General features: G+C 40.6%; 1 protein-coding gene, 1 non-coding gene and 1 pseudogene across 5 annotated transcripts; 2 read left to right on the top strand and 1 right to left on the bottom strand.

The window, feature by feature from the left end:
• The first annotated feature begins 39,678 nt into the window (after positions 1 to 39,678).
• Positions 39,679 to 98,006, top strand: SLC35F2 (solute carrier family 35 member F2). Of its 4 annotated transcripts, XM_086339035.1 has the most exons (9): positions 39,714 to 40,037; positions 83,438 to 83,613; positions 86,129 to 86,256; positions 87,575 to 88,094; positions 91,206 to 91,365; positions 92,200 to 92,356; positions 92,919 to 92,971; positions 94,034 to 94,188; positions 97,018 to 98,006. In XM_086339035.1, exons 4-9 carry the CDS (start codon positions 87,975 to 87,977, stop codon positions 97,201 to 97,203), a joined length of 831 nt encoding a protein of 276 aa, XP_086195161.1. In that variant the 5' UTR covers positions 39,714 to 40,037; positions 83,438 to 83,613; positions 86,129 to 86,256; positions 87,575 to 87,974; the 3' UTR covers positions 97,204 to 98,006. The 4 variants fall into 4 exon arrangements, with proteins under 4 accessions (XP_086195159.1, XP_086195161.1, XP_086195162.1 ...); XM_086339033.1 differs by lacking the exon at positions 87,575 to 88,094 and having other exon boundaries at positions 39,679 to 40,037; XM_086339036.1 differs by lacking the exons at positions 39,714 to 40,037; positions 83,438 to 83,613; positions 86,129 to 86,256; positions 87,575 to 88,094 and adding an exon at positions 88,679 to 90,609.
• LOC147357375 (uncharacterized protein C14orf119 homolog) lies at positions 63,811 to 64,274 on the bottom strand (annotated as a pseudogene).
• A 29,373-nt stretch (positions 98,007 to 127,379) lies between the features above and the next one.
• On the top strand, positions 127,380 to 127,483 carry LOC147357373 (U6 spliceosomal RNA). The gene has a single exon (XR_015142533.1). It is a non-coding gene; the product is annotated as a U6 spliceosomal RNA (small nuclear RNA).
• The last annotated feature ends 16,696 nt before the right edge of the window (positions 127,484 to 144,179 follow it).

The raw sequence follows: 144,179 nt of genomic DNA, 5'->3' as shown, positions 1-144,179 counted from the left end.
TCTTAAACTCAGAAAAGAAACAGCTCTTTTGTCAATCTGACCCCCAACATCAAGCTATAGCTAAAGCAAGATATACCATTGGGTTTTTAAATGACATGAATGATTATTAATCTAGGGGCTTCCCTGGTGGCTCAGCTGTTAAAGAATCTGCCTGCAATGTAGAAGACCTCAGTTTGATTAATGGGTTGGGAAGGTTCCCTGGAGAAGGGATGGGTTACCTGCTCCAGTATTCTTGGGCTTCCCTGGTGGCTCCAGACAGTAAAGAAACTGCCTGCAATGCAGAGACCTGCGTTCAATCTCTGGGTTGGGAAGATTCCCCTGCAGAAAGGCATGGCAACCGACTCCAGTATTAGTGGGCTTCCCTTGTGGCTCAGGAAGTAAAGAATCTACCTGCAATGTGGGAGGCCTAGGTTCAGTCCTTGGTTTGGGAAGACCCCTGGAGAAGGAAATGGAAACTCACTCCAGTATTCCTGCTTGGGAAATCCCCAAAACAGAGAAGCCTGGAGGGCTACAGTGCATGGGGTCTCAAAGAGTTGGATGTGACTGGGTGACTAACACTGTAAATTTCGGCCATGGTACCTAAGATGGATAAGGAAGAAAGTGAAGATTAGAAAACCTTGATAGATTGAAATTTGTGGTGGTGGTGGTGGTGTCAATGGATAGGTGCTCTTAATGAGATGAAGAGTGGCAGTGTGCAACTTGACAAAAGGAGCTGGGTGTATAGCAAAGGGATTGAGATACTTGATTTATGAGTTTGGAAGCAGTGCAGTTTCTTCTGTGAGACATCTAGGATGTAACTTTGGAAAGTGGGTACCTCAGTTGATTGTGTAGATGAGAAATGTCAGTGGAGATGAGAAGGTCAGTGAACTGAAAGGCCAGTGAGTTTAATTGTTTTATATAAATATCTCTTAGAGTAGGATAATGACATCATGTCTGGGCTTAATTAAGCAAGAACAGATGATAAGAGGCTGAGATCTAGCTCTCTTCTGGTTTGGTCTTTCCTAAGGATAGACCTTAGTATAAACTAGAGGAATAGAGCATTCAGTCAACCTTCCATTTATTTGTCTCACTTGGAACAAGTATTGTGAATTCAGTGTTGTTTGCAATACCTTTAGAATGTGTGAAGTTAGAGTCATAAATATTAATAGTCAACTGGGCTGGAAATAAGATTGATAACCTCCTTTGAAGGCAGAAAAGCCTTAGAAGGCATGGAGGTAAACTAGGGGAATACTCTTGGAGCCTAGATTCTCCTCAGGAAGCAGTTTTGAATTCACTCTAGCACATAGATGAAAGAGTCTTCAAGGCCACAAAATTCAGTAATAAAGAATGACTTTAGGAAATTAACCTGAAAAAATTTTAATCAGGTGAAATAAATGTCTCTCTCAACCACTCAAAGTGAATATACATGGAGGCAATTCAGTGAGTTAACTTGTATAAATTTACAATTGATAAGCAAGTTAAACACTGATATCTGTCTTTTAAGGGTAAAAATATATATTTAGAACAGTTGACTTTTTAGAAACATTTCTTGTCTGAAAATAGAAAATAGAACAGTTACAGCAGAAATAGCTAAAAGCGATTCACATTTAAGATAAAGGTTAACTTTTTTTGTTTCATTTTGTTTTATAGCTGAGGCCTGTAATCTACTCATCTAAGTGCTGCTGCTGCTCTAAGTCACTTCAGTCGTGTCCGACTCTGTGTGACCCCATAGGCGGCAGCCCACCAGGTTCCCCTGTCCCTGGGATTCTCCAGGCAAGAACACTGGAGTGGGTTGCCATTTCCTCCTCCAATGCATGAAAGTGAAAAGTGAAAGTGAAGTTGCTCAGTCGTGTCTGACCCTCAGCGACCCCATGGACTGCAGCCTACCAGGCTCCTCCGTCCATGGGATTTCCAGGCAAGAGTACTGGAGTGGGGTGTTATTGACATCTAAGTGCAGTATAGCATTAAAATACAAATTAAAAAAGGAGAGGGGCCAGAACATATTTTGTCTACTGTACTGGAAATTGTTATCTGTGTTATCAAGAGACCAGTTCTACTAATGAATGGGTACCTTAAAAATGAAGAGATATAATTGGCTGTTAAGCACTGAAAAAAAAATGCCCTATCTCACTTGTAATCAAAGAGATGCAAATTAAATCCATGATATGCAATTTTTATCTTCATATTGACAATTTTACTGAGAGTGACTAACTTGATGATCAATCACTCTGGTTCTTTCCCCATCATTGGAAATTAAAGGACCCAAAGGTCAGGGTATAAACCATTACAAAAAATTTCAAGATCATTAGAGAAAGCAATTTTGTTGGAATTTTTGAACTGTTTTGAAAATAGAAATATATTTTGCTTTAATCCCAAACCTGAAACATTTAGAAAATTTTGCTTTACAATGCTCAGAAATCAATATTATTGAGGGAGAAGAAGGAGAAAGAATTGGCTCTCTTCCAAGGCTAAGCCTTTTCAGATGCCAGTTATTTCTGATTGAAGTCTACCAAAGAGTATTCAGGACCTATTCACCTCATCAGAGCTAAATGCTTGGGGGAAATGATTTAGCTTTTGCTAAATTTTCTATCAAGCAGCATTTCATTTTAGGAATAGGCAACCAGAATGTAGCCTATATTCTTTAATAATACATTCATGGAATTACTGAAAAAGATTGCTCATTTAGTTTTATTAAAAGCAGAGAACTGGTGTACTATTAAAAAGTCACTATTATAATCCTCTCTAGAGTAAAATATATAGAACAGTATTTTCCTAACATTCTACAGATCTCAAAATGGAGAAGAAAGTTTTCTCTTTTTCTAAACCATCTTCTTCATGTCCCTTCAAATGATGGTGTCTATGCCTGATTCATGTCAATGTATGGCAAAAACCACTACAATATTGTAAAGTAATTAGCCTCCAAATAAAATAAATTAATTAATTAAAAAAAATGATAGCCAGTAGATCTTTCATCTTCTGTTCTTATGTGGTCATCCTTTAAGCCCCATCCTCCAAGGCTTTCAGAGAGAGTCAACAGGAAGTACTGTTGCTATACCCATCCCTGACCACATCACCCCATACCTTTCCTCCTCTTCACAATGCCACCATCATTAGCATTTCCCTCTCCCCTTCAAATATGCCTCTCACCATCCACACACAATTTTCAGAGCTGAAAGAGACCTTAATAATTATCTAGTCTAGTAAAAAGCCAGGCTTCCCTATCCATCACCAACTCCCGGAGTTTACTCAAACTCATGTCCATTGAGTCGGTGATGCTATCCAACCATCTCATCTTCTGTCGTCCCCCTCTCCTCCTGCCTTCAATCTTTCCCAGCATCAGGGTCTTTTCCAATGAGTCAGTTCTTCACATCAGGTGGCCAAATTATTGGAGCTTCAGCTTCAGCATCAGTCCTTCCAATGAATATTCAGAACTGATTTCCTTTAGGATGGACTGGTTTGACCTCCTTGCCATCCAAGGGACTCTCAAGAGTCTTCTCCAACACCACAGTTCAAAAGCATCAATTCTTCCATGTTCACCTTTCTTTATGGTCCAACTCTCACATCCATACATGACTACTGGAAAAGCCATAGCTTTGACTAGACTGACCTTTGTTGGCAAAGTAATGTCTCTGCTTTTTAATATGCTGTCAAGGTTGGTCATAACTTTTCTTCCAAGGAGCAAGCGTCTTTTAATTTCCTGGCTGCAGTCACCATCTGCAGTGATTTTGGAGCAAGCCCCCCCCCCCCCCCCCAAAATAAAGTCTCCCATTGTTTTCGCTGTTTCCCCATCTATTTGCCATGAAGTGATGGGACCAGATGCCATGATCTTAGATTTCTGAATGTTGAGTTTTAAGCCAACTTTTTCATTCTCCTCTTTCATTTTCATCAAGAGGCTCTTTAGTTCTTCACTTTCTGCCATAAGGCTGGTGTCATCTGCATATCTGAAGTTATTGATATTTCTCCCAGAAATCTTGATTCCAGCTTGTGCTTCATCCAGCCCACATTTCACATGATATACTCTGCATATAAGTTAATTAGGCAGGGTGACAATATACGGCCTTGACGTACCCCTTTCCTTATTTGGAACCAGTTTGTTGTTCCATGTCCAGTTCTAACTGTTGCTTCCTGACCTGCATACAGGTTTCCCAAGCGGCAGGTCAGGTGGTCTGTTATTCCCATCTCTTTCAGAATTTTCCACAGTTTATTGTGATCCACACAGTCAAAAGTTTTGCCATAGTCAATAAAGCAGAAGTAGATGTTTTTCTGGAACACTCTTGCTTTTTCTGTGATCCAATGGATGTTGGCAATTTGATCTCTGGTTCCTTTGCCTTTTCTAAATCTAGCTTGAACGTCTGGAAGTTCACAGTTCACGTACTGTTGAGACCTGGCTTGGAGAATTTTGAGCATTACTTTACTAGCATGTGAGATGAGTGCAATTGTGCAGTAGTTTGAGCATTCTTTGGCATTGCCTTTCTTTGGGATTGAAATGAAAATGTGTGTAGTCATGATAAGAGATTTACAAATGATAATTTTCTTGTAATATGGGATTTCTGAAGAGCCCACAAAATCTTCCAAAGTGACAGGAAGAAAAGAATTGGTTTAAGACTTTCTCTGAGACCAAAGAGCATGACACACCACCTTGATAGTATGCTATGCATTTTTCTGTTTCTCATTCCTCTTCCTTGTTCTCCGACCCTGGTTTGGCAAGATAAGGGAGGAAAAGGAGATGGACTAGGTAGGGGAGAGGGCAGAAGCTACCTTTCTTTCTTTCCCAATTGCAGGCTCCTCACTGCAACAGGCCAGAGGTGGGAGTTGGGGATAAACTGCAACTTTGAATAATTGGACAGGAGATTTTTGTTATTGAATTGAATGTGTGTTAAGTGAATTGAAGTAACTAAAATGACTCTTCATTATCTAAGAATGGCCTGAAAAGTCCAAGCACTGGACTGAGTTTTACCTAGTGCTACTCAGTGGATTTAAAGGGACCCAGGGAAGCACAAGGGCTTCCTTGTGGCTCAGCTGGTAAAGAATCCACCTGCAGTGCCGGAGACATGGGTTCAATCCTTGGGTTGGGAAGATCCCCTGGAGAAGGGAAAGGCTACCCACTCCAGTATTCTGACCTGGAGAATTCCATGGACTGTATACTACATGGGGTCGCAAAGAGTCAGACACGACTGAGTGACTTTCACTTTCACTTTTCAGGGAAGCAAAAAAGAACCTGAACTTCTCAGTTCTTATATTCTTTATACAAATCACACTGTGCTACAGCTTTTGCTACTCATTCCACCAAAGCTGTGCCTATGAGAGGCACTTCATTTTAGTTCACACAAGTGTTCATTTAAGTAACATGCCATTGACTGGATTCTTAGCATCCCATCTTCTAATTGTAACACATCCCCACTCCTTTCAAATAAATGCAGCTCACAGAACCCCAGATTGTTATCCTCGAACACTGCCTACAATATTTTTGGATACAGATAGGCAACAGAAATTACTCCAGCTATTTTAAACAGAAAATGATTGAATGTAGGAATTCAGTGGTGAAAAGAATAACCTAAAGGGATAGAGGAGCAGGCTCTAGGTGGGGCCTCCATGTGGTGGCTCACAGAACAAGAATGGCTACTGGTGCTGCCAATCCTGTCCTAATCAAGACACTGGTGAATCAGAAAGCCAGGTTACATCTATGGTCTCCAGGGGCATATCGTGTTAGCTTTGACACAGAAGTCATGATGCTGCTACTGCAACTGTTGGCTTCACATTCATGTCACTTGCACTACCGATATCAGCAAAAACAGATGCTGTGCATGTTATATACTCATTCTCCACTCAATTCTGAATTCAGCTCTTTATGTGCATTCTTCTGATGAACAAAGCTGAAGTCATAGCTTTAAGAGAGTGGGGTAAATGTAGTTTTTAGCTTCCAACCTCTATATAATCAGAGAAACACATTAGGAAGTGGTTATAAAAGTTATTTGTGAGCCAGTCCACTGTGTCAGTCACACCATATCTCTTTCTTTCTCAATAAACTTTTTGATTTGGTAGATCATGTTCTCCAACAGCCTCCCAAAAAAGGAGGCAAAGCAAGAAAAAGTTTTGAGAACTTTCAAGTCTAAAAATGTTTTTATTTTACTCTCATATTTACTTAATAACTTGCCTGGATATTGTATTTTATGGCTGGAAATAATTTTCCATCAGAATTTTGGAAACATTTTTGCATCATCTCCTAGAGTCCAGAGTTGCGGTTGAGAAGTCTAAAGCCATTTTCATTCCTAAATGTTTGTCTTGAAACTACTTGCTTTTTTCCTGTCTGAATGCTTTTCAGATCCTTTTTTTAAATATCTGGTTTCATAAAACTTTATAATGATGTGAATTTTTCTCTCACTGTGGGCTCTTTCATTATGAATACTCACTTTTCAATGGTAGGATTTTTCTGTAATTTTTTTCTTTGTGTATTTCATTTTTTCCATTTCTTTGCTTTCTTCCTGAAATGCATTCAGATTGGATGAGAGCTCTCTTAGATACCTTCTGAATTTCCTATTATTTATCTCCTATTTTATGTATGTGTACCTGCTAAGTCACTTCAGTTGTGTCTCTTGGCAACCCTATGGACTGTAACCTGCCAGGCTTCCCTGTCCATGGGATTCTCCAGGCAAGAATACTAGAGTGGGTTGCCATGCCTGCATCGCTTCTGTCTCCTGCATGGGCAGGTGGGTTCTTTACCACTAGTGCCACCTGGGAAGCCCTTCTCATTTTATATCTCTTTATATGTTGGTTTTGCATCTTAGTAGATTTCCTCAATTTTATATGTCAATGTTTCTATTGAATTAAAAAATTTTGCTATCATACTTTTATTTCCAAGAGATTTTTGCTGTTGTTATTTTCCTTTCATGGTATATTGTTCTTGTTCTATGAATATATTATTGCATTATCCTTATGATGACATTATTATTGTTGACATCATTATTTTTAAAGTTTTCTTTTGGTCTCTGCTTAGTCTGTTTCCTTTGGCTTTATTTTCTTTTCTCTGGTGATCTATTTTGATCTCTGACTTTCCACACTGAGGTTGCAGCTTCCTCAATTCTGTTAATTCAGTCACCACTTTTTGAAATATTTTTATCTTGCAAAATTTGGCTGGCAGTTTATCTGCTGTTGTCTTTTCTGTCCTCTTTGTCCTTGTGGGTTTAAGACTTGTTGTTGTTGTTAATGTCTACTATATCATTTGCTAATATTTTGAAGAGGAATAAGAATAGACATATATGTTTAGTACACTATCTTTTAAAATGACTTTAATTTGATGAGAGCTAAAAGCAGAGGAGAGAATCAGTTCAGTTCAGTTCAGTCGCTCAGTCGTGTCTGACTCTTTGCGACCCCATGAATTGCAGCATGCCAGGCCTCCCTGTCCACCACCAACTCCCGGAGTTCACTTAAACTCACATCCATCTAGTCAGTGATAGCTTAACCCAAAAACCAAACACAAGTTTGTCTTCACGTTATTACCAATTTCTACTTTCCTATTCTTTTCCTCTTGCCTCTAGAACTTATAATTATCTGATATCCTTCCAAGGTATTATTAATGAATTTATTTATTTAGTTACTTCCCCACCCCATCTTTCATGCTGTTTCCACTCAATAACCAGGAAGTGTCTGACAAAGAGTAAGCACTCAGTCTTTAATTATTAAATACGTTAATAAAAGGGTAGGTGAACTGTTTCCTAGATTTCTCCCTATTTAGAATTATACCTTTGGGGAAGATAAACTCTTGTCTAAGTTGATGGTTGATGAGAGGTGTTCAGGTATTTTTGACTTGGGGTCTCCATAAGCCCTCTGTGAGCTAGCCACACCTTGCGTTTGTAGTTTGTATTCTTATTTTCACTTGTAATGTTCTCCCTATCTCCTTGTTTGCTTACCAAATTTTTACTTTTTAAAAAGCTACATATGTCACTTTCTTAGTAATAATATCATTCTTGATTCCTTTTTACTCTGTTAGTGCTATTTCTTGCCTTTCTGCATCAAGAATCTTCTTTCTGCTTCCAAAATATAACTTCCATTCAAGTCTATCTTGAGACTATAAACCTTTACCCTTCAGAGCCCAAACTCTGGAGTCAGCAAATCTGGGTTTGAGTATATCACTTGTTAACTGTGTGATACTGGGCAATTTACATACCTCTGTAGGCCTCAGTTTCTGACACATGGTAATCACTTAATAATAATAATAATAAAGGTTTCCCTGGTGGCTCAGTAGTAAAAAAATCCTCCTGCCAATGCAAGAGACTTGGATTCTTTCTCTGTGGGAAGATCCCACAGGCCATGGAGCAACTAAGCCTGTGTGCTGCAAATATTGAGCCTGTGCTCTAGAGCCCAGAAACTGCAACTACTGAGCCCAGGCACCACAGATATTGAAGCCCTCAACTCTAGAGCTTTGATCCACAACAAGAGAAGCCCACGCACCACAACTAGAGAATAGACCCCACTTGCTGCAACTATAGAAAGACCCGAGCAGCAAGGAAGACCCAGCACAGCCAAAGATAAATAAATGAAACGATTAAAATAACATCAAGGCAGAAAAAAAAAATCATAAATTAGTATTGCTGTTGCAGAGAAGAAGTCAATTCTGACCCCATGTGGAAAACTGTTTCTTTGACTTGCTTCTTGTTGTTTTTGTTATTACAATCATACATAATGGCCTGACTCAGAGGACCCTGCCCCTCTGCCTGACTGTAAATTAAAGTACCTTTATTCAGATCAGGCTTCCCTGATAGGTCAGCTGGTAAAGAATTTGCTGCAATGCAGGAGACCCTGGTTCGATTCCTGGGTTGGGAATGTCCGCTGAAGAAGGGATAGTCTACCCATTCCAGTATTCTTGGGCTTCCCTTGTGGCTCAGCTGGTAAAGAATCCACCTGCAATTTGGGAGACATGGGTTTGATCCCTGGGTTGGGAAGATCCCCTGGAGAAGGGAAAGGCTACCCACCCCAGTATTCTGGCCTGGAGAATTCCATGTACTGTGTAGTCCATGGGGTCACACAACTGAGTGACTTTCACTTTCACTTTATTCAGATCATAGAGAAATAATCTGATCCTTCCCACCTGTGAACAGAAGATTAACGCACCCTTTCCAAAGGCTAACCCTTCCCAAAGATGTTTTGTGAGACTGAAGGCCCTTTCACTGTACTACCCTGCTCCCTGTCCCTCTCTATTCTGACTTTTGATTTCAGTTGCTCATTGCTTCATTCTCCCTAACTTTACAAATGAATCTGATCCAGATCCCAGCAAGATGGTTTGGTTCAGTTCAGTTCAGTTGCTCAGTCGTGTCTGAATCTTTGCAACCCCATAGACTGCAGCACACCAGGCCTCCCTGTCCTTCACCAAATCCCAAAGCATGCTCAAACTCATGTCCATTGAGTTGGCAATGGCATCCAACCATCTCATCCTCTGTCGTCCCGTTCTCCTCCTGCTTTCAGTCTTTCCCAGCATCAGGGTCTTTTCCAATGAGTCAATTCTTTGCATCAGGTAGCCAAAGTATTGGAGCTTCAGCTTCAGCATCAGTCCTTCCAATGAATATTCAGGACTGATTTCCTTTAGGATGGACTGGTTGGATCTCCTTGCAGTCCTAAGGACTCCCAAGAGTCTTCTTCAACACCACAGTTCAAAAGCATCAATTCTTCCATGCTCACCTTTCTTTATGGTCCAACTCTCACATCCTTACATGAGTACTGGAAAAACCATAGCTTTGACTAGAAGGACCTTTGTCAGCAAAGTAATCTCTCTGCTTTTTAATACACTGTCCAGGTTTTTCACAGCTTTTCTTCCAAGAAGCAAATGTCTTTTAATTTCATGGCTGCTGTCACCATCTGCAGTGATTTTGGAGCCCAAGAAAATAGTCTCTCACTGTTTCTATTGTTTCGCCATCTATTTGCCATGAAGTGAGGGGACCAGATGCCATGATCTTCATTTTTTGAATGTTGAGTTTTAAGCCAGATTTTTCACTCTCCTCTTTCACTTTTATCAAGAGGCTCCTCAGTTCCTCTTTGCTTTCTATCATAAGGGAGGTGTCATCTGCATATCTGAGGTTATTGATATTTCTCCCAGAAATCTTGATTCCAGCTTGTGCTTCATCCAGCCCGGCATTTCACATGATGTATTCTGCATATATGTTAAATCAGCAGGGTGACAATATGCAGCCTTGGAATACTCCTTTACCAATTTGAAACCAGTCCATTGTTCCATGTCTGGTTCTAACTGTTGCTTCTTGACCTGCATACAGATTTTTCAGGAGGCAGGTCACATGGTGTGGTATTCCCATCTCTTGAAGAATTTTCCACAGTTTGTTGTGATCCACACAATCAAAGGCTTTGGTGTAGTCAATAAAGCAGAAGTAGATGTTTTCCTAGAACTCTCTTGCTGTTTCTATGATCCAACAGATATTGGCAATTTGATCTTTGGTTTCTTTGCCTTTTCTAAATTCAGCTTGAACATCTGGAAGCTCTTGGTTCAGCTACTGTTGAAGCCTAGCTTGGAGAATTTTGAGCATTATTTTGCTAGCATGTGAGATGAGTGCAACTGTGTGGTAGTTTGAACATTCTTTGGCGTTTTTTTGCCTTTCTTTGAGATTGGAATGAAAACTGACCTTTTCTAGTCCAGTGGCCACTGCTGAGTTTTCCAAATTTTCCAGCATTTTGAGTATAGCACTTTCACAGCATCATTTTTTAGGATTTGAAATAGCTCAACTGGAATTTCATCACCTTCACTAGCTTTGTTTGTAGTGATGCTTTCTAAGGCCCAATTGAATCCACATTCCAGGATGTGTGGCTCTAGGTGAGTGATCACATCACCATGGTTATCTGAGTCATTAAGATCTTTTTTAATAGTTCTTCTGTTTATTCTTGCCACCTCTTTTTAATATCTTCTGCTTCTGTAGGTTCATACCATTTCTGTCCTTTATTGTGCCCATCTTTGCATGAAATGTTCCCTTGGTATCTCTAATTTTCTTGAAGAGATCTCTAGTCTTTCCCATTCTATTGTTTCCCTCTGTTTCTTTGCATTGATCACTGAGGAAGGGTTTCTTATCTCTCCTTGCTATTCTTTGGAACTCTGCATTCAGATGGGTATATTTTCCCTTTTCTCCTTTGCCTTTAGCGTCTCTTCTTTTCTCAGCTATTTGTAAGGCCTCATCGGACAACCATTTTGCCTTTTTGCATTTCTTTTTCTTGGGGGTGGTTTTGATCACTGCCTCCTGTACAATGCCATAAACCTCCATCCATAGTTCTTCAGGCACTCTGTCTATCAGATCTAATCCCTTGAATCTATTTGTCACTTTCACCATATAATCATAAAGGATTTGATTTAGGTCATACCTGAATAGTCTAATGGTTTCCCCTACTTTCTTCAATTTAAGTCTGAATGTGGGCTTCCCTGGTAGCTCAGACGGTAAAGCATCTGCCTGCAATGCAGGAGACCTGGGTTCGATCCCCGGGTTGGGAAGATCCCCTGGAGAAAGAAATGGCAACCCACTCCAGTACTGTTGCCTGGAATATTTGATGGATGGAGGAGCCTGGTACACTACAGTCCATGGGATCGCAAAGAGTCGGACACAACTGAGCAACTTCACTGGCACTGGTGGCAACAAGGAGTTCATGATCTGAGCCACAGTCAGCTCCTGGTCTTGTTTTTGAAGACTGTTAGAGCTTCTCCATCTTCTTCCGCAAAGAATATAATGAACCTGATTTGAGTATTGATCACCTGGTGATGTCCATGTGTAGGGTTCTCTCTTGCGTTGTTGGAAAAGGGTGTTTGCTATGACCTGTGTGTTCTCTTGGCAAACCTCTGCTACCCTTTGCCCTTCTTCATTTTGTACTCCATGGCCAAACTTGCCTGTTATTCCAGGTATCTCTTGACTTCCTACTTTCGCCTTCCAGTCCTCTATAATGAAAAGGAGATCTTTTTTAGGTGTTAGTTCTAGAAGGTCTTGTAGGTCATCATAGAGCCAATCAACTTCAGCTTCTTCAGCATTAGTGATTGGGGCATAGACTTGGATTACTGTGATATTGAATGGTTTGCCTTGGAAATGAACAGAGATCATTCCATCCTTTAGAGATTGCACCCAAGACCAATATATATGTATAGCACATCTGTCTGCCCCCTGATTAATAAGGATAAGAGATATTTTATGGTAAATATTAGTAATATAGATATCATAGAAACTATATGGAATTCTTAAAATTCTGATAAGTTTGGGTAAAATCATAATTCTAGTTATTATCTCAAAGTATTGTCATAGTACTAACCAAGTTTCACAAAAATGCTTCCTCTTCAAACAGCTTCATAGAAAGGACTTTAGGATAAACACTAGTTTTTGAACTGGGTAAGGATTCTAATGGGAAACCTGATGAATTTACAAAGTTTAACAAAAGGACTGAATGAATTGGTGAATATGCTTATAAATTTCATGGCTTCTATCTGAAAAATTACTGGTTTGAATCTGTGTTTTCCAGGTGTAAGAAAAAAACCTTGCCCTCAAACTAATTATGACAGTAATTTGGTAAAATTATATTTTACAAACAAATTGAAGCATTTATCTTTTTTATCTGTGAGCCCTCCAGAGATTGGAAACTCTTAGTTTCCAGTAACTTAATCAGATAAGTTAAGAAAGTTATCTCACGAGGAGGTACAGAAATCTCAAGGCATTATGGAGCCCTTGAGAAGGGAGGAATTCACTTAGATCTGTTAGGCAAAATCTGTGATAAGCCTTTGACATGACTTTCCTAGCAGCCCTCAGTCTGTGATTCTAAAAGTTTCAGCAAAGCAAAAAAGTCTATGATCAATTATGGTTATATAAATCATCAGGCCAAGTTTATTGAGACCAGACCTGTAAAAATGATGGAGATCTTAGAGAGAAAAAGATGTTTTAATGAATTTTAAACCCCAGTTTATTAATGGAGGTCTGTATCTGCTAAGAATCTTTTCCTAGATAGTTCTTTGCTGTTAGGATATATTAATGTAGAATTTACTTAAATTATTAAAGGGCACTCTAGATTTGTTTCTGAAGCTTATCACAGTAATTTGTCTTTGGATGGAGATCAGATGCCTCACACACAACCTGCAACCAAGATTGGAAAAAGACATAATTTAAGAAACTGTCTCCAACCTGGATGGAAGGACCTTTCCATCAGATACTCTTAACTGACTCAGGCACAGTGAAACCGAAGGGAAATTGACTGTTGAATTAACTCCCACTTCCAAAGGCCCCTAAGCTGGACTGGTCTATAGAGAGGCCTGCTGACCTCAAACTCACCTTAAAAGGAGTCTCAAAGAGGAAGTTGCACTACACTATGATGAGAAGATAACAACATCAGAAGTAGGCAGCTTGCTCAGATGCTGATCTGATTCATATGATCATTTATGTTTTCTTGATTCCCTGGACCTGTGCCTATCAATCAAATGTTTTCTATCATGGACATGATTCTATGCTAGTTTAAAACTCAATCCAATTGTTGGGTTGTGGTCAGTTACCTGTGTCTAGTACTTCTGGGTTACCTTGGTGGATTTCTGTCCTCCTAGGCTCTGACTGGATACCCTCTAGGAAATTTATTTTAGATAAGAGTTCAGTCCTGTTCTGTCTATTCATAATATTACTAGATGGGATCCTCTCACCTGGCCAATTAATAATACGTGCTCTGATGCTGGCCATAGATTAAGTTTTCTATTCAGTTCAATTCAGTTGCTCAGTCATGTCTGACTCTTTGCAACACCATGGACTGCAGCATGCCAGGCTTCCCTGTCCATCACCAACTCCTGGACTCTACTCAAACTCAAGTCCTTTGAGTTGGTGATGCCATCCAACCATCTCATCCTCTGTTGTCCCCTTCTCCTGCCTTCAATCTTGCCCAGCATCAGCGTCTTTCCAAATGAGTCAGTCCTTCTCATCAGGTGGGCAAAATATTGGAGTTTCAGCTTCAGCATCAGTCCTTCCAATGAGTATTCAGGACTGATTTCCTTTAGGACGGACTGATTGGATCTCCTTGCAGAGTTTCCTCTTAGAGTCATTCAAACTCAATCAGCGTGACAGCTAAGTCTCAATCAAGAAACTAACCTCTCATCTATTAAAAGGAAAGCTCCCACAATTATGGGATGGATCTACATGGTTAACATAAGGCTATGTTCATTTAAGTTTAAAAGCTCCTGTATGTTGGGAAATTAAAAGATGCTTACTCCTTGGAAGGAAAGTTATGACCAACCTAGATAGCATATTCAAAAGCAGAGACATTACTTTGCCAACAAAGGTCCGTCTAGTCAAGGCTATGGTTTTTCCTGTGGTCGTGTATGGATGTGAGAGTTGGACTGTGAAGAAGGCTGAGCGCCGAAGAATTGATGCTTTTGAACTGTGGTGTTGGAGAAGACTCTTGAGAGTCCCTTGGACTGCAAGGAGATCCAACCAGTCCATTGTGAAGGAGATCAGCCCTGGGATTTCTTTGGAAGGAATGATGCTAAAGCTGAAACTCCAGTACTTTGGCCACCTCATGCGAAGAGTTGACTCATTGGAAAAGACTCTGATGCTGGGAGGGGTTGGGAGCAGGAAGAGAAGGGGACGACAGAGGATGAGATGGCTGGATGGCATCACTGACTCGATGGACATGAGTCTGAGTGAACTCCCGGAGTTGGTGATGGACAGGGAGGCATGGCGTGCTGCGATTCATGGGGTCGCAAAGAGTCGGACACTACTGAGCGACTGATCTGATCTGATCTGATCTGGGGAACAATTAAATCATACTAAAAATGATCAACCTGATAATATTATGAGACAAGGCTGGGTGCTCTATGAACTATGCCTATTATTACCCTCAGAGAGAATGATTCGTATGAAACTGTCACGCGAGTGTACGCTCCTTGGTTTTTGTCTGGTCACAACAAAGATTTGGAGTAACAGACATTAAAACCCCCTCGGTGCTCTTGGGTCTTGGACAGACTGCGTTATAGCTCTTAGACAAATCAGTGTTACAGCTCAGTGTTGAAGATAGCAGGAAAATCTATCATCGAGGCATGAGGGCACGTCAATCCAAAGACAGAAGAGAAGAGCGCCCCAGCGCACGGGAGAGAGAGCGAGAGAGCCCTTTGGCTGCTCTTTTTATGTTTTTTTCTCCCCTCTGGGCCTGCCCTATGTAAATTGGGCTTAGTCAGGAGTGCTGTTCTACCTGAAGTCCTCATTCCGGTCCTTGGACCTTCCTTTGAGCTTCCTTTGTTCTATTTTCGTGGGCTTTTCTCTTCCTTGTCTTTTAGCCACCGCCATTCTGGACTCCTTTTCCCTATTCTAACTACCTAACAGAACTCAGTGAATTTGTGGCACTAATTTATAGCCTTGACATCTATATTCATCATCTGTGAATATCGTCAGTGTGTGCACAGGGCAGCCCCAGAAGAGGGCTCAGTGGCTAACTTCTGAATTTTGGGCAAACAGGCCCTGGGCAGGAGAACTCAGCAGTTTATTTTCCAGTGAGAGTGCCTCCACCCTACCCACTTCACACCATAGCTTACATTAGATCTGGAGCAGATATATCCTGGGAGAAGTCTGCCACAGAGGCAGCCGAGATTTAGGGGCAGCACAGCCATCTCAGTTCCTGCAGTCACAATGCCCTGACCCCCAACCATAGCTTTGTACTATATCTGGGATGAATACAAGAGGAAAAGAGATGAAAACTTGGGCTGCTTCTGAGTGGAATCACAGTATGTACACAAGAGGCAGATGGGTCCTCTGTGATAACATGGACTTCACTTGCTTTAGTAATCACACCCTTTGTGGCAGGTCTTGCACTCAAACACAATGGAGACTGATAGAATCTGTGTCTCAGGGGGCAAAAACTCCAAAAACTGGGGGCAAACCTTGCCACAATAGGTTGCAATAACAATAAATCAGAGAGGCAGCCCTGCCTCATTCCTGCACAGGATTTAAATCCTCTAACACAAACCATACACCCTATCAAGGAGATAATAGTCAGCATACTCTGCACAGCATCCATATCAAAACCAGCCCTCACACCAAAAATACTGGACACACCTTTGTTGCAAACTAGTATATAGCCTGATTTTCCCTCTGGCCTCCTTGGAGCAGTTTTCTCAGAGCTACTGAGATGCTGTTTCCTGGGCTCAGAGTCCTAAACATTCTCATCAAATAAACTAACTCTCAACTTTCAGGTTGTGACTATATTTTTTGGCTGACACCTGTCAATAGATTGACTATCACTTTAATGAGCCAGAAAATAGATTAAAAAGCAGTTTTAAAAATTGTAAAAAGTGATTTTTAACTACGCTGCTGCTGCTAAGTCACTTCAGTCGTGTCCAACTCTGTGCAACCCCCTAGATGGCAGCCCACCAGGCTCCCCTGTCCGTGGGTTTCTCCAGGCAAGAACACTGGAGTGGGTTGCCATTTTCTTCTTCAATTAATAGTAAAATGATAGGCACAAAGTTTTAAAATAGGATATCAAAATAAAAAATATATAGGAGAAGGGAGTATAAAAACATAAGTCATTTAGACTGTATATATATATATATATATATATTTTTTTTAAATTAATTTAGACTATATTTTAACTTGAATGAGTATCAATTTAAAAAAGTAATACAGTTATGGGTCAACATACTCGAACTCCATGGTAAGCACAAATTAAAAACATACAATAGATTCCAAAAAAAGCAAAAAGGAAAGAACTCAAGCGTACGGCAAAGAAAATTATCAAAACACAAAAGGAAAAGTAATAACAAGAAGAGATGAAAAAGAACTACAAAGACATTTGGAAAATAAAGATTTACATGGCAATAAGTACATACCTATCAATAATTGCTTTAAATGTCAATGGACTAAATTCTCCAATAAAAAGACATAGAGTGACAGATTATATAATAAAACAAGAACCTATGATATGCTGCTGTCAAGGAAAGTAGTAGTCCTGTTCAGGAACTAGTCTTCTTCAGGCTTCAGAAGCAGGAGAGCAGGCCTTTCAGCTGCTTCTGATCTGCCTGAACACTGCCCAGACCATGTGCCTACTTACAAAACACACCAACTGTTACTAGCAAATCAAGTGGCACTTTAGATAAAATTGTTTAATTTTCTTGAGCCCCTGGTGGCCTAGTTAGGCTCCTTAGGTCTAAGAAGTCTTATGACCCACAAGGTGAAACAAATAACATTGTTAAAGTTAAAAAAACAAACTAAAATAAAAGAAAAACAGAGTTGCATTTTTGCATGCAATCTGATGATAATACCAATTTGCAGCCTGGGATTATAAGCAGGAGCCCCCAAAGCTGAGATTTGAAGTGGAATGGACACACTGCCTAGGGACCCTTTCCCAACTGGGACTCCAGATTGCTGCCATTCAGGGCTTCCTAGCACTGTTCAGTTCTGGATGTAGGTTGTCGGCCCAATTGGGTGATGTATATACTGTTAACTTCTATTGTTTCTTTTAATGGCTGTATATTGAAATTAAGTCAAATAATCCCCTATTAAACATTGAAATTTTTTATTTGTGTGTAATTAGTGGTTTCTTTTGTTAACAATTCCCTCAAACCTAAAATGAAAGCAAAATTTTCAGCAAAACAGCTGCCTATAAGAGATTCACATCAGGGTGAAAGACGAACTGAAAGCGGGGAGGATGGAAAAAGATATTTCATGCAAATGAAAATGACAAGAGAGTGGCTGTAGCAAATACTCACATCAGACAAAATAGATTTTAAAACAAAGGCCATAAAAAAAAAGGCAAGGAAGGGCATTATCTAATGATAAAGGGATCAATACAAGAAGGGGATATTACACTCATTAACATATATGCATCCAATATAGAAGCACCTAACTATATAAAACAAATACTAACAGGCATAAAGGAAGAAATTGATCATAATACAATAATAGTAAATTTTAACACCTTACTGACACCAATGGAAAGATCATAAGGCAACAGAGTTCCTAATGACCAGTTGGACTGAATTTATATCTATATGATACTATATCCAAAAAATCAGAATACAGATTCTTTTCAAGTATGCAAGGAACATTCTCTAGGATAGAGTACATACTAGTTCACACAAAAAATTTTAAAGGATAGAAATTATTTCAAGCATTTTTTTTTCTTCTGACTGCACTGGTATAAAGCTAGAAATTAAACACAGAAAGAAAAATGGGATCAGACCAAACCATGGCAGTAAACATTAATGATGAAATCAAAGAAGAAATCAGAAAACCCCTCAAGAAAATGTAAATGAAAACACAACTTAACAAAATCTATGGGATTCAGCTAAAGCAGTTTTAAGAAGGAAGTTCATAGTGTCTTCCTGAAGACACAAAAAAATCTCAAATAAACAACCTAACTTGCCACCTAAAGGAATTAGAAAAAGAACAAACAAAACCCAGTCAGCAGAAGGAAGGAAATAGTAAAGATCAGAGAGAAAATAAATAACACAGAAATGAAAAAACAATAGAAAAGGTCAATAAAAACAAGAACTAGTTATTGAAAAGATAAATAAAATCAACAAACCTTTAGCCAGGTTCACCAAGAATAAAAAAGAGGGGACCCCCTCCAAAGAAAAAACAACAACAACAACAAAAATTAAAGAGGAAAAAAAAAAAAACACCTGATGCCACAGTAATACACAAAAGAATGAGACAATTCTATGAATAGTTATATGTCAACAGATATGATTACCTAGAAAAAATGGACAAATTTCTAGAAACGTGCAGCCTGCCAAAATTGAGTCAAGAAATATTAATAGATAATTTGAACAGACTGATCAGTAGCACTGAAATAGAATCTGTAATTTATTAATAAAAACTCCCTGCAAACAAAAGTCCAGGACTTAACAGCTTCACTGTGGAACTGTATCAAATGTAAAAAGATAAACTTATATATCCTTCTTTGACTATTCCAAAAAATTGAAGAGGAGAAACCATGTCATTAAGTGAAACTACTATTGCCCTGATACCAAATCTGGACAAAAACAATACAAAAAACAAAATTTACAGGGTAATATCCTTGATTAATAGAGATGGAAAAATCCTCAACAAAATATTAGCAAATCAAATCCAACAATATGTAAAAAGCTCACATACCATGATCAATTTGGATTCATTTCAGGGACACATGAATGGTTTGGTATAAGCAAATCTATCAATGTGCTACCCCACATTAACAAAAGACAAGATATAAACCACAAGATTATCTCAAATGTTGCAAAAAAAAATTGGACAAAATTCAACATCCATTCATGAGAAAAAACTCTCACTAAAGTGTGGCTATAGAGGGAATATATCTCAATTCAGTAAAAGCCATTTATGGCAAACCTGTAGCCAACATAATACTCAACAGTGAAAAGCTGAAAGCCTCCTTGCTAAATTTAGGAACAAGACAAGGATGCCCACTTAATCATCTCTATTCAACATAGTATTGGAAGTCTTAGCCACAGCAATCAGATAAGAAACAGAAATAGGAGGTATACAGATTGCAAGGGAAGGGGTAAAAATGTCACTGTTTGAAGATGACATGGTACTTTATATAGAGAACCCTAAAGTCTCCACACAATAAGTATTAGAACTAATAAATGAATTCAACAAGATAGCAGTTACTTGATTAATATACAGAAGTCTTTGTTGCATTGTTTACACTAATAACAAAATATCAGAAAGAAAAAGTAAAAAAAAAAAAAAAAAAAAATCCAATTTAACATTATGCCCAGAAAGCAAAACAAAATGAAACAAAAAACCTAGGAGTAAACTTAACCAAAAAGGTGAAAGACCTATACAGTGAAAACTATAAAACACTGATAATGGCAATTGAATATAATTCAAAGGAATGGGAAGATATCCCATGCTCTTGGATTGGAAGAATTAATATTATTAAAATGGCCATACTACGCAAAGCAATCTGCATATTTAATGCAATCCCTATCAAAACACCTCGGATATTTTTCACAGAAAGAGAACAAATAATGCTGAAATTTATATAGAGTCACAAAAGGACCAGAATTGTCAAAGCAGTCCTGAGGAAAAAGAACAGAATTGGAGGCACAACAGGTCCAGACTTTAGACTATATTACAAAACTCCATGAATCAAAACAGCATGATACTGACACACACACAAAATAGACCTATAGATCAATGGAGAAGGCAATGGCACCCCACTCCAGTACTCTTGCCTGGAAAATCCCATGGACGGAAGAGCCTGATAGGCTGCAGTCCATGGAGTCGCTAAGAGTCAGACACAACTGAGTGACTTCACTTTCACTTTTCACTTTCATGCATTGGAGAAGGAAATGGCAACCCACTCCAGTGTTCTTGCCTGGAGAATCCAAGGGATGGGGGAGCCTGGTGTGCTGCCGTCTCAGGGGTCGCATAGAGTCGGACACGACTGAAGCGACTTAGCAACAGCAGTAGCAGCAGCAGATCAATAGAACAGAACATAGAGACAGAAATAAACCCATGCACTCATGGTCAATTAATCTATGACAAAGGAGGCAAGAATAAACAATGGAAAAAAGTGTATTCCATAGTGGTATTGAGAAAACTGGACAGCTACATATAAGTCAATGAAATCAAAACTCTCCCTTATTTCATATACAAAAATAAGCAGAAAATAGTTTAAAGCCCTAAATATAAGACATTACCCTATAAAACTTTTAGAAGAGAACATAGGCAAAACATTTCTTGACATAATTCTAGCAATATTTTCTTAGATAAACTCCCAAAGCAAAACAAATTAAAGCAAAAATAAATGGGACCTAATCAAACTTAAAAACTTTTTCATAACAAAAGAAATCAACAAACGAAAAATAACCTACAGAATGGGAGAAAATATTTGCAAATTATGTGAATGACAAGAAGTTAATATAAAAAAAATACAAACAGCTCATAATCAATATAGAAAAAAAAAAACACAACCCACCAAACAACCCAATCAAAAAGTGAGCAAGAGGCCTAAGTAGAAAATTTTCCAAAGACATACAGATAGCCAACATACACATGAAATGATGCTCAATGTCAGTAATTATTAGAGAAATACAATCAAAATCACAATGAGATATTACCTCACATGGGTTAGAATGTCTATCATCAATAAGTCTACAATAAATGCTGGAGAAGATGTGGAGAAAAGAATATCATCCTACTCTGTTGAGGGAACATAAATTGGTGCAGGCACTATGAAAAACAATATGGAGGTTTTATACATAAAATAGATAAGCATCAAGGATTTATTGTATAGCACAGGGAATGATATTCAATACCTTGTTATAACCTATAATGGAATATAATCTGAAAAACAACCAAATCGCTTAGCTGTACACCTGAAACTAACAGAATACAGTAATTTCACTGCACTTCAATTTTTTTTATAAATGACTCACTTCTGTTCAGTTCAGTTGCTCAGCTTGTCTGACTCTTTGCAACCCCACGGACTGCAGCATGCCAGGCCTCCCTGCCCATCATCAACTCCCAAATTTGATCAGACTCATGTCCATCGAGTCGGTGATGCCATAAAATCATCTCACCCTCTATTGTCACCTTCTCCTCCTGCCTTCAATCTTGCCAGCATCAGGATCTTTTCCAGTGAGTCAGTTCTTTGCATTAGGTGGCCAAAGTACTGGAGCTTCTGTTTCAGCATCAGTCCTTCCAATGAATATTCAGGATTGATTTCCTTTAGATAGACTGGTTGGATCTCTTTTCAGTCCTAGGGACTCTCAAGAATCTTCTCCAACACCACAGTTCAAAAGCATCAATTCTTCGGCGCTCAGCCTTTTTCACAGTCCAACTCTCACATCCATACATGACTACTGGAAAAATCATAGCTTTGACTAGATGGACCTTTGTAGGCAAAGTAATATCTCTGCTTTTTTAATATGCTGTCTAGGTTGATCATAGCTTTTCTTCCAAGGAGCAAGCATCTTAATTTCATGGCTGCAGTCACCATCTGTAGTGATTTTGGAGCCTAAGAAAATAAAGTTTCTCATTGTTTCCCCATCTATTTGCCATGAATTGATGGGACCAGGGGCTGCCATGATCTTCGTTTTTTGAATGTAGAGTTTTAAGCCAGATTTTTTCACTCTCCTCTTTCACTTTCACCAAGAGGCTCCTCAGTTCCTCTTTGCTTTCTGCTGTAAGGGTGGTGTCATCTGCATATCTGAGGTTATTGATATTTCTCCTGGCAATCTTGATTCTGGCTTGTGCTTCATCCAGCCCAGCAATTTGTATGATGTACTCTGCATATAAGTTAAATAAGCAGGGTGACAATATACAACATTGATGTACTTCTTTCACAATTTGGAACAAGTCCATTGTTCCATGTTTGATCTTAACTGTTGCTTCTTGACCTGCATACAGATTTTTCAGGAGGCAGGTCAGGTGGTCTGGTATTTCCATCTCTTGCAGAATTTTCCACAGTTTGTTATGATCAACACAGTCAAAAGTTTAGCATAGTCAATGAAGCAGAAGTAGATGTTTTTTCTGGAGCTCTCTTGCTTTTTCTATGATCCAAGAGATGTTGGCAATTTGATCTCTGGTTTCTCTGCCTTTTCTAAATCCAGCATTAACATCTGGAAGTTCTTGGTTCACATACTGTTGAAGCCTAGATTGTAGATTTTGAGCAATACTTTGCCAGCATGTGAGATGGGTGCAATTTTGTGGTAGTTTGAACATTCGTTGACATTGTCTTTCTTTGGAACTGGAATGAAAATTAAAATTTTCAGGTCCTGTGACCTTTGCTGAGTTTTCCAAATTTGCCAGCATATTGAGTGCAGTGCTTTTACAGCATCATCTTTTAGGATTTGAAATAGCTCAGCTGAAATTCCATTATCTCCACTAGCTGTGTTCGTAGTGGTGCTTCCCACTTGACTTCAGACTCCAGGATGTCTGGTTCCAGGTGAGTGATCACACCATCGGGGTTATCTGGGTCCTTATGATCTTTTTTTTGTATAGTTTTTCCTTGTAACCGTGCCACCTTTTCTTAACATCTTCTGCTTCTATTGGTCCATACCATTTCTGTCTGTTTTTGTGCCCATCTTTGCATGAAATGTTCCCTTGGTATCTCTAATTTTCTTGAAGAGATCTCTAGTCTTTCCCATTCTATTCTTTTCCTCTATTTCTTTGCTTTGATCACTTAGGAAGGCTTTCTTATCTCTCCTTGTTATTCTTTAGAACTCTGCATTCAGATGGATATATCTTTCCTTTTCTCCTTTGCCTTTAGCTTCTCTTCTTTTCTCAGCTATTTGTAAAGCCTCCTTGGACCACCATATTGCCTTTTTTCACTTCTTTTTCTTGGGGATTGTCGTGATCACTGCCTCCTGTACAATGTCATGAACCTCTGTCCATAATTCTTCAGGTAGTCTGTCTATTAGATCTAATCCCTTGAATCTATTTGTCACTTCTACTGTATAATTGTAAAGGATTTGATTTAGGTCATACCTGAGTGGTCCAGTGGTTTTTCCTACTTTCTTAAATTTAAGTCTGAATTTTGCAATAAGGAGTTCTTGATCTGAGCCACAGTCAGCTCCTGGTCTTGTTTTTGAGGACTGTGTAGAGCTTCTCCATCTTTGACTGTAAAGAATATAATCAATCTGATTTTGCTATTGACCATCTGGTGACATCCATGTATAGAATCTTCTCTTGTGTTGCTGGAAGAGGGGGTTTGCTGTGACCAGTTTGTTCTCTTGGCAAAACTCTGTTAGCCTTTGTCCTGCTTCATTTTGTACTCAAAGGCCAAATTTGCCTGTTACTCCAGATATCTGTTGACTTCCTCTTTTTGCATTCCAGTCCCCTGTGATGAAAAGGACATATTTTTTTGGTATAGTTCTAAAAGGTTTTGTAGGACATCATCAGTTCAGTTCAGTTCAGTGGCTCAGTTGTGTCTGACTCTTTGCGACCCCATGAATTGCAGCACGCCAGGCCTCCCTGTCCATCACCAATTCCCAGAGTTCACCCAAGCTCATGTCCATCAAGTTGGTGATGCCATCCCACCATCTCATCTGTCGTCCCCTTCTCCTCCTGCCCCCAATCCCTCCCAGCATCAGAGTCTTTTCCAATGAGTCAACTCTTCACATGAGGTGGCCAAAATATTGGAGTTTCAGCTTTAGCATCAGTCCTTCCAAAGAACACCCAGGACTGATACCCTTTAGAACGGACTGGTTGGATCTCCTTGCAGTCCAAGAGACTCTCAATAGTCTTCTCCAACACCACAGTTCAAAAGCATCAATTCTTTGGTGCTCAGCTTTCTTCACAGTCCAACTCTCACATCCATACATGACTACTGAAAAACCATAGCCTTTTTTTTTTTTTTGAAAAACCATAGCCTTGACTAGACGATCTTTGTTGGCAAATGTCTCTGCTTTGAATATGCTAGCTAGGTTGGTCATAACTTTCCTTCCAAGGAGTAAGTGTCTTTTAATTTCATGGCTGCAGTCACCATCTGCAGTGATTTTGGAGCCCCCAAAAAGAAAGTCTGACTCTGTTTCCACTGTTTCCCCATCTATTTCCCATGAAGTGATGGGAACAGATGCCATGATCTTTGTTTTGTGAATATTGAGCTTTAAGCCAACTTTTTCACTCTCCTCTTTCACTTTCATCAAGAGGCTTTTGAGTTCCTCTTCACTTTCTGACATAAGGGTGGTATCATCTGCATATCTGAGGTTATTGATATTTCTCCCAGCAATCTTGATTCCAGCTTGTGCTTCTTCCAGCCCAGTGTTTCTCACAATGTACTCTGCATATAAGTTAAATAAGCAGGGTGACAATATACAGCCTTGATGTACTCCTTTTCCTATTTGGAAGCAGTCTGTTGTTCCATGTCCAGTTCTAACTGTTGCTTCCTGACCTGCATATAGGTTTTTCAAGAGGCAGGTCAGGTGCTCTGGTATTCCCATCTCTTTCAGAATTTTCCAGTTTATTGTGATCCACACAGTCAAAGGCTTTGGCATAGTCAATAGTCAAAGCAGAAATAGATGTTTTTCTGGAACTCTCTTGCTTTTTCGATGATCCAGTGGATGTTGGCAATTTAATCTCTGGTTCCTCTGCCTTTTCTAAAACCAGCTTGAACATCAGGAAGTTCATGGTTCACGTATTGCTGAAGCCTGGCTTGGAGAATTTTTAGCGTGTGAGATGAGTGCAATTGTGTGGTAGTTTGAGCATTCTTTGGCATTTTCTTTCTTTGGGATTGGAATGAAAACTGACCTTTTTCCAGTCCTGTGGCCACTGCTGACTTTTCCAAATTTGCTGGTATATTGAGTGCAGCACTTTCACAGCATCATCTTTTAGGATTTGAAATAGCTCAACTGGAATTCCATCACCTCCACTAGCTTTGTTCATAGTGATGCTTTCTAAGGCCCATTTGACTTCACATTGTACAAAAGACAGGTCTTGATCCGTGTCTCCTGTACAATATCATGAACCTCTGTCCATAGTTCATCAGGTACTCATCTATCAGATCTAGTCCCTTAGATCTATTTCTCACTTCCACTGTATAATCATAAGGGATTTGATTTAGGTCATACCTGAACGATCTAGTGGTTTTCCCTACTTTCTTCAATTTAAGTCTGAATTTGGAAATAAGGAGTTCATGTTCTGAGCCACAGTCAGCTCCTGGTGTTGTTTTTGCTGACTGTATAGAGATTTTCCATCTTGGGCGGCAAAGAATATAATCAATCTGATTTCGGTGTTGACCATCTGGTGATGTCCATGTGTAGAGTCTTCTCTTGTGTTGTTGGAAGAGGGTGTTTGCTATGACCAGTGCGTTCTCTTGAAAAAACTCTATTCATCTTTTCCCTGCTTCATTCCGTCTTCCAAGGCCAAATTTGCCTGTTACTCTCGGTGTTTCTTGACTTCCTACTTTTGCATTCCAGTCCCCTATAACGAAAAGGGCATCTTTTTTGGGTGTCAGTTCTAAAAGGTCTTGTAGGTCTTCATAGAACCGTTCAACTTCAGCTTCTTCAGCGTTACTGGTTGGGGCATAGACTTGGATTACTGTGATATTGAATGGTTTGCCTTGGAAACGAACAGAATCAGTCTGTCGTTTTTGAGATTGCATCCAAGTACTGCATTTCAGACTCTCTTGTTGACCATGATGGCTATCCATTTTTTCTAGGGGATTCCTGCCCACAGTAGTAGATATAATGGTCATCTGAGTTAAATTCACCCATTCCAGTCCATTTTAGTTCACTGATTCCTAGAATGTCGATGTTCACTCTTGCCATCTCCTGTTTGACCACTTCCAATTTGCCTTGATTCATGGACCTGACATTCCAGGTTCCTATGCAATATTGTTCTTTACAGCATCGGACCTTGCTTCTATAACCAGTCACATCCACAACTGGGTATTGTTTTTTCTTTGGCTCCATCCCTTCATTCTTTCTGGAGTTATTTCTCCACTGATCTCCAATAGCATATTGGGCACCTACCGACCTGGGGAGTTCCTCTTTCAGTATCCTATCATTTTGCCTTTTCATACTGTTCATGGGGTTCTCAAGGCAAGAATACTGAAGTGGTTTGCCATTCTCTTCTCCAGTGGACCACATTCTGGCAGACCTCTGCACCATGACCCGCCCATCTTGTGTGGCCCCACATGGCATGGCTTAATTTCATTGAGTTAGACAAGGCTGTGGTCCGTGTGAATAGATTGACTAGTTTTCTGTGATCATGGTTTGTGTGTCTGCCCTCTGATGCCTCTCGCAACACCTACTGTCTTACTTGGGTTTCTCTTACCTTGGACTTGGGGTATCTCTTCAGGGCTGCTCCAGCAAAGCGCAGCTGCTGCTCCTTACCTTGGACAAGGGGTATCTCCTCACAGCTGCCACTCCTGACCTTGAATGTGGAGTAGCTCCTCTCGGCCCTCCTGCCCCATAGAACCATTCAACTAGAATGTTAGAAATGACTAGTTTATCTTAAATACTGTTTCCAGTTTATGTGAATCTTAAATGTTGATATCTGCTTTAGAATTCTTCTTCTTGATTCTTGTCAATAAAAATGTTGCATTTTATTACTATTATGGTATTTTTAATATTCAAAAATGCCTCACAAAAGAACATATCATAAAATCATAAACACTTAGAACTACAATCTTATGTTTTTTATTCATGACAATCATAATATGACACAAATATTCATAATGGTTTTTATTATACAATATGTTGTGTTTGTTGAGAATTAAAAGTATGTTTATTTACACTTATTTTTATAAACAGGGGAGAAAAGGTAGTGGGAAGGAGGCTCAGCATACTTGTCAGTTAAATCACAGAGGCAGCCTGGTGAGTCAGTCAATTTTTATTCTGAAAATCTTGGGCAGGTTACTTAATTTTTCTGAGCTTTGAGTTACTCACCTCAAAAAAAGCAGCGCTAATAAGTTAATCAGTGTAAATAAGGAAAGCATTTGGAAATGCTTTTGGAATTTGTAAAGCATTTGTGGCAGACTATATTTTCCAAATATATCTGCAACAATAGCTCCCATTCCATACACTCACTTTCATGTGACTTTGACACTTCTCCTATCAAGAGGTGGGGATTTTCTTAAGACTTCCCTGATGGCCTAGTGTTTTAGATTCTGCAGGTCCAATACAGTGGGCACAGGTTTAATCCCTGGGTGAGGAATAAGATCCCACATGCCATGTGATGTGGCCAGAAGATTAAAAAAAAAAAAAAAAAAAAAAGCTGGGGATTTTCTTATTTGAGCTGCCTTTAAAAATTACCATATATTGAATGCCTTAAACAACAGACATTTATTTCTTACAGTTCTGGAAGCTGCAAGTCCAAGATCTGGGTGCCAGCATGGTTGGGTTCTGGTGAGAGCCCTCTTGGTTACAGATTGCTAACTGCAACTGCTAACTTCTCACTGTGTCCTCACGTAGAAGAAAAAAAGCAAGCTAGCTCTCTGGTTTTCAGTCTTATTACCTAATTACCTACCTCTCAAAGGCCTGACTTTCAAATATGATAACACTGAGATTTAAATTTCAACATATGAATTTTGTAGAAACGCAAACCATTCAGGTTGTAACATGGTCTATATTCACTCCCCTTGTATCTGGAAGGGTTCATAATTATGGTGAGGGTGATGCTATGTGACTTCCAAGTTTAGGTCTTGAAAGAAGATGCTGAGAAAGAAAATAAGCAGTTTTTAACATTTGGAAGCTGGCCTGGCACTTATTGCTAGGTCATATTTTTCTCTTATTGAACATAAACAATCTCAGAGTACCGCTCTAAGACAAGACTACCTTGAGCCCATGATAAAATGAGACAAAACAAGGCTACTTCATAATTTTATCTAAACAAACAAAAAAGGTCTCTCACTGTGACACCCCCAAAATACCAACTCTCCCCCTTTAGTCAAAATGAGTGACTGCTATTTCACTGTCAATTGTAGTTTTATCCTCACCCTAGTCTAGTTTATGAGGTACCAATCAGAATTGCATCCAATCTCACAGCATTCAATCTAGGGCAAATCAATTCCTGCTTCCTCAGACCCTCCCTCAAACCACTCATACATGCATGCATGCTAAGTCGCTCAGTCGTGTCCAATTCTTTGCAACCCTATGGACTGTAGCTTGCCAGACTCCTCTGTCTATGAGATTCTCTAGGCAAGAGTACTGGAGTGGATTGCCATGCCCTCTTCCAGGGGATCTTCCCAACCCCAGAGTCTATTACATCTCCTGCATCGGCAGGTGGGTTCTTTCCCACTAGCACCACCTGGAAGCCCAAACCCTAACAGGTCCTTTCTAACATCCTTTTACCAAGATATCTGGTAATTCTCCCATGGCTTTGTTCTCTCTCACTTCAGGGAGTAATAAATTCAACTTGTTTAATTACATGTATATTCATGGAGAAGGCAATAGCACCCCACTCCAGTACTCTTGCCTGGAAAATCCTATGGATGGAGGAGCCTGGTAGGCTGCAGTTCATGGGGTTGCTAAGAGTCCGACATGACTGAGCGACTTCACTTTCACTTTCCACTTTCATGCATTGGAGAAGGGAATGGCAACCCACTCCAGTGTTCTTGCCTGGAGAATCCCAGGGATGGGGAAGCCTGGTGGGCTGCTGTCTATGCGGTCGCACAGAGTCAGATGCGACTGAAGCAACTTAGCAGCAGCAGCATGGTAGATCTTTGGTTGGATCACATAAACAATACTTTGGCTTTTTTATCTTTAGACACTTGCTTGGAGGGCAACCAGCTGCTGTGTAAGCTGTGTAAGCAGACCAATTACTCTAAAGTCATCAGTTTGTGAGGAAGCCCAAATCAGCACACAATAAAAGACCACAGAGCTCAGATGGTAAAGAATCCACCTGCAATAAGGAAGACCTGGGTTCCATCCCTGGGTCAGGAAGATCCCCTGGAGGACAGCATGGCAACCCACTCTAGTATTTTTGCCGGGAGAATCCCCATGGACGGAGGAGCTTGGTGGGCTACAGTACATTGGGTCACAAAGAGTTGGACATGACTGAGCAACTAAGCATAGCAGCAAGAGACCACATAGAACTAAATGCAGAGAGATGCTTGTCAGCCCCTGGATGCTGTCGCAATAACACTCCCACATCCTCCCCGCCTTGCCTTCCAGCTTCAGCTGCTTTCTGATTGTAATGGCAAGAAAGATTTTGAGCCAGAACTGCCTGGTCCAGACCTCGTTAAATTTCTGATCCACAGAAACCACAAGAGATAATAAAATGATTGTTGTTTGAAACCAGTAAGATTTGGGGTGATTTGGTACATAACAAGATAACTGAAACAGGATTGAAAATTACATTAAGTATCAGGCACACAGTAGGTGCTCAATAAGTGGTAGCTCTTTTTTGGTGCTTCTAAGAAGATTGAAAAGTGAAAGTGAAAGTTACTCACTTAGTCCTTTCTGATTCTTTGCCACCCCTCCAGGCTCCTCTATCCACAGAATTCTCCAGGCAAAAATACTGGAGTGGGTAGCCATTCCTTTCTCCAGGGGATGTCCCTGACCCAGGGATCAAACCCGGGTCTCCTGCATTGCAGCTAGAGTCTTTACTAGCTGAGCCACTAGGGAAGCCCCAGAAGTAAGGTTATTATGTGCAAAATCTCCAACACCTGAACACATTTTAAAAATATTTATTTTACACTTTTTATTTATTTATTTTTTTGGTTGTGGCAGGTCTTAGTTGTGGCATGCAAGCTCTTAGCTGTGGCATGTGGGATCTTGTTCCCTGACAGGAATGGTATCTGGGCCCCATGGATAGGGAGTGAGGAGTCTTAAGACACAGGACCACGAGTAGTCTCCCTAAACAAAATATTTCAGTAAATTTTCTTTGACAAAAACCTGTGGATTAGTGTCCACAGATCCACTCAATGTATTTTAATCCTGATGCCAAAATAATGTAGACTGATTAATAATCCTTAGTAAGAGGCTGCGCTCGTTTTGGAGCAAAGCTAGAGCAATACTATTAATGTTACCAAAAGGAGGGTGTGAGGGGTCCGGCTGCTCACTGCTCAAAAGGCCAGTTTGGTGTAAAGGAAAGTTTGGTTTATTTCAGTTGCCGGCAACTGTGCAAGGAGGGTGGTAGACATCTGTTCAAAGGCCACCTTCCCCCTTGACAAGCAGTAGGTGACAGCATTTATAGACAGAGTGGGTGGGGGTGGGGGGATGTCTAAGGCAGAAACAGCACGGTCCTCTCTAACAGTCATCTTCAAATTGGCCATCAGTGGTCTGACCAGCATCATCTTGGTGGTTTTAGGTACAGATAATCTTCAGTTCTGGAAGGCACTTGTTCACACTTCTTTGCAGTCAGTTCTCAGAATTGTGACAGTTCATGTCCTGGGTACAGTCTGGTCATCATGTCGTTAACGTTTCCACCTGGGGTTTTAGTATCTATAAGACAGCTCACAGGATATGTTTCAGAATACTATCTACAGACCTTGAGAAAGAACTAAAGGTCCTTGACTATGCTTAATGAAAGTGAAAGTGAAGTCATTCAGTCGTGTCCGACTCTTTTCGACCCCGTGGACTGTAGCCCACCAGGCTCCTCCATCCATGGGATTCTCCAGGCAAGAATACTGGAGTGGGTTGCCATTTCCTTCTCCAGGGGATCTTCCCGACCCAGGGATTGAACCCAGTTCTCCTGCATTGCAGGCAGACACTTTAACCTCTGAGCCACCAGCTTAATGATTACATTATTATTATTTAGTCTCCTTAGACTGTTTTCCTTTGTCTCAGCATTTCTCACTTCTCTGATTAAACTTATTCTTTGATTAAAGTTTTCCACAGGCAAAAGGCAGGCAGAGGACATCGTCGGGGGGCAAGTACCATATGGTCCTGCTCCATTTCACTAGTGCTACTTTCTGAGGAAGTTTATGTTTAGAAAATACATATAACTTTATCCATAAATTTGGAATCTACATGAATGGTTGACTATATTTCCTGGTCCCCATTTTCCTGTGGGGGTAAAATGTTGAGCCAAACATGACAGATCTTTGTTGGCAAAGTAATGTCTCTGCTTTTTAATATGCTGTCTAGGTTGGTCATAACTTTTCTTCCAAGGAGAAAGCATCTTTTAATTTCATGGCTACAGTCATCATCTGCAGTGATTTTGGAGCCCAAGAAAATAAAGTCTTTCACAAATCTAATCTCTTTTAGTTCTGGAGGTCAGAAGTCTGAAATCAGTTTTACTGGGCTATAGTTAAGGCTTCAATTGACAGAGTTATTTACTTCTCATGGCTCTAAACTTCTAGTGGCTGCCTTTACTCCTTGGCTTGGAGATTCCTTGATCTTCAAAGTTATTACTCCAACTTGTGCTTGTGAAACAGAGAAGGGCCATGTGGGGCTCCCAGGCATGGAGAACTTTCTGTCCCCCATTTCTTGTAAGAAAGACTGCAGCCATTATGACCTTTCCTGAGTTCCAAAGGGTGGAATGGAACAGTTGGTAATTAAGGGAGAAGCAGCCAAGAAAGCACCTGAGGCAAGATTAAAGGGACCAGAGCAGCTTATCAAGATTAGGAGCCAAGAACCTGAGATCCCTCAAACACCAATCTTGTCAGGGACCCTCACCTTTGACTCCCTGTTATAAAATCCCTCATCAAAGTTCTTGGGGTTGAGACACACAGTTTTTTGAGACAGGAGCCTGATGTGTCTCCCTTTGCCTGGCAAAGCAATAAAATTTTCTTTTTCTACTACAAAGAGCCCCTCGATGAAAGTGAAAGAGGAGAGTGAAAAAGCTGACTTAAAACTCAACATACAAAAAACTAAGATCATGGCATTTTGTCCCATTAATTCATGGAAAATAGATGGAGAAACAATGGAAACAGCGAGAGACTTTATTTTCTTGAGCTCCAAAATCACTGCAGATGGTGACTACAGCCATGAAATTAAAAGATGCTTGCTCCTTGGAAGAAAAGCTATGACAAACCTGGACAACATATTAAAAAGCACATACATTACTTTGCCAACAAAGGTCTGTCTAGTCAAAGCTATAGTTTTTCCGGTATTCATGTATGGATGTGAGAGTTGGATAGTAAAGAAGACTGAGCACTGAAGAATTGATGTTTTTGAACTTTGGTGTTGGAGAACACTTGTGAGAGTCTCTTAGACTGTAAGATCAAACCAGACAATCCTAAAGGAAATTAATCCTGAATATTCACTGGAAGGCCTGATGCTGAAGCTGAACCTCCAATACTTTGGCCACCTGATGCGAAGAACTGATTTATTGAAAAAGATCCTGATGCTAGGAAAGATTGAAGACAGGAAGAGAAGGGGATGACAGAGGATGAGATGGTTGGAATGTCATCACTGACTCGATGGACATGAGTTTAAGCAGACTCTAGGAGTTGGTGATGGACAGGGAAGCCTGGCATGCCGTAGTCCATAGGGTTGTAAAGAGTTGGACATGATTGAGCGACTGAACTGAACTGAACTGAACTTTCTACTACACCCAAAACTCTGTCTCTGTGATTTGATATTGGACCAGTGTACAGAGAGGGGCTTCCCAGGTGGCTTAGTGGTAAAGAATCTGCCTGCTAATGCAGAAGATCTCCTGGAGAAGAAAATGGCAACCCACTCCAGTATTCTTGCCTGGGAAATCCCAGGGACAGAGGAGCCTGGTAGACTACAGTCCAAGGGGTTGCAGAAAGTCGGATACAACTGAGCATGCACATGCAGATACAGAGAGATTTCATTCAAATTTGGGGTTTCTGTAGCTGCTATCTTCCTGGGTCGGGAAGATCCCCTGGAGAAGGAAATGGCAACCCACTACAGTACTCTTGCCTGGAAAATCCCATGGATGAGAAGCCTGGTGGGCTACAGTCCATGGGGTCACAAAGAGTCGGACACGACTGAGTGACTTCACTTGGCAGCTGCTAAACTTGGAGTTCCTCAAGCTACATTTCATTTTCTGAAATCTATTTTCTTTCTTAGAATCTTCTCATGGCCTGCTCCCCACTTTGGCCATCTGAACCTTGCCCCGGGAAGGACGCAATCAGGGAAAAGTGGTCCCAACTCTTTCTCTTGTCTTTCTTATCTCCTTTCCAGAAGCAGGAGTCTACAAGACCCACCAACGTCCTCATGTCAATGAATCAGGAACTTTATGACCCCAGTTCCTAGTCCCAAGGGCCTGCACAATCATGGGAAGCCATGACCCAGGTCCAGAGCACCCTAGCTGAGTGCCAGGGGTTGGCATTCTTCTCTGACACCTCAGAGACAATTCTGAATGTTGAAAGGCAAAATGAACACACCTGTAAGGAAGGAGACACACCTATTTCCTGCCATATCAGTTAAGTAAACATCTTAGAACCAACATCCCTCCAATATGAGCTGGTGAGCCCTAAGGGCAGAGGAAGGAGACCACCTGTGATCTAGCAGCCATCAGACTGCAGCCACTCCCTACATTGACACCAAAGAAGCTCAGGATGTGAAAAAACACAGGTTACTGTCCCCAGATAGCTGAGATACATATGAAAGCAATAATTTCAATGAGCCCAGACTCTTGTATCTTCCCATACATAGAGAGGATCTTCCCTGTAGCTCAGACAGTAAAGAATCTGCCTGCAATGAAGAAGACCTGGGTTCGATCCCCGGGTCAGAAAGATCCTCCAGAGAAGGGAATGGCAATCCACTCCAGCATTCTTGCCGAGAATCCCATGGACAGAGGAGCCTGGCGGGCCACAGTCCATGGGATTGCAGTGAGTCGGACATAACTGAGTGACTAACACTAGTACTACTTTTATACACAGAGAAGCCCTAAATCCCTTAACTTGGGATAATCTGGTTTTCTTTAAATAACAATAATCTTTTGATGTTCAGACTACCTCCCCTGTGCTGTAAAACTTCTGTATAATCTGGTTCCTTCTTGTGCCTCTCGGGGCAGTTCTCTCAGGGTCACTTGAGATGCTGTCTCTCAGGCTTGAAGTCCTAAAAGTTTCCACCTAATAAAACATAACTCTCAGCTTTTAGGTTGTGATTATTTTTCAAGTCAACGACATGCTTCCAGGATCCTTTTAAGATAGGACACAAGATTTTACCTGTGTTTTCAGTAGAAAGGAGACACAGAATAAAGCATTTTCAGTTCTTTTAGATGGCAAATATCTTTTATGTTAGTCAAAGGGAGGAAGACTAGGTCAGGGGAAGGGTTAGCTGGTCCTTTCAAGTTAGCAGAGGTCAAGAACTAGAGGCTGTAGTGATGCTGAGCAGCGCCCTGTGGGGCTCCCGGCCATGGAGGCCTTTTGTTCTCTCATTTCTTGTATGTAAGACTGCAGCTTCCAAGACCTCCCCTGAGTTTCAAACAGCAGATTCATACAGTTGCTTATCAAGGAAGTAGCAGCCTTGAGATAAGGCTCATCCTATATTAGGAGAGGCACCACCTGAGACTCTGCACACAACTTAATTTTGTCAGTTGGTGTTGTTCAGTTGCTCAGTCTGACTCTTTATGATCCCATGGTCTGCAGCACGCCAGCTACCCTGTCCTTCACCATCTCCCAGAGCTTGCTCAACCTCGTGTCCATTGAGTCGGTGATACCACCCAACCATCTCATTCTCTGTTGTCCCTTTCTCCTCCTGCCTTCAATCTTTCTGAACATCAGGGTCTTTTATAATATCAGCTCTTTGCATCAGGTGGCAAAGTATTGGAACTTCAGATTTAGCATCAGTCCTTTCAATGAATATTCAGGACTGTTTTCCTTTAGGATGGACTGGTTGGATCCCTTTGGAGTCCAAAGGACTCTCAAGAGTCTTCACCAAAACCACAGTTCAAAAGCATCAATTCCTCAATGATCAGTCTTCTTTATGATCCAATTCTCACATCCATACATGACCACTGGAAAAACCATAGCTTTCACTAGATGGACCTCTGTTGGCAAAGTGATGTATGTGCTTCTTAATACGCTGTCCAGGTTTGTCATAGCTTTTCTTCCAAGGAGCAAGCATCTTTTAATTTCATGGCTGTAGTCACCATCTGCAGTGATTTTAGAGCCCAAGAAAATAAAGTCTGTCACTGTATACATTGGTTCCCCGTCTTTTTGCCGTGAAGTGATGGGACTGGATGCCATGATCTCAGTTTTTTGAACGTAGAGTTTTAAGACAGATTTTTCACTCTCCTCCTTCACCATTATCAAGAAGCTCTTTATTTCCTATTAATTTTCTGCCATAAGGGTGGTGTCTTCTGCATATCTGAGGTTATTGATATTTCTCCCAGAAATCTTGATTCCAACCTGTGCTTCATCCAGCCTGGCATTTCACATGATGTACCCTGCATATAAGTTAATTAAGCAGGATGACAATATATAGCCTTGGTGTACTCCTTTCCCAATCTGGAACCGGGCCATTGTTCCATGTCTGGTTCTAACTGTTGCTTCTGGACCTGCATACAGATTTCTCAGGAGGCAGGTTAAGTGGTCTGGTATTCTCATCTCTTTAAGAATTTTCCACAGTTTTTTGTGATCCACATAGTCAAAGTTCTTGGTTCATCTACTGTTGAAGGCTTGCACAGAGAATTTTGAGCATTACTTTGCTAGCATGTGAAATGAGTACAATTTTATGATAGTTTGAACATTCTTTGGCATTGCCTTTCTTTCTTTGGAATTTAAATGAAAACTGACATTTTCTAGTCTTGTGGCCACTGTTGAGTTTTCCAAATTTGCTGGCATATTGAGTGAAGCACTTTCACAGCATCATCTTTTAAGATTTGAAATAGCTCAGGTGGCATTCCATCACTTCCTCTAGCTTTGTTTGTAGTGATGCTTCCTAAGGCCCACTTGATTTCACACTCCAGGATATCTGGCTCTAGGTGAGTGATCACACCATCATGGTTATCTGGGTCATTAAGATCTCCTTTGTTCTTCTGTGCATTCTTACCATCTCTTCTTAATACCTCCTCCTTCTGTTAGGCCCACACAGTTTCTGGCCTCTATTGTACCCATCTTTGCAGGAAATTTCCCTTGTTATTTCTGTTCTTGAAGAGATCTCTAGTCTTTCCCATTCTGTTTTCTTCCTCTATTTCTTTTCATTGATCACTTAAGAAGGCTTTCTTATCTCCCTTTGCTATTCTTTGGAACTCTGCAAACAAATGTGTACATCTTTCCTTTTCTCTCTTGCTTTTAGCTTCTCTTCTTTTCTCAGCTATTTGTAAGGCCTCCTCAGAAAACCATTTTGTCTTTCTTTTTCTTGGGGATGGTTTTGATCACCACCTATTGTACAATGTTACAAACCTCCGTCCATAGTTCTTCAGTCACTCTGTCTATAAGAGTGGTCAATACTGAGGTCAGATTGATTATATTCTTTGCAGCCAATGATGGAGAAGCTATATACAGTCAGCAAAAATAAGACTGGAAGCTGACTATGGCTCAGATCATGAATTCCTTATTACCAAATTCAGACTGAAATTGAAGAAAGTAGGGAAAACCACTAGACCATTCAGGTATGACCTAAATCAAATCCCTTATGATTATACAGAGGAAGTGACAAATAGATTCAAGGAATTAGATCTGATAGACAGCATGCCTGAAGAACTATGGACTGAGGTTTGTGACACTGTACATGAGGCAGTGATCAAGACCATTCCCAAGAAAAAGAAATGCAAAAAGGCAAAATGGTTGTCTGAGGAGGTCTTACAAATAGCTGGGAGAAGAAGAGAAGCTAAAGGCAAAGGAGAAAAGGAAAGATATACCCATTTGAATGCAGAGTTTCAAAGAATAGCAAGGAGAGATAGGAAAGCCTTCCTCAATGATCAGTGCAAAGAAATAGAGGAAAACAATAGAATGGGAAAGACTAGAAATCTCTTCAAAAAACTTAGAGATACCAAGGGAACATTTCATGCAAAGATGGGCACAATAAAGGACAGAAATGGTATGGACCTAACAGAAGCAGAAAATATTAAGAAGTGGCAAGAATACACAGAAGAACTACGCAAAAAAGATCTTCATGACCCAGATAATCACGATGGGGTGATCACTCACCTAGAGCCATGCATCCAGGAGTGCGAAGTCAAGTGGGCTTTAGGAAGCATCATTATGAGCAAAGCTAGTGGAGGTGATGGAATTCCAGTTGAGCTATTTCAAATCCTTAAAGATGATGCTGTCAAAGTGCTACACTCAATATGACAGCAAATTTGGAAAACTCAGCAGTGGCCACAGGACTGGAAAAGGTCAATTTTCATTCCAATCCCAAAGAAAGGGAATGTCAAAAAATGTTCAAACTATCACACAATTGCATGCATCTCACACGCTAGTAAAGTAATGCTCTACATTCTCCAAGTCAGGCTTCAACAGTACATGAACCATGAACTCCCAGATGTTCAAGCTGGATTTAGAAAAGGTAGAGGAACCAGAGATCAGATTGCCAACATCTGTTGGATTGTAGAAAAAGCAAGAGAGTTCCAGAAAAATATCTGCTTCTGCTTTATTGACTATGCCAAAAACTGTGACTCTGGATCAGAACAAACTGGAAAATTCTTCAAGAGATGGGAATACCAGACCACCTGACCTGCCTCCTGAGAAATCTGTATGCAGGTCAAGAAGCAACAGACCTGAAATGGAACAATAGACCGGTTTCAAATCAGGAAAGGAGCACATCAAGACTATTGTCACCCGGCTTATTTAACTTACATGCAGAGTACATAATGCAAAATCCTGGGCTGGATGAAGCACAAGGTGGAATCAAGATTGCTGGGAGAAATATCAATAACCTCAGATATTCAGATGACACCACCCTTATGGCAGAAAGCAAAGAAGAACTAAGAACTTCCTGATGAAATTTAAAGAGGAGAGTGAAAGTTGGCTTAAAACTCAACATTCAGAAAACTAAAATCATGGCATCTGGTCCCATCACTTCGTGGCAAATAGACGGGGAAACAATGGAAACAGTGAAAGACTTTATTTTCTTGGTATCCAAATTTCACTGTAGATGGTGACTGCAGCCATGAAATTAAAAGATGCTTGCTCCTTGGAAGAAAAACTATGACCAACCTGGACAGCATATTAAAGAGCAGAGATATTACTTTGCAACAAAGGTTTGTCTAGTCAAAGCTATGGTTTTTCCAGCAGTCATGTATGGATGTAAGAGTTGATCTATAAAGAAAGCTGAGCATTAAATAATTGATGCTTTTGAACCGTGGTGTTGGAGAAGACTCTTGAGAGTCCCTTGGATTGCAAGGAGATCCAACCAGTCCATCCTAAAGGAGATCAGTCCTGAATATTCATTGGAATTACTGATGCTGAAACTGAAAGTCCAATACTTTGGTCACCTGATGTGAAGAACTGACTCATTGGAAAAGACGCTGATGCTGGGAAAGATTGAAGTTGGGAGGAGAAGGGGTCAACGTGGGATGAGATGGTTGGATGGCATCACCATCTCAATGGACCTGAGTTTTAGCGAGCTGCAGGAGTTGGACAGGGAAGCCTGGTGTGCTGTAGTCCATGGGCTCACAAAGAGTAGCACACAACTCAGCAACTGAACTGACTGTCTATTACATTTAATCCCTTGAATCTTTTTGTCACTTCCACTGTATAATGGTAAGGAATTTGACTTAGATCATACCTGAATGACCTAGTGGTTTTCCCCACTTTCTTCAATTTAAGTCTGAATTTTGTAGTAAAGGGTTCATGATCTGAGCCACAGTCAGCTCCTGGTCTTGTTTTTGCTGACTGTATGGAGTTTCTCCATGTTCAGGTGCAAAGATATAATCAATCTGATTTCAGTATTGACCATCTGGTGATAAGCATATGTAGAGTTGTCTCCTGTTGTTGGAAGAAGGTGTTTGCTATGACCAGTTCTCTTGGCAAAACTTTGTTAACCTTTGCCCTTTCATTTTGTACTCCAAGGGTAAACCTGGACTCTACACACACCTTAATCTTGTCAGTAACCCCACCCTTTTAAAACATCGCTGAAGAAAGCTAGAGTTTTACTGCCTTGAGCCTTATCACACCCCCCTGCCAGACTATACAACTTTTACCTATTCACCAGGGACGGGGGCATTGTTCTAGAAACGCTAGCCTTCTGGATTCCCCGTTTGCCTGGCAAAGAAAGCAAGCCACTCTTTCCTTCTCTATGGTTCTGACTCCCTATTTCTGTTTGTGATTGGTACATAGAGAGTCAAGCTTTTGGCGGCAGTAGCTAAATCACCGCTTCTTAGGTTAGTACACTGGCATAACCTCGATTCACCTCATTTGCTGATTTTAAATAAAGAACTTGAAATGCATACTGGGTGTCGCCCAGCAGTGAAGCTCCACTGCCAAGGCGGGAAAAAAAAAAAAAAAAAAAGCGCCTTTTCTCCTGCTGCTGCTTGCTCTCGGAGGTGCCAGACTGTCATCTGCTGATGGATCGTCTGGCCCCAGGGCCTTGACAGTTAATGATTTGCCGCAGAACGAGTCCGTCCAGCAGAGGTGAGAGAGGGACGCCGGCGAGAGCGAGAGCGCGGACCCACTGGCCGAGCCAAGCCCCCACCGGCCGCACAAGCGCCGCCTCCCGTCTTCCGGGACCCGGCACTTCTAGGGGTTCCGGGCGCCGGAGACCGCGGGGCTCCCATGGAGGCCGCCTCGCCGGCGGGACCTAGCGGCCGGCAGCCGCACGCGCAGGGCTCGGCCAGCCTGCTGCTCTGGATCAAGGGCAAACTCTTCACCTGGTGAGTGGAGGGCAGTGCCCCGCGGCCGGCTGGGCTGCGGGCGCCGCAGGGAGCACCCCGGCTCGGGCTCGGCGGCCGCGTGCGCTGGGGAAGCTGGTTCAGGCGGCTCAACACGTGCCGCTGGGGTTTTACTCCTTACTGGCTTTATGAAGCTCTTGGTGTCCCTCCCTGGGCTCCCTCTTAGAAATCGTGGGGATGTGTTTCATAAGATTTGATGGGAAATTCTTTGGGCATCGTTAGGTCTGTCCCCGGTGGCTTCCCAGCCTGCAGGGGATGGAGCCCCCAGGGATGCTGTGAAGGAGGGGTCCCCACCCTCGGGCTTGGTAGGTGGGTAAGCTCCTCTCCCTGGAGCCTGTGTCCGCATTCCACTGCTGCGGAGCCCAGTCCACTCAGTTGAGTTCACCCAAGTGAAAAATCGGGGTTGAGTTTTCTGGTGCCGCCTGGAGGTAGTCGAGAGCCAGCTCCTTCCTTGGGCTGAGATGAGAGGCGACGCAGCCACCTTTGGGTCCAGGGTCCTCAGAGAAGCTGCTTCTGTTATCACCATGCTCTGTGGAAAATAGAAGTGTGTTTAAGGGATTGGGAGAGACTCTGGGTCGGGGAAAACATTTTTGTGGTCGGTGGACGACTTGTATCCTGGAAATAGAGATAACTCAGGATCTAAATAATGAAAGCCAGCATTCATGGAGCATTCACAGTCAAGTACTGTGCTTAGGAATTTTTATGGATAATATTATTTAATCCTTACCACTTTATGAGATGGCACTGTTGTTATCCCTACTTTGCCGATGGAGAAACAAAGAAAGCTAAAGCAACTTTGCAAGGCCATGCAACAACCGGTAAGGAATGACGCCTGTCCACCCCAGTCTCAGCTGACCTGAAGTGCTCCTGGCCACTGGCTCATTATGACACAGGCATTCCCCGCCCCCCCCTCCCCTTTTTTCAGATTAACAAATCGAATTTTTCATAAAAGGTTGTGAAAACTATGTCTTGAAAAGTCATACCATTTTCAAAACTAGATCGATAATGGTGTATATATTTTTGTCATGTAAATAAGAATAGTTTTAAACAGCTGTATATCTTTAAAGGGGAAAGGTGGCCAAAAATCACCTTGCATTATCCAGCAATATACAGTATGCCTGATAATTTAGACAGAAGTTCTCAGCTGGGAGGCAGTATCTAAGAGTACATGTCTTAGAGTAATGTCTAAGAGTACAGACTCAAATTCTGTTTGTGCCACTTACCAGCTGACTGACTGTGGATGAGTCATTTAACTCCTCTGTACCCCAGTTTTCTCACTTGTAGAATGGGGATAATAACAGTACCTATTTTGTTGTGATATTGCACCACAGGAGTGGCAGACAGCTTGGTTCATGGTACTATTCATGGGTTAGTTTCATTCATCATCAGCCCCCAATTCTTGGGTAATAGGAAGGCGTGGTGTTGCTTTAGGAGATAACAGCAACCCCGAGACAAGACAGACGATAGAGCAGATTAGTTTAGCAAGACACAGGAAAGATGAGCAATATTTTTTCCCCTAATGCTCTAATATTTTCAATCTGTTCCATTTTATTAATACGAGGAATATCTCATAGCTTCCTAGACATGAGATTTCTTCTCTCTCTAAACACACTATTTTTGTGTGCCTCCCTTATTGATTTTTATTTTCTTCCCTGTGTGATAGCTGTTTGTGTGCATCTTACATTCCTGATGGACAAAGTCCTTAACAGCAGGAAGTCAGATCTTTTTTTCCCCTCCACAATCCCACAAGTGAATGAATGAATAAGGGATGACTAGAGTTCTTGAGACTTCCTTTCCACTCTACCATACTCCCTATAATCTTCCCTTTATTGATCTTTATTCTGAGGGTCTTGGGCTGGAGCTTTTGGCAGAGCTCTTTTGTTCATTTAAATTTTCAGTCCTACCTCTGGCAACTGTCCAAACATAAATTCTGATTTGCAGTTTCTCTTTGTCTAACCCAGCAATCAGAAAAATGCATTTTACCCAATAGCCAGTACTCCTTATATTTAGTATTTTAAACTCTCAGTGTTAAAACTCATCTCTTCTGCTAGACTTCAAGAGGTGAAGTAGCTCATTACCTTAGGAGCTGGAGGGAGCTGGGTGGAGGAATGGTTCCTGGCTAGAAAGCCTGAACCTTTTTAACTTCTCAGCACTGCAGGAAGTTGTTACAGGGATGGGCAGTAATGCGGTGTAGGGAGGAGGTAAATGTGGACTTTAAAAGCCTTCCACGTGGCCTCTGGCCTTCTCTGCCCAAGGGTATATTCCTCTCCCTACCCCCCGCCCCCCAGAACAGTTCTAGGAATAACCCAAAGGTTATTCCTGCTTATCTCTGCTCCTTTCTTCAGGTTCATTTGGAGGAATATGAGATGGCTGCCAGTGCTTATTTCTCTTCTCAACAGCGCTTCCAGAAAATATCTGGCGTCTACCTCCCGCTCTAATCCCTATTGTCACTACTTAAGTTTAGACCTTTATCATCACTGGCACATTTGTCACAGCTTCCATTCATGCCTTCATCTGCCCTAAATCATCTCATTACAGAGGAACCAGAGAAGTGAGTAAAGTCGTTCAGTCGTGTCCGACTCTTTGAGACCCCATGGACTGTAGCCTACCAGGTTCCTTTGTCCGTGGGATCTTCCAGGCAATAGTCCTGGAGTGGATTGCCATTTCCTTCTCCAGGGGATCTTCCCAACCCGGGTATCGAACCCGGGTCTCCCGCATTGTAGACAGACGCTTTACCGTCTGAGGTCTCCCGCATTGTAGACAGACGCTGAGCCACGCGCATGTCCAGAGTAATGCCAAGTAACACTGAAGGGTACCAATAACTGCCCTCAAATGAGAATTTTACCCCCAATAAGGTATCCTTCAGGCTTCTCTAATAGCTCAGTTGGTAAAGAATCCGTCAGCAATTAAGGAGACCCTGGTTCGATTCCTGGGTCGGGAAGATCCGCTGGAGAAGGGATAGGCTTCTAACTAACATTTCATCAGCCCTTATAAAAAGTTTTTTTAGTCCCTTTGATAGCAGGTTGGACTTCCCTGGTGGCTCAGATGGTAAAGCGTCTGCCTACAATGTGGGAGACCCAGGTTCGATCCCTGGGTCGGGAAGATCCCCTGGAGAAGGAAATGGCAACCCACTCCAGTACTCTTGCCTGGAAAATCCCATGGACGGAGGAGCCTGGTAGGCTACAGTCCATGGGATCGCCAAGAGTTGAACACGACTGAGCGACTTCACTTCGCTTTGATGGCAGGTAAGTAATTTGCCTAAGGGCAGATTGCTGTTGATGATCTCACAGAGGCAGCTGTGAGCAGGGGCCTCACATCTTAATTCCCTGCCCAGGAATTGAACCTGGGTAGTGCAGTGGGAGAAGGCGATGGCACCCCACTCCAGTACTCTTGCCTGGAAAATCCCATGGACGGAGGAGCCTGGTAGGCTGCGGTCCATGGGGTCGTGAAGAGTCGGGCACGACTGAGGAACTTCACTTTCACTTTTCATTTTGATGCATTGGAGAAGGGAATGGCAACCCACTCCAGTATTCTTGCCTGGAGAATCCCAGGGATGGGGGATCCTGGTGGGCCGCCGTCTATGGGGTCGCACAGAGTCGGACAAGACTGAAGTGACTTAGCAGTAGCAGCGCAGTGGTAAAGAATCCTTCTGCCATTGTAGGAGATGCAAAAGACTTGGGTTTGATCCCTGGGTCAGGAAGATCCTCTGGAGAAGGGAAGGGCTTACTCTAGTATTCTTGCCTGGAGAATTTCATGGAGAGAGGAGACTGGTGGGCTACAGTCCATGGGGTTGCAAAGAGTCAGACATGTGTCCTACTTAGCAAACAGGAGGCTGGTTTTAAGTGTCTGGCATGAAGCCCATCTTTCTCTTGCTCTAAGAAATGTAAATAGGTGGCCAGTTGTAAATGCCTAACTGTGGCCCAACTGTCTCCTGCCCCAGGGAGAGGCAAAGTGGAGATAGTTTCATTTGATTCATGTTGTTGTTGTTTAGTTGCCGAGTGGTGTCCGACTCTTCGCAGCCCCATGGACTGTAGAGTCATTTGATTCTAAACTAAACGTTTGCAGTACTGTTTCAGAAATCTCACTGCATCATGTTGAGGGTGAAACCTTTTGGCTTCCTCCCATTACCTGCACAGTGGTTTGCAATTTGGGGAAGCTCTTGGTGAGAGCACTGAAGTTTCCTCTGGGTCCATTATGGGGGCAAGATGGGAAATAGAAGCTGGTGGGCTCCTGGGCTGGCCTTTGGCCCCTACTCGGTCCGTGGCTTTGCCTGTTTTACAGTTGGGCTTTTGTGCAAGGTGTTTGAAGACAGGGTTCTGCAGTTAAAACAAGGCTGAGAGCCGCTGGTTACTGCATGGAGCTCAAGCTGTGGCTGTTGGTACTGCTTCTGGCCGCTGTTCCCTCCTTTTCTTTCCTCTCCCTCTCCCTTCTTCCCTCCTTTGTCTTCTCCTTACCTGAACACAATTATTATATTTTTAGAGGTTTTTATTATGATAAAATATATATATATATATAACATAAAGTTTACTGTTTTAACCATTTTAAGTGTCTAATTCAGTGACATTACGTATATTCACAATGTTGTGCATCCATCACCACTCTCCATTTCCAGAACTTGTTAATTATTCCAAACGGAAACCCTGAACCTGTTATCCCCTAACTCCACATCCCTTTCTCCTCACAGCCTTTGGTAACCACTATTCTGCATTCTGTCTCTACAAATTTGACTATTCTAGGTCCCTTTTATAAATGGAATCATGCAAAATTTTTCCTTTTTTTGAGAGCTCAAAGTTCTTGACATGAACTGTGAGGCTGTCTATCACTGGCCCACTTCCCTCTCCAGGCTCATTTCCCAGGACGTGCATCTCTCATGTGGTGGCCCAGCAACACCGGCGCGCCTCTGAGTGCCTTGCTGCCACACGTCATAGTCCATGTCATTATACTCGTACCTCCCTCCTTGAATGCTTTCCCCTCTGACCTCATGGCTGCTTAAAGACTCTTTGCAGACAGCACTAAGTCAGGCAGTCTTCTTCCTTGGCTCCTTGCTGTCTCTCTGTTGGGTGCCCTTCCTGTATGCTCTTCTGTACCTGTTTCCTAACTCATTACATTACCATACTGTAACAAAAAAGTAGTTTTCATGAGCTACAGCTATGGAAGAAGCAAATTGCCTCTCAAGGTAACTGCTTGTGTACATTAGTTTTGGTAGGTTTATTAAAAAGTTATAAAGCTTCCTTATATTTTTATTTACTGAGGAACATCAGAGAAAATGAAGTATTTCATGCAGGTGAATTTTACAGGTAACTCACTTTTTAAAAAATATTAAGACTTACTTTTAAACCCAAAGTGGCACTGTTTATGTAATGGATTACTGACTTCTGTTGTCATAATTTTGGGCAACAGTTCTTCACCATTTAATTGGTTTGTATCAAACAACTGTCTAGGTTAGGACAACCCACTGAAATACTTAGTGAGTCCATTTGCAACTAATTCTGGAGATTTTACCAAGGAAAAAATCCATCATTTAGAAGTCTTCATGGTATATTTAAAATAGAAATGAGACTACTCGCCTTTTAATAAACAAAGTGCATTCAACATAGTACCTTTTCTTAATGATTCAGGATCATCATTATGATGATTATGATAATTAAAATTATTCTGCTGAGTAGTCATAATATGCTAAGAGGCCATTTGAGTTAATATTTTGTCTTATTTTTTTGGACTTCTTTCTCATAGTTGTCACACATGTTTTTTTTTCTGTATTATGGAGTATATCTAAAAGTCTACATTTTTCTAGATTATGACTTCTAACCTATTGATGCTGTAGAAACTAGATAACTCATTTCTTAGAATTGCTCATAGTCAAAGTATAAATAGGCCTTATTTATAAATCTTTATAAATAGTATAAAGATTTAAATGGTTTTTATTTTAATAAATTATAAAAACTTTAAGTCTACAGATTGTGGGACTTCTTTTTAGATGGTTAGAGGGGCCTTTGTTAATTAAAGTCAGTAATATGTCATGAAAACTTGGTTATTTATGCCAATGATGCAGAGAAAGATTCCATTAAAAACCACCTGTGAATCTCAGACTTCTTTCTAGTCATTTCTTGGAAGTCAGAGTATTTAAGGAAAGTATTGACTCAGTTTCTGCAGTCCAGCAAATCCTACTGAGATCTTGAGGCTAGTATTACTATGCTATGTGATTTAGAGCTTCCCAGAGTAGTACTCTGCAAAAGAGTACTACAGAATATTTTTTGAGTTTTTGTATTATGATGGAGTATAGCTGACTAATAATGTTGTGATAGTTTCAGGTATACAGCAAAGTTACTCAGCCCTATGTATACATGTATCTGTTGCAGGAAGGGGGATCCCTTCCAGGGTCCAGGAGAACTGTTGTCTAACACTCAGAAATGAATTGTCCAAGGAGACATACATGCTGACAAAGCAAGAGATTTTACTGGGAAAGGGCGCCCGTGCAGAGAGCAGTAGGGTAAGGGAACCAAGGAGAACTACTCTGCCATGTGAATCGCTGTCTCAGGCTTTATGGTGATGGGATTAATTTCTGGGTTGTCTTTGGCCAACCATTCTGACTCAGAGTCCTTCCTGGTGGCGCACACATTGGTCAACCAAGATGGATGCCCATGAGAAGGATTCTGGGAGGTGGTCTGACACGTGGTGTCTCCTTTTGACCTTTCCTGACCTGGTTGGTGGTGGCTTATTAGTTCCACTGTAATGGACTAGGACTTCCTGTTGTAAAATAACTCATGCAAATGGTTATTACTATGGTGCGTGGCCAGGGTAGGCAGTTTCAGTAAGTGTGCTTCCCCTAACATATCCATTAGAAGAATATTTCTTAAGCTTTTCACTGTGGTGTCAAGTCAGAGATAAAATAATGTTAAAAGCCAATCTTTGTTGAGTTAACTTTACTTAGTATACCTAGAGCAACCTCACTATTCCAGGACGTCATGTGGATTAACTCATGTAATCCTTACAATAATCCTCTGCAGTGTTATACTGGCATTTCCAGTCCCCTAGACACATTTGGAAGCTGAGGCACTGGGAGGTTAAATCTCATTCCCTAATGGGATTAGTCACATGGCAGTAAGGAAAGCAGCCAGGTTTCATCTCCTCCAAGTCAGTCTGGTCCCAGCGCCTGGGCTGCTACCACTGTGGTGACCCTGCCTTCTCTGAGCTGGGCACCAAACAGAAAAATCAAGCCCAGGACAATTTTACCCCCTAGAGTTTTTGCTCTGGGCTGTTCATATCCCCTTGGGGTGCCAGGGAGAATATAAAGTCACAGGATAAATATAATTCTTTTCCTGGAGCATCATTTATTTTTTAGATTCCAGTTGCATGGAAGTGTATTAATCATAATCCCTGGCCCATGACATGCTTTCATAGTTGGCCCATGAATGACTAAATTAATTTTTTTTGCATGCAAAATGTTCCTATATACCTACTATCAGCCCTAAAACTGGAATTGTGATGGTAATTTTCATCTACCTCTTTCAAACCATTGACTAAAAAATTAGTCACATCCTGAAAGTAGAGAATATTTCATTTGGTGGAAATGTTTAGGACTCCTAGCCCAGGAGACAGCATCTCAGAGGCCCTGAAAAACTGCTCTGAGCAGGCAGGAGATGGAGTCAGGTAACGTACAAATTTGCAACAAAGGGGTCAGGCAGTCTGACCATCGAAGATTATTGTTAAGTAAGGAAAACCAGGTATCGAGGAATTTAACACCTTTCTATGTATGGGAAGATGCAAGAGTCTGGGATTATTGAAGTCATTTCTTTCATATGCATTCAGCTATCTGGGGCCAGCATCCTGCAATTTTACAAAAGTATTCTTCTCTCTCTTGAATTCCCTTACGGCTCACCAGCTCACACTGGAGGACGGTAATCGCTGATGACTGTAACATCCCTAAGTTCCTTGGGTAGAGAGTGGTGCCATTTGTTGGCAGGGCTCAGAAATTCACATTTGGAGGGCTGGAATTGCAGGTAGTGATGACATTTCTTGCTAGCTGATATGGCAGGAAATATTTCATTTCACACTATCCCTTCTTTCCCAACCAAAGATAATCACCATCCTAAATCCTTCTTTCACCATTTCCTTGCTCTCATTTTGGTATAGTGTTGTACCTGTATACATTTCTAAAACTTATATTTTATTATTATTATTTTTTAAACTGTTTTAAAAGTGTATGTTATGAATAATCTGTTGGGATTTATTTATACCCCCCATATTGCATTGCTAAGATTCATCCGTATTGTTGCCTGATGCTGCAAAACACTCCCTTTTGCTTCATATAATATTCTTTCCTGTGAGTATACCACAGTTTATGTTCTCATTCCATTGAGGGGCATTTGGGCTTTTTTCTATGTGTTTTGGAATAGTGAACAGGAGTTTTAGGAACATTCTTCTATTGTCTCCTATTGATCACGTGTAAGAGCTTCTTAATACATACACATGCACACACACATACACTTATGAGAGGAATTGCTGCATTAGAGGGTATGTGATTGTTCAACTTTATAAAGTAAATGCCAAACTTTTTCCAAAGTGTTTGTATGAACTTATACTCCCACCAGCTGAATATGAGAAATCCTGTGAAACAAATATCCTAGCATTTGATGTTATCATACTTTAAGATTTTTACAATCAAGTGAATGTAAAAGAGTATCTTAATTTGTGTATCCCTGATCAGTAATGAAGCTGGGTCTCTGTGTATGTTTATTGGCTTTGTTTCTACTTTTGAGAAATACTCGTATTACCTGTGAAATACCCATCTTTTGCTATTACTTTTATATCAAGTGGCATCTCTATGGGCTTCTTTTATGGCTCAGCTGGTAAAGAATCTGCCTGCAATGTGGGAGACCTGGGTTCCATCCCTGGGTTAAGAAGATCCCCTGGAGAAGGGAGAGGCTACCCACTCCAGTATTCTGGCCTGGAGAATTCCATGGCCTGTATAGTTCATGGGGTCGCAAAGACACAACTGAGTGACTTTCACACACACATACACAATGCAATTTACATAGATTTTTAAAGATGCCACCTGAGAGCTTAAAAAATTGGAGCTTGTATCAGGTTCCCCACTAATGCTCATTTACTTCTCCTTGCCTGATACTGGCAGTTCCAGTTGAAAAGGTTGAGAGTGGTTGAGACCTGGCAGGCATAAATTAGGAGCAAATGAAGCAGACTAAGGAGGAGAGTGAGTTTTTCTGGTTTAAGGTCTGAGGAATGTTGAAAGACTGTCATGACTCACTCCTTTACACCTCCCTTCTCCTCCCAGACCCAATCCTCAGGAACTTTCAGACTTAGATTCCTGTTTTCTTTTGGTGCCTGGTTGGTGTTTGAATAGTGTATTAATTTTATTGTTAGCTGAGAAATCCAGCTGACCACTGTTGTAGGTAAAAAGGAAGATTTATGACTTTGCAGAATTCAAGGAGGGTTTAAGTGCCAAACCACAGAGAGCAGAGAAGCACATGGAGCCAGGAACCCAAACCACAGTGGGATTCTCTGCCTGTCTCTTTATTTGTGCTTTGCTGTCTCTGTTGATTTCATTCTTCTAACTGCAGACCAGTTGATTTTCTTCATTTGAGGATTACATCTTACCATTTAAAACACACAAAACAGAAAACAACAAAACCCTCAAATTTTGAAATCCATATTTTTGTTTTGATAATCCACAACGGATATACATTTAGATTTTTCAATGGTTAAAAAAAACACAGTTCTTCAAAACTTCCTATTCAGCCTCAGCCTCAATGGGTAGGCAGTATTAGGAATTTAAAATTTTGTGGGTGGTGGCTTCTTGGTTGCCGATGGAGAACAGGGTTAGTCTGTTTTCTTCCATGCCTTTGCCAGACTGGGGAGGGTAGAGATATGGTTGTACGTCCATCACAGGATTTTAAACTCTAGCCATCTAGACTCTTGAAACTGCAGTGTGCTAATTACCCAGTACTGATCCCATCCTTCTGAATTTACCCTTCCCCCATCCCCGTCCCCAGCTTGTCAGCCCGCCTGGAGCTCCTGTTCCTGACCTTGGAGGGTGTTTCACATCGGTTGCCCTTTTTGGAATTCTCACACAGGAGTCTGGGGAGAGGGAGAATCCGAGAGGTGGGAGGCCACATCCTCTACGTATTGCCCACAGTTAGTGCTTCTCCAGCGCCTTCTTGTTCACGTCCCTGGTGGCTCAGTAGGTAAGGAATCCGCCCGCAATGCAGGAGACCCAGCTTCGATCCCTGGGTGGGGAAGATCTCCTTCAGAAGGCAATGGCAACCCACTCCAGTGTTCTTGCCTGGAGAATCCCAGGGACAGAGGACCCTGGTGGACTGCAGTCCATGGGGTCGCAAAGGGTTGCACACAACTGAATGACTAACACTTTCACTTTAACCTCCCCCTTGTGGGCTGTAGGACTCAAGTTTCTCTGACCTGTGTCCAGATAGAATAGGTGAGTTGAGTATGTGTTTCAGACTTTCTCTTTTCAGCCAATCAAAATTGGAGGGCAGAGAGAGGATACTATAAATAGATTTTTTGTCTTTCTTAATTTCATTAGAACACCCCCTTATTAAAATAATTGTGGAACATATAATCAAATGGATGTGTTAATGCTCAATGTGAGAGATTCAGGGTAATTTGTATCAGTTGATCTCCTTGCATGGTATCATAATCCTCAACATTGTATACTTCATTTTTGTTATTATCAGAGAGGTAATATGTAGGATGGGAAAATACAAACTCAGAACGGCTGAAACTCAGTTTCTTACCAATTCAGTTGTACTTGTAATCCCTTTCTCACAAAAGCTTTTATGAGATTTAAATGAAACAACATATATAAGCACTTGGTATGACACCTGACACACAGTTATTTTTATTGTCTCCTCAATCTTGTTAGGATAATAAGAAAAGGATTTTGAGTCCTTAATAAATGCTGTCCTTGGTTTCAGTTACACATGGTCAACTGAGGCCTGAACACATTAAATGGAACATTCCAGAAATAGTTCATAAGTTCTAGATTGCATGCTGCTCTGAGTAGTGTGGTAAAATCCTGTGCTGTCTGCTGCATCCACGTGGGATTTGATTCATCCCTTTGTTCTGCTCTCCTGCCCATTAGTCACTTGTGGCATCTTGATTATCAGACTATTTTTGTGTCCGTGTCACCATTATGTTACTTAAAAACGGCCCACAAATGTAAGAGTAGTGATGCTGGCGGTTTGGATACAGCACAGGGAAGCCATAAGGTATTTTCTTTAATTAACATGGTGAAAGTTCTCTGTTTAATGAGGGAAAAAGCTTGTCTGCTGAATTTGCTAAGATGTATGGCAAGAATGAATCTTCTGTGAAACTGTGAAGAAGGAAAAAGAAATGTGTGCTAGTTTTGCTGTTGCACCTCAAACTGCAAAATTTACAGCCACAGTTGTTCCCTGGCGGCACAGTGATTACGAATCCGCCTTGCAGTGCAGGGAACGTGTGTTTGACCCCTGACTGGGGAACTAAGATCCCACATGCTGCAGAGCAACTAAGCCCATGTGCCACAGTCACTGAGCCGGAACCTGTTCGCCACAATTGGAGAGCCCACTTGTAGCAACTGCTGAGCCCACAACTAGAGTCCCTGTGCTGCCGTGAAGATCCTGCGTGCTGCAACAGACTCGACAAACCCACATAGAGCAAATAAAACTTACAGCCACAGTGTGTGATAAATGCTTAGTTAAGATTAGATGGAAAACACATGAAATCTGTACTGTAAAATATTCTGAGAGAGCTCACATTCACATAACTTTTATTACAATATATTGTTATAATTGATCTATTCTATTAGTTACTGTTGTTAATCTCTTCCTTCATGTATAAATTAATTTTATCATGAGTATGTATGTATAGGAAAAAACATAGCATGTGTAGGGTTCAGTACTATATACATTTTCAGTCTTCCCCTGGGATTCTTGGAATGTATCCTTCATAGATAAAGGGGAGAGGGCTACTGTACTTCCAGTATAACAATTATTATAGGCCACATTGCTTGGGCTGCTCCCCAGGTTCTACTGTTTACTAGCTGTATAATATTGGACAAGTTGCTTAATGTCTTGTGCTTCAGTTTGTTTATATATAAATAGCAAAAAAAATATTACCTACCTTATAGGATTGTTGGGAGGATTACGTGAATTAGAATTATGAAATTGTTAGAACAGTGCTTGGTAAGAAATGTGCACTTAACAAGTGTCAGATATTATTGTTACTGTGAACAGTAATAATAGTAATGGTAACGATAGTAACAGCAGTAATAGCAACAGTACTGGATATTATATGAATGTAAGGGGAAGGCACAAAAATCCCCATGATACACTTTATGCATTTATAATCTAGTAAAACAAATGAAACAGGAATATAAAACACTACAGACATAATGTAGAAAATGGGAAGGAGAGTTACAAGGCAAATGCTGTAGGAATTGAGGGATAATTATTCTAGAACTGTGCACCCTTCTTACTATCTTTCTTCCCACAATTATTTCATTTTCTTAGCATAGCAGAATGGAAAGAACATAGGCTTTAGAATCTTATTTTAATTTTAATCTAGTGTTACTGCAAGGCTTCCCTGGTGGCTCATATAGTAAAGAATCTGCCTGTAATGCAGGAGACCCGAGCTTTATTCCTGGGTCAAGAAGTTCCCCCAGAGAAGGAAATGGCAACCCACTCTGATATTCTTGCTTGGAGAAGTCCATGGACAGGGGAGCCTGGTGGGCTACAGTCCATGGGGTTGCAAAGAGTTGGACATGACTGAGCGACTTTAACTTTCCTAGTGTTACTATTTATTTGTCAAAACTTGGTTAAAGGACTTTGAACTTTGGCAAAAGAATACCTACATTTTAGGTTTGTATGAAAATCCGTTAATATATGTAAAAGCTCAGTACAGTGATTGGCACTTGTCTCCCTTTTATTGTATAGAGGGTGAGTATTAATATATTTCCCCTGTATTCCTGACTATCTTAGAGTCATGCAGGACATGATATGTAAGAGGAAATCTCTGGCTTTCCAACTGTACTTTTGTTCATTTACATAAAACTAGTTCAATAGTTTCTGGTTTGATGGCATGGTTTCAGTTTTTTCCCAGCAAATGATGAAAGTGTTTTAATCCAGGATGGCTCCTGATCCACTTTGTTTGCGGTTACTTAATAGGCTTTTTACTTGATATGATTATCTTGTTACTAAGGCCATTCATTGGGTTGGATGTAAAGAGTTAAATAACATTATGATTCAAATATTAAGTGTCATATGCAACGAACTTGACTTGGTGCCCTAGTTTCCTATTGTTGTTATAACAGATTACTACAAATTTAGTGACTGAAAACAACAGATTTATTATCTTACCGTTCCTTAGGGCAGAAATCTGACACAGGTCTCACTGGGCTAAAAAGCAAGACATCAGCTGGGTTGTGTTCTTCTCTGGAGGCTCTAGGGAGAGTGGCTAGCCTTACCTCTTCACTTTCTGGAGGATGCCTGCATTCCTTGGTTTTGGCCCCATCTTCAAAACCAGCAACTTTGCTTCTCTTGGACTCTTTTTATGTGGTCATACCACCCTCAACCACGGATGGAATAGGGTCTTCCTTTTAAGGACTCATCTCAAGGTACTTAACCATAATTACATCTGCAAAATCCCTTTTGCCCAAAGGAAAAAACTGTATTTTCCTACCTCAGTATTTCTGACAACAAATGTGGGGGTGGTGCTTGTGGTTTTCTCACATCAAGAAATTTACCAGCTCTTCAGACACAAATTGGGTGTACTACAATTTAGTTATGATACTGTTTGGACTTAGTGCAGACTCCACAGGCACTTTTCAGGTGGCTCAGTGGTAAAGAATGCTCCTGCAAAGCAAGAACATGGGTTCAATCCCTAGTTTGGAATGGGTTTTATCTAAAGTGCCTCCTAACTTGCTTTGCTTGCAGGCAGGCATGGAATTCTGGCAATGTCCAGGCAAGTCAGAAGCCGATCACAGGCCTGCTCTCCTGCTTCTGAAGCTTGAACAAAACTTCCTCCATTTCAATTTCCCTAACATGCCCCCACCTCCCAACCTTCCATTTCAGACACAAGTCATGAGTCCCAGGTTGTTACCTTGTATTTCTGCTGATCAATCTAAGGTTAATGAATGTTTTCATTGGCGACCCCATGGACTGTAGTCCATCAGACTTCTCAGTCCATTGAATTCTCCAAGCAAGAATACTGGAGTGGATAGCTGTTCTCTTCAGGGGATGTTCCCAACCCAGGGATTGAATCTGGGTCTCCCTGATTTGCTACAGACCCTTTAGGACCTTAGCCACCAGGGAAGCCCCCATTATGTAGCAAAGTGATTAATTCACTGGTCAGTAGTGATTAACACAACCTCCAGCCTCTTTCCTCTTCCTTGGGAGTGGAGCTGAAAGTTCCAGCCCTCTAATTACTGGCTGGTTCCCCTGGCAACCAGTCCTCTACCCTTAGGGGCTTTCTTAAAGTCATATTATTAACATAAACTCTGGCGTGGTTTAAAGGGCCTATTACAAATAACAAAAAATGATTCTTTCTTCTTTATTACTCTGGAGCTATTTCAGGATCTGGAGACCAACAAACAAAAAAAGGTGGTCCTTTCACTTTCTCTGTCTCCAAAATCACTGTAGATGGTGACTGCAGCCATGAAATTAAAATTTGATGCTTGCACCTTGGAAGAAAAGCTATGACAAACCTAGACAGCATATTAAAAAGCAGAGACATTACTTTGCTGACAATAGTCAAAGCTATGGTTTTTCCAGTAGTTATGTGTGAATGTGAGAGTTGGACTATAAAGAAGGCTGAGCATCAAATAATTGATGCTTTTGAACTGTGGAGTTGGAGAAGACTCTTGAGAGTCCTTTGGACTGCAAGGAGATCCAACCAGTCCATCCTAAAGGAAATCAATCCTGAGTATTCATTGTAGCGACTGATAATGAAGCAGAAGCTCCAATACTTTGGCCACCTGATGCAAGAAGCCGACTCATTAGAAAAGACCCTGATGCTGGGAAAGATCAAAGGCAGAAGAAAGGGACGACGGAGGATGAGATGGTTGGATGGTATCACCAATTCAATGGACATGAGTTTGAGCAGGCTCTGGGAGATGGTGAAGGTCAGGGAAGCCTGGTGTGCTGTAGTCCATAGGGTCACAAAGAGTCGGAAATGACTGAGCGACTGAACAACAACTCTCTTTTAAAAAAATTAGTTAATTAATTAGGCTGCCTCGGGTCTTAGTTGCAGCATGCTGGATCTTCTATTGTTTTCACGGCCTGTGAAATCTTGCTTTAGTTGAGGGCATGTGGGATCTAGTTCCCTGACCTGGGATGGAACCCAGCCCTCAAAAGTTGGGAATGCAGAGTCTTTGCTACTGGATCACCAGGGAAGTCCCCTTTCAGTCTTATCATTTAGGAAATTATAAGGACTTTAGGATTTGGCCAGGAACCAAGACTAAAATATATATTTCTTATATCATAATATTGTACCATGTAGGTGAACTATTCATAGGTTGCAGGGTACTAGGGCATGGAGATGTTTCGGGAGACATTATTCTGTCTAGTACATTTGGTGATAGAGTCTAAAATTGGTTCCAGTTTAAAAAAAAATAACTTTAGAGCACAGAGACTATCTGGACGCTGGTACAAATGTAAGCAATAATTCATAAAATATCAAGAAAACATTTCTCAACTCATCTAACCCTCACCTTTGCACATGGTCCGTGTTTGAAATAATCAACCAATAATTGGTTCTCTTTTTAGGTTGTTCCACAGGTTTGAAAGAGATTTGGTAGCTGCTAATTTCTTTGGATGAGCTGCATCTCTAGGCTTCAGGCATGCTGGAGAATTCATAATACCATTTTCTGCTGGTACCTATAAGCAGATAAGGCAGAGGGTCCCTGGAGAAAGAGAACCAGACATGGTTTTCTTGACATTAGAGCAAGACCTAAGCTATTTTGTGATCTAAGCCTGACCACAATCCTTGATCAGGTCTCAGTATTTAATGATCTTAAGGACAAAAGAACAAATGTGTTTTTAGGCAAGAAAAGTAACAATAGCTAAGGAATAAATCAGTTATAAAGACTCCCAGTTATGTTTCAGTGGTAAAGATAGCCAGTATGTGGGTTCTTGGTCTGTTTTGTGGAACTGACCCCTCCTCCAACCACATGCTCAACCACCAGATCTACTGGAATCTAAGGAATGATGATGTTGACCTTTTCTGACACTGGAGATTTCAGTCAAATAAAGCTTGAACTTTGTCAACCTTAGTCCCAATTCTATGCTGAATTCTTCTCTGCTTAAGTCCCTTCATGAATTTTTGTGAATCCTCAGCTTCAAGCTTCTCCAGCTTTGTTGTTGGTGAGACACTGCTTTGGGAAAGATACCTGTTGTTCTTACTCGCTGCAAGTAGTAATCCTTCCTTCTCCTACTCCTGGGCTTTTGGCTGTGTCTTTTGGCTTAACACCCACTAAGAAGTGATCCCAATTTTCAGGTAGCAGAACAGTTCCTATTCCCTTTCTCTTAACCTGAGCAGCTTGACGAAGTCAGGGAATAGGAATAGGAAAGGGAATAGGAACTCCTGTTCTGTTATCTGAAAACTGGGATCACTTCTTAATGGGTGTTAAGTCAAAAGACACAGCCAAAAGCCCTAGAGCGGGAGGGAAGGATTAGGAAATAGCAATCCACTTGAGTGATTCTTGCCTGGAGAATTCCATGGACAGAGGAGCCTGGCAGGCTACAGTCCATAGGGTCACAAAGAGTCAGACACGACTGAGTGACTATCACTCACTCACTCAATTGTTTCTTTACTGTTTTTCTTCACTGTTGTATTGTGAATTTCATGAAGGCAGGCTCTCTATTATTTTTCTATATTCCGAGAGTCTGATATGGTATCAGGAACTAAAAAAAAATTTGCCGAATTGAAAAGAGTACTAATAAGAAGATGGTAATAAAGGTCACTGTGGGTTGTAGCAGTTACCTGCCAGGTTGGACTATTTTCACTAAGCAGTCTCTAGGTAGGAGTAGTATACTACTGCAAAGCCTAGCCCACTCCTGAAAAAAAGACCCAGGTATAAACTTGATTAGATCATCGATGAAGAATTGATGCTTTTGAACTGTGGTGTTGGAGAAGACTCTTGAGAGTCCCTTGGACTGCAAGGAGGTCAAACCAGTCTGTCCTAAAGGAAATCAGTCCTGAATGTTCATTGGAAGGACTGATGTTGAAACTGAAACTCCAATACTTTGGCCACCTGATATGAAGAACTGACTCATTGGGAAAGACCCTGATGCTGGGAAAGATAAAAGGCAGGAGGAGAAGGGGTTTAGAGGGTGTGATGGTTGACTGGCACCACTGACTTAATGGACATAAGTTTAGCAAGCTTCGGGAGATGGTGAAGGACAGGGAAACCTGGCATGCTGCAGTCCATGGGGTCGCAAAGAGTCGGACGTGACTGAGTAACTGAACTGAACTGAGATAGATCAGCTCCCTATCTGATCAAGCTGCAGCTTTCTATTACAGGTGCAGTTACTGAAAAATACCTCAAGTGGCTATTTTCTCCATCCATGCTTCTCTGTTTGTGTGAGGATGTCGGTGTATGTGTGTGTGTGTATCTTTCTGTTTTTGCTTAACTCTAATTTTCTATAGGACTTAATATTGGTGTCTTTCTCATATTGGCTGTGGGATGATATTGCAATGATTAGAGTTGACAGGTATTGCCAAAATTCACAGACCTCAGTATTGTGCACAGTATTTATTAAATTGCTTGGCATGTGTTTGGATATATTTGCAAATAAAATTCTGAGAAATATGTAAACTAATTATAATTCTATAATAACTGATTTAATTCTATGCAAACTGAGTCTATAGTTATTATGGAATATTTTATCTAATATAAAACATATGGGAAAATATAATTTGAAGTCATATTCAATGATTAGATGAGAAGTCAGGCATTTATAGAAAGAGATGGCATTAGCATTATCCAATTTGTATTTTTGCCACCTTATCCATTTTCGTCAGATATTTGGTTAGAGAAAAAATAAGAAAAGATGAATTTTCTACTTTAAGTTATTTTAACAGAATCACATAGGAGGGAACATAGTGGGCTAGCAGAAGCACTTTATTTGTGCTGGGGCCTTGTATTTTGTACCTAATTCTGCTACTTTTGAACCAGCATCAGTTAGGTGATCCATTTCATCGCTCTCAGCCTCAGTTTCTTCATCTGTAACTCCACAGCACTGTCAAATTGATCAAAAATCAAACAAGGTAGAGAGAAGTTTTTGTATCTTGCAATGCACTATAAAAAACATAAAGTAAGTATTTTGATGGGGTTCTTTAGCATGAATGTAATAAAATAATACTTGATGGTGACAGATGAGTCCACCTTAGCACAAGGATTCAAAATGAAGAGTCAAAGAAGTCTTCTAACGTTAGTCTGCACGGGCTCTTCTGGTCCCTTCAGACTCTCAGGTTTTAAAAGAAAGAACATAGATTAAAAAAAAATAGATTTCTCATTGTTAGAAAACTTGCTATGTACAAATTTGATAAAGAAGAAAACAACCAAAGTCCTATGAACCCACTCAAATGCTCTGTTAATTTTAAGGTTCAATCAGATAATTTGATCCATCTACCAATCTAGTTGTTGATTTCTTACCCCTTTCACTAGTATCCTTTGGCTCTAGGCCCTTTCATGTTTCTGCAGAGTCAGAATGGAATGAGAGTTTCAGGAACTAGAAGAGAGTTGTTAAGGCTCAGAGGTTGAAGTTAATTTTGGTTGAATACATCTTGAGTTACAACCAAAGAGAGTGGATGTAATTCTGGTCCTTGCTGGACCTACACCCATCCTAAGTTTGCTCTTCTCCAAACCTCGTTGTATTGTCATAGAGTACCACAAAAGTGGTTAGCTTTCCCCTCCCCTTCCAGGGTAAGAAGTTCACCATGACATATGGTGATGGTAAGTAGAGAAAAATGTTTTGCTAATTTTGAAGTGCCTTATTCTATTATTCTGTTTAATAGTAATACATAGAAGAAAATATAATAGGTGCTATGATTTATGGGGCAACTTTTGGACACACTTGCTTCATTACTTCATTAAATGATAGATTGTGGTTATGGCAAAATTTTATGAACATCCTTCTAGAATTGTAGATAAGAAAGCTGATGGGGAGGGAGGTGGGAGAAGGGTTCAGGAGTGGAAACATGTGTACACCTGTGGTGGATTCATGTTGATGTATGGCAAAACCAATACAATATTGTAAAGTAATTAACCTCCAATTAAAATAAAAAAATCTTACCTCAAAAAAAAAAAATTAAAAAAAAAAAAAGCTGATAGCTGAATCTCTGAATTCCTGTTCCTTAGGGGAATTTTATACTTCTGTATATCTGGAACATCATGGTCAGTTCATTTGGGTGTGGTTGGGCTCTAGATAAAGTGGGGCTCTTGCTGTTGAAACTTACATTTATACTTGAAAATAAATGTATTAATTTATAATGGGGGCTTCCCTAGTGGCTGAGATGGTAAAGAATCCACCTGCAATGCAGGAGATGCAGGTTTGATCCTTGGGTTGAGAAGATCCCCTGGAGAAGGGATCTACACACTCACCAGTATTCTTGCCTGGAGAGTCTCAAGAATGGAGGAGCCTGGTTGGCTATAGTCCGTAGGGTCTCAAAGAGTTGGACAGGACTGAGTGACTAAGCACAACAATTTATAACAAGAATTGTCACTGTTAAATTTGACAGCTGGTTACAGTGAAGTCATCCCAACTGAAAAATCTACTTAGGAACTACAAGATCTGATGTTGTTTGGTGAATCTAGGACAAAGACAAAAGAAAGTCTCCCCTTACTTCATGACGTCTTTTTTTCTACTCTTGGTATCCAAGCACTTAGGATTGATTGTCAGTGGACCCTTGCTCCTGTACAGGACTAGAGAAATGTAATACTTTGGCAAAAGCCTGCAACCTACAGTTCAGTTCAGTTGCTCAGTTGTGTCTGACTCTTTGTGACCCCATGGACTGCAGCACTCCAGGCTTCCCTGTCCATCACCAACTTCTGGAGCTTGCTCAGACTCATGTCTGTCTTGTTGGTGATGCCATCCAACCATCTCGTTCTCTGTCGTCCTCTTCTCCTGCCTTCTATCTTGCCCAGCATCAGGGTCTTTTCCAATGAGTCAGTTCTTTGCATCAGGTGGCCAAAGTATTGGAGTTTCACCTTCAGCATCAGTCCTTCCAGTGAATATTCAGGACTGATTTCCTTTAGGATGGACTGGTTGGATCTCCTTGCTGTCCAAGGGACTCTCAAGAGTCTTCTCCAACACCACAGTTCAAAACCATCAATTCTTCGGTGCTCAGCTTTCTTTATAGTCCAACTCTCACATCCATACATGACTACTGGTAAAGCCATGGCTTTGACTAGACAGACTTTTGTCGGCAAAGTAATGTCTGCTTTTTAATATACTGTCTAGGTTTGTCATAGTTTTTCTTCTAAGGAGCAAGTGACTTTTAATTTCATGGCTGCAGTCACCATCTGCAGTGATTTTGGAGCCCAAGAAAATAAAGTCTTTCACTGTTTCCATTGTTTCCCCATCTGTTTTCCATGAAGTGATGGGACCAGATGCCAACATCTTAGTTTTTTGAATGTAGAGTTTTAAGCCAGCTTTTTTACTCTCCTCTTTTGGTCTCATGAAGAGGCTCTTCAGTTCTTCTTCACTTTCTGCCATAAGGGTGGTGTCATCTGCGTATCTGAGGTTATTGATATTTCTCCTGGCAATCTTGATTCCAGCTTGTGCTTCATCCAGCCCAGCATTTCACCTGATGTACTCTGCATATAAGTAAAATAAACAGGGTGACAATATACAACCTTGATGTACTCCTTTCCCAATTTGGAACCAATCCTTTGTTACATGTCCAGTTCTAACTATTGCTTCTTGATCTGCATACAGATTTCTCAGGAGGCAGGTAAGGTGGTGTGTTATGCCTGTCTCTTGAAGAATTTTCCTCAATTTCTTGTGATCCACACAGTCAAAGGCTTTAGTGTAGTCAATAAAGCTGAAGTAGATGTTTTTCTGGAATTCTCTTGCTTTTTCTATGATCCAGTGCATGTTGGCAATTTGATCTCTGGGTTCCTCTGCCTTTTCTAAATCTAGCTTGCACATCTGGATATTCTCAATTCAGGTACTGTTGAAGTCTAGCTTGGAGAATTTTGAGTACTACTTGGCTAGCATGTGAGATGAATGCAAATGTGCGGTAGTTTGAACATTCTTTGGCATTGCCTTTCTTAGAGATTGGAATGAAACTGACCTTTTCCAGTCCTGTGACCACTGCTGAGTTTTCCAGATTTGCTGGCATATTGAGTGCAGCACTTTAACAGCATCATCTTTTAGGATTTGAAATGCCTCAGCTGGATTTCCATCACTTCCACTAGCTTTGTTTGTAGTGATGCTTCCTAAGGCCCACTTGACTTCGTACTACAACCTATCTGGTGAGCCAAATACATACTAAATAGAATACTATATGAGACATTTTATTAGATCAGCAATCTAGGTTTTCCTCCATTATAAACCTGTTTTCATTACTTCTCTCCTGAGAATTTTATATTTTGAAACTTTTAAAACTTGTATTTGTTAAATAATAATGAATTTTTTTTCCCTCTCTCTCTTTTAACTAATCAGATACTAAAGCTTCTGATTAGTAAGAGAAAATGAGTGTTCCTACATTTGGTTGGTATAACTATAACTGAAAGTAAGTAAATGTGATATTTGAGTTTATCTGAATAGTCTTATCATGGGTAAATGTGAGGTTTATGTTAGGCTTAAAAAAATTATGGGAACATTTAAATAAAAGTAGAGACTATTACCTGCTGTGATATACAGATCAACCAATAATTATCAGCTCATTTCTTTCATACTTCTCCACTTCGCCCTTCCTGGATCATCCTAAAGTAAATCTCAAGCATCATATAATTTCATGCATAAATATTTCAGTATTAATCTCAAAATGTAAGATAAGGACTTAAGAAACATAGTCATAGTACTATTATTCCACCTAAAAATTAGCAATAATTCCTTACTATCATATAGCTAGTCTCTTCAGTTCAGTTCAGTCTCTCAGTTGTGTCTGACTCTTTGTGACCCCATGAATTGCAGCACACCAGGCCTCCCTGTCCATCACCAACTCCTGGAGTTCACTCAAACTCACATCCATCGAGTTGGTGATGCCATCCAGCCATCTCATCCTCTGTTGTCCCCTTCTCCTCCTGCCCCTAATCCCTCTTAGCATCAGAGTCTTTTCCAATGAGTCAACTCTTCGCATGAGGTGGCCAAAGTACTGGAGTTTCAGCTTTAGCATCATTCCTTCCAAAGAAATCCCAGGGCTGATCTCCTTTAGAATGGGCTGATTGGATCTCCTTGCAGTCCAAGGGACTCTCAAGAGTCTTCTCCAACACCACAGTTTAAAAGCATAAATTCTTCGGTCTTCAGCTTTCTTCACAGTCCAACTCTCACATTCATACATGGCCACTGGAAAAACCATAGCCTTGACTAGACGGATCTTTGTTGGCAAAGTAAGGTCTCTGCTTTTGAATATGCTATCTAGATTGGTCATAACTTTCCTTCCTAGGAGTAAGCGTCTTTTAATTTCATGGCTGCAATCACCATCTGCAGTGATTTTGGAGCCCAAAAAAATAAAGTCTGACACTGTTTCCACTGTTTCCCCATCTATTTCCCATGAAGTGATGGGACCAGATGCCATGATCTTCATTTTCTGAATGTTGAGCTTTAAGCCAACTTTTTCACTCTCCTCTTTCACTTTCATCAAGAGGCTTTTTAAGTTTCCCCAATTATAACTTAATTTTAAAAATAGTTTGTTTATATAAAGATGCACATAAGTACCATGCATTTTTAAAGATTGTTATATCTACATCTCTTCCTTCTATATGTTTCCTCTTCCTCTTGGCTCTTTTCTATTGTCTTTTTCTTTTTTTGACTCTTTTATTCTTGCAGTTTATTTATTTTTTTGGTTCTCAAAATTCATTCTTTATTTTGATATAAAAAATAAGCCCTTCAACTTGTAAAGAGTGTCACTTTTTTCATATTGTTTATTGTTGTAGAGCAAACTTATAGAATAAGACTATCTGTTGCCAGCTCCAAGGATGTCTCATATAGTTTAGAAAAAAAGTCATTGTTACTTAGACTCAGACAAGCATCAGGGTGGAGAAAGGAGTAGCTAATCTGATTTTTTTCATACTTTTACTAAATCATAACTAGAAAAGCTAGTAGTTGGGATGACAGATAATTACGCCAGAATTTGGTAGTGGTGGTAAAACCAGGTACCTGAAAGCCAGCTAAATTATAAAAACATGACCTTTTTTCACCATTCTTCCATTTCTGGAGTTCAAGAGCTGTGTTTGATACCCCTGTAGGCTAACAATAGGCTTGAGTTATAATGTGTAGATTCCTTTTGATTATAGTTGCCAAGGAAATCTTTAAATTCTTGAGGGTTTGACTTGTCTTGGAAAGAAGTAAGTTAGGCGGCAGACTGCTGATCTGGATTTGCTTAAATGGAAAACATTTACACTAGGAGTCCAGCTGATAGGCTGTTGAAATCACCAGGCTTGTACTGATCACCGAGTTCCGTCAGCTAATCGGGACACCATCTCCAGATCTTTAAGTGACATGTTTGAAGTTCTCGTGGTAAAGTTGTGGCCTTGATGCCGTTCGCTCTGGTTATCTTCTTTGATTTTTAATGCCTAGCATTCTGCAGCAGCTGTAGCAGCCACAGCATAGTAAAATTTTGCCACAAAGCCTGCCTTACTGACCTTCAGCTGCCTGACAAATTCACTGTGCTGTTGCTCAGCCCAACCTCAGAACCATTTATCCCGAAGATGCAACTGGCACTCAAAGATACAAGATAGTGTGTTTGCTCCAGACACACTGAGCCGCTCCAGACTTTCAAGCAGTGGCTGTAATTTTCCCAATACTGTCTTAGCTACCAGGTTCTGTTGGAAAGGTTCACACTGAGAACCCGACCAGCTGGCAAACCAGGAAAGGATACACTTCATCTTCTGGGAAGTGATGTAAGACATGGGGGAGGGGAAGAGTTAGAAGTGTCTGTGACAGAGGATAAGGGAGAAGGGCAGGGGAGCGGCATTGAAGAGGAAGATGATTCCAGGGGCACCCTCCCCTTTCCTCTCACAGGGTACCTGGAGACCATCACAAGAATGCTTGGACTCCAACTATTGTGCTTCTGTTTTCTGAAAACTTATAAGAAAGGCCAGTCAGGCAACCCAGGCACGTCTGGTCTCTTGCAGTTTATTTTTAAAGAGACAGTTCATATGTGCTAGAGAGTTTTCCACACTCTGGGTTTTGCTGACTGTATCTTTCCGGTGGGTTTACAGTATTTCCTTCTCAGAATAATGTTTTTAAATGCAAAAAATAAAATGCATAGGATTATAGAGGAAACCCATTATCTCTATTTAGGTATTAAATTATTAAAAACACAATATGATGTTAATATATGTGCTCTCTTAAAAAAATATGTTAGATTAAAGATCTCACAATGGGTCTTTAACTACCATCATTTTGGAGTAGTAATGATGTTTTGAAATTCCAGCCAACAGTTGTCATATGATATGAAAATATCTGTAAAATCTTTGGCAGCAAAGTTATAGGCACCGCTAATAGTAATATCTCTATAATTTGTTACCTATGTTTGCAATCGAAGGGAATTTAAACTTCAGTTTAATGTTACTGAAGATCAGGATGTATTTTTTACCCATCCAAGTTCATGTATTTCCCAGAATATTTTCATGGGCCTGATTCATGGACCCCTATTAAAAACTTTGTGGTCCTACAATTTTGGCAAGACAGTTTTGTAGATACTGTGTACTGTCTTCAGGAAGTGCATAATGTTTGCATGTCTTTTTTCTTTCTGTTATGTTAGGAGCTATAAAGTTTTATTGCCTAGATTCATTATTTTATCAGGAGTTGTAAAGTTATATTGTCTTTCTGTCATTCCATGTTTATTTATTATATACGTATTTCTACAAAGATGAATTTCCTGTCATCAACTCATTGCTCTGAGGTATAATTTGTATAGGAAGGGCAGGATAAATGTTTGCTTCTTTCCATTTACTAGTTTTCAAAATAATGGATTGGTTCCCTGTGTGTGTGTGTGCTAAGTCACTTCAGTTGTATCCAGCTCTTTGTGACCCTATGGAGTAGCCCGTAATCCTCTGTCCTTGGGATTCTCCAGGCAAGAATACCAAAGTGGGTTGCTATGCCCTTTTCCAGGGGATCTTCCTGACCCAGGGATTGAACCTGAGTTTCCTGCACTGCAGGTGGATTCTTTAGCCACTGAGCCACCTGGGAAGCCCAGATTGGTTCCCTGTTGCTGCTGCTAAGTCACTTCAGTTGTGTCCGACTCTGTGCGACCCCATAGGTGGAAGCCCACCAGGCTCCCCTGTCCCTGGGATTCTCCAAGCAAGAACACTGGAGTGGGTTGTCATTTCCTTCTCCAATGCATGAAAGTGAAAAGTGAAAGTGAAGTCGCTCAGTCGTGTCTGACTCTTAGCAATCCCATGGACTGCAGCCCACCAGGCTCCTCCGTCCATGGGGTTTTCCAGGCAAGAGTACTGGAGTGGGTTGCATTGCCTTCTTCGGATTGGTTCCCTAGCATCCACCAAAGATGGCCAATTGTAGGCAGATAGATTGGGGGTTTCCCAGAGAAAGAGAACCAGGAATGATTTTCCTTTTCTTTCTTAATAACACGAATTTTATTTATTTATTTACCTTTGGTTGTGCTGTGTCTTTGCTGCTGCACACTCAGGCTTTCTCTAGTTGCAGAGAGCGGGGCCTGCTCTTGGTTGCACAGGCTTCTCATTGCTGTGCAGTCTCTTGTTGCAGAGCACGGGCTCCAGGTGTGCAGGCTCCAGGAGTTGCAGCTCACGGGCCCAGTAGTGGTGGATGGGCTCAGTTGCCCTGTGGCATGTGGGATTCCCCCGACCAGGGATCTAACCCGTGTCCCTGCATTGGCAGGCAGATTCTTTACCACTGCACCATCAGGAAAGCCCTGCTTCACGGATTCAAACATACTAGAGGCATTTCAATCCAGTGTAGTTGCTCTTATTGATGCCTAGATGGCCTTTTTGTCATGACTTCACTCAAGTTTCTTGCCATTTGGTATGACTGGGGTTCCAGTCTTTTTCCTGCACCAGAAAGCAATACATTAATATACTTTCTTACTTGTTTTATTCCACAATATGCATACAGTTTCAAAATAATATCTACACTACCTCTCAAGGTGTTTAAGGCATTTTGCAGTTCTTATTGTTCCTATGGTGTATTCTATTAAGAATTTACTATCAAATTAGTGTATTTTTTAAAGTTCATTTATTTCTAATTGAAGGATAATTGCTTTACAATGCTGTGTTGGTTTCTGTCACACATCAGCATGAATCAGCCATAGGTATACATTCGTCCCCTCCCTCTTGAAACTCCCTCCCACCTCGCACCCCAGCCCACCATTCTAGGTTGTCACAAATTAGTATGTTTTAAAGTCATTTGAAATAATTCCTATTTGGTTTTGCCACCAACTTAAGACATCCTTTTAGGTTCATGTAACATTTTGTTTTTAAATTTTATATGTAGCTTATTTTAAAATTAAAATTTACAAATTTATAAACCAAGGCATATTCAGACATAATATATCTCTTACTTTTTCTCTCTTCTGACTTATAGGTAACTTTAAAAGCAGTTACCTATTTTCACTTGAAAATATTAACATATATAGGTACATGTTTGCACTCCATGCCCACTTTCCTCCACGCTTATTTTTTAGTATATCTCAGCAGTCATTTTATAGAGTGTATAGAGATATTTGCTTTGCTTTTTACATAGTACTCTTCTGTATTTATTAAGCTAGTTCCCTGAGGTAGGAAGGCAGTGGGACATAACCTTTAAAAGAATGACAGGCATTGAGGACAGGACATAAACTGGTTAGAACCAACTAGGTCTAAGATGGCAGATGACTGACTTCCACTAGGCCTTAAGACTCAGTATACACTCGTAATAGATCAGCTAAATGACATGACAGTTCTGAGACTGGACCATAAAAGACTGAAAAGTGGGCAGTGGCCCAGTTCCTGGAAATCCCCATCCCTTCCCCAAAATAGTTGGAATAATCTTCCCACTCATTAGCCTCTGAGATTACCCACCCCTATAAAAACCGACAACCCTGTACCCTGGTGCTTCTCATCTTCTGAGGTGGCCCATACTCTGTGGGGTGTTTTGCCCTGAGTAAACCTTCTTTCACTTTACTGTGGTTAGCGCTTGAATTCTTTCCTGTGTGAAGCCAAGAACCCTTGCTTGGCAGCCATTCCAGACACTCACCTGAGACCTAGGATGTGACCATTCTCTCAGGCCCACTTTCTTTCCTGCAACACTATTGGGAGACATATAGGATTTTCTCTTTAGACTTTATAAATACTGCTGCAGTGAATAGCCTGTATATACACCTTTGTATTTTTCCCAGATTGTCTTTGGGGTATTTTCCTAGAAATAAAATTGTTAGAAATTGTACCTCTCCACACCATAAATAATGTATCATTTTTGCATTCTTGCCAGAAAGTGTCCAAAGTGTTGTTAAGCTTTTTGAAGTGTCAAAAACAGCTCCTAGATAGCCCATGCATTGCTGCCACTCGTTCCATGGATTCAGAGCTGAGAGAGCTCAGAATTGGAAGCACTATGTAGAGCCTTGGACTAGAACAATGGAGTAGTTCAAACTGGGAAAGGAGTGCGTCAGGACTGTATACTGTCACCCTGCTTATTTAACTTATATGTGAGAGAGTCAGTTCCTAGGCAGGTTGATAAGTCTGGTGGTCCCCAAGGAGAGAGGGGTCTGGGGTTCTTGAGGAGGAGATAAGGGTCTGGAATTCTAAAGGAGGAGGAAAGGACAAACTTTTTTCCTCTACATTTCTTAGGATTATATAACAATAATGTATCCTGCTTGAGGACAGTTTCTGGAAAAAACCTTCTGGCTAATCCTGTAATCTTAAAATGTAAATTATGGGAGTGGGTCTTTATAACCTCCAGATGTTCTTTCGACTCATTGTAATAAGTAGTTAAAAAGTGTATAACTCCATTGCTAACACTAACAAGGGGGCACTTTTTCTGCCCCCTTCTGATGTCTATGTTAAAAGCTTTCTCTGTCTTTTTTATACTTTAATAAAACTTTTTTACACAAAAGCTCTGTGTGATTAAGCCTCCTTAAGAATGTGATCATTCGCCTCAAGAATGAATTCTTCTCCTCTGGAGGCCAAGAATCCTGGTGTCTTTTGTGGTTCAGCAACGACCTTTCATATGCAGAATACATCATGCAGAATGCCAGGCTGGATGAATCACAAGCTGGAATCAAGATTGCTGGAAGAAGTAGCACTAACCTCAGATATGCAGATGACAAGACCCTTATGGCAGAAAGCAAAGAGGAACTAAAAAGCTTCTTGATGAAGGTGAAAAAGGAGAATGAAAAAGCTGGCCATTTTGAATATGCCTTTATTACATCAGAATGTTGGTTCCTCAAAACTGCTAGCTACTTATGCTTATTATTAATTAGATGGCTAAATTTCTGAATCATAGAAATGTGGCTATAGAAAGAATATAACAGGTCATCTAGGCTGCTACAATGTAAAGAAAATCTATCATTTATTTTCTAGCTTCCTTCCAGTCTAATTTAAAGCACTAATGTACACTGGATATTCTATGTGCTAAATGTGAGGATTTATTCTTTTCAGATTTGTAATAAGACTTTTTATAGAAGTGCTCAAGTTATTATTCTATCTCAGGTATTTACAGATGGCAGGTATGATAGATTTAAAAATCTCCCCAAGAAGATGGCTCTATAGAAGTCTTTAAGCTTTAATTCTAAATCCTGCCTTTAGCTGATTATGCGCAACCTGGCAGCGTAGGTCTGAGACATAACACTGTGTTTCTATAATGTTACTCTCCTCCGGGAGCTTAGAGTCTTGGAAGAAGAACCACAAGCAGCATGGTGGGTGCTAGGATAGAGGCATGTGGGTATTATTTTCAAGGCACACAGCAAGAGCATCTTTAGAGAAGAAGGCCTGGGACCAGGAAATACATAGGCCTTTAAAGTTCTAAATTCTTCGTGTATAACACATATTGGGGGGCTTCCCTGGTGGCTCAGAAGGTAAAGAATCTGCCTGTAATGCAGGAAACATGGGTTTGATCCCTGGGTCCGGAAGATCCCCCAGAGAAGGGAATGGCTACCCACTCCAGTATTCTCACCTGGGGAATTCCATGGACATAGGAGCCTGGTGGCCTGTAGTCCATGGGGTCACAAAGAGTCAGATGCCACTGAGCAAATAACACACACATGAGCAAATAGTAGCCCATATTAGGCACCCAAGAAACTTTAGTAAGTTCTTGATCAAAGAGTTTACTGACTGAATAAATAAATAAGAGAAATTATAGTTTCATTGGAAAGCATATGCATAAGTATGAGTTTTAGAATGGATGGGATATTAAAATACATACTTCAGGTTTTCTAGAAGAAAGAAGGGAGGAAATAAAATGGCGTGGAATCTCTTCTTCCTTTATTCCTTAAATTCTTAAATTTGTACAATATATCCAATGAGTAATGTGGTCAGAATGAGTAATGTGGTTAGTTACATTTCTACCTGTTTCCCCACCCCTACCCCTGATGTCCATGACTTATTTGTTCTGCTTCATGCTGTGTGGGCCAGCTCTCACAGCATGAAGCTGCCTTGGGAAACACGTCTTGGAGCTGGATCATATCCTGTCATTGAAGTTCACTTCAGTAGAGGTTCCGTTTGAAAAACAGTGACAGGATATGTCCCATGGTTAGATGCACGTTGCTTCTGGCAACTTCCCTTAAAGAGGACAGGCTTTATTATGGTATAGAGAGAGTCCCTGTGTTTAACTCAGAATTCATATGAACTAGGATTTTGTGAAGTTCAAATGCTTACATATGAAGCCATAAGTAACAAAAGTTGTTTTGTGGCCTTTGGTATCTCTCCGTACATGTCTGAGTCGTTTCCTCTTCTTTCTCCCCCGTGCGGCCTCCAACCCCTTCAGCTCCTCTTTCTGTCTCTCTTTCTCCCTTTGGTTCTTGCTCTCTTCCTCTTCCGTTATAGATGAGGTCATTAAGATTTGGAGCCAAGAGAAGTGCATTGCTGTAACTTTAATCTCCATACTCAATTTATGACTCTCTCTTTTTTTTTTTTTAGAAGATAGGTATACTTTATAGTGGGAGGATAACTTTCTTAAGTGTGCTATTTTAGAATGTAAATGGATCTCACCTGGTTGGCTTAGATGGTAAAGAATCTGCCTGCAATGCAGGAGACTGGAATATGACTTCTGGGTCCAGAAGATCCCCTTGAGAAGGGAATGGCAACCCACTACAGTATGCTTGCCTGGGAAATCCCATGGACAGAGGAGCCTGCCTACAGTCCAGGGGGTTGAATAAGAATCAGATACAACCGAGTGACTAACACTTGAATGTCCTCCTTATTGCAAATGTCAGACTTAAATTGAAGAAAGTAGGGAAAATCACTAGGCCATTCAGGTATGACCTAAATCAAATGCCTTACGATTATACAGTGGTAGTGGCAAATAGGTTCAAGGGATTAGATCTTATACACAGAGTGCCTGAAGAACTATGAACAGAGGTTTCTAACACTGTACAGGAGGCAGTGATCAAGACCATCCTGAAGAAAAAGAAATGCAAAAAGGCAAAATAGTTGTCTGAGGAGGACTTACAAATAGCTGAAACAAAAGAGAAGAGAAAGGCAAAGGAGAAAAGGAAAGATATACCCATCTGAATGCAGAGTTCCAAAGAATAGTAAGGAGAGATAAGAAAGCCTTCTTAAGTGAACAATTCTAAGAAATAGAGGAAAACAATAGAATGGGAAAGACATTAGAATGGGAAAACAATAGAATAGAAGTCTCCTCAAGAAACTTAGACATGCCACGGGAACATTTCATGCAAAAATAGACACAATAAAGCACAATAAGGAAACAGTAGAAACCTAACAGAAGCAGAAGATATTGAGAAGAGGTGGCAAGAATACACAGAAGAACTATGCAAAAAAGATTTTAAAGACCTGGATAACCATGATGATGTAATCCCTCACCTAGAGCCAGATATCCTGGAGTGTGAAATCAAATGGGCCTTAGGAAGCATTACTATGAACAAAGCTAGTGGAAGTGATGGAATTTCAGTTGCGCTATTTAAAATCCTAAAAGATGATGCTGTGAAAGTGCTGCACTCAGTTCAGTTCAGTTCAGTTCAGTCGCTCAGTTGTGTCCGACTCTTTGCAACCCCATGAATCACAGCACGCCAGGCCTCCCTGTCCATCACCAACTCCCAGAGTTCACTCAGACTCACATCCATCGAGTCAGTGATGCCATCCAGCCATCTTATCCTCTGTTGTCCCCTTCTCCTCCTGCCCCCAATCCCTCCCAGCATCAGAGTCTTTTCCACTGAGTCAACTCTTCGCATGAGGTGGCCAAAGTACTGGAGTTTCAGCTTTAGCATCATTGCTTCCAAAGAAATCCCAGGGCTGATGTCCTTCAGAATGGACTGGTTGGATCTCCTTGCAGTCCAAGGGACTCTCAAGAGTCTTCTCCAACACCACAGTTCAAAAGCATCAATTCTTCAGCGCTCAGCCTTCTTCACAGTCCAACTCTCACATCCATACATGACCACAGGAAAAACCATAGCCTTGACTAGACGGACCTTTGTTGGCTCAATATGCCAACAAATTTGGAAAACTCAGCAGTAACCATAGGACTGGAAAAGGTCAGTTTTCATTCCAATCCCAATGAAAGGCAATGCCAAAGAATGCTCACACTACCTCACAATTGCAGTCATCTCACATGTTAGCAAGGTCATGCTCAAAATCCTCCAAACTAGACTTCAACAGTACATGAACTGAGAACTTCCAGATATTTATGCTGGATTTAGAAAAGGCAGAGGAACCACAGATTAAATTGCCAACGTCTGTTGGATCACAGAAAAAGCAAGGGAATTCCAGGTAAACATCTACTTCTGCTTCATTGACTACATTAAAGCCTTTGACTGTGTGGATCACAACAAATTGTGGAAAATTCTTCAGGAGATGGGAATACCAGACCGTATTGCCTGAGAAACCTGTATGAAGGTCAAGAAGCAACAGTTAAAACCAGACATGGAACAATGAACTGGTTCAATATTGGGAAAGGAGTACATCAAGACTGTGTATTGTCACCCTGCTTATTTAATTGATATACAAAGTACATCATGTGAAATGCCAGCATGGATGAACCACAAACTGAAATTAAGATTGCCGGGAGAAATATCAATAACCTCAGATATGCAGATGGCACTACCCTAATGGCAGAAAGCAAAGAGCCTCTTGATGAAAGTGAAAGAGGAGAGTGAAAAAGCTGACTTACAACTCAACATTCAAAAAAACAAATATCATGGCATCTAGTCCCATCACTTCATGACAAATGGATGGGGAAACAATGGAAACAGTGACAGACTTTATTTTCTTAGGCTCCAAAACCCCCACGGATGGTGACGGCAGCTATGAAATTAAGACACTTCCTCCTTGGAAGAAAAGCTGTGACAAACCTAGACAGCATATTGAAAAACAGAGACATTACTTTGTCAACAAAGGTGTGTCTAGTCAAAACTATGTTTTTTTCAGTAGTCATGTATGGATGTGAGAGGTGGACCATGAAGAATGCTGAGCACCAAAGAATTGATGCTTTTGAACTGTGGTGTTGGAGAAGACTCTTAAGAGTCCCTTGGACTGCAAGGAGATCAAACCAATCAATCCTAAAGGAAATCAATCCTGAATAATTCATTGGAAGGACTGATGCTGAAGCTGATGCTCCAATACTTTGGTCACCTGATGTGAAGAGACAACTCATTGGAAAAGTGCCTGATGCTGGGAACGATAGAAGGCAGGAGGAGAAGGGGGCCACAGTGGATGAGATGATTTGGATGGCATCACTGACTCAATGGACGTGAGTTTGAGCAAGCTCTGAGAGATTGGGAAGCAGAGGGAAACCTAGTGTGTTGCAGTCCATGGGGTTGCAAAGAGTCAACACGACTAAGTGACTGAACAACAAGAATGTAAATTTGGGCTTATTAGAGGAATTTTGTCAATTCGTGAACAGGGCTTAGTTCCACATTTCTTATTCTCATGTTTCAAATTTATAGTTGCTTTTGAGCCTATTATGGTGGGCAAAAAAATGTTCTGAATTTAATAAAATTATCAGCTCCTTTATTAACTTTTTGGTGCCCAGTACTTTGGACAGCCAATGTCCTCCTGACATATGGGGAAGCAGTAGCAGAGAAATCAGTTTCTCTGGTAGCAGAGAAATCAGGCTAGACCCTTTCTTTCCTGACCGCAAAGTGAAGTGCACGGATCCTTTGAAGAAGGAAATGTAAGGTCTGTTATAAAATCATGGAGAAGTGAAGGAGGGTGGGAAAAGGGGTGTGGGGATAGGTGAGTGAGGACAAAGAGGCTCAGGAGTAAGAAGATAGCAGCCGTGAGAGATGACCTCACTTCCTATCCTAAGACCATGTTCTCCAGTGGGCACAGCAGATGCTTAATGGTCAGAGAACTTGCATACATTTGGCTCCGATGTTTTCTTAGGCAATACACTCAGCTCTTCTGGCCAGTTTCCTCATTTAAAAAAAATGGAGATTAACAATGAAGTCCAGCAAGTCTTTGTTCCATGGAAGAGAGAAAGAGAAATTTAAAGAAAGGAAGAGTTCATTAAACAATGAAATACAAGAAAATTGGAACCATTTCCTTGCCAGGTACCCTTCCTCACATATTCCAGAGGAAAGTGTGTGGCTGGGAACAATGACACCAACTGAATGCACTTTTTCATTCTTTGGCTTTGGCCTATACACTTGTAGGTTCCCAGGTCATCATACGGGACCAAGTGATGAATTTCTTTTGCTTAGGATAGGACAGCATAATTTCCAGAATCAATGCAAACTTGTCTCCTTCAGAAAGAAATGAATGCAAGAGAGAGGCAGCAACCCGCAGATCCAGTTTGCCTCATCAGCCTGTGACCAGAAGAGCATCCCTGGAAAGAATACTACTCTATGGGAGCAAGTCCTGAACCTTTTGCTCACCTGGGTGAATAATTCCTACAGTAGCCTAGTAAAATGTCTTTGGATCTGAACAGTTCTTGATACCATTTCTGCCTCTTGAAGGGTGAAATTTGCCTCATTTTCTTCTGTTTGAAAGTAACAGAGTAGGCTACATGGAGTAATATAACCCTTTGAAGAGAATTTTAGCAAAATAAGTAAAGCTGAAGACATGTTCTAAAACCAATTATTCTATTAAATATATCTCTAAAGCAAATGATTCCTTTAAACTTCATGACACAAATAGAAACTTATTATATTTGTAGGGTACTCTGAGTTCACTGCTTTCAGAAGATGTCTAGGTGTTACCCATCAGGCCATCCTGAGTGCTGAGGAGATTTTACATTACACATTAGTAACTCATTTGCACAAATTTTATAAAACCTAGAAAAACTTAGATATGCATGTTGAGAAACATACATATGAATATTTATAGAGGCATTGTTTATAAAAGCAAAAAAATTTGGAATACAACCTAATAATCAATAAAAGAATGGATACATGAAGTGTGATATAATCACGTAATGGAATACTATACAGGAGTGGAAAGGAATGAACTAGAACTAATGTATCATTATCAATGAGACAATGTTGTTCAAAACAGCAAGTTGCAAAAAGTATACATATAGTGTGATGCTGTTTATATAAAAATTTAAAAGTCAAAACAATTGTTTATATTGCACAGGGATACTTACATAAGTATGAAAATATATGGAAATGCATGAGATGTTAAATTCCAAGTTCTAGAAAGTACTTATCTCAGGAGAGCTAAGATATTGTGGAGAACACAAGGGGGAATGTTGATGTCACCAGTATTTTACGTCTTAAGCTGCCTGGTAGGTACACAAGTACATGTTAATTATGCTTTGTACTTTGTTATATTTTAATATTCTATAAGAAATTTCAAAACTTAAAAATTAAACTATGATGGGACTGCCCTGTTGATCCAGTGGCTAAGATGCCACGCTCCCACACTCCCAATGCAGGGAGGTGTTCTGATTAACATGCAAAATGTTGACTCCTCTATAGTGTAGAGATTGGGTTTGTGGAGAGTAAAGAAGAAAGAACAGGAGAAATTTGCTGCAGTTCAAACTGTAGAGCACTTTTGCTTGAAATGCCACTTACTCTTGCTTCCAGTATTTTTTGCTTGGTCTCTCCCTGCATCTTTCTGGCCATGCCTTTTCATCCTCATCTCTAATTCCTCTTCCTCCTCTGCCTACTAAATGTTGCTGTTTCCCTGGGTGTTTCTTTTTTACCCTCTTTTCTTTTCAATTTTTAGGTATATGTTTTAGTGATCTCATTTATATCCCAACTTCAATTACCACTTTTATGATCATAATTCCCAAATTTATTTCTCCAATCCAATCTTTTTATCCCAACTCCAAACTGTCTATTGGATATTTCTTCTTGACTGTCTCATAATTTAAACAAAATCCAGCATGTCCAAAATGGAGTTGTTCTTTTTTCTAAATGTGCATTTTCCTTTTGCCTTTGGGATCTTGATTAACCACATTGTTATCTACCACATGTCTGATTCAGAAAACTGCGTATTTTATTAGACAGACCTGCCTCTGACAAATTTCCTCTTTAATTTGGCAGGAATTAAGAGTAAGGTTTTGGTGCTGTGTTATGACATATAGGCACCCAGGCATGCCCAGTTTCTGCCTTGCTAGTCACTTTTTTCCCTTCTATTTAGAAGATTTCAATGAGCTTGCCATCAGCAGATAAGATACCAGCTTTAGAACTGACTTTAGATCTTTTCTTGATCTCACTTTTATTGACTTTTCCATCATCTGCTGCCGCTGTGTTTCTCTCCTGTCCTCTGAGCTACAGCTGTACTAACTCACTTGAAATCCCTGAATGTGCCATGTTGTTTTAGAGCCCTGGGCCTTGGTACTTGTATTCCTTCTGCTTGAGATATCTCTCCTTACTGTGCCTGTCTAGTGAACTCATGAAGTTTTGGTAACTAGCCTATTTTTGTGCTTGTCTGTCTGTGCCCTAGTTACTAGTTTAAATGCCTGCTTATCCCCAGTGGTCTCTGAGCCTTTGAGGCACAGAAAGTGCCTATCCAGTTTTTGTATTCTCATGGCCTGGCACATGGTAGATGCTCTATAATTAGGGTTGTCTCACCCAGCAAGCTTCCCCTTTTTATTTTTGCCTGTGTTGGGATTGTTTGAGGTTAATTGCAAATTACTGAAACAAATATTCCAAAAAATACAACAACAACAACAACAAACCCCAAACTGTAAATTCATAGAACAGATATTCTGTGTCTTCCGTGGTATTGGTATTTTCTATTTTGCTAAGAGCAACTCTGGAAGAAAGTATTTATGTAGAGAACATTTAAATAAAAGTTCCAGGATTCTCAGTCCTGCTCCCTGAAACTTCCATGAACTATATGTCTTCATCATCGCTTTTAATTATTTTTAAGTTCCTTTTAAGTTTTCACCATATTGCCTTCTGCCCATCTCCCAATCTTGTTTAAGTTTCCTTGGTCTACAGACAAGATAATAGTTAAAAAAACAAGCTAGCAGAAAACTTGTCCTCAACACTGCTGCTTATTCTTCAAACTCTTTCCCCATTCCTATTCTCCTTTTCATCTTCTTTAAAAAATAGAGCTGTTTATGTTTGGTGCATTGTTGTTCCATCGATCAGTCATGTCCGACTCTTTACAACCCCATGGATTGCAGCGTGCCAGGCTTCCCTGTTCTTCACTATTTCCCAGAGTTTGCTCAAACTCATGTCCATTGAGTTGATGATGCCATTCAACCATCTCATCCTCTCTTGGGCCTTCAACTCCTACCCTCAATCTTTCCCAGCATCAAGGCCTTTTCCAGTGAGTCAGCTCTTTGCATCAGGTGGCCAAAGTTTTAGCAGCAATCTTTCCAATGAATATTCAAGGTTAATTTCTTTAGGAGTGACTGGTTTGATTTCCTTGTTGTCCAAGGGACTCTCAAGAGTCTTCTCCAGGACAACAGTTTGAAAGCATAAGTTCTTCTGCACTCAGATTTCTTTATGGTCTGACTCTCACATCTGTTAGTGGTTACCGGAAAACCCATAGCTTTGACTATACGAACCTTTGTCAGCAAAGTAATGTCTCTGCTTTTTAATGCACTGTCTAGGTTGGTCATAGCTTTTCTTTCAAGGAGCAAGTGTCTTAATTTCATGGCTGCAGTCACTGTCTGCAGTGATTTTGGAGCCCAAAAAAATAAAGTTTGTCACTGTTTCCACTGTTTTCCCCATCCATTTGCCATGAAGTGATGGGACCAGATGCCATGATCTTTGTTTTTTGAATGTTGAGTTTTAAGCCAGCTTTTTCACTCTCTTCTTTCACTTTCATCAAGAGGCTCTTTAGTTCTTCTTTGCTTTCTGCCATTAGAGTAGTATCATCTGCATATCTGAGGTTATTGATATTTCTCCTGGCAATCTTAATTCCAGTTTGCAATTCATCCACACTGGCATTTCACATGATGTACTCTGTATATCAGTTAAATAAGCAGGGTGACAATACACAGTCTTGATGTACTCCTTTCCCAATATTGAACCAGTTCATTGTTCCATGTCTGGTTTTAATTGTTGCTTTTTGACCTTCATACAAGTTTCTCAGGCAATACGGTCTAGTATTCCCATCTCTTGAAGAATTTTCCACAATTTGTTGTGATCCACACAGTCAAAGGCTTTAATGTAGTCAATGAAGTAGAAGTAGATGTTTATCTGGAATTCCCTTGCTTTTTCTGTGATCCAACAGACGTTGGCAATTTAATCTGTGGTTCCTCTGCCTTTTCTAAATCCAGCTTGAACATCTGGAAGTTCTCGGTTCACATACTGTTGAAGCCTAGCTTGTATTTTGAGCATGACCTTGTTAGCATGTGAAATGACTGTAATTGTGCAGTAGTTTGAACATTCTTTGGCCTTGCCTTTCTTTGGAATTGGAATGAAAATTCACCTTTTCCAGTCCTGTGGCTACTGCTGAGTTTTCCAAATTTGTTGGCATATTGAGTGTAGCATTTTCACAGCATCATCTTTTAGAACTTGAATTACTTTAGCTGGAATCCCATCCCCTCCACTAACTTTGTTTGTAGTAATGCTTCCTAAGGACCACTTGATTTCACACTTCAGGATGTCTGGCTATAGGTGAGTGACCACACCATCGTGGTTATCTGGGTCATTAAGACCTTTTTTGTTCAGTTCTTCTGTGTACTCTTGCCTCTTCTTTTTAATATCTTCTGCTTCTGTTAGGTCATACCATTTCTGTCCTTTATTGTGCCCATCTTTGCATGAAATGTTCCCTTGGTATCTCTAATTTTCTTGAAGAGATCTCTAGTCTTTCCTATTCTATTGTTTTCCTCAATTTCTTTGCATTGATCACTTAGGAAGGCTTTCTTATCTCTCCTTGCTATTCTTTGGAACTCTGCATTCAGATGGGTATATCTTTCCTTTTCTCCTTTGCCTTTCATTTCTTTTCTTTTCTCAGCTATTTGTAAGTCCTCCTCAGACAACCATTTTGCCTTTTTGCATTTCTTTTTCTTGGGGATGGTTTTGATCACCGGCTCCTGTACAGTGTTACAAACCTCTGTCCATAGTTTTTCAGAGACTCTATCAGATCTAATCCCTTGAATCTATTTGTCACTTCCACTGTATAATCATAAGGGATTTGATTTAGGTCATGCCTGAATGGCCTAGTGATTTTCCCTACTTTCTTCAAGTCTGAATTTTATTGAAATCAGTATGGTGTTCATGATCTGAGCCGCAGTCAGTTCCCAGTCTTGTTTTTGCTAACTGTATAGAGCTTCTCAGTCTTTGGCTGTAATGAATATAATTCATCTGATTTCAGTATCGACCATCTGGTGATGCCCCTGTGTAGAGTCATCTCTTGTGTTGTTGGAAGAGAGTGTTTGTTATGACCAATGCATTCTCTTGGCAAGAAATTTTGGTGCATTAATTTACTGATATTCTACTCACTCAGCCCACTGAAATCTGACTTTAGTTACTACCACTAACAAAAAGCTTTCTTTCCAAGCTATCTAGGAGCTTCCAGCTTGCCATTTCAACTGTGTCTGTTTAGCCATGATGACCCTTTTTCTGTCTCTTTAGGTTTTGGCTGTTGTATTGTTGATATCATCTTTCTTAAAATATTTTTGTGCTCTTAGTTTCTGTATCATGGCACTTTCGTAATGTGTTGTCTTTCTTCGACTATTACACTTCATAGGACAAGTGGGAAAGTGTCTTATATTTGAGGTGACCATATGTTTGGGCATATCTGGTAATTTCTTTATCTATTTACATTCACTTGACAAATATTTATTGAGTGACAGCAAAGTGCTAGCACTGGATATGTAGTGGAGAGCAAAACAGATATAGATACAGTCTTTCTGAAGTTCAGAGTTTCAACTTTGTATTTTTTATCTCTTGCTACTGTATAACAAATTGCCTCAAATTTAGTGGCTTAAAACAATACACTTGTTATCTTATAGTTTTGATGGATGAGGCATTTGTGCATGGCTTAGCTCTGCTCTCCGCTTCAGATCTCTCATAAGGCTGCAGTCATGATGTTGGCTAGGGATGGAGTCTCATCTGAAGCCACGACTGGGGAGAAAATGCTTCCAAGCTTGTGTTGATGTTGGTGAGATTTATTTCCTTGGAGACTGGTGGACTCAGGGTCTCAATTCCTTACTGGTTGTTGACCAGAGGCCACCATTTGTTCCTTGCCATGTGGGCCTCTTTATATAGCAGCTTGTTTGATTAGAACCAGTAAGGAAGAGAATCAGTAGAGTTGGCTAGCAAGATGGAAGTTATAACCTCATCTAATGTATTCATGGAAGTGGCAGCCTGGGTTTTTTTTTATATTGAAGTATAGTTGATGTACAATAGTATATAAATTACAGCTGTACCATGTAATGATTCACAATTTTTAAAGGTTTTACTCCATTTGTAGTAACTATAAAATGTTGGGTGTATTCTCTGTGTTGTACAGTCTGGTATCCCATTATTTTATTTGAATTCTAATGGTTAGAGTCAAATTAAAGATCCAACTCATGTTCAAATGGAAGAGATTACACAGAACAGAGCTATCCAGAAACAGATTCACTGTGGCCATCTTAGAGTCTGCCTGTCACAAATGTCTTAATGTTTTTTTCTTAGACATTCCAGCCACCTCAACTTCTAGTGCTCTCACACTGAACTCATACTCTCCCTTTCCTAAACCTACATCTCATCCTATATTCCCTGACTTGGTCAGCAACCTCATATCCATCCAGTTGTCTAGTCTAGAAACCCAGACATCATTTTTAATACCTCCTCCCTGATAGCTCAGTTGGGAAAGAATTCGCCTGCAATGCAGGAGACCCTGATTCAATTCCTGGGTCAGGAAGATCTGCTGGAGAAGGGATAGTCTACCCACTCCAGTATGCTTGGGCTTCCCTTCTGGCTCAGCTAGTAAAGAATCTGCCTGCAATGCAGGAGACCTGGGTTCAATCCCTGGGTTGGGAAGATCCCCTGGAGAAGGGAAAGGCTACCCACTCCAGTATTCCGGCCTGGAGAATCCCATGGACTGCACAGTACATGGGGTCACAATGAGTTGGACACAACTGAGCAACTTTCACTTCACTCACCTGAGATACAATGGATCAGTAGGCTCTGTGAGTCTTTCATATCATTCTCTACTTAACATCCATATTGCTGTAGCTTTAGCTCAGCCATGGATCTTTATACTGATTTTCTAACCTTTGGTCCGCCTTTTGGTCACCAGAGTTACCATTTACAGCCTGGCCTCCAGTTACTTTTCCAGGCTTCTTGCCCACAGCTCTTTGCACTTGTGCCCTAGGCATAGACCACTTGCTTCCAGAACCTACCATTGCATGTTTGTGCTTCTACACTTGGGCCTACAGTTACTTCTTGGATTCCCTTCTCCCTACTTCTTCCTCTAGAAACCTCTTATACACATCCAAGTCTAACTGAAAAATCATCCGTTCCATAAAACTTTTCTCAGTTTTCCCTCTGCCTTCTAACTCCCTCATTCAGAATTAACCTCTGTGCTCTCTCAGCCCTTTTTCACTTGTACCACTGTTATAAGATTGCTTTCTGTAATGAAAAAAAGTGGTTTGTGTGGTTTGCTTTCTGCAATTTTTATTTGGTTGCTAAGGTACTTCTCTTTTAAAATGCAGAAGGGTAGGCTCTAGATCTTATTCTACTCTGGATACAAAGTACGCATCTCTGAAGTGGTGATTCACAGTCTTGGCTGCTTTTGGGATTACTTGGGGAGCTCTGAACATCACTGATCCCTGGACCCACCCCTCGAGGTGACAATATAATTGGTCTGAGGTGCAATCTGGGGTATTAATATTTTTAAAAGCTCTGTGATTCTAACATGTAGGTAACACTGAAAGTCTCTGCTTCTAGTTGAAGAAACCAAGTCTCTGGGAGAATGAAAGGATAAGAAACTGTTAAACATTTAATGAACAGAAAAACTTTAAAACTAGAGTTAAAGTTGAGTTTTAAAAAATAACACAGATACCATTCAAATAATACTTGACATAGCTAAGTAATCAGTTCAGTTCAGTTGCTCAATCGTGTCTGACCCTTTGCAATGCCATGAACTGCAGCATGCCAGGTCTCCCTGTCCATCACCAGCTCCCAGAGTTTACCCAAACTCATGTCCGTTGAGTTGGTGATGCCATCCAACCATCTCATCCTCTGTCATCCCCTTCTCCTCCTGCCCTCAATCTTTCCTAGCATCAGGGTCTTTTCCAGTGAGTCGGCTCTTTGCATCATGTGGCCAAAGTATTGGAACTTCAGATTCAGCATCAGTCCTTCCAATGAATATTCAGGACTGATCTCCTTTAGGATGGACTGGTTGGATCTCCTTGCAGTCCAAGGGACTCTCAAGAGTCTTCTCCAACACCACAGTTCAAAAGCATCAATTCTTCGGCCCTCAGCCTTCTTTATAGTCCAATTCTCACATCCATACATAACCACTGGAAAAACTATAGCCTTTACTAGACAGACCTTTGTTGACAAAGTATTTTCTCTGCTTTTTAATATGCTGTCTAGGTTGGTCTTAACTTTCCTTCCAAGGAGCAAGCATCTTTTAATTTCATGGCTGCAGTCACCATCTGCAGTGATTTTGGAGCCCAGAAAAATAAAGTCTGTCACTGTTTCCACTGTTTCCCCATCTATTTGCCATGAAGTGATGAGACAGGATGCCACGACCTTAGTTTTCTGAATGTTGAGCTTTAAGCCAACTTTTTCACTCTCCTCTTTCACTTTCATCAAGAGGCTCTTTAGTTCTTCTTCACTTTCTGCCATAAGAGTGGCATCATCTGCATATCTGAGGTTATTGATCTTTCTCCCAGCAATCTTGATTCCAGCTTGTGCTTCTTCTAGCCCAGCGTTTCTCATGATGTACTCTGCATGTAAGTTAAATAAGCAGGGTGACAATATATAGCCTTGATGTACTCCTTTTCCTATTTAGAACCAGTCTGTTGCTCCATGTACAGTTCTAACTTTGCTTCCTGACCTGCACACAGGTTTCTCCAGAGGCAGGTCAGGTGGTCTGGTATTCCCATCTCTTTCAGAATTTTCCACAGTTTATTGTGATCCACACAGTCAAAGGCTTTGGCATAGTCAATAAAGCAGAGATAGATGTTTTTCTGGAACTCTCTTGCTTTTTCAATGATCCAGCAGATGTTGGCAATTTGATCTCTGGTTCCTCTGCCTTTTCTAAAACCAGCTTGAACATCTGGAAGTTCACAATTCACATATTGCTGAAGCCTGGCTTGGAGAATTTTGAGCATTACTTTACTAGCATATGGGATGAGTGCAATTGTGGGGTAGTTTGAGCATTCTTTGGCATTGCCTTTCTTAAGGATTGGAATGAAAACTGATTTTTTCCAGTCCTGTGGCCACTGCTACTAAGTAACCAAGATGATCTCTAAATAGATCATCAGTGAACTGGGGGAATATGTATTTTTGTGGGAGAAGTTAGAAATATAAAAGAGAATAAAATTATAGTCGCTGAAAATCCAACACTTTTTGTGCATATGAAGTAAGTGATACAATGAAATAAATAGTCACCTGGAATTATTAGCATTTTCCTTTTTGTTTAGCCCTAAAAAAGTGTGTGTGTGCGTGTGAAATACATAAATTATTTACCAGTAACTCTTATTTTCTCCTTTATTTTCCAGGAATATTTTGAAAACAATTGCCTTAGGTCAGATGTTATCCTTGTGTATATGTGGGACAGCCATCACCAGCCAGTATTTGGCAGAAAGATATAAAGTGAATACCCCCATGCTTCAGAGCTTTATCAACTATTGTTTGCTGTTTCTAATTTATACAGTGATGCTGGCATTTCAATCAGGTATGTCAAATTACCTTTTTAACAAATTATCTTCATAAAAATGTTTGGCTCTATACATTCAAAAAATAAAACATGAGCCCAAACCAAAACCAAGAACAGGAAACTACTGCTTTTTTTATAAAAGTCACTAGAAAGGTATGACACCCCCGAATTCTATGAAGTTAGTACTAGAGATTTATGTATAGCTCTCTGAAATTGTTTATTAAAATGAGTAGCATCAACCTGTAACATAGGATTTGTCAAAAAAAAAAAAATGTAAATGCCATTATAAGTTACACCTTTCCCCCCCACTGTGGTTGATAAGTTTAAAAGACAGTATTAAAAACACTTAAAAAGTTAAGAACCTCACTTTCCAAAATACATATTTCCAGCTAAGTGGAGAATGCTAAGTAGAGCACCACTGCCTGTAAATGTGAGAGAAACAAAACAAGGAATTAACATCTTATCACGAGATTGATTTCAAGAGTGTAAAGACAATGGGTAACCCAGACTGGGAGGGTGGAATACTACCATTTTAATCACATTTAAAGCATGTGATAAAATTACAAGTGTGGTGGTTTTAATATGAACATTAATACATCAACGGTATTCCTATATGTCAGGATAAAGAACTTACTTTTGAAAGAAAGTGTAAGCCAATTATGAGAAGGGGAAAATATCCTAAGGGGAAAGCACCAAATTTGGCAAGAGCTGTAGAAGCTGGAAATAGAACTGGTGTGTCGTGGTTAATAGCCCCAGAATTTGCTCCTCTCTGTAAGAACTGGCCTTTAGGAAGTCAGTATGATTTGTAAATGTATCAGTGAAGTCCCTCTAAGGGATGGTTATTATTGTGTTTAGTTGCTAAGTGTTGTCTGACTTTGCGACCCCATGGACTTTAGCCCACCGGGCTCCTCTGTCCATGGGATTTCTCAGGCAAGAATACTGGAGTGGTTTGCCATTTCCTTCTCCAGGGGTTCTTCCTGACCCAGAGATTGAACCCCTGTCTCCTCCATTGCTAGCAGATTCTTTACCACTAAAAAAATGATACATAAATAAGTCATTGAAATCCCGCAAGGGATGGTTATTATTAATAGATGCCTTCCATGCTATCTCATGTTAGGAAGACTGTGTTTTCAGGATATTCCTGCTAGTTGGGATTTAATGATAATTATTGAGGATGGTGATTGTAGCCATGAAATTAAAAGACACTTGTTCCTTGGAAGAAAAACTATGACCAACCTAGACAGCATATTAAAAAGCAGAGACATTACTTTGCTGACAAAGGTTCGTATAGTCAAAGCTATGGTTTTTCCAGTAGTCGTGTATGGATGTGAGAGTTGGACCATATAGAAAGCTGAGCACTGAAGAATTGATGCTTTTGAACTGTGGTGTTGGAGAAGACTCTTGAGAGTCCCTTGGACTGCAAGGAGATCCAACCAGTCAATCCTAAAGGAAATCAACCCTGAATAATTCATTGGAAGGACTGATGCTGAAGCTGAAGCTCCAGTACTTTGGTGACATGATGCAAAGAGCTGACTAACTGGAAAAGACTCTGATGCTGGGAAAGATTGCGGGTAGGAGGAGAAGCAGGGAACAGAGGATGAGATAGTTGGATGGCATCATGGACTCAATGGATATGAGTTTGAGCAAACTCTGGGAGATAGTGAAGGACAGGGAAGGCTGGCATACTGCAGTCCGTGGGGTTGTGAAGAGTCAGACACAACTGAGTGACAACAATAACAGAATTTGACTATGATTCTCTCTACCTTTGTTTCTTTGCAGGTTATCTTACCCATAAAGTCTTCTTGTATATCTGCCAACTCTATATCTCCTTGTGATGGTAGATTCTCCAAAGAATGGATTCACAGTTAACTTGAATAAATAGAATTTAGATGCCACTAAGTTGTTTTTCCAAACTTACCACTGGCTTAATTTCCTGTTGAAAGCAGATCTTTTCCAAAAGAATGACCACAAACAGAGTTTTGGTCTGTTTGATAAATTTATAAGACACACATTTCATTTCCTAGGATGATCTGGATGTTATATTTCTGTTGCAGTAGGAAAGAAAAAGGAATTCAACAAATTTAACCAGTCTTACTTCCTTTATCTTTGGTGTTTTCATTGAGCACTTGGTCTATGATGACACCTTAGCTTGGGCCTCATACTAGAAAAAAATCTGACTGACTGCTGAGCTGTTGCAGGAGTTTGAGTTATGAGTAATGGACATTAGGAGGGACCATGTTCAATGTACATAGTGGTAAAGTATGTGCCTGTAATGCAGGAGACCTGGGTTCGGTCCCTGGGTTGGGAAGATCCCCTGGAGGAGGGCATGGCAATCCACTCCAGTATTCTTGTCTGGAGAATCCCCATGGGCAGAGAAGCCTGGTGGGCTACAGTCTGTAGGGTCGCACAGAGTCAGACACAACTGAGCGACCAAGCACAGCCCAGCAGAAACACTAGCTTTCACTATCTCTAGATTAACATGCATGGAATAATTTTCAAGTAACGTGTCCTAATCTAGATTTCTTTTAACCAGGTAGTGATAATCTTTTATGCATCTTGAAAAAGAAATGGTGGAAGTACATCCTGCTTGGACTAGCAGATGTAGAAGCTAATTACCTGATTGTCAGAGCATACCAGTACACAACTCTAACCAGTGTCCAGGTAAGAAGGAGTCCTCTGACCAGTTTGGATTTTTTAACTTTAAGAGAGGAATCTGAACTCATATGTACTCAGCTAATTTGCCTAAGAACCTGTTCACTCAGAAAAAAACTAAAAACAGTGGATGCTATCTGTTTTCCAGTGGAGCATGTTTGCTAATGAGAAAGGCTTCCTGAAATTAGTGAAAACATGTAGAAGTTAATCTGTTCCCAAACTGCTAATGCTATAGATGAATAGAACAGTTGCTACCAAGTAAACATAAATACTTAGTTGGCAATCAATGCTGTGATATTGGCAAGAGTTCTATTCTGTGTGTTGCTTAAAAATGGCATATAAAGTGAATATACTATTGTGTCCCAGAAAAGTTGGAGTCTTACAAGTAGAGTGGATATCTAAGACAACAAATAGGTTGTTGTCTTTTTGTTGTCTGTTGTCTAAGAGGGCATTAGACATTTTGGGTAAAGGTGGTAGCCAAAAGTAAAACTTATATCTATTCCTTTTCTAGGTTATTCTCATTAGATTGAAAGAAAAATGTTCCTACATTGCAGTGCTTTTCAACATGGTGGAGTTGAGGACGACTGATTAAGTTGTCTTAACATTAGGGAGATCCCTGGTGGCCTTAGTGGTTAGGATTCTGGGCTTTCACTGCTGTGGCTGAGTTTGATCCCTGATCGGGGAACCAAGATCCAGCAAGCTATGTGACACACCCTAAAAAAAGAAAAGAGTTGTCTTAACGTTAGCAAACTGTGGGATGTATCGTAACACTGACTCCTTATCGCTAACAATAAAATGTGTTGTAAATGGAGATGAAAGTAAAATAGATTCCCATGTCAGGTTTAGACTTCACAGTTTACTGAATTTATGACTTAAAAAAAAAATTGGTTGCAGCATGTGGTATCTATTTTCTTTATCAGGGATCAAACCTGAGCTCCCTGCATTGGAATCGCAGAGTCTTAGCCAATGGACCACCAGGGAGGTCCCTGAATTTATGACTTTGGATGCATCTTTTTTTTTGGCTGTGCTGTATAACTTATAGAATCTTAGTTCTCAACCAAGGAGAGACTGGACCTGTGCTCTCAGCAGTGAAAGCACAGAGTCTCTACCACTGGACCGCCAGAGAATTCCTGTTGCTTCACTTTTTCCTATAAAACAGAGATGGTCTTATCTCCAAATTTAAGGAACATGAAAAATTGAAGATTTAAAGAGAAAGATGAATGATTAATGAAACTCAGTATTTTTCTGATGTGAATATGCATTAAATGCTATTATTACCAGAATGCTTTTTAATACTGTGCTAAGCATTGTCCTCTGGGCTTCCCAGGTGGCTCAGTGGTAAAAAGAATCTGCCTGTCAAGCAGAAGACGCGGGTTTCATCCCTGGGTCGGGAAGATCCCCTGTAGAAGGAAATGACAACCCACTCCAGTATTCTCGCCTGGAAAATCCCATGGACAGAGGAGCCTGGTGGGAAAGATAGGAAATCTTTTGTAAGACAGACATCATAAGAGGCACATGAAAAACTCAGAATTTCATAGAAATTAAAACCAGGAGTTACCTAGAAGATTCATTCATCACAAATAGTATTAAGTGTACTTTTAGCAATGAATAATAAGAGTGTAAGTATATAGAAAATGTACTCTATATAAAAGAGCCGACTCATTGGAAAAGACCCTGATGCTGGGAAAGATTGAGTGCAGGAGGAGAAGGGGGTGACAGAGGATGAGATGGTTGCATGGCATCACCGACTCAATGAACATGAGTTTGAGCAAACTCTGGGAAATAGCGAAGAACAGGAAAGCCTGGCATGCTGCGTTCCATGGAGTTACAGAGTCAGACACAACTTAGTGAGTAAACAACAACAAATACAGAAAATGGCATTTTTCTAGTCACATCTACCTGTGATCTCACACACAATTTAATTGCTTGATTATAATTTCCAGAAATTTTGATCTGTGACAGATGATGATTAGAAGTTTTGAATTGGTACAGGTCTAAACAGAGCTAAGCAAAATACTTACACTGAGGTTTTATGACTAAAGTTCATGCCTTAAACTAATCTCAAACAATTTCTTTCATCCTAGCCTCTTAGAAAAACCTAAGCATTTGGTTGTCAAAAATTAAGTACTTATGGTCCTAGGAAGCCATATTATAACAAGTGCATCTAACAACTAAACCTCCTTCCAGCAGTGAAGAGTGCCTGCCATTGGAATTCTTCAATCAGATTATCTCCTTGAGTAAACCTCTAGTCTGGTTAATCTGAAAGGGTGGAAGTTTGCTTGTTTGTTTCTTTATAGACACACAACATGCAGGATCTTAGTTTACCAACCAGGTATGGAACCAGTGCCCCTGCAGTGGAAGCACAGAGTCCTAACCACTGAACCACCAGGGAATTCCCCCTGAGAGGGTGGAAGTATAATTGGATGGTCTTGGAACCTCTTTCTTAAGGATTCTCTTCCTTCAAGGATTCTGTAATTGTAAATACTAATGCAGTGGTTCATGATGTGTGTCACATTGCTGGCCTAGCTTTCCACTCATGTTACTTCTCATTTCACTTGCCACATCTACACATTCCCTACCCATAGCCAGCTTCTCTCATGGTGCTGTGTTATTTCTAGAATGCATCCTTTTCAAAGCCCCTTCTCAAAGGCCTAATTTGATTTCATTTTCTTCTCTATAGAGTATACTCCATTGTATCACTAACAAAGTCTGATTCATGTTTATATCCATCCTTCCCCCTCATTCTAGGTTCTTACTTCTTATGTCTATATAATAATTTTTTTAAAGCAAAGATGAATATTTTTAATGATAAAAGGAGCAATTCACAAAGAAGATAGATATCATAAACCATTAGATATCTTATCAACAAAGAAACAAAGATACATAAAGGAAAAATCAGAAGAAATATAAAGGAAAAGAAAAAAATATAATCATAGTGAGACATATTAACATTTCTCTGAGAATATTTTATCAAGTGCAGAAAAAATAAGAATAGGAGCATCTTGAATGATGTCATTAATAATTTAAATATAATAGGTTTATATTTAATTAATTTGTATTAATCATATCCTACACAAATATATTTAAAATTTTGTATCTCATATGTTGTTATTAGATGTTCATAGGACATTTAGAGAACCTGGCAAAAAGATAAACATTACTTAATTTCAAAAAGTAGAATTTTTTTTGGTGTTTGATTCATTTATACGCATGTTATTTTTGAAATTATTTTCCATTATAGGTTATTACAAGATATTGACTATAGTTCCCCATGTCACACAGTAAACCTTTGTTGCTTGTTGCATATCTATTTTTTTAAATTAGAAATCTAGCCAATAATTTTTAAAGGTTAAATTAAATAGATGGCTCTTAGAACTAAAAGCATCAAGCAGAAGGCATCTGTCACCAGGAATACATTTTGATAAGATTCAGTTTAGATAAATGACTGACTGTAATAGATACCAGATTAGAAGTCATGGAACTTTAGAGTGGCCAGGTACCATGAGATCATTTGGTCTGACTTCTTGATTTCAGATTTTGACTCAAGAGCTGACTAGCTGGAGATCACACAGCTGGTCAATGGCAGGGCTGGAGCCTGAGGCCTTGGGAGCTCTTACCAAGATGTAGGTGCCTCCTTTATATGGCCAGTCATTGCCCACCAAAAATGGTAAAAATAGAGAAGGTTTAAGTTTGATTTTAAGACACAATTTGAGGATAGAGAGTCTTCTGTGATAGTTTTTAGAGTGATTTTTGTCTACTTTTTTTGTCTAAGAAATATAGTTTCGATTTTATTACTTCACTATGGCTAGATTCTTTTGGTATCTTCCAGGACAAGCTATTATCATTTGCATCGTTTAATGGTTTGTTATTCAGGCAGGCTCAATAAAGCACTTAAGAGATTAGAGTTCTATAGATGGAATAAATAACAGAAGGCAAAGTGCCCGTGCCTATACCTGACATTGCAATGAAAGGCAATCAGTAAACAACTGTGGACAGGATCAAACAAGCTGCTGAGATTTAGGGGCCTGCCTTGTCCTAGACTAAATAGATACAGAGCACATCAGGGACAAGGTTAAAAAAAGAACAGGATGAGCAATCAAATAGCAACATCAGGAACATTATTAGTAAAAGGAATATATTTTATCCTTGAATGCAGTCTACAAATGTGTGCCTTTGAGAATCGAATGAATGAAATCTCTTTTTCCTTTATCTTGCAAAGAGTTTGGATTTACTATAATTTTGGCACTCTTAATCCCCCTGCCTTTCAGACTGGCAATATCAGGGGTGTAGCAAGTATTTTCTGGACCCAGGATCAACAGGTGGTGGAGGAGTATATGATGAAGATGAGCGAGAGTATTTGCTGTGAGCAAGTATCTGTCTTACATGGTGGGGTTGGACACTTTGTCAGGGAAACGGTGTCTGTTTGCTTTCTCATAATAACCTGCTCTTTCTGTTGTTCTTAAGCCCAACTGCAGTTAAACACTGGTTATGCTGTTTTTCTCTGTCTAGTTTCTAAACCCTCCACTCTGTACCTCTCTGGTTCTCTACACTCCACCTCCTCCATTAGTGTCTCCCACATATCACGTACTTCAATATTTATTGACTGAATTGGTACATGTCTACTGGACTTAAGGACAAACACAAGTGAGAATACAGAAGTAAATTGCATAGACCGTTGGGCAGAATTCCTGGGTTCATCAACTGACTCCCAAACTTTTAATTGTGTAGTTTTGGGCAACTCATTTAACCTCTCTGTGCCTTTGGTTTCCTCACGGATAAAACGGAGGTTGAAGTTCCAGTTTCATAGAGTTCTTGTGAGGATTAAATGAGTTCATCCAGATAAAGCATTTAGTACAGGGCTGGCAATAATAAATGCTCAATAAACACCGATTTCTGTTATTAGTCATCTTTTCACTAATGAGAGATATTTTAAGGTATTTATTTCTCCTTTCATGCAGCTTTTGGATTGCTTTGGGATTCCTGTGTTGATGGCTCTTTCGTGGTTTGTTCTTTATGCAAGATACAGAGTGATCCACTTCATTGCTGTGGCTGTCTGTCTGTTGGGTGTAGGAACTATGGTTGGTGCAGACATATTAGCAGGGAGGGAAGACAATACAGGTGAGACTGTGTTACTTGTTTCTGGTGTAGTCACAGAAGACAGTTTGCTTATGTCTTCACTTTTATTTTGCAAAGATAAAGTAAACGGCAGAGAACATGTCCTGATTACCTATCTTAAAATTTTTATTTTCAGATTTGTTTGCTTCTGCTACTATGACCACTTCAACAAAGCAGTCTATGTTCCTACCTGCTCAGAGTCCTTACTTTTTGTCGCACTAGTTTGTTCTGTGTCCTGAGAGAGAACTTTCTTTATATATTTGCAATAATCTTCTTTTGGCCCATACATTTAGATTAGTTGCTGGAAACCCTACTGTAGATTTTGTTTCCATCAAAAAGGAGACATTGTGTTCATTAAATGACTTCTATTTCAGTTACTCTGTAGATGAGAACATTTTGATATTCTTTATGTCAAGGTTGAGATAGTTCATATTATAAAATCCAAATAAGGTCTATGAATTTCCCCAATCTGCAAGCGACTTCAGTGTCTCCTTTAATTGAGAAAATCACCTTGCTTCCCTGTAGTTATCAGTGAATTCCTATTAATAAATTCCATTAATTTCCCATGTCATAGAATCATTTTCTGGGGCCTTACATTATGGTATACACCACCATCTTCCAATCTGTTAGTCTCCTGAAGATCCAAAACAAGAAAAATGAAAGCAGAATTGTGCCAGAAAATGAGAAGAGTAAGAGTCTTTAACCTTTTAAAAATCAGGGTTTCTTCTTCTGTAAAATCTTATTTAGATGATTATGAGCCAGATAAACTTCTGGAAGCAAGCTGGAGAGTTTTCCCTAGTGACAATGTATCCCTTTTTATGGCTTATCTCTCTATAGGTAATAATGTACTGATTGGTGACATCTTGGTCCTTCTTGGAGCTTCCCTCTATGCTGTTTCTAATGTGTGTGAAGAATACATCGTGAAGAAGCTGAGCAGAAAGGAGTTTTTAGGAATGGTGGGCTTATTTGGAACAATTATCAGTGGCATACAGCTGTAAGATTCTAAACATATCCTTAAAAACAAAATCAGCAAATATGTCATAGATGATTAGTTTCCAGCTACTAACATTCATTGTTTATTCGGCCTAAATTCATATTTGAAATTAGTAACTTGCTAAATATCTATTAGAAGATTGTTGAAATGTCAGTAATTATGCCTCATTTTTTTTTTACACGTTTGATGCTTAAGATTCCTGCTTTTAATATCATTAGACTTTATATTACCAGTGAAGACTTTCTTTTTCAGTTATTCCTGGAAAATATTAACTTCCTATTCATAATATCATGTTTCCCTCCTGTAGCTGACTACCACTAAACAGTGCTTCTAGGGGTGTCAAACATGTGTTTATGGACTCCTTTGAGTTTTATTCTTTGTCATTTAATTAAAGATAGTTTTTTTTTTAATATTTTATGAAAACCAAAAGTCAACATAATTCATCACCTTAAAAGCTGAAGCACTTAAAGTGAAGTACTTAAAGCTTGAAGCAACTTACTTGTTTATAAAACAGTGAAAATTTATATAAAGATGTCTCTGTGACCTCTTGTTTTCATCACAGATTGATTGTGGAATATAAGGATATTGCCAGCATTCACTGGGACTGGAAAATTGGTATGTATATATATATATATATATATATATATATATATAGTAATTTTTTTTTAGTCTTTTCCCTGACACACACCAAGAAATATTTTAATAATACTATTTAGGCATTTTTATATAAAATCACAGAGTAATTTAGTACACAGAAAACTATAGTGGTTTATGTCAGGTTTTCTCTGAGAACTTGTAAATGAACCCCCGTAAAAGTTAATCCTTAATCTTTACCTTCAAGAATAACCTTTCTTTACTCGGAATTCGGAATAAGACTGACCTTTGGTCACACTAGCTTTCAACTAGATCTGTATTTCGTGTCCTCAGACTTCTTGTGAAGATTGCCTGCCTGATATGGTCAGTGAAGTATTAACTTAAATAATCCGATGGTGTGTAGTCACTACCACCTTGCATTACTCCTCTCATCGGATAGTCTTAAGCATCTGCACAGATAAACAACAGAAGAAAGCAGTAGTGGGACAGTCAGGGAAGATTTGAACCTTATGGATGGAAAAAAGTAGTGCATGAGTGTCACTGAATTGAAATTCATTTACCATGCTTGGATGATTTCATTCAAGTAAATAACTTAGACTTCCTGTGTGTGTACTGTGTGTGTGTTGAGTGAGGTTGGAGAAGCGATTGTGAAGCAGAGATACTTAGTACTCAGCACCCACGTGACTAGCTCTCTTATGGGATGAACAAAAGTTAAGACCCTAACAACCGCCTTTGATGCCCTAAGAATACTTTACTCAACCACACAAATCGTGTCCAACCATGATGCCTTTTATAATTGGCACCTCTCCGGGCAGGTGTGGATAGCGTGGAGTGAAAAGAGCTGTTAACTTACACCGTAAGCAAGATTCTATGGCCTTGATCATCTAACACTCAGTTGGGTTTTTTAAGTTCTTCATCTACATCACATGAGAACTTTGTATGTCTCATTTGTAATGCTTACTGTTAACGAGGGACTTTGTGGACAGTATGTTAAAGGATCAGGGAATTTTACGTCAGGCAAGCTTTGTCCTTTATCTTTTGATTTCTTCCTTTAACATTGGATATTCCATTTCCCCCCCACAGCCCTGCTATTTGTGGCGTTTGCCCTCTGTATGTTTTGCCTGTATAGCTTCATGCCACTGGTGATCAAAGTCACCAGTGCCACTTCTGTCAACCTGGGCATCCTGACAGCTGACCTCTACAGTCTTTTCTTCGGACTCTTTCTGTTTGGCTATAAGGTGAGCAAATAGATCTTGTTCGAATAAGGATGGGGAACACATGTATACCTGTGGAGGATTCATTTTGATATTTGGCAAAACTAATACGATTATGTAAAGTTTAAAAATAAAATAAAATTAAAAAAAAAAAAAAAAAGAACACTTGTTTGGTGTAAAAGAAGCAGTGGGTTTCTTTAAAATTTTAGATCCCAAAATAAAACCTTCTCATCTCCTTAGCAAGAATTTCTTACTGCTATTACAATCATTTGAACAAATAGAATGTCAGCTGTTGCTTGGTAATGTTACTTTTAGCTGGGTATAGCAACTGTATTTCTTTATCCTTACAAAGTTTGAGATCTGGGTGGAAATTACATGGTGTTGATTGACACTATTCCCAGGAATTGACCATGAACTCAGAATGCCTAGTTCAGTGTGTTCCGAGAAATTTCTGCTTGAGAAGCGTAAACCATTTTTGCTTTTCAAGATTATGTCATAGGAAATAGCTGTTGTCTTTGCAAAAAAACCTGCTGGTTGTGGTATTCATGAACTAAGCCTGAAGAAGTATTTATAGCTTTTTGGTGGCATCATTAAAAAGTGACAGATGTCAGAGTGAATCAGAACAGTGATCTTGATGGCTTTAGGTTCTTTCCTGTGATAACAATCATTAAGGGGTACAAAGCAAGCCTTTCAAGTGTGTTAGCTGTTCTGTGCTGGTGTTATTGCATTTCACATGGCTACCTCTAGAGGACCAGGGTGATTTTATTCTGCAGTTCAAGGCCAGGTGACGGCTACCAGAGAAAGCTTGAAAGTTCTGCAGTATAACTTGTGGCCTGGCTCACCTGTGCTTTTTTTTTTTAAACTAAACATATTGAGATAGCGTTAGTAGTTTAACATTTACCTTTCCCTCGTAAGTAAAATAATGTCCAAGGAGGAAGTAAGCTTAAACAAATAAAAGCTTCAAAGTGAAAATACACTTGTCGCTACCTATTATAAGCTCCCTAAATGTAAATATTTGCTCTTTAACTGCTACTAACTTTAATGAGAAAAAGCCTTTTTGTGTGTCATTTTTTTGCCCATATGATTTACACTATTGTTTGCAAAATGGAACATGCAAACAACAAATTCCTTTGCAGTTCTTTTGCTTCGTGTTTCTTTGTCCCTGCATGTCTAGCAGCTCACTTTTAACTCAGATCAGATTTTATTCTTTTTGGTCAAGTAAAGGAAAGAGGAGGTCCACTGTGATCTTCAGAGTAAATTACAGAGGTTGGAAATCATACAGAACATAAGGAAGATACCTAGGATTTTAGAAGAAAATTTTAAGTAAAGGATCATAACTCAATATATCACCAATTTAAAAAAGTGTAGCATCTAAGATAACTTGGGCTCTGATATTTTGAAACAGTTGAAGAAGATGTTAAAAATTTCTACCTTCATTGGTGTCAGACTCCATCCCCCTGGACTGATCTTTAGTAAATACTCACCGAACAGAGTAGCCACAGAAACTTCCTGTATAGGTCCAGACACAAAGGGTAGAATTAAAAAAAAGGTAAGAGCCTTTAATTTAGGAGACTTATTATCTCACTCTCTCAGAGTCTCTCTCTTCTAATAAAAGTGCCTCCATTTAATCACCTAGAGGATCAGATGGTAAAGAATCTGCCTGCAATGCAGGAGACCTGAGTTCGATCCCTGGATTAGGAAGATCCTCTGGAGAAAGGAATGGCTACCCACTCTAGTATTCTTGCCTGGAGAATTCCGTGGACAGAGGAGCCTAGTGGTCTACAGTCCATGGGGTTGCAAAGAGTCGGACATGACAGGGCAATTAATACTTCTTAAGAGGAACAAGACTTTTTTTCTTATAAACATTTAAAACCTCCAAATCAAGCAGAACATGTTTTGAATAAGTTACTTAGGTTTCCTTACAGTTAAAAATGAACATTCTATGGGAGAGCACAATTGACTTTTATGATACCAACTTCAAAAGTTTAGGGTACTCTAAATAGCTTTAACTATCCCTTAATCTTCTCTGAATCACTTCCCCCACCCTGAACCCCACTCCCCCGCCAAAAAAAAAAACACCACATTTATTCAGTACTAGCTATGTGCTGGGTGCTGTGCTGAGATTGGATCCAAAATGAAACCCATGGAGGAAATTAGTTTGGCTCCTGCTCTGCTTGAAATGATCACTGGCTTTACATCATCATTGAATCCATTGGAGGCCTTCCAGCTTTGGGGAGGGCCCTGGCTATTCCAGGGTTCTAAAAGTTTAAGGTTAAGAAGTAATTGAGCATCTATGAAACATTAACATGTTGAAACCAATGGTGACCTGTAGAAGCCCACAGCTGGAGGTGACCAGCAATCTATGTAATACTCATTTCAAAACCTATTTCGTTTCTCTTTCTACCCTGGGAATGTCTCTCATTTTTTCTTCTCCCTTATTTTATTTCTCTTTTCCTTCTCCAACCCATTCTGTTTTCTTATTGTTTCATGCCATTGTTATGTGTTGTGTCTAGGGTCCAAATCTGGGTCTTTCTTTTTAGTCTCTCCACTAAGTAAGTGGGACTGGTTGTGAGGTGGGATGTAGCTGTATTATTGCAGAGAAAGGCAAGAGGTCGATTCCTAGAGATCTAAGATTTTTTACCCAGTTGACTGATGGGCTGGGTAATGTTGGCAGAGATCACACATTCACCAGTACACATACTTGGGACAGTTTTGGTCCTTAGTATCTCCCTGGACAACTTTCAGATAAAAAGATTATGAGAAGGTAACTCTCCAAACTCAGTGGACAGAAGGCAGCAGCAAAGATATGTGTATGTGAGAGAGCACTATCCATAGCCTATCCTCTCCTCCTAGTTTTCAGGACTCTACATCCTGTCCTTCACTGTCATCATGGTGGGGTTCATCCTGTACTGCTCCACCCCGACGCGCACGGCAGAGCCAGCTGAAAGCAGTGTACCACCAGTCACCAGCATTGGAATTGACAACCTGGGACTGAAGCTTGAGGAGAACCTGCAGGAGACCCACTCTGCAGTCTTGTAGCTGGAGAAGAAGGCATACACGTCCCCCTGAGGTTTCCTGGGAAGCTGGGAACTGTCACCTGGATAAAGCAGAGCCTACGGCTTTGGGACACTTGAAAACTTATCAGAGTGAACACTCCATAGCATTGGGTTTGATCCAGTTGGATTTTAAAAGGAATATTAAAATAACGTATCAAAAGTGGAAATGCCAAAATAGAGCAGAAGCCGAGGCTAGGATTGTGTTTCTGTATGTTTCAGGCCCAATACCTGTTAGTGTCAAGGAGACAAGGTATGGGGTGCATCCTGGGCTGTTAGAAGCACAGGTGGGAAAGCAGGATTGGGCAGATACTTGGGTGTGAGCCAAACTCAGGCTGTCCAGGATGGGCTAGGTAGTCAGGAGGAGGGGCAGCCCAGGGTGGTTGGGAGTAGCTTTCCTCATTTGGAGGCATCTGAGTTTTGTTGTGCTGAGCCAACTATTGTCCACAAGCCTTGTGGCCTTTTAGGAAAGGGAAAAATGGGTGGGGCAGCACTTGAGAAATCCTGAGATACAACTGTGAGTACCATAGAAGCCGTCAAGTAGAGTACAGTAAACCTAGGAACCTTCTCCCAATTGTTACTTTGCTACTTCTTAGCAAATAATGTGCCATGCGATTTTTATGATACCTCTTCAATACAGAGTGTTAATATGCAGCATCATTATGATATCAACTGCCAGAATACCACTTTGTAAAAACTCTGTATGTGAACTTTTGGGGGTGAAAAATATAATAATGAAACTGAGGGTAAATTCGTATTATTAAAAGATTTTGATTTCATGGAAATATATTTACTGTGTGGTTTCTTTGATTACCTAATTCCCCTTGTGGATTTTAAATGACATATATTCAAGATTTCCTCATATACAACTTTTTAGAATCATGTCTTCTTAAGGTGGGACAGCCTTATCTATTTGGGGCTATGTCAGAATGGAGGGGAAATCAGAGCAAGCTCCCAAGTTGTTTGCTGGGATAAACATTTAAAACTTTTGAATTACCTTAATGAATTTTTTAAGAAAACTTTTTTAAGTGAAATAATCTTTCATTTCCTGCAGCCAGTTAAAACTGATGTTTGGTTTTCACTCTTTACCATTAACAACTGTCAGTGAGTGGAAAAAGGTTATGTTAAAATGTTTGACTCTTTGGAGAAGACTTCCAGTTTGATTAATACACTGATTATTTCTTAAAATACCTTGATTAACAATAAACCTGTATCTATAGGGATAGTGGTGAACTAGCCTCAATGGCTCAAGCGGTAAAGAATCCACTTGCTACACAGGAGACACAAGAGGCTTGGGTTCCCTCCCTGGGTTGGGAAGATCCCTTGGAGCAGGAAATGGCAACCCACTCCAGTATTCTTACCTGGAAAACGCCATGGATGGAGGAGCGTGGCAGGCTACAGTCCATGGGGTCGCAAAGACTTGGACATGACTGAGCAGGTAAAAAGACAGAGACAGACAGATGGAGAATCTCAAGTGACAGTATCCCACTGGATACTCAGTATCCAGTATTCTGAGTCTGAGCTCAAATGAATCTGTGCTACTATGAAGCCTTTTTTAGGCTGTCTAGGCTGGGTCTCCCCCTCCTTTATGTTCCCAGGGGCCCTTGCTTATTCACGTCTTCGTTATAACACTTAATGAATTGAGGTGCTTGTCATTTACTTGTCCCTTTTCACCACAGGTTGAGCTCTTCCATGTCAACAGCTTTTTATCATCTTTCTAGTCCTTCTTGAGTGAAGTGAGATTAGTGAACTTTGTCTTTGGTCCCAGTTCAGAACATTTAAGGAGAGTCTGATCTAAAGTAAGGCCTTTTATGCAGATACATGTCTGTTGTTCAGTTGCTAAGTTGTGTCCAACTCTCTGTATGACCCCATGGACAGCAGCACACCAGGCTTCCTGGTCCTTCCATATCTCCCGAAGTTTGCTCAAACTCATGTCCACTGAGTCGGTGATAGCACCCACCCATCTCATTCGAGGTTGACATCATCTTCTTCTGTCCTCAATCTTTCACATCTTTTCCAGAGTCAGCTCTTCACATCAGGTGGCCAAAGTATTGGAGCTTCAGCTTCAGCATCAGTCTTTCCAATGAGTATTCAGAGTTGATTTACTTTAGGATTGACTGGTTTGATCTCCTTGCATTTAAGGGACGAGAGTCTTCTCCAGCACCATAATTCAAAAGCATCGATTCTTCAGCGCTCAGCTTTCTTTATAGTCCAACTCTCATATCTGTACACAACTACTGGAAAACCACAGCTTTGACTATGTGGACCTTTGTCAGCAAAATGGTATCTCTGTTTTTTAATGCGCTGTCTACATTTGTCATAGCTTTTCTTCCAAGGAGCAAGTGTCTTTTAATTTCATGGCTACAGTCACCATCCATAGTGATTTTTGAGCCCAGGAAAATAAAATCTGCCACTGTTTTCACTTTTTCCCCGACTATTTGCCATGAAGTGATGGGTCTGGATGCCATGATCTTAGTTTTTTGAATATTGAGTTTTAAGCCAGGTTTTTCACTCTCCTCTTTCACCCTTATCAAGAGGCTCTTGATGTCTGTAGGGAGTAAATTATCCTACCGTGCTCTTTTTTTACCTATTGCCCTTAATCCTGGTGTTCCTCCTTGCTTGCTCCCTTTGGAAAGGGCCAGAGGAGTTCCAGCCTAGGCATCTCAAATTAAAATTCAGAATTCAGGGTGCCAAAGAAGCAATGCTATGAATGACATTAAGAAACTATATAATAATACTGCAAGGCTGTGCATATAAGCAGGGGCTTCGCCAGTGGCTCAGTGGTAAAGAATCGCCTGCCGTACAGGAGCCTCAGGAGACACGGGTTCAATCCCTGGGTTGGGAGGATCCCCTGGAGGAGGGCATGGCAACCCACTCCAGTATTCTTGCCTGGAGAATTCCATGGACAGAGGAGCCTGGTGGTCTACAGTCCATGGGGTTGCAAAGAGTTGGACATGGCCAAAGCAACTTCACACACACACAAGGCTGTGCATCCTGGTTTAAGTAAGTTGTGAAGACTGTCGGTTTAACTAGCCTACATAATGCCACTTTCTTGGAAGATGTGTTTTCAAATATCTGGCTTACACACCAGCTTTTAAAAGACAACACATTCTTAAGCTGAGAACCTCCTATAAATTCTCAGTCTATTAAAGCAATATTGATTTTTCTATATTTTTGTAGATATTCATGTCATTAAAAAATATTCCTGCTGAATAGTATAATAGAGTTTCTAGATCTTTATCTAGTGTTGTATAGAGGTAATAAATTGTGCAATTGGACTGTGGTAATACTGTCAGAAGAGAGTGCTTTGCTGGTACCATTTTCATTATTTGCCTTTTGAATTTAGATTCTCTTTTTTGGATGTGCTGTGCTCAGTCACTTTAGTCATGTCTGACTCTTTGCAACCCAATGGACTGTAGCCCACCAGGCTCCTCTGTCTATAGGATTCTCCAGGCAAGAATACTGGAGTGGGTTGCCATGACCTTCTCCAGGGGATCTTCCCGACCCAGGTTTCAAACTCGAGTCTCCTGGTCTTCTGCAGGCAGATTCTTTACCCACTGAGCCACCTGGGAAGCCCCGTTTGTGGATGAGCACTTAACATTTCTTACCTTTCTGATATAAGTGTTTCAGAGTATTAGAATGTAATATCAGTAGTTTCCAACAGGTGGCGCTTTAACAATTAGAAAAAAGACCTGTGACATTAAACAATATTTTGTAGCGCCGCCATCATGTTCTGTTAAATCAAAGTGTTTTAAAAGAGAGGATCTTGATGACTGTCCTCAGCAAGGATTGCCTTTGATTAACGGTTGAAGAATGCACATCTCAGAAAAGTTGAAATATCCTTTATGGGTCACCTAGTTTGGTGGCTAAAGTGAAAGCAGAATCTAAGATTCCCTTCAGGTTCACTGAAATTCCTACTACTTGAAACAGTGAATTCTGAGCGGGCTGTGTGTGGTCCCTGTGGAACTGCTGAGCCAGTGAATGTGAATGCACCTCAAATGGGAGGAACCAGGAAGATTTTCCTTTAAAAACTAGCTTGATGGTGCAGTTTTCTATGTGGCTCTGGAGCCTGCCCTTTTAAGAAGCTGTCAAGATGCATTTCTGTGAGGTCTTCTGTATGCCTAGTCACGATTCTTTTTTCTGTCATTATTATGGTGATGTACCATTTTCATCCACATTTAATCACTTAGTATCTGGACACATTTTCAGCCCTCAAAAGAGACCAATAAATCAGAGAAATTCAGCAGATAGCCACTTAGCTTATTAAAAGGCAAGAGATTTACGAGGAAATTGGGTAATGCTAAACATGCAGTTCTTCAATAGTATTTTTATAAAGAGTGTTTTGAAAAATCTTCAATATATATGTGGTATATCAGAGGAATAAAGCCTCTTTAGCAAAATTTTTGGAGAAGGCAATGGCAACCCACTCCAGTACTCTTGCCTGGAAAATCTCATGGGCAGAAGAGCCTGGTAGGCTGCAGTTCATGGGGTTGCTAAGAGTTGGACACAACTGAGTGACTTCACTTTCACTTTTCACTTTCATGCATTGGAGAAGGAAATGGCAACCCACTCCAGTGTTCTTGCCTGGAGAATCCCAGGGATGGGGGAGCCTGGTGGGCTGCCGTCTGTGGGGTTCCACAGAGTCGGACAGGACTGAAGTGACTTAGCAGCAGTAGCAGCAGCAAAATTTTACCTGTAGAATTTTTTGTCCCAAAGTTTCTTCATGCACTTTATTCTTGGTTTAAATATTGCCCTCTTTTAGCAATTTTAAAGTGCAGACACTTTAGAAAAGAAAATTGGGAAGAGAAATGATACCGATAAAAAACATAGGCCATTTGAATAATTATTTGTTCCAACTACCATAACAAGCATGCAGATCATACCCCTATAATCATCATTCAATCAGCTATTCTTCACAGCTTGCCCAGTGAGGAGGCTGGACTCTATAGACCAAGTGAGATGTAGAGGATTTGCAGTGCTAGTAACAGGATCCTGGAGTCCCACTTTCCATGACCTCAGAAGTTGCTCTCTTTCTGTTGTTGATGGTGCTTTTCCATTTTTGCCTGAGTGTTTCACATTCTTTCAGATTCATATTCTGACTTTGGCCTTGTGGACCTTATCCCCACCTGCTGCTGCTGCTGCTAAGTCACTTCAGTCGTGTCCGACTCTGTGTGACCCCATAGATGGCAGCCCACCAGGCTTTCCTGTCCCTGGGATTCTCCAGGCAAGAACACTGGAGAGGGTTGCCATTTCCTACTCCAGTGCATGAAAGTGAAAAGTGAAAGTGAAGTCACTCAGTCGTGTCCGACTCTAGCGACCTCATGGACTGCAGCCTACCAGGCTCCTCGGGCCACCTAGGTCTTGATAAAAGCCTGCTAGTTCAGTGCATCTGCCTGCAGTGCAGGAGACCAGACCACTGCATCTGACTGCAAAGAATCTGCCTGCAGTGCAGGAGACCCGGGTTTGATCCCTGGATCAGGAAAATACCCTGGAGAAGGGCATGGCAAACCACTCCAGTATTCTTACCTGGAGAATTCTATGGGCAGAGGAGCCTGGCAGTCTATACAGTCCATAGGGTTGCAAAGAATCAGACCTGACTGAACAACTAACACTTTCATTCTCGCACACAATTCACAGTCCAGTGCATGCACCTTTACGTGAAGGCGCAGACACACACACCACTGTCACCACCATCATCACCATCACCAACTCCTACGTATTCCCCTGCCCCGCTGCCTCCCCATCCTACCCCGTCTTATTAATATTTTCCCAGGAATTGCAGTTGTTGATAAGATTGATTGCAGCAGTTTAAGGAAATATACCCTTACCCCTGACACATATCTAGAGCCATTCCTGTAAAAGTTCACTTTCTTCGGCTAGTTGTTGGATTAAGTGTACGGACACACCTCATTTAACTGTGTTTGGCTTTGTTGGGTTTTGCTGATATCACTGTTTTTACAAATTGAAGTTTTGTGGAAACGCTGCTTTGAGGAAGGCTATCAGCACCATTTTTTCCAACAACATTTGCTCACTTCATGACTGTGTCACATTTTGGTAATTCTCGCAACATTTCACACTTTTTCATTATTATATATTTGTCATGGTGATCTGTGATCGGTCATCTTTGATATTATAATTATTCAGGAGCCACAAACTGTGCCCATATAAGACAGTAAACTTAATTGGATAAATGTTGTGAGTGTTCTGATTGTTTCACTAACCAGTCACTCCCTTGTCCCTCTCCCTCAGCCTCACTATTCCCTGAGACACAATATTGAAATTTGGTCTATTAATAACTCTGCAGTGGCTTCTAAGTGTTCAAGTGAAAGGAAGAGTCACATGTCTCTCACTTTAAATCATAAGCTAGACATGATTAAGCTTAGTGAGGAAAGCATGTTGAAAGCAGGAAAAAAAACTAGGCTTCTTGTGCCATTTAGGTACTTTGTGAATGCGAAGGAAAAGTTCTTGAAGGAAATTATAAGTACTACACCAGTGAACACATGCGTGATTAAAAAAAAAAAAGTGAAACAGCATTATTGCTGATATGCAGAAAATTTTGGTGGTCTGGATAGAAGATCAAACTAGTCACAACATTCCCTTAAACCAAAGCCCAGTCCAGGGTAAGGTCCTACTCTTTTTGATTCTATGAAAGCTGCAGAAGAAAAGTATGAAGTTGGCAGGGGTTGTTCCTGAGGTTTAAGGTAAGAAGTCATCCCATAACATGAAAGTTCAAGATGAATCAGTAATATAGGATATATATATGTATATATATATAGGAGCTGATATATATAGGATATATATAGGAGCTGCTGATATATATAGGAGCTGCACAGTTATCCACAGGATCTAGCTAAGATAATTAATACTAAGATAATTAACACATGTATACCTGTGGCAGATTCATTTTGATATATGGCAAAACCAGTACAATACTGTGAAGTTAAAAAATAAAATAAAATTAAATTAAAAAAAATTAAAATTAAAACACACACACACACACAAAATTAATACTGTGGTCCTCTAAACAGATTTTCAGTGTAGATGAAAGAGCCTTCTACTGGAAGAAGATGCCTGCTAGGACTTTCATAGCTAAAGAGGAGAAGTCATTGCCTGGCTCCAAATCTTCAAAGGACAGGCTGATTCTTTTTTTAAGGGTCTTTTTAAAACAAGATCTACTGTGAATAAAATGCTATCAAACAGCATTGCAAGCTGTAGAGAAACTGTTCGTGAAAGTTAAGAGTCAGCTGATGCAGCAAACCTTATTGTTGCCTTATATTAAGAAACTGTCACAGCTACCCCAACTTTCAGCCAATGCCACCCTGATCAGTTGGCAGTCATCAGCGCTAAATAGGCAAGACTCTCCATCTGCAAAAGGATTAAGACTTGTTGAAGGCTTGGATGAAGGTCAGCACTTTTAAGCAGTGTTTTACAATTCGGCTATATACATTGCTTTTTTAAACATAATACTATTGCACACTTAGTAATTACACACTTAATAGAATACACATAAATTTTATGTGCAATAGGAAACCAAAAAAGAAATCATGTGTGACTTTAAAAAATATTTTTAATTTGAGGATAATTATTTTAAAATATTGGAGAAGGAAATGGCAACCCACTCCAGTGTTCTTGCCTGGAGAATCCCATGGATGGAGAAGCCTGGTAGGCTGCAGTCCATGGGGTCCCACAGAGTCAGACACGACTGAAGTGACTTAGCAGCAGCAGCAGCACTTTAAAATATTGTGATTGTTTCTGCCATACATCAACATAAATCAGCCATAGGTTTACACATATACTCCTCCTCTTGAACTGCCCTCCTACCTTCCTTCTCATTCTACTACTCTATGTTGTCACAGAGTACAGAGTACCAGCTTTCGGTTCCCTGCATCACACAGCAAGTTCCCACTGGCTATCTATTTTACATATGGTAATGTATATGTTTCAATGTTACTTTCTCAAGTCATCCCACCCTTTCCCTCCCCTGCTGTGACTGTGAGTCTGTTCATGTTTATGTCTGCTTTGCTGCCCTGCAAATAGGATCATCTGTATTATCTTTCTAGATTGCTTATATATGCATTAAATTATGATATTTGTCTTTCTCTTTCTGACTTACTTCACTTTGTATAATAAGCTCTAGAACTGATTCAAATGTGTTCCTTTTTATAGCTGAGTAATATTTTATTGTGTATATGTACAATTTCTTTATCCATTCATCTGTTGATGGACATCTAGGTTGCTTCCTTGTCTTAGCAATTGTAAATAGTGCTGCAATTAACACTGGGGTACAAGTGTCTTTTTCAATTATGGTTTCCTGAGGGTATATGCCTAGTAGTGGGATTGCTGGGTCATATGATAGTTTTATTCCTAGTTTTTTTAAGGAATATCCATACTATTGTCCATAGTGGCAATTTCAATTTTCATTCTCACCAATAGTGCAAAAGGGTTCCCTTTTCTCCATACCCTCTCCAGCATTTATTGTTTGTAGACTTTTTGATGATGGCCATTCTGACTGGTGTGCTGACTTGCTTTTTTGTGATATTTGCTCTATTGCAGTGGTTGAAACTCATAATATCCCAAAGGTATGCCTATATATAGTGATTTTACTTGGACACAACTGGTGTGCAACATTTATTTAGTCTCCCATCAATTTAGAACATTCAATAGGAGCGGGAGGGCCAGGGCTTGACCTCTGATCTGATAACTAAAGTGAGACATGTCAGAGCAGGGGGATTTGGCTTAGTTGGGAATCAAATTTGGCTGATGAGCACAGTGTACTCTCTTGAGAACTCTTTGGACATGATGTAGAAACATGGTTCAAGTCCACATCTCCTTGTGGAGAGCAGTGCAGGAACACACTGTGTGCCCAGTTGCTCAGTCATGTCCAGTTCTGTGACTGCATGAACTGTAGCCTGCCAGGTTCCTCACAAGAGGACTCTCAGTTCAATCAGTTCAGTTGCTCAGTTGTGTCCGACTCTTTGCGACCACATGGACTGCAGCACACCAGACTTCTCTGTTCATCACCAACTCCCAGAGCTTGCTTAAATTCATGTCCATCGAGTCAGTGACACCATCTAACCAGCTCAACCTCTATTGTCCCCTTTTCCTCCTGCCTTCAATCTTTCCCAGCATAAGGGTCTTTTCCAATAAGTCAGTTCTTGACTAAAGTATTGGAGCTTCAGCTTCAGCGTCAGTCCTTCCAGTGAATATTCAGGATTGATTTCCTTTAGGATTGACTGGTTTGATCTCCTTGCAGTCCAAGGGACTCTCAAGAGTCTTCTCTAACATCATAGTTCAAAAGCATCAATTCCTCAGTGCTCAGCTTTCTTTATAGTCCAACTCTCACATCCATACATGACTATTGGAAAAATCATAGCTTTGACTAGACAGCCCTTTGTTGGCAAAATAATGTCTCTGCTTTTTAACATATTGTCTAGGTTGGTCATAGCTTTTCCTCCAAGGAGCAAGCGTCTTTTAATTTCATGGCTGCAGTCACAATCTACAGTGATTTGGAGCCCAAGAAAATAAAGTCTGTCACTGTTTCCACTGTTTCCCCATCTATTTGCCATGAAGTGATGGGACCGGATGCTATGATCTTAGTTTTTTGAATGTTGAGTGTTAAGCCAGCTTTTTCACTCTCCTCTTTCACTTTCATCAAGAAGCTCTTTAGTTCCTCTCTGCATTCTGCCATAAGGGTGCTGTCATCTGCATATCTGAGGTTAGTTGTTCAAGCTGGATTTAGAAAAGGCAGAGGACAAATTGCCAACATCCAATGGATCATAGAAAAAGCAAGAGAATTCCAGAAAAACATCTACTTCTGCTTCATTGACTATGCTAAATCCTTTGACTATGTGGATCACAACAAACTTAAAAATTCTTAAAGAGATGAGAATACCAGACCACCTAACCTGCCTCCTGAGAAATCTGTATGCAGGTCCAGAAGCAACCGTTAGAACCGGACATGGAACAATGGACTGGTTCCAAATTGGGAAAGGAGTATGTCAAGGCTGTATATTGTCACCCTATTTATTTAACTTATATGCAGAGTACATCATGTGAAATGCCAGGCTGGATAAAGCACAAGCTGGAATCAAGATTTCCAGGAGAAATATCAATAACCTCAGTAGGACTCTGCTGCTGCTGCTGCTAAGTAGCTTCAATCATGTCCAACTGTGCGACCCCATAGACAGCAGCCCACCAGGCTCCTCCGTCCCTGGAATTCTCCAGGCAAGAACACTGGAGTGGGTTGCCATTTCCTTCTCCAATGCATGAAAGTGAAACTGAAGTTGCTCAGTCGTGTCCGACTCTTCATGACCCCATGAGTCCTCTTCGCAGTAGGACTCTAGGCTAGGCCTAAAGACACTGTCTAGGAGATCTATTCATCAAAAGTGGGGAACGCTCAAATTTCCTGGACTTCAGTTACTACAGGCTAATCTTTTAGAAGAAGGCTGGTTAGATAATGGGAGGACATTCATACAGATGCCCCAGACAGGGATTCAGGGGGCAGGGAGAAGAATCTGGGGAAGATGAGAGTACCAGGCCTCTTAGTAGTAGGATGAGCTCAAGAAAGGTAACTCAATTTGACTCCCAAATGGGCCTGTGCTCTTAGAATATTCTTTAACCTTCTAATATGGACATTTCTCCAGCTGACTATTCCACCACTGAGCTCAGTAAGTTTAACTGAAGCACATCATAGTTTCTATCCCCTTCACTTTATCATCTGTATTAAATTTTAATGTAGCAGGTGGAGAAAACCTTTTAGAAAAACTTTTGGAAGGTTAAAGAACATTCTAAGGCCTATTTGGGGACCAAGTTCTAACAGTTAAAAGCAATACCTTTTAGTTTGCTTATCTTTAAAATTTTCTTCCCTTGTTACTAATTTTGCTATTTCAACATGCTGAATACTGCAGCTGGGAATGAATCATGTGTTTTGAACTTAGTGAGACAGAAGAGAAAGTGCTACAGGCACTCTGAGAAGGGAGATAATCCTGTGGACTCCATCTGCTAGGAAGGAGGAGACAGACTTCAGGTGAAGCTTGGACAATGAAGTAAGTGTGAAGCACACAAAGATGACGTGGAAGAAGGACTTGAACCTGATTATAATTAAATAATTATTATTTAGATATGTGGAGAATTGTGAGCTTTAAGCATTGACACTCAAGAACAAGATTTGACAGTACTTGATTTGGTAGCATTCAAACCTGCCAGAGAGTGTTTTTGTCCTTGAGAATTTGAAAATAAGTTCTGAGCTTCCCATTTTGGCTGCTTCCCAGAGACAGGCTTGCTATCCATGGAACTATTGGTAGTGCTAGCCAGAATAGTTAACATTCTGTTACATTAAATCCTGAGAGAGATGGAATTTTTCATCTACATTTTAAAAAACCATAAACCAAAACACACACAACCAAAACACCCCTGGGTGAATTGGAGTTCAAAAATAGATTGGCAAACCTGGCCAGAGATTTCTTCCAGAAGAAACCAGCAGCCTTGGGACTGCAAAGCAGCTGGCATAGTGATTGTGGGCAAAGCAAGATATGGTCCTGGCTCTTCCTATTGCTGAATGAGTCTCTGGCAAGTGATTTCATTTATATGTCTTGGGTGAGAGAACACCCATCAAGTGCTCAGTACATGAGGCACTGCCCCTGTGGCAATGTTTGGGGTCCACTGTCCCCTGAGGGACATCAGTGATGCCAGTGAAAGAGGAGAGTGATAAAGCTGGCTTAAAACTCAACATTCAGAAAACTAAGATCATGGCATCTGGTCCCATCACTTCATGGAAAATAGATGGGGAAACAATGGAAACAGTGAAAGACTATTTTTTGGGGCTCCAAAATCCCTGCAGATGGTGACTGCAGCCATGAAATTAAAAGTCGCTTGCTCTTTGGAGGAAAAGCTATGACCAACCTAGACAGCGTATTAAAAAGAAGAGACATTACTTTGCTGACAAATGTCCATCTAATCAAAGCTATGGCTTTACCAGTAGTCATGTATGGATGTGAATGTAGAACCATAAAGAAAGCTGAGAGCCCAAAAATTGATGCTTTTGAACTGTGGTGTTGAAGAAAACTCTTGAGAATCCCTTGGACAGCAAGAAGATCCAACCATTCAATCCTAAAGGAAATCAGTCCTGAATGTTCATTGGAAGGACCTATGCTGAAGCTGAAACCCCAATACTTTGGGCACCTGATGTGGAGAACTGACTCATTGGAAGAGACCCTGATGCTGGGAAAGACTGAAGGCAGGAGAAGAAGGGGACGACAGAGGATGAGCTGTTTGGATGGTATCATCGACTCGGTGGATATGAGTTTGAGCAAGCTCCAGGAGTTGGTAATGGACAGGGAGGCCTGGTGTGCTGCAGTCCATGGGGTTGCAGAGTTGGACACAACTGAGCAACTGAACTGAACTGTCCCCTGAGGGTACTGGCTCTGCCTACCTGGTCTTGCAATCACACTCTTGTCACACACTTTGGCTGTTTCAAGTTTCATAATCTCACTGCCTTCTTTTTCATCTTGAGACATCCACCTGTTGCTGCTGTTGACAGTGAAGGAGGAAGATCCACTAATAAAGAAAGTGCAAAGTGACTTGTCATTATTAATGTCACGGATATATATTGCTCTGTAAAATGGGGGCTCAATTATACCACAATTATTTTATTAATGAATTACTCTAGAACTCATAATCCTATTAGCAAGATGTTCTCTTCTTAGATAATCAATCTGATTTTGGTATTGACCATCTGGTGATGTCTATGTGTAGAGTCGTCTCTTGTGTTGTTGGAAGAGGGTGTTTGCTATGACCAGTGTGTTCTCTTGGCAAAACTCTGTCAGCCTTTGCTCTGCTTCATTTTGTACTCCAAGAGCAAACTTGCCTGTTTGTTAGTCCAGCTATCTCTTGACTTCCTCCTTTTGCATTCCAGTCCCCTATGATGAAAAGGATATCTTTTTTTTTTTTATCGTAGTTCTAGAAGTTCTTGTAGGTCATCGTAGAACCATTCAACTTCATCTTCTTCAACATTATTGGTTGGGGCATAGATTTGATTACTGTGATATTGAATGATTTGCCTTGGAAATGAACAGAGGTCATTCTGTCATTTTTGAGATTGCACCTAAGTACTGCAGTTTGGACTCTTTTGTTCACTGTGAGAGTTACTCCATTTCTTCTATGGGATTCCTGCCCACAGTAGTAGATATAATAGTCATCTGGGTTAAATTTGCCCATTTTGGTTCATTTTAGTTCACTGATTCCTAAAATGTCAATGTTCATTCTTGCCATTCCCTGTTTGACCACTTACAATTTACCTTGATTCATGGACCTAACATTCCAGGTTCCTGTTAGGTAGTTAGAATAGGATACAGGAGTCCAAAATGGCGGTGGCTAAAAGATAAGGAAGGGAAAAACCTACAAAAATAGAACAAAGGAAGGTCAAAGGAAGCTCCGAGGACCGAGGACTGGAGTGAGGATTTCAGGTAGAACAAACAGCACTCCTGGCTAGCCCAATTTGCATAGGGCAGGCCCAGAGGGAGGGAAAAACATATAAAAAGAAGAGCCAAAGGTCTCTCTCTCTCTCTCTCCCCTGTGTGCGTGCACTTTCTCTCTCTCTCTCTCTCTCCCCCAAGCGCTGGTGCGCTCCTCCACTCTTTTTGCGTCTTTGAGTTGACATGACCTCATGCTTCGAGGATGGATTCTCCTGCTATCTTCTAAATAAAATAGAGCTGTAACACTGATTTGTCTAAGAGCTATAACATGGTTTGTCCAAGACCCGAGAGCTGTGACTCGCCGAGGGCTTTAATGTCCATCACTCCAAATCTCATCCAAATTGTCATGAGACAGAACAGAGGAGCATATGCTTGCCTGACATCCCATGACTCGGATTTAACCTGGCTGAAACAACCTCGGTGCAGCCCCCTCAAGGAGGAGGCCAAGCACAGCAGGAGCCCAACTCAGCGAAAGCTCCCGTGGTAGAAGCGGATTGCGAAGAAAACCCAGCGCAAGGGAACTGACAAGAGGCCCATCGTGCTGGAGACCAGGACAGCGAAAAAGAAAAACGAACTCAGCAGAAAGCTCACGCAGCTCAGCCTCAGATTCCAGGAGACCTCCAGTTAAGGTAGGAGGTCCTCGCTCCTATGGCTGGAGGGACATGCCTAACGAAATCTTAATTCCTTTACAATCTCTCCTTTCCTGTTTCCTTGAACCCCGCCCCCGCCCCACGAACAGGCAGGCGGCAGTGGGCACAATTGAGGGACTCTGGAGAGGCTACTCTTTGGTAAGTCCCAAAGGCACTATCTGCTGAGCCCCAGTAGCTGTTACCCAAGCCGGCGGGGGTTCTTCTGTCCTTACTCTTCTCTGTGCCAAGAATCAGGCCAACGAAAACTGTGTACACAGGTCAGGAATTTAGCAGATTTTCTGGCAGACTATGAAGGGGATTCTTTGGCACGTTTTTCCCACTGCTTTTTCCTTCTGTCCTTCAGCTCTCTCCTGGGACTCAAGCCCGGCCAAACCCAGGGTGCCTGACTTTAGGACGTAATGAAGCTCAGGCTCTGATGTCTCATTGCAAAAATTCATTGAGAGACAAAGCAATAAGTAAGAAGTGAATTTGTTAGGATTCAGAGAGAAGCCACTCTTCAGGGTGTGGGTCATTGCCGAGAGCAAGGGCATGGAATGTAGCCTGGAAAAACAGACTGGTTCCAAATAGGAAAAGGAGTACATCAAGACTGTATACTGTCACCCTGCTTATTTAACTTTTATGCAGAGTACATCGTGAGAAACACTGGGCTGGAAGAAGCACAAGCTGGAATCAAGATTGCTGGGAGAAATATCAATAACCTCAGATATGCAGATGACACCACCCTTATGGCAGAAAGTGAAGAGGAACTAAAAAGCCTCTTGATGAAAGTGAAAGTGGAGAATGAAAAAGTTGGCTTAAAGCTCAACATTCAGAAAACAAAGATCATGGCATCCGGTCCCATCACTTCATGGGAAATAGATGGGGAAACAGTGGAAACAGTGTCAGACTTTATTTTTCTGGGCTCCAAAATCACTGCAGATGGTGACTGCAGCCATGAAATTAAAAGATGTTTACTCCTTGGAAGGAAAGTTATGACCAACCTAGATAGCATATTCAAAAGCAAAGACATTACTTTGCCAACAAAGGTTCGTCTAGTCAAGGCTATGGTTTTTCCGAATGTGGTCATGTATGGATGTGAGAGTTGGACTGTGAAGAAGGCTGAGCGCCGAAGAATTGATGCTTTTGAAGTGTGGTGTTGGAGAAGACTCTTGAGAGTCTCTTGGACTGCAAGGAGATCCAACCAGTCCATTCTGAAGGAGATCAGCCCTGGGATTTCTTTGGAAGGAATGATGCTGAAGCTGAAACTCCAGTACTTTGGCCACCTCATGTGAAGAATTGACTCATTGGAAAAGACTCTGATGCTGGGAGGGATTGGGGGCAGGAGAAGAAGGGGACAACAGAGGGTGAGATGGCTGGATGGCATCACTGACTCGATGGACGTGAGTCTGAGTGAACTCTGGGAGTTGGTGATGGACAGGGAGGCCTGGCATGCTGCGATTCATGGGGTCGCAAAGAGTCGGACACGACTGAGCGACTGATCTGATCTGATCTAATCTGATCTAGGCTTTTCGAGTGGGGTGAATTCATATGCTAAACAGTGGGAGGATCATCCCAGCCACTGGGGGACCACCCACTCCTCCCTCTTTTGACAGTGCCTTAGAGCTGTCCTGCCACCTCTGGGTGTGTCTTTTGGCTTATAGATTAGGGATTAAAGTTTACTTGAATTTGACTTGTCATGTTAGACCCAATTGCTTTTAATTGGTTTAGTTATGCCCTTGTACTATGTCATTCTTTCAAAGGTTGTGCTCTGCCTCCTTCCCTCCTGTTTCATGCTACTTTCCTCAGCCCCATCTGGGCCCACAGTGTTGCCTATACAATCTTCTGGAGGGACAACCAGAAAATAGCTGGCCTTGGGAGGGAAATACTGTATAATATCCAACCCCTAATCCTACCCAGCACTGGTCACGCTGGAGATCTTGGGGATGCCCAACTCCAGTCTGGGGGTCCCAGGAGGTCAACCTGCCTTGACCTGCCTAGGAATCTGGCCCTCGAAAGGTTGTCACGCCTCAACCTGCTCGGGGATCCGCCAGTCCCGGGGTCCCAGGAGGTCGTCACGCCTTGACCTGCCCAGGGACCCAATTCTCGGGAGGCCGTCATGCCTCAACGAGCGTGGGAATTTGATCTCTAGGAGGCTATCACACCTCAGCCTGCCTGGGGATCTGCACTCTGACCTGGGGACTCCTGGCTCTCAGGTTGCAACAGTACTGGCTAGGATAAGCTTCAGAAAGACTCACCCCTAAGGAAGTCCACCCATGGAAACAGAAGGAAGCCTATTACTTGTGGGAACGTGCCTAGTCTCAACAATAACTCAGGAGCCCAACAAGAACCTCATTCCCTTTCTGGAAAGGCTAAAAGAGGCCCTCCAAAACTTTACCAATCTGGATTTAGACTCCTACGAGGGACAGGTGATTTTAAAGGACAAATTCCTGTCCCATTGTGCATCAGATATCAGAATTAAGTTACAACAGCTACAGCAGCAGGACCCTGCTGCCTCTTTAGATGAGATGATCCAGACAGCCACCAATACCTTTTATAACAGAGAACAGGAGAAGGAGGCCAAGGCCCAGGAAAGGGAGGAAGGAAAGAGACAAGGCATGCCCAGATGCTGGCCACCCTCCAGGGAAGCCCTAAGGCAAACCCCGAGTCCTTGAAGGACAAGGCACGAGGCAAATGCCTAATCTGTAAATAGGCGGGACATTGAGCCAAAGAGTATCCAAACCGTGAGAAGTCTCCTAAAATGGCTTGCTACAAATGCCATCAACTGGGACATTGGGCAGCACTCTGTCCTCGGGACCCAAGAGCCTGAAGATCAAGTGCCAAGCCTTCCCTCACGATGGTTCAAGAGGACTGAAGTGGCCCACTCCAACCAGCCCGCCTGTCACAGATAACCATCACGGGGCTGGAGCCAAGGGTGCAACTGGATGTGGCAGGTAGGTCCGAGAATTTCTTGGTTGACACAGGGGCTACCTACTCTGTCTTGATCTCCTACTTCGGAGCCTTCTCCTCCCAAATCTGTACAATTTTGGGTGCTACAGGAAAAACAACTACTAAAAGATTCACCCGAGCACTTCTTTGTTGCTGGGATGGACAAATATTTTCCCACCAGTTTCTGGTGGTTCCTGAGTGTCCTACTCCCTTATTGGGAAGAGATATACTCACTAAATTGGGGACCACCCTTGTGATGGGAAGCTTTTCAGCCCCTAGAGCCCTACAGCTCCTGGTTACTACTGAATAACCCATTACACCTTCTCCAAAAGCTATGGGAGGACAAAATTAACCCCCAGATGTGGGACCAGGGAATTCCTGAACGAGCCCACCAAGCTGAACCGGTCATCATTGTCCTCTGAGATCCCACTCGGTTTCCCAACTGGAAACAATATCCCCTCAAAAGAGAGGCTCGGGAGGGACTACAGCTTTTAATAAATAAATTCCTTGCTTGTGGGCTATTGGTTCCCACCAATTCGCCATGTAACACCCCAATCCTCTCAGTAAAGAAAAAGGACGGAACCTGGTGAATGGTTCAAGATCTCCAGATCATAAATGAAGCTGTAGTCCCCCTCCATCCCACAGTACCCAATCCCTATGTAATCTTGGGAGAAATCCCACCCAGTGCTAACTGGTTTACAGTCTTGGATCTCAAGGATGCATTTTTTTGCATACCACTGGCTAAAGAATCCCAATATCTTTTTGCCTTTGAGTGGGAGGCCCCAGGAGAAAAACACCAACAGATGAGTTGGACAGTATTACCTCAGGGGTTCAGAGATAGCCCCCACTTGTTTGGACAGGCCTTTAGTTGGGATCTCCTAGATCTGGACCTGGGACTTAATGGGAAAATATTACAGTACGTAGATGACCTACTAATCTGCCCTCCAGATGAAGAAAGTGCCCAACAAAATGCAATTCAGGTTCTAATTTTTTTTTTTTTTTGGCAGAAAGGGGATATAAAGTCTCCCGTGCTAAGGCACAAATGATCGAGACAAAGGTCACTTATCTGGGAGTTCAGATTACACATGGGTCCAGGAGGCTGTCCTCTGATTGGGTACAAGGAATCCTCCAGTTACCCTCCCCCACGACTCAAAAACAATTGTGAGCTTTCCTGGAGCTAACTGGGTATTGTAGAATCTGGATACCCAACTATGGTCTAATTGCCCAGCCCTTAAAGGGACGAGATGATTCAATCCCACTGATGTGGGGAACTCCTTAAAAGAAGGTAGAGGCTACACTAAAACAGGCCTTAACTCAGGCACCTGCCTTGAGGTTGCCAGACCCAGAAAAAGCATTCCAACTTTATGTCCATGAAAGAGATGGAATAACCTTGGGAGTGTTAACTCAAAGGCTGGGATCTGAGCCCCAGCCTCTAGCTTACGTATTCAAGAGACTAGATCCAACCGCCCGAGGCTGGCCCCCCTGCCTTCGAAATCTTGAAGCTATTGCAATCATGATAGAAGATGCTTTAAAACTCTCCTCTGGGGGAAAACAAACTATTTTTACCAGCCACCAAGTAAAACAACTCCTAAATGGGAGATGTCTGATCAAAGAATTCTCAGATATCAAGTAACACTGATGGAAAATCCAGGCCTCACTCTACCCCCTTGTGAGGTTCTTAACCCAGCCACCTTTCTGCCTACCCCCGAGGGCTCTCTCCCCTTTCACTCTTGTCTAGAAACCTTGGACCACTGGACAAAACCCCGAGAGAGAATGTTGGAAGATCCTCTGACCAATCCCGAGGAAATCTGGCACACTGATGGAAGCAGCTTTGTCTTAGATGGAAAAAGAAGAGCCAGGTATGCAGTAGTCTCCAGTTTTGAGACCACAGAGGCTAAGCCTCTGCCACCAGGTACTTCAGGCCAATTACCTGAGCTCATAGCCCTGACTCGAGCTTTAGCGCTGGGAAAAGGAAAAAGAATAGCCATTTACACTGACTCCAAGTATGCCTTTCTGGTGCTACATGCACACGTGGCTGTTTGGAAAGAAAGGGGCCACTTGACCACCCGAGGGTCCCCAATCAAATATGGTGATCAAATTCTTATACTCTTGGAGGCAGTGCATCTGCCCACTGAGGTTTCAGTCTCCCACTGTAAAGGACACCAAAAAGGGAGCACAGAAGTGGCACGAGGGAACCAAGCAGCTGATCAGGTAGCTAAGAGAGCAGCATTACAGAACAATGACCTAATAGGGGTTGCCACCCTAGTTCCACAGACTAGTTTGCCAGAAACCCCTTCATATACTGAAGGTGAGACTCTTAAAGCTGAGAGTGAGGGCTTTCAAGAAGATCGTATGGGGTGGTTCCAAAAGGAGCGGCTCCTTTTTCTGCCTGGGAACCTCCAATGGAAGTTGGTTACCTCCTTACGTGCCACTACTCATTTAGGGGGAAAAGCCCTCCAAAGATTACTAGAAAGGTCCTTCAGAGGAACAGGCCTCCAAACAACTATAAGGCAAGTGGTTTCCTCTTGTCCCACTTGCCAAATAAATAACCCCCAAGGAGCTCAAAGATCCCAGTTGGCCCAGCCCATCCAATGACATTGAGACCTATCCAGGAGAGGACTGGCAGATGGACTTCACCCAGATGCCAGTTTCTCAAGGGTATAAATACCTATTAGTCATGATAGATACATTCACAGGATGGATTAAAGGCTTTCCCACCCGGACTGAGAAGGCTGAGGAGGTAGTAAAAAACTGCTCCATGAAATCAGTCCAAGATTTGGTCTGCCCAGGTCATTAAAAAGTGACAATGGGACATCATTTACTTCTAAGGTCACCCAAGGAGTCTCTAAAGCATTGGGCATTACTTATTATCTCCATTGTGCCTGGAGGCCTCAGTCTTCAGGAAAAGTAGAAAGAGCCAACCAATTCTTAAAATCAGAGATAAAAAAGATAACCCAGGAGACCTCCCTAGGATGGAAGGAGGCTTTACCAATAGCCCTCCTCCACACCTGTATTGCCCCTAAGGAACAGGTTGATCTTAGTCCTTATGAGATGCTATATGGGAGACATTTTGTTTATGTCAATGACCTCTTCCTAGATCCAGAGGTTCAGACCCTCCAGTCTTATACCATGGCCATTGGGCAATTCCAACAGGATATACGCTTGTAGGGTATGAACCAGGACCCAAAAGATTCTAAGGAGTCACTACTATATGCTCCAGGGACTCAAGTCCTAATTAAAGTCTGGAAAGATGGGTCCCCAGAGGCTCAACTCCAGCCCACATGGAAAGGCCCCTACCCTGTAATACTTTCTACCTCCACAGCAGTCAAGATACCAGGACATGACTCCTGGTCAAGCTGTGGAAGAAAACAGAAGAAGACACTCAATACACCTGTGAGCCCCTGGAAGATCTCAGATTCCTATTCAGGATTACAAATGAGTGCCATTCCAATGAACACTGCCAAAATCTGTTTTCTGGGGACAAGATTTCTCAGGATAGCTCTAAACAGTCAACACAGCTTGGTAGAGATTGTACTCCAAAACAGACAGGAGATAGATCTTCTAATCCCTGAACAAGAAGGGACTTGAGCCATCCCGGCGATGGGAATTTAGAATTGGCTAATGCCCCTACTAGTCCTTGTTACACCATACTGCTTATGATTGTTCCATGTACTGTCAATTGTCTAGCCTGTTTTGTCTCTGCTCAGGTCAATAAGCTACAGCATGCAGTGCCAGTTCAACAAAGATACAAAACTACAGCTGACCATGGAAAATATCACTCACTCTTAGATGGACACTGCTATCTAAGGACAGGCCTTAGAGGACTCTGAGGCCTGAGACTAGCAAGAGAGGGACATCCAGTACCCCTCGCCATCCCGATTCAGCAGGAAGTAGCCAGAAAGACCTCGATGCCCCTATTCCCAAAGAATTGGCCTCCCATCTCTTGAGGGGGGAATGTTAGTTAGTTAGAATAGGAAACAGGAGTCCAAAATGGCGGTGGCTAAAAGGGAAAAGCCCACAAAAATAAAACAAAGGAAGGTCAAAGGAAGGTCCGAGGACTGGAGTGTGGACTTCAGGTAGAACAAAGAGCACTTCTGGCTAGCCCAATTTGCATAGGGCAGGCCCAGAGGGAGGGAAAAACATATAAGAAGAAGAGCCAAAGGGCTCTCTCTCTCTCTTCCCCATGTATGTGCACTCTTTTCTTTCTCTCTTTCCTGCGCGCTGGCGCTCTCCTCCACTCTCTTCCCTTTGCGTCTTTGGGTTGGCATGCCCTCACGCTTTGAGGATGGATTCTCCTGCTATCTTCTAAATAAAATAGAGCTGTAACACTGATTTGTCTAAAATCTATAACATGGTTTGTCCAAGACCCGAGAGCTGTGACGCGCCAAGGGCTTTAATGTCTGTCATTCCAAATCTTTGTTGTGACAAGACAAAACCGAGGAGCATACACTTGCCTGACAGTTCCTATGCAGTATTGTTCTCTATAGCATCATACTGTACTTCTATCACCAGTCTCATCCACAACTGGGTATTGTTTTCTCTTTGGCCCCATCTCCGAAGTGACTTAGCAGCAGCAGCAGCAGCAGCAGCAGCAGCAGCAGCAGCAGCTTTATTCTTTCTGGAGTTATTTCTCCACTCTTCTCCAGTAGCATATTGGGCACCTACAGACCTGGGGAGTTCATCTTTCAGTGTTATATCTTCTTGTCTTATCATACTGTTCTTGGGGTTCTCAAGGCAAGAATACCTGAAGTCATTTGCCATTCCCCTCTCCAATGGACCACATTTTGTCAGAACTCTCCACCATGTCCTGTCCATCTTGGGTGGCCCTACATGGCATGCCTCATGATTTCATTGAGTTAGACAAGGCTGTTGAGAGGGTAACAGGCAGGAAGGAAGGCTTAGAGGCCCCAAAGGGATAAAATAGGCTGCAAATGTCAGACATTTTTATCTTTCTTAAGAGGCAGTAGGAAACAAACTTACAAGTGTCAGATTTTTTTCCCTTCTCTATACAAAGTTAATGGAGAAGGAGATGGCACCCCACTCCAGTGCTCTTGCCTGGAAGATACCATGGATGGAGGAGCCTGGTGGGCTGTATTCCATGGGGTCGCGAAGAGTTGGATACGACTGAACGGACTTCACTTTCACTTTTCACTTTCATGCATTGGAGAAGGAAATGGCAACCCACTCCAGTGTTCTTGCCTGGAGAATCCCAGGGACGGAGAAGCCTGGTGGGCTGCTGTCTATGGGGTCGCACAGAGTCGGACACGACTGAAGTGACTTAGCAGCATACAAATTTAAAAGGAGGTTTCTTTTAAAATTCTGTGTTGCCATGATGACACTTGGTTCCCCCTGAACTTAACTTTTCTCAAACCTTGAGCTAACCAATGTGTTTTTTTATGGAAACGCTTTTCCTAAGCTATGTTAATGAAATATGTATTTAACCTAGACTCTGTGTTTCTTCAAGTCAGTTCCACCTAAGACTCAGAAGGACTTGACAAACCAGTATGTTTTATTCATGCAAATGTTCTCTTAAGCTATGTTAATGAGACTGTGTCTGCTTGGAAACCTGCATTTCTTCAAGATTCATGTCAATCATTTTATGGCCGGGGCAACTCACCTTGTGCCAATGTTATCTCAAAATGCATGTTGTGGGTGAGGGGCCTGGTGCCAGTCTCTGAGTTTTGAGACATTTCCTCTCTCTAAGTAGCAGACTGCTAGTAGCTCTATAATATTCCAGCTAAAGACTAGCAGGGGGCCACTCTTTCTGCCCCTGTCTGATGTCTATGTCAGAAGCTCTCTCTGTCTCTTTTATACTTTAATAAAACTTTATTACACAAAAGCTCTGAGTGATCAAGCCTTGTCACTGGCCCTGGATTGAATCTCTCTCCTCTGGAGACCAGGAATCCTGGTGTCTTTCACAGCTCAGCAACAGCCTTTCACTGTGATCCTCGTGATCAGTTTGGTTAGTTTTCTGTGATTGTGATTTTTCATTATGTTTGATTGTGGTTTTCATTCTGTTCCTTGTGTTATATAGCAGCTTCCCACTAGCTATCTATTTTACATATTATAGTGGATGTATGTCAATGCTACTTTCTCAGTTTGTCCTACTTGTACTCCCACTGTGTCTGTAAGTTTGTTCTTACGTCTGCGCCTCCATTCCTTCCCTGCAAATAGATCCATCAGTAGTATTTTCTAGATTCCATATATATGCATTAATATACAATATGTGTTTTTCTCTTTCTGACTTACTTCACTCTGTAGAATAGGCTCTAATTTTATCCACCTCATTACAAAGGACTCAAATTCTTCCTTTTAAAGGCTAATATTCCATTGTACATATGTGCCACATCTTCTTTATCCATACATCTGTCAATGGACATCTAAGTTGCCTCCATGTCTATTTATTATATATAGTGCTACAGTGAACATTGGGGTACATGGTGGTTTTGAATTGTGGTTTTTCTCATGGTGTATGTCTAGTAGTGGAATTCCTGGGTCATATGTTAGTTTTATTCCTAGCTTTTAAGGAATCTCCATTCTGTTCTCCATAGTGGCCGTATCAGTTTGCATTCCCCAAGAGTGCAGAAGGGTTCCATTTTCTCCACACCCTCTCTAACACTTATTGTTGGTATGTTTTCTGATGATAGCCATTTTTATTGGTGTAAGATAATACCTCATTGTAGTTGTAATCTGTATTTCTTTAATAATGAGCAGTGTTGAGCACCTTTTCATGTGTTTATTCGTCGCGCTGGGTCCTTGTTGCTACACGTGGGTTTTCTCTAGTTGTGGCAAGCGCGGTCTACTGTGTAGTTGTGGTTTCTGCCCATTTCTTGATTGGGTTGTTTGTTTTCCTTATACTGAGCTCTATGAGCTGGTTATATATTTTGGAGAATAATCCTTGGTCAGTTGCTTCATTTGCAATTATCTTCTCCCATTCTCAGGGTTGTCTTTTCATCTTGTTCATAGTTCCCTTGTTTGTGAAAAAGCTTTTAGGTTTCATTAGGTCCCTATTGTTTATTTTTGTTTTTATTTCCATTATTCTAGGAGGTGGATTAAAGAGGCTCTTCTCTTGATGTGATTTATGTCAAAGAGTGTATTGCCTATGTTTAACTCTTAAGAGCTTTGTAATTTCTGGCCTTACATTTAAGTCTTTCATCCACTTTGAGTTTATTTTCATGTATGGTTAAAAGTGATCTAACTTTTTAAGAGTTCATTCTTTTACATAGCTGTCTACATTTTCCTAGCACCATTTATTGAAGAGGCTGTCTTTTCTCCATTATATATTCTTGCCTCCTTTGTCAAGGATAAGGTGCCCATAAGGTGTGTTGAGTTCACTTTGGGCTTTCTATCTTTTTCTGTTGGTCTATATTTCTAATTTTGTGCCAGCATCATACTATCTTGACTGTAGCTTTGTAGTATAGTCTCGTCAGGAAGGTTAATTCCTCTAGTTCCATTTTTCTTTCTCAAGATTGCTTTGGCTATTTGGGCTCCTTTGTGTTTCCATAAAAATTGTAAAATATTTTGTTCTAGTTCTGTGAAATATGCGATAGGTAATTTCATATAGATTGCATTGAATCTTTAGATTGCTTTGGGTATTATAGTCATTTTCACAATATCAGTTCTTCCAGTCCAAGAACATGGCATATTTCTCCATCTGTTTGTGTCATCTTTGACTTCTTTCAGCTGTGTTTTATAGTTTTCTGCTTATAGGTCTTTTGTCTCTTTAGGTAGGTATGCAATTAAAAGACGCTTACTCCTTGGAAGGGAAGTTATGACCAACCTAGATAGCATATTCAAAAGCAGAGACATTACTTTGCCAACAAAGGTTTGTCTAGTCAAGGCTATGGTTTTTCCTGTGGTCATGTATGGATGTGAGAGTTGGACTGTGAAGAAGGCTGAGTGCCCAAGAATTGATGCTTTTGAACTGTGGTGTTGGAGAAGACTCTTGAGAGTCCCTTGGACTGCAAGGAGATCCAACCAGTCCATTGTGAAGGAGATCAGCCCTGGGATTTCTTTGGAAGGAATGATGCTAAAGCTGAAACTCCAGTACTTTGGCCACCTCATGCAAAGAGTTGACTCATTGGAAAAGACTCTAATGCTGGGAGGGATTGGGGGCAAGAGCAGAAGGGGACGACAGAGGATGAGATGGCTGGATGGTATCACTGACTCGATGGACTTGAGTCTGAGTGAACTCCGGGAGTTGGTGATGGACAGGGAGGCCTGGCGTGCTGCGATTCATGGGGTCGCAAAGAGTTGGACACGACTGAGTGACTGATCTAATCCAATCTGATCTGATTCCTAGGTATTTTATTGTTTTTTTTTGTTACAATGGTGAATGGGATTATTTCCTTAATTTTTCTTTCTGATGTTTTGTTGTTGGTGTATAAGAATGCAAGGGATTTCTGTGTATTAATTTTGTATCCTGTGACTTTATTAACTATTTCAAATACTAAAGAATGATGCTGTTAAAGTGTTGCACACAGTATTTCAACAAATTTGGAAAAGTCAGCAATGGCCACAGGACTGGAAAAGGTCAGTTTTTATTCTAATTCCAAAGAAGGGCAATGCCAAAGAATGTTCAAACTACAGAACAATTGTACACATTTCACACATTAGCAAGGTTATGCTCAAAATCCTTCAAGCTATGTTTCAACAGTATGTGAACTGAGAAATTCCAGATGTACAGGTGTATTTAGAAAAGGCAGAGGAACCAGAGATCAAATTTCCAACATTCGTTGGATCATATAGAAGACAAAGGAATTCCAGAAAAATATCTACTTATACTTCATTGACTATGTGAAAGCCTTTTGACTGTGTGGATCACAACAAACTGTGGAATATTCTTAATCTGATGAGAATTCCAGATCACCTTACCTGCCTCCTGAGAAACTTGTTTGTGGGTCAAGAAGCAACAGTTAGAACTGAACATGGAACACTGAACTGGTTCAAAATTGGGAAAGGAGTATGTCAAGGCTGATATTGTCACCCTGCTTATTTAACTTATATGCAGAGTACATCATGTGAAATGCCAGGCTGGATGAATCACAAGCTGGAATCAAGACTGTGGGGGAGAAATATCAACAACCTCAGATATGCAGATGATACCTCCCTAATGGCAGAAAATGAAGAGGAACTAAAGAACCTCTTGATGAGGTTAAAGAGGAGAGTGCAAAAGCTGGCCTAAAACTCAACATTCAAAAAACTAAGGTCATGGCATCTGGTCCCATCACTTCTTGGTAAATAAAAGTGGGGAAAGTGGAAGCAGTTACAGATTTTATTTTCTTAGTCTCCAAAATCACTGTGGACTATGACTGCAGCTATGAAATTAAAAGAGCTTTCTAATCAGAAGGAAAGCTATGACAAAATTAGACATCTTAGTAAAAAGCAGAGATGTTACTCTGCTGACAAAGGTTCATATATTCAAAGCTATGATTTTTCCAGTAGGCACATACAGATGTGAGAGTTTGACCATAAAGAAGAATGAGCACCAAAAATTGATGTTTTCAAATTGTGATGTTGGAGAAGACTCTTGAGAGTCTCTGGACTGCACTGAGTCAAACCAGTTAATCCAAAAAGAAATTTACCCTGAATATTATTTGAAAGGACTGATGCTGAAGCTGAAGCTCTAATATTTTGGCCACCTGTTGTGAAGAGCTGACTCATTGGAAAAGACAGTGATGCTGGCGAAAATTGAAGGCAAAAGGCAAAGTGTGCAGCAGATGATGAGATTGTTTGATATCATCACCTACTCAATGTACATGAATTTGAGAAAACTCTGGGAGATAGTGAACGATAGGGAAGCCTGCCCTGCTATAACCCATGGGATCGCAAAGAGTCAGATGTAACTTTGCAACTGAACAACAACAACAATTTTCTGGTGGCATTTTTAGGGTTTTGTATGTAGAGTATCATGTCATCTGCCAACAGTGAGAGATTTACTTCTATTTTCTAATCTAGATTCCTTTTATTTCTTTTTCTTTTCTGATTTATGTGGCTAGCACTTCCAAAACTATACCGAATCATAGTGGCAAGAGTGGGCACTCTGCCTTTTTCCTGATTCTAGTAGAATTGCTTTCAGTTTTTCCCTGTTGAGAATAATGTTTGATATGGGTTTTTCAAATATAGTCTAAATTATGTTGAGGTAGGTTTCTTCTATGCCTACTTTCTGGACAGTTTTTTTTTTTTTTTTTTTTAAATCATAAATGGGCATTGAATTTTGTCAAAAGCTTTCTCTGCATCTACTGAGATCATCATATGGTTTTTATTTTTCAATTTGTTGATATGGTGTATCACATTGGTTTATTTGTGTATATTAAAGAATCCTTGCATCCCTGAGATAAATCCCACTTGATCATGGTGTATGATCCTTTAAATTTGTTATTGGATTCTATTTGCTAGAATTTTTCTGAGGAATTTTGCATCTTTGTTCAGCAATGATATTGGCCTGTAATTTTCTTTTTGTGTTATCTTTGTCTGGTTTTGGTATCAGGGTGATCATGGCCTTGTAGAATGAGTTTGGGTATGTTCCTCCATCTCCAATTTTCTGGAGGAGTTTGAGCAGGATAGGCATTAAGTCTTTGTTAAACATTTGATAGACTTCACCTGTGAAGCCATCTGGTCCTGGGCTTTTGTTGAAAGGTTTTTTTTTTTAATTACAGCTTTGATTTGAGTGCTTCTGATTGGTCTGTTCATACTTTCTATCTCTTCTTGCTTCACTCATGGTAAGTTGTACTTTTCTAAGAATTTGTCCATTTTTTCCAGATTGTCCATTTTATTTGCAAGAATCCCAGGGATGGGGGAGCCTGGTGAGCTGCTGTCTATGGGGTCGCACAGAGTCGGACACGATTGAAACGACTTAGCAGCAGCAGTAGCAGCTCATAGTAGTCTCTTAAGATCCCTTGTATTTCTGCTTTGTCAGTTGTAACTTCTTCATTTCTAATTTAATTAATTGATCCTTCTCCTTCTTTTTCTTGATGAGTCTGGCTAATGGTTTGTCAACTTTGTTTATCTTCTCAAAGAACCAGCTTTTAGTTTTATTGATCTTTGCTGTTGTTTCATTCATTTCTTTTTGCTCTGATATTTATGATTTCTTTCCTTCTACTAACTTAAGGATTTTTTGTTTTTCTTTTTCTAGTTGCTTTAAGTGTAAGGTTAGGTTGTTTATTTGATATTTTACTCATTTCTTGAGGTAAGCTTGAATTGCTATAAATTTCCCTCTTAGCACTGCATACCATAGGTTTGGAGTTGTGTTTTCACTGTCATTTTTGTTTCTAGGTTTTTTTTTAAATTTCAGCTTGATTTCTTCAGTGACCTCTTGGTTATTTAGGAGCACATTGTTTACCCTCCATGTGTTTGTGTTTTTTATGGTGATTTTTAATAATTTATATCTAATCTTATATTGTTGTCATCATAAAAAATGCTGGATACAATTTCAATCTTATTAAATTTAGCAAGACTTGATTTGTGACCCAAGATATCATCTATTCTGGAGAATGTTCCATGTGCACTTGAAAAAACAAAAAATGTATTCTACTCTTTTTAGATGCAATGTCTTATAGCTATCAGTTAGGTCCATCTGGTCCAATGTGTCATTTAAAGTTTGTGTTTTCTTATTAGTTTTCTATTTGGATGATCTGTCCATTGTTGTGAGTTAAGTGTTGAAGTCCCCCACTTCTATTGTGTTATTGTTGATTTCCCCTTTTATAGTTGTCAGCATTTGCCTTGTGTATAGAAGTGCTCCTATATTGGGTTCAAATATATTTATACTTGTTATTTCTTCTTCTTGGGTTGATCCCTTTATCATTATGTACTATCATTCTTTGTCTCTTGTAAAGGTCTTTATATTAAAGTCTTTTTTATCTGATATGAGTATTGCTACTTCTGCTTTTTTGATTTCCATTTGCATGGAATATCTTTTCTTTATCCCTTCACTTTCAGTCAGTATGTTTTCCTAGGTCTGAAATGCGTCTCCTGTAGACAGCATACATAAGGGTCTTGTTTTTGTATCCATTCAGCCACTCTGTGTCTTTAGCTTAGAGCATTTAGTCTATTTGCATTTAATGTAATTATTGATATGTTTGGTTCTATTATCATTTACTTTATTGTTTTGGGTTTGTTTGTAGGTGATTTCTTTCTCTTATGTTTCCTGTATAGAAAAGTTCCTTTGGCACTTGTTGTAAAGGTGGTTTGGCGGTGCTGTATTCTCTTAACTTTTTTGCTTGTCTGTTAAGCTTTTGATTTCTCCTTCAAATCTGAATGAGTTCCTTGCTGGTGGAGTAATCTTGGTTGTAGGTTTTGTCCTTTTGTCATTTTAAGTATATCTTGCCATTCGCTTCTGGCCTGCAGAGCTTCTGCTAAAGATCAGCTATTAACTTTATGGGGATTCCCCTTTGTGTTATTTGTTGTTTTTCCCTTGCTGCTTTTAATACTTTCTGCTTGTGTGTAATTTTTGTTAGTTTGATTAATATTTTCTTGACATGTTTCTCTTTGTGTTTATCTTGTATGGGATTCTATGGGCTTCCTGGTCTTGACAGGTTATTTCCTTTCCTATATATGGAAGTTTTGGATTATAATCTCCTCAAACATTTTCTTGTATACTTTCTTTTTATCTTCTTCTCTGACCCCTATAATTTGAATGTTGGTGCACTTAATGTCCCATAGGTCTTTGAGACTGACCTCATTACTTTTTACTCTTTTTCTTTATTGTGTTCTGCTTCAGTTATTTCCACCATTCTATCTACCAGCTCACTTATTCTTCTGCTTCAGTTATTCTGCTAATAGTTCCCTCTAGTGTATTTTTTTTTTTTTTTTTGGTTGTTGTGTTATTCATTGCTGATTGTCTGTTCTTTATTTCTTCTAGGTCCTTGTTAAACATTTCTTGTATCTTCTCAATCCACACCTCTATTCTATTTATCTGTGCCTCCATTTAATTTCTGAGACTTTGGATCATGTTCACTATCATTACACTGAATTCTTTTTCAGGTAGACTGCCTATTTGTTCTTCATTTGTTTGGTCTTATGGTGTTGTTTTTTTTTTTTTTTTTTTTTTTTTAACCGTTCTCCTTTACCTACTGCATGTTTCACTGTCTTTTCATTTCATTTAATTTACTGTGTTTTTGCTCACTTTGGCAGCACATATACTAAAATTGGAATGATACAGAGATTAGCATGGCCCCTGCACAAGGATGACATGCAAATTCGTGAAGCATTCCATATTTTTAAAACTCTTAGAGGAGAACATAGGCAAAACACTCTCCGACATACATCACAGCAGGATCCTCTATGACCCACCTCCCAGAATATTGGAAATAAAAGCAAAAATAAACAAATAGGATCTAATTAAAATTAAAAGCTTCTGCACAACAAATGAAACTATAAACAAGGTGAAAAGGCAGCCTTCAGAATGGGAGAAAATAATAGCAAATGAAGCAACTGACAAACAACTAATCTCAAAAATATACAAGCAACTCCCGCAGCTCAATTCCAGAAAAATAAAGGACCCAATCAAAAAATGGGCCAAAGAACTAAATAGACATTTCTCCAAAGAAGACATACAGATGGCTAACAAACATATGAAAAGATGCTCAACATCACTCATTATCAGAGAAACGCAAATCAAAACCACTATGAGGTATCGTTTCACACCAGTCAGAATGGCTGCGATCCAAAACTCTACAAGCAATAAATGCTGGAGAGGATGTGGATAAAAGGGAACCCTCTTACACTGTTGGTGAGAATGCAAACTAGTACAGCCACTATGGAGAACAGTGTGGAGATTCCTTAAAAAACTGGAAAGAGAACTGCCATATGACCCAGCAATCCCACTGCTGGGCATACACACAGAGGAAACCAGAATTGAAAGAGGCACGTGTACCCCAATGTTCATCGCAGCACTGTTTATAATAGCCAGGACATGGAAGCAACCTAGATGTCCATCAGCAGATGAATGGATAAGAAAGCAGTGGTACATATACACAATGGAGTATTACTCAGCCATTAAAAAGAATACATTTGAATCAGTTCTAATGAGGTGGATGAAACTGGAGCCTATTATACAGAGTGAAGTAAGCCAGAAAGAAAAACACCAGTACAGTATACTAAAGCATATATATGGAATTTAGAAAGATGGTAATGACAACCTTGTATGCGAGACAGCAAAAGAGACACAGATGTATAGAACAGTCTTTTGGACTCCGTGGGGGGCGGGGGATGATTTGGGAGAATGGCATTAAAACATGTATAATATCATATAACAAACGAATCGCCAGTCCAGGTTCGATGCAGGATACAGGAAGCTTGGGGCTGGTGCACTGGGATGACCCAGAGGGATGGTATGGGGAAGGTGGTGGGAGGGGGGTTCAGGATGGGGAACATGTGTACACCCGTGGCAGATGCATGTTGATGTATGGCAAAACCAATACAATATTGTAAAGTAAAAAAAAATAATAATAATAAATAAAAAAAAAAAAGATAAAAAACCAACCAACCAACAAACAACAAATATTTACTGTGTTTGTTGTCTCTGTTCCACAGGCTTCAAGGCCATAGTTCCTCTTACTTGTGGAGTCTGATCACAGTAGGTGAGACTGGACCTGTGCCTTGTGAAGATTTCCTTGTGCAGGGATGGTGCCTCTGTTCAGGAGGGTGGAACTGGATCTTGTGTCTCTGAAAGGCAATGCTGCACCTACTTGTGTGTTTTGGGGGTGACTGTGCGCTTGGTATGGTTTTGGGCAGCCTGTCTCTTAATGAATAGGATTGTGGGTCTGTTTTACTACTTGTTTGGTGTGTAGCGTGTGGCACTGGAGTCTGCTGGCCTTTGAGTGGGATTGGTCTTAGTGCCAGGCTGTACAGGACCCTAGAAAGATGTGGGCAGTGACCTGCTCCAGCCTACAGCTTGGTGACCCACCACTGGGGTTGGAGACTGCAGCTGAGGTGTGTCCCACATCTGGTTACACGCAGTTAGAAGGTCTCTGGGACAGTGAGCTCTCGCCTCCCTGGAAGGCCCAGGCTTTCCCCTGGACTCCTTCAGTTGTGTTGTACTAGCCCCCTCAGACTGTCTTCACAGCCATTAATCCCAGTCCTCTCCCTCGAGTCTGACCCTCAAATCCTGAGCCTCACTCCGCACCTAGTTCCCACTCGCTGAGGTGGGCATGCAGAAAAACATCTCAGGCTGGGAAGTGCTGGTCGATGCTGATCTCTGTGCTGAATTCTCTCCTTTTTGCCTTCTGTGCACTTGTTGCTACACTCCCTTCTGAGGTTCTGAAGCTCCCCATATCCCTGCTCTTGAGGAAGTTTCCAAGTGTGCAGAAACTTTTCTTCCTTCGCAGCTCCCTCGTATCCACAGGGTGCAGACCCTATCCTGATTCCTTTGTCTGTTTTTTTCCTTATCTCTTTTGCCTTACCCTGTTATGTGAAGATTAGCTCGCCTTTTTGAAGTTTGAGGTTTTCCGCCAGCATTCAGTAGGTATTCTGTAGGTGGTGTTCCACACGCAGATGTATTTTTGATGTATTTGTGGGGAGAAAGATGATCTCCACATCTTACTCCTTCACCATCTTAAAAGTCCCCCTATAGCTTTTGAATTTACACACAGTTAGCTCTTAAGGGGACTTCCTTGGTCGCTCAGCCAGTTAAGAACACACCTGCCAATGCAGGAGACCTGGGTTCGATCCCTGGGTCAGGAAGATCCCCTGGAGAATGGAATGGCAAGCCACTCCAGTATTCTTGCCTGGAGAATCCCATGGACAGAGGAGCCTGGTGGGCTATAGTCCATGGGGTTGCAAAGAGTTGGACATGACTGAACAACTAACACTTTCACTTCTTAAGGTGTCAGCTAGGCTCAGGTACTTACAAGTTCAGGGGGAAGTGTCTATTGCCCAAAACTACTGACTTACTTTCTTGTCTAGAGGTCCCAATTTTTGGAGGGCAAGCTGTGTTTTCTTAGGCAAGTAAAAAGAAAAACTCTTTAAGTCTCATATTTCTCCTCTGTGAAGTGGGGATAATAATATCTATCACAAAAAAAAAGGTTTAGGGGAGCATGAATGAGAATGCGCAAAGATGTACTTAACATAATGCCTGGATACATTAATATGATCCCCTTATGTAGCACTTACTGAATGCAATCAGTGTTCTAGGCACTTTACATACATTAATTCCTCTAATCCTTCAACAAACCCACGTTAGGTACTATTATCATCCTCCTGTAGCAGAGGAGAAGCCATCTGTAAATCACAGTTCTAATTATTTTACAAGCCATCTGTAAATCACAGTTCTGATTATTTCACAAGATAACAGATGCAGATAAATAGGGATTGGCACCAACCACTTTTAACCCTTAGAACATTTTCCCATTCAGATGATCAAGTCCTTCTAAGGAATGAAATACTTTGACTGCCATTAAGATAACTCATCTTTTAAGGATGATTCCTCAAGAGATTTCAATGCATTCACACCACATTCTGAAGCAATTACTATTTTCAATGAATCTAAGCTTTTCTATTCCTTCTCAAAGGGAAGCTGCTGTCAATGAACCTAGCCAGTTTTCTGGTACTTTTCTGGCTGAAAAAGAGAAAGAATAACCCTCCACAAATTTGTTATCTGGAAGGCCACTCCATTATGTTAAATTTAGGATAATTTACATTTGAGAAAGAACTATTAAGTTTGAAAAATCTATTTTTCTTCAGAAGTGTAATACCCACCAGGAATATTTTCTCTGGTGTGATTAGTAACTAATTTTTCTCATAGCAATAAGGTTTGTTGTCAACAGTATTATTTCAATTTCTAGGTCAGTGGAATAATTAGCTTGTGCTTTTCTCACAGCAATATAGTTTATTTCCAACAATGCAACTGTACATTTTATCTTATTATCTTCCTATTTCATATTTAATTTTGTGCCCTCAATCTGTTGGCATAGCCAGCTCCTGCCTCCCAGTCACTCTCCAGGCTTCATTAAAGACTTTGACACTCATTTGACATCTTCTCACTCAACTTGGATGATCTGTGTCCACGAGGATGAATTACCTACATTTGAATCTCACAATTTGTCCCCTCATGCCAGCAACTGTTAAAGGTAAGTTAAGGAATTTCTGTCTAACAGTTACTCCTATATCTAGTTTTGTTATCACTCAGAAGTTCTCTATTTTTGTGTCTTAAATTTCCATATTCTGTATTCAGAGCACAATTTACATCTTTGAATTCTGCGCACTTGTTTTTCAAGTTCTCCAGAACTCTTATTCTTTAATTACTTTAAATTTTCCCTTTGAATACTTTTCATCCTCCTCATCCTCCCTGGAGTCTGTTATTGATTGCTTGGATTTATTTCATTCTCATCCACACTTTCCATTTCCTGGAACCCATATCCTGCCCAGCGAAACTCCAATGCTGGATCAACGGTATGATAAAGTATCTTTCCTATCTTCCCAAATTGAGAGATATTGATTTGTCCCAACCTGACATTCCTAGCCCATAATCTGAGCAGTCCTCAAATATCTGCTTAACATCATGTCTAGTCTAATTTAGGAAAAATATGTTGGAGAATTCTAAATGTTGAGAGCCTGGGTTATCTTCTATCCAAGTCAAGGGAGATACATAATATTGGGTAAAATTATTAGCAGATTTGCAGTGGAAGCCTTCCCAAAACATCAACTATATCTTGTGTTTCTTTGGTTTCTCTAGGTAATTTTTCTGATTCATTTCTCACTTTCCTTCTCAACAGTTCCAATACCAACTTTTTCAAGGAGAAAATAAATGTATTGATTTTGAAGTTCCTTGCCTCAGCAGCATTCAACTCAGAAGTCCTGGTTTTCTCCTCTAGGTCACTAGATCTTAGTCAAGATACTGAGCAGAGTCCCCAGGGACCTCTGGAGACCACACTAGAGCCATATATTATGTCTGTTGTTCAACTAATGGGCATCAAATACTGCTTATCCTGCATTTCTACTACAAATTGTCCTGATAGAATATCCTTTGCAATGCAGCACTTTATGCACACCTTTTCTTTTGTCAAGTCATCATTGGTATTCATGATTTACTCCAAATGTCATGATTTTAGCAATTAACCCTCAGTTTGTTTTTTGCTTTTGGAGGAGCCCAAAGCCCTCCAAACCCATTTTCAATGATCTCCAGGTCATTGTTCAATGACAGACAAATAGAAAATATCACCAGGTATAGGAAGTATTCTTATATTACTATATCTTTTAACAATGAGGCAAATGATTCACCTATCAAATGTATAGCGTTTATAAGCAGCTGCACTCCTCCACTCAGAATGTCCTGCTATATTCTGTTACTTCTCTACATTCTAGCAGGCTAAGGACCAGTTCAAGTTTTCTTATAAGTATTAAACCTCAGGTACAACTGAGGCATTGTACTAGGTGTCCTCCATTACTTACATACTGCCCTACTATGCTGAAAGGTGGGATACTACTACCTGGGGCCCTCAGAGATAGTAGAGATTGTGAGTCCAATGGCCTTCCATTAATGTTTATTGCAGCTTTAATCATAATAGCAAAACATTGGAAACAACTGATCCATTAAGAGAAAGAATTTATAAATTTTGGTACATTTGCAAATGTACCCTTTTGCTGTTGTTCAGTTGCTCATTCATGTGCAACACTTTTCAACCCCATGGACTGCAGCATGCCAGGCTTCCCTGTCCTTCACTATCTCCTGGAGTTTGCTCAAACTCATGTCCATTGAGTAAGTGATGCCATCTACCACTTCATCCTCTGTTGCCCCCTTCTCCTCTTGCCCTCTATCTTTCCCAGCATCAGGGTCTTTTCCAGTGAGTTGATTCTTCACATCAGGTGACCAAAGTATTGGAGCTTCAGCTTCAGCATCAGTCCTCCCAGTGAATATTCAGGGTTGATTTCCTTTAGGATTGACTGGGTTGATCTTGCTGTCCAAGGGACTCCCAAGTCTTATCCAGCACCACAGTTCAAAAGCATCAGTTCTTCAGTGCTCAGCTTTCTTTATGGTCCAATTCTCACATCCACACATGACTACTGGAAAAACCATAGCTTTGACTAGATGGACCTTTGTTGGCAACGTGATGTCTCTGCTTTTTAGCACCCTCTCTAGGTTTGTCATAACTTTCCTTCCAAGGAGCAAGTGTCTTTGAATTTCATGGCTGCAGTCACCATCCACAGTGACTTTGGAGTCAAACAAAATGAAATCTGACACTCTTTCCACTTTTCCCCCACCTATCTGCCATAAAGTGATGGAACCAGATGCCATAATCTTCATATTTTGAATGTAGTCCATTTCTTTTCATTGCAAATGTACTATTACTCAGCAATGCAAAGGAAAGCACTACTGATAAATATAATAGCATGGATGCTGCTGTTAAGTCGCTTCAGTCGTGTCTAACTCTGTGCGACCCCATGGACTGCAGCCTACCAGACTTCTCCATCCATGGGATGCTCCAGGCAAGAACACTGGAGTGGGTTGCCATTTCCTTCTCCAATAATAGCATGAATACAAAGTATTATATGAATGGAAGAAGCTGGTAACAAAAGAGTATGTATTACATGATTCCATTTGTATGAAGTTCAAAAGCTAATTAATGGAACAGAAAGCAGAATGGTGGCTGCCTCAAGGCAGCACAAGGGTTATTGGAAGGACCATGAAGGAACTTTCTAGGATAATGGAAATATTCTACGTCTTGCAAGAGAGTATTGGTTACTTCAGTGTCCAATAGACTTTTTAGGACCATTGATTCCTTTTATTCAAATCTACCTCATCTTGCATTGCTCGTATTCTATATGACCCACCAAGGTTCTACTTTCTACCTTCTAGCTGTCACCTTTCTTGGTACTTTTCAGAATGGAAAACTATAATGGGTTGTGAGGAAGTGCTGCACAACACATGGACAGCTCACTGTGAGCCCTGGTATGGTGGTAAACAACATACAGTCGATAGGACCTTCCAAGCTTAGAGTTCTCCTGGAAGGTTAGAAGTCTCCTAAGCAAATACGGACATTTGGGTCTGCTCTTTGAGAGAGGAGAACTTGACACTTCAAATAGCAACCTCTTTCAAGGACTCATTATTGATTTAATGAAAACTAATATAGGCATACTTTTTTTTAAATTATAATTTTAAATAAGTAAAAATCCTAAAGATCAGTATGTGGACATATGGCCATCCAAAGATGTCTAAGTCCTGATCCTTGGAGCCTGAGAATATGTGATCTTACATAGTAAAGGAAACTTTGTGTATGTGACTGAGGTAAGGATCTTGAGATGGAGAGAATATTTTGGGTTATTGGGAGGGTCCAGGTAATCACAGGGTCCTTATAATTGAAAGGAGGCAGGAGAGGCAGAGAAGGAGATGTGACAATGAAAGCAGAATCAGATTGGTGCACTATGGAAAAGACTTGACCAGCCATGGCTGACTTTTAAGATAACAGGGATGCCATGAAACAAGGAAGGTGGGTAGCCTCTAGAAAGTGGAAAAGGCAAAGAAAACTAGAGACTCCACAAAGGAACACAGCCATGCCCACACCTGAATTTTAGTTCAGTGAGGACCATTTCAGCTCTATCATCTCCAGAACCGTATAACAGTAAACTTGTGTAGTTTTAAGTCAGTAAGTTTGTGGCAGTTTGTTACACAGCGATAGAAAACTAGTTAGTGTATTAGCATACACTTTCATCCAGGGGTCAAGTGGAATAGGCCTACAAGAGGGCTGAGTGCCAGGGGTCCTGGGTTCTATTCTTATCGACCAGCTGAGCAACCATGGACAATTATTCTGTTCAGGTCTCTGAGCTCTGATCCTCTTCTGTAAAATAGGGATGATGGTAGCTCATCTTTAAATCATTTATATGAAATAGGTGTTGATCACTACCTCGAGTGGAGAGAGGCATCAGATTGAGGGAAATGTCTGGGCTTTGGAGTTAGTCAGACCTGTATTTGTATCCTAGCTCTTTAATTTACTGGCTTAAATCTTGGGCAAGTTATTTAACCTCTTTGAGCCTTTTCTTCAATTGCAAAATGAGAAGGATAATCGTGCTATTATCTCAGGGGATTGTTAAACTGGTCAACACAGCTTAAGCTCTTAGAACAAGTCCTGGCATATAGCAATGCTCAGCACTATGTCATGTTTCATTATCTCTGAGACCTTAGGTAGAGTTATCATATAAAGATGGGCTTTTGTTTACTTACAATGTGGTTGTACTCTAAGAAATATATACTTCATAGATTCCCATGAAGATTAGACAATGGTGCCTGACATTTAGTAAGCATTAAAAACAAAACAAAACGAAAAAAAGCCTGGTGCCTGATACTTAGTAAGCATTAAAAAAAAAAAAAAACCCTTTTGGATAATGTGGGGGAATTACTTAGAAACTTGAAAGGAATTGTGCAGTAGTTCAGTATTCAGGTTTTGGAGAAACACTTGGATTTGAATCTCATATATTCTTGGTGACTTTGGGTAAGTTACTTAATTTCTCTGAGCCTCAGCATTCTTGCCTCAGTAGTTTCACCTTCAAGATTAAGATTTAGAATGCAAAGGACTCAGTATGATGCCTATGCTATGCTATGCTATGCTAAGACGCTTCAGTCGTGTCCGACTCTGTGTGACCCCAGAGATGGCAGCACACCAGGCTCCCCCATCCCTGGGATTCTCCAGGCAAGAACACTGGAGTGGGTTGCCATTTCCTTCTCCAATGCATGAAAGTGAAAAGAGAAAGTGAAGTCACTCAGTTGTGTCCGACTCCTAGCAACCGCATGGACTGCAGCCCACCAGGCTCCTCCATCCATGGGATTTTCCAGGCAAGTGTACTGGAGTGGGGTGCCATTGCCTTCGTGCCTAACACATAGTAAATATTTATTAAAAGGTAGAAGGACATTATCTGATTTTAGAGGTGTACTTTAATATCAAAAGCATGCCTTGTATGTAGTTGATGCTCAATAAATTTCTGCTGAATTTATTTAACTCTAGAAAATAATCTTTTTTGGGTGGATTTTCATCCTGGGGGCTTATTTGGTCTTTTTTTCTTTTTTAAAGAAGAATATTCCTTTTATTTACTTGGCTGAGTCAGGACTTAGTTGCGGCATGCGGGATCTTTGTGGAGTGCGGGCTCTTTGGTGCAGCACATGGGCTGTAGAGAGTGTGGGCTCAGTAGCCCTGTGGCATGTGGGATCTTAGTTTGCTGACCAGGGATCAAACCTGAGTCCTTGCATTGGAAGGTGGATTCTTAATCACTGGACTGCCATGGAAGTCCCCTCATTTGGTCTTTTAAAATAAGTTTTCCTTTTATTAACACAAATAATTCATTACTGTTATGAAAATGGATAAAGTAAAGATAAGAATAAGGGAATCACAAAAAATTGACCCACATCCTACCAACCAGAGATATCATCAATAATTTGAAGGATGTTTTTCTAGATTTTTATGTATGTGGATGTGATTAAAGTTTGCACACACGTGTGCATGCATGTATAGTTGCTCAGTTGTGTCTGACTCTTTGCAACCCATTGGACTGTAGCCCACAAGGCTTCTCAGTCTATGGGATTCTCCAGGCAAGAATACCAGAGAGAGTGATTGTGCCCTCCTCCAGGGGATCTTCCAGGGATTGAACCCAAGCTTCCTGTGTCTCCTGCATTGGAGGTGAATTCTTTACCACTGATCCACCTGGGAAGCCCATGGAACTACATAGTACACAGTTATATAGTACAATTTAAATTTTCTTTTCCTTTTTTTTTTTCATTCAACAAGATGTCATAGATCTTTCTAAGGTAGAGAATATTGATCTTCCTAAGAGGTGAAGCAGAAGAGATTAAGAAGAGGTGACAAGAATACACAGAAGTACAAAAAAGGTCTTAATAACCTGGATAACCATGATGGCTAGAGCCAGACATTCTGGAGTGTGAGTCAAGTGGGCCTAAGGAAGCATTACTACAAACAAAGCTAGAGGAGGTGATGGAATTCTAGCTGAGCTATGCAAATCCTAAAAGACGATGCTGTGAAAGTGCTGCACTCAATACACCAGCAAATTTGGAAAACTCAGCAGTGGCCACAGACCTGTAAAAGGTCAGTTTTCATTCCAATCCCAAAGAAGGGAAATGCCAAAGAATGTCCAAACAACTGCATAATGGAACCCATTTCACATGCTAGCAAGGTCAAGCTCAAAATCCTTCAAGCTAGGCTTCAACAGTATGTGAACCAAGAACTTCCAGATGTTCAAGCTGGATTTAGAAAAGGTAGAGGAACCAGAGACCAAATTGCCAACATCGGTTGGATCATAGGAAATGCAAGGAAATTCCAGAAAAACATCTGCTTCCACTTCATTGACCACACTAAAGACTTTGACTGTGTGGATCACAACAAACTGTGGAAAATTCTTCAAGAGACGGGAATGCCAAACACCTTACTTGCCTCCTGAGAAACCTGTATGGAGGTCAAGAAGCAACAGTTAGAACTAGACATGGAACAATAAACTGGTTCCAAATTGGGGAAGGAGTACATCAAGGTTGTATATTGTCACCTTGCTTATTTAACTTATGTGCAGAGTACATCATGCAAAATGCTGGGCTGGATGAAGCTCAAGCTGGAATCAAGATTGCTGGGAGAAATATCAATAACCTCAGATATGCAGATGACACCACCCTTATGGCAGAAAGCAAAGCAGAACTAAAGAGCCAATGATAAAGTTGAAAGAGGAGTGAAAAAACTGGCCTAAAACTCAACATTCACAAAACTAAGATCATAGCTTCTGGTCTCATCCCTTCAGGGTAAATAGATGAGGAAACAATGGAGAAACAGTGACAGAATTTATTTTCTTGGGCTCCAAAATCACTGCAGATGGTGACCGCAGCCATGAAATTAAAAGACGCTTGTTCCTTGGAGGAAAAGCTATGATGAACCTAGACAGGTTATTAAAAAGGAGAGACATCACTTTGCTGACAAAGGTCCATATAGTCAAAGCTGTGATTTCTCCAGTAGTCATTTATGGATATGAGAATTGCACTATAAAGAAGGCTGAGCACCAAAGAATTGATGCTTTCAAACTGTGGCATTGGAGAAGATTCTTGAGAGACCCTTGGACAGCAAGGAGATCAAACTAGTCAATCCTAAAGGAAATCAACCCTGAGTATTCATTGGAATGACTGCTGCTGAAGCTAAAGTTTAATACTTTAGCCACCTGATGTGAAGAGCCAACTTATTGTAAAAGACACTGATACCGGGAAAGACAGAGCAGGAGAAGGGGACAACAGAAGATGAGATGGTTGGATGGCATCATCGGCTCAATGGACATGAGCTTGATCAAACTCCGGGAGATAGTGAAGGCCAGGGAAGCCTGGCATGCTGCAGTCCATAGGATCAGGAAGAGTTGGAAACCACTGAGAAAGTGAAGAAGAGTTGAACAGTGCTTGAATGGATAACGTGAGACCTGGTAAATCAGAGAACCGAACACTAGATGGCGATGTTGAAATGAAAATTTCGGAAAATAAATACTGGAGGTACACAGACACAAGAGACCTATAGGACTTTGTTCAATTGAATCCTGTTACTGACATCCTGATAAGAATAACTGGTGAGAGGATATTTATCTGATTAAGACTGTATTACTTTGGAGGCTCCACATTCCCCCGAGTTACTCTGCAGACATATAGCTTCTACGATTCTTAAAGATTTATAAGACTGCATTTAGATTTCTTTTACCATCCATTGGTCAAACTGAAAATCTGCCTTCTGTAGAAGGAATAATCTACTTGCCATTTCTTTCTCACTCTCTCCCCACCCCCTATACCAGACGCAACAGATGGATTTACAGTCTTGCCTCCTTCCCAACCCCCGAAACCAGCTTAATTCTTGCTCCATGGCAGTTAGGCAGAAACTAACACTCTAGCCCAGGGCGACTGGGTGATGCTTTAGTTTGAGATTCCAACTACCGGAGACCTTGATCATACTCTCCCGGGAATTTTTATTCCCCATAGCAGCTTTGTCCGCGAGGAGATAACAGATCAACCCACACCTTCAGAATCCCAGCCTTCCTTGGGTTTCTTTTGCTTTGTTTTTTTTTTTAATTTTTTAATTTTTTAATTTTTTCTTTTGCTTTTTTTTTTGTTAAATATGAGTAATAGCAACACCTGGCTCCATTTTGGGGTATTAAATTCATAACCATATGTTTGCTTAAGGCCCTCCCAGCCCAACCCATGAAAAATGAGAAAAAATATTCTGAAAGAATTTGATAATTTCTATTTTTAAGATTCATGTCGATGTTTGGCAAAAACCACTACAATATTGTAAAGTAATTAGCCTCCAAACAAAATAAACTAATTAATTAAAAAAAAGTAGCTGTCATAGGAAAAATCAGAATATTACAGAATTATTTATATAATATTTTCTGATTTACTTTTTTTTTATCTTCCACCACAGTGACTTCTCAAGCCACTCATACAAGCTTAGTACCATAACAATACTCTGTGATTCAGGGCACAGGGGTATTTTCGGAGTAAGAGTTCTGCCTAACTTCATGGTCTATCATAATACTGATTTGTGGACACAAGTGTCATCTTACGGGAAGTAGCACAAGGGGAAAATAAGTGTCCTTGTCCACACAGACTCTATGGAGAGATACGTGACCTTTTCTCTGGCAGCTAACCCTTTTGAAGAGAATGTCTGTCTTAATTTCAGTGACTGAATAGGGAAAGCTTGTGGAGATGTTTTGGGAAAGGACATTATTGAAGGATTAAAGGCAATCTAGCTCTTTTCCTGGGCATAAGCAATCAAAAAGAGAGCTAACTAGTGACCTAAACAATGTCAATTTGGTAACATTAGATTCAATTTAATTCAATTCAATATATTTTGATTCAATTAACAGCTTTTGAGTAACTACTGTTTGTGAAAGATGAAGAAATGAATGTGACTTCATTCCCACCTTCAGGAGGTACAATCTAGAATAGATAAATATATATACAATTCTCTCCTCTTCTGTAGTACAATAAGCCCAGGGACTTTTCAAATCTTGTTCATCACCCTTCATTCTGGGCCTGGAACTTGAAGGAGTTCATTACTGTTTGGGGATGAATAAAAATATAATCCTTAGAAGGCAGAATGTGACAACTGCTATTAAAGAGTGATGTTGGAATGCAAAGGGGCAAAAAGTAAAGCCACTTAAAAGGAAAAAGGGAGGGTGCTCTTTTTTAGCAGAGTTTCTGAGGGATGGGTGGAATTTTGATGAGGGGAAGGAGGATGATAGAGATTGATCTCTTGTCCAAGAGGAAACATGATGAGCACAGGCAAGGCAGTAGAGAGAGACAAAGGGAAGACCAACTTCAAAACAAAAGAAAAGGACATATAGGCCTGTGGCAGGCTCTGCTTTAAGCACTTTAAAAGCATCAACTAATTTAATTCACAATATCCCTATGAGATATATGTTATTGTTGTTGTTCAGTCACTGAATTGTGTCTGACTCTTTGCAACCCATGGACTGCAGCACACCAGGCTTCCCTATCCTTCACCATTTCCCAGAGTTTGCTCAGACTCATGTCCATTGAGTAAGTGATGTCATCCAACAATCTTATCCTCTGTTGTCCCTTCTCCTCCTGCCCTCAGTCTTTCCCAGCACCAGAGTCCTTTCCAATGAGTCAGCTTTTTGCATCAGGTGGCCAAAGTATTGGAGCTTCAGCTTCAGCATCAATGAATATTCAGGATTGCCCAATATCCAATGAATATTCAGGGTTGATTTCCTTTAGGACTGACTGGTTTGATCTCCTTCCAGTGTAAGGGTCTCTTAAGAGTCTTTTCCATCACCACAATTTGAAAGCATCAATTCTTTGGTGTTCGGTCTTCTTTATGGTCCAACTCTCACTTCTGTACATAACTACTGGAAAAGCAATAGCTTTGATTACATGGACCTTTGTTAGCAAAATGATGTGCTATAATTATCCTCATTTAATAAATGAGGAAACTGAGGCACTGAAAGGTCAAGTAATGTCTAAGGCCACACAACCATTAAGTGAAAACCAGCTTTCAAACTCAGGCAATTAATCTCCAGAGATTGTGTGGTGGGGGATTGCAAAAACGGGTGCAGATTGCTTTTCTCTCTGTGTCCAAGGCCTTGGATGTGACTTTGTGGTTCTTCCCATCAAAAAGTGGAGGGTACTTTTCCAGCCCTTGAGTTTGGACTGATTTTATAACTTGCTTTGGTCGGTCACATGCAACCGAAGAAACACTGTGCCAGTTCCAAGTCTAGACCACACATACTTCTGCTCTCACTGTAGAGACTTTCTTGCTGCCAAGTGAATAAGCTGGAGGTAGCCTGTTGGTCAATGAGAAACATGTAGCCCAGTGTTCTGTTCTTTCTCTCTTTCTCCCATTTGCTGGCCCAGAAAAATGTGCCTCTCTGTTTTCTAGGGTAGGCTTGTGCTGTTCTGCAGAGCTGTTGGATCTGGCAGTACCTTTTTAATTCCTAGCCCTTTAATTCCCGATACACCTTTATTCTAGCTGACAGTAGCGAATTCCAAGAACTCAGCTGAGTCCAGCCCAGATTACCAACCGACAAAATCATGAGCTAAATAGATTATGGTTTGTTGAAAACAAGCAAACAGGCCCCAAGTGGAATCACTTATATTAAGCTCTGTGTCACCAACAGAGACTTCATTTTTAGTTTCAACTCTTCCAGAAATGGAATCTTAATCAGGAGTTGCCTGATCAGCAATAGTTGGGTAATCTGCCTGATAAAACCCTGCAGTGATATCACCATAACCAATATGAGTTTTGCTTACTATACCTACCTTGTTCCTGCTTCCTTCTGAATAGAGAAGTCTTTCATTTTGCACAGTTCCTCAGTTCTTTTCCATCTGCTAGAGTGGATGCTGCCTGATCATGAATCATTGAATAAGGCCAATGAGATCTGTAAAATTTATTCAGTTGATTTTTTAAAAACAGATTGTCCTCAGCCCCCAAGATTTGGGATAGTTCATTAAGCAAAAAGGGCTAACACTATGCTGCTTTTAAATTACTCTCTATTTACTTTGTACAAGACGTTTCACAGAAAATTTTGCATGTTATCTTGCATGAGATGAGACAAAAAAATCAGAGATTATAGGAAGTTAACTTGCTCATTATCAAATGGCTAGTAGATGGAAGAAACAGAATTATTGTATATAAAGTTTCAAAAATAAAAGGTCAAATGAGATTTTAGTGCTGATAAGGAGCAGAAGCTACTTTTGGCTTTAGACATAATAGTGGATTAACAGGACAGTTGGCTTTTTTTATAACTGAATCATAGTCATATCACAGAACTGAGAGAAAAGCACTAGAATTCAAAGTACTGGAGCAAAATCCATGAGAAGCCCATAGAAAATTCTTGGGGAAATATAAGGTGATTACAATCTGGTGTTGAAGAAGACCCTTAGGTGTTGAAGAAGACCCTTAGACACCAAGGAGATCAAACCAGTCAATTCTAAAGGAAATCAACTTTGAATATTCACTGGAAGGAGTGATGCTGAAGCTGAAGTCCCAGTACTTTGGCCACCTGATGCAAAGAGCTGACTCTTTGGAAAAGACCCTGATCCTGGGAAATATTGAGGGCAAGAGGAGAAGGGCGTGACAATGGATGAGGTTGTTGGATGGCATCACTGACTCAATGGACAGGAGTTTGAGCAAACTCTGAGAGATAGTGAAGGACAGGGAAGCCTGGTGTGCCACAGTCCCTGGGGTCACAAAGAGTTGGACATGAGTTAGAGACTGAACAACAACAACAATGGGAAGGAAAGCTCAGCATGGGATAGAAGAGCATGCTCCAGTAGGACAAGGGAGAGAAATTTTGATCCATTGCCCAGTGGATCATTGAAGGCTCTTTTGTAATGTAAAACAGACATGTAGCAGCTCTAGTTAAGGGCTTCAAGGGTCAGCGGGGTGACTGGCTGTGGTGAGGAGCAGGTAACAATGATGCAGACAGAGTATTGAGTCTCTGTGTTCCCTACTCTCTCTCCTTCTAAAAGAACAAACAAACAAACAACAACAAAAAAACACAGTTTTTCTATAGTACTGTATTAATTTATACTCATGCTTTACTTATGATCCTATCTACCCTAGAACTAGCATTAGATCCTACAAGCTAAAGGGCTCCCTCCCCACAAGACTTCCCTCATGCTCCTCCAGATGTCAATCACAAACCCCAGATTGTCACTTGTGCATTTGAATGACCAGCTATGAAACAAGGGTTCCCTTAACAGCAACAGCCTACTCAGGTTCGATAATTTGTTTGAATGGCTCACAAAACTCAGGAAAACAGATTACATTCTAGATTACTGATTTATTATACAAGGATACAACTCAGAAACAGTCAGATGTAAGAGGTGCATAAGGCAAGGTTTTGTAGGAAGAGGCATGGTGATTTCATTGCCTACTCAAGGTGGCCTCAGCACTTCCACATGTTCTCCAACCCAAAAGCTCTCTGAACTTTGGTTACAGTATGTGGGGAGGCTTCATTATGTAGGAATGAGTGACTAAATCATTTGCCATTGGTGAGTGAACTCAATTTCCATACCCTCCCCCTTCTCCCATAGGTCAAAGAATGGGGCTGAATGTTCTAGCCTTCTGATCACTGGTTGGTTCTTCAGACAACCAGTCCCCAACTTCCAAGAGTCATCTCATTAAGATAAACTCAGGTGTGGCTAAAAAGGGGTTTGTTATGAATAACAGAAGACATTCCTTTCTCTTTTATCAGTCTTTTCATTCAGGAAATTCCAAGAATTTTAAGAGCTTGTGCAAAGAAGGATGAAGACTGAATATGTATTTCTTATTATATATCATAATATCACATCTTTAGGACTGAACAATTACAACACAGAGAGAAAAAGATCTTCCAGGGGAGATTTTTGAGGAGTTTATGTGGCATCTCTAACAACCTAGAGATTATGTCAGGGTCACCTGGTGAAGGTACAAAGAGTGAATTAGCTCCTTCCCCCA

The sequence above is a fragment of the Bos grunniens genome, chromosome 15, assembly GCF_055505025.1.
Source record: "Bos grunniens cultivar Pamir isolate PY7600 chromosome 15, Bosgru_T2T1.0, whole genome shotgun sequence".
Taxonomy (NCBI): domain Eukaryota; kingdom Metazoa; phylum Chordata; class Mammalia; order Artiodactyla; family Bovidae; genus Bos; species Bos grunniens.
The sequence above is the reverse complement of the archived record's forward strand: the minus strand, read 5'-3'. Positions and strand labels throughout refer to the sequence as shown.

Bases quoted from the DNA above. Each gene is read 5' to 3' on its own strand.
- SLC35F2 (XM_086339033.1), top strand. From the start codon at position 39,940: ATGGAGGCCGCCTCGCCGGCGGGACCTAGCGGCCGGCAGCCGCACGCG. The intron at 86,257-91,205 runs GTAAGAAGGAGT...CCTTTCATGCAG, and splicing joins CAACTCTAACCAGTGTCCAG to CTTTTGGATTGCTTTGGGAT. The intron at 94,189-97,017 runs GTGAGCAAATAG...CTCTCCTCCTAG, and splicing joins TCTTTCTGTTTGGCTATAAG to TTTTCAGGACTCTACATCCT.